Source organism: Vitis riparia, unplaced genomic scaffold (genome assembly GCF_004353265.1).
Source record: "Vitis riparia cultivar Riparia Gloire de Montpellier isolate 1030 unplaced genomic scaffold, EGFV_Vit.rip_1.0 scaffold586_pilon_pilon, whole genome shotgun sequence".
NCBI classification, from domain to species: domain Eukaryota; kingdom Viridiplantae; phylum Streptophyta; class Magnoliopsida; order Vitales; family Vitaceae; genus Vitis; species Vitis riparia.
In genome coordinates this window covers 1-144,179 of record NW_023269706.1, presented here as the reverse complement: position 1 = coordinate 144,179, position 144,179 = coordinate 1, and the positions used below count along the sequence as shown (strand labels likewise).

Genomic DNA, 144,179 nt, shown 5'->3' with positions numbered 1-144,179 from the left:
ACCCGGAAGGTGTATTTGAGCTTTGATATTTGGAATCTGCCTTCATGGACAAGGCACCATCTTTACCATTCAAAGCCTCTGTATCTGCATGAAGTATCTAATCTAAATTACTATGGCAAAGAAAGAGATTATATATAAGAAGCTAATAAAAACATAATTCCTAGTTATGATCAACTACATTCAATCAACTAGCTACAAGGTTAAAGCCAAAGCCAAAGAAAATGACATGAGAACCACAACAATGCATGCTTTTAAAATATATATTTGCTACCATGAAAGTAATTTATACTTTGGAAACCATGAGGTGATAACTTTATTATTAGACATAGATTGATATCTACATGGATCCCATCTGTAAACAGCATCATTGGGAAAATCTGTCCACATTTTCTGAATAAAAGATGTCCACCACCAACTTTCCATGAGTATATTTTGATTGTTGGTGTATGAATATCCTTCACATCTCATTCCTATGATTTAGGGAATAGTAAGAATTCACTATGCTAACCTTATATGTAACTTTTTTTAATAAACAAAGATTAGAAATTGAATTTTCCCACAGCATGGAAGTTTTTGCAGAGTTTCAAGAAACTACTCAGAAACTGAAAAAAGATTGAAACTCCATCATTTTGGAAGCAATTGCTTGACCAGAAAGTAAGATTCTGTGAGCAACTATTTCACATGAAGTGTTTAATAGTTTGAGTAGGCCTGGTTTCAGTTGGTGGATTGAGAAGGACAGATGAGTCCTGGTAGGGAAGAGGGGGATGGAGTCCTCCGGTGCTGTCCAATCCTTGCGATAACAGTTGATATCTTTTATGAGTGTAGTAATCATTCAGTTCAACCTGCCAACCTAGCTTTAGCAGCAGTTGTGATTCCTTGACTAGTCTCAAAAAATTCCCAGTATCTTAGAAAAAGAAATAGCTGAGCTTCTAATAGCATCTTAAGTGTCATAGAAAAACAACAAAATTCTAAATCAATGCATTTATGCAACTAATTGACAATAACAAATTATAAAGCAATTCATTGATTCTTGATGTGCGATTATAGATATAGAGGAAAAAGAAGATAATCTGATAGTACCTTGACCCTCTTGGGCAATTGTCTCTACAGCTGTCTGTGTTTTCTTTGATTTAGCAGGAGCAAAACCTGTGTCCATAAATTGTTGAGAAATAGCTGGAAAAGCTAGAAAGATCGCACAAATCAATGCATAACTAATATGCACCTTTTAACTGCAAAGGTTTCATAATAAAACCTAGTATAGCAAATGGAAGCATCAAAATTGCTTCCCCCCAGAATGCATAACGCCAACTGAAATGATCTCCAACCTATAAATGAAGACCAAAAATGAGTTTTATTTGGTCTCTGAAAATAAGATCAAAGGAATGGCAAATTAAAGGAAAGGAAAAAAGAAAAGAGTCAACAAACACGACATGAATAATAGGTTGATCACGGGCACACCATTACAATAAATCAATATGTGGTTTATCAGTACAAAAGAAGACAAAAGAATCATGACTACAACATCAGTTCAGTTAAACTTACCAATCCACCATAAACATAGCCGACTGCAACTCCAGATGGTATACACATGTAGAATATTGCCAGCCAGGCTGTTTTCTGATACAAAGACAGGGTATCACACAGGTTTAATACAGATGAAAAGGAATAAAAAGAGAATAGAATGATTAGTGATAAACACAGAAACAAGGATCCAGAAAGCGCAATATCCTCCTTAGAAAATAAAACGTAGATACTATTTGCAAATAAATGTTCATCACAAACTTTAAAGCTGCTTTATTACTGTATTTATTTTTATAGGAAACGATGTTTCATTAGTGCTATCTGTCTGCTACTACATTGAACATATTGGGTTTCTGGCTAATTGGCTTGGACCTAAATTTAGTTGCCCAAGGGTCTGATTCACCCACCAAACCAACCTGTCATATGGATGATCAGTGGTTTGTTCTTGTAGGGGTTGGAGTTGGGGATGGTTATCTTCCAGAAACCACTCACTACAGATTCCAAGTTCTTAAGAAGACTTTCCCCTACTACAAAAAAGAGTGTGAAAAAAAAAAAAGAAAAGAAGAAAGAAAAAAAAGGGTAGATTAGACTGTTCAGACTCTGTGTGGTGAACTGGTTTTAGCCATTCTGTGGTAAAAACCCATCATAAGATTTCAGAAGTACTTGAAGCATCTTTCTGATATTGGGCCATCAATCAGAGCTGCAGGCACCAAAGTAATAAGCATTTGTTTTATGTCATAATGAATGATTTGGCGTTCAAACCCTAACACTGGTATCAGAGCTGTATTACGATGCTTTCCTGCTTGATGATGTAAAATGTTGTATAAAATACTTGCATATTTTTTGCTTAATATCCTGAGATATTAAGAAGCAACTTTTTTATAAGCATCATGTGTTTCTGAGAGACATTTAAATGCTGAATGTTATGTACAATAATACAAGATAAAATTGATATGGTTCCGAAAGATATTTAGATGTTGACGCATAAAATTTGTGATATTTCTATGCAGCTTTTTTTCTTTAAGCATGACATGCTTTTCAAAAAGAAAAAAAGAAAAAAAATAGAAGGGGAGGAGGGCATAAGCCACATGCACAGGCTCAGCAGGTGCACTGCAGCAGAATGCGTGCAGCTGCAATTCACAAATTCAAATATGATTTAATTGGCTCTCTAGAATTTATGTGATTGCAATGCTAATATCAGACTATGAAAAAGTGGCATGACAAAATGTCTAAACTAATTTACTTTTCATGAATATTGATGTGGTCATTTTATTTGTTAGTTTTTTAGATTCCACAATAATGCATTTTTTTTTTGATAGATAAAGGGACTTATATTAAACGGAAGGAGGAAGCACCAAAATAGTACCCTCTAAGTATACAGGGAGTATATAAAAGTAGCCCAAAGGCTCAAAACCAAGGGAGGAGAAAAGAAACAACACATCACCTACCCTTACTTAGAGCCTAGCCACTCAAAAAAACTAACAAGAGAAGAAGGGCACAAAACTATAAACACCCTAACCCAAGACCAAAGATTACATACAAAAGAATATTTCAGTCTTTGAAGAGAAAGCTCCTCATTCCCAAAAGCTAACAAATTCTTTTCCTTCCAAACTGACCAAAATATACATAAGGGGGTCATTTGCCAAGCCTTTTTACGGGTTTTCCCCACAAACGCTCCATGCCACCCAAGGAGAGTTTCCTTCACTGAACCAAAGAGAACCCAAGCCACACCAAATAGGGAGAAAAGAAGATTCCACAAGGCCCGCGTCTTTACACAATGAAGTAAAAGGTGATCCACCGTTTCTACTTCAGAAAGGCATTATAATATATCCACAATAATGCATATTTTGAAAATAAGCTATATAATTCAATGTTTTTATAAAAGCATGTTCTTTTTGTTAGCATTAATCTTTTGATGTCTAAAAATGCCAAATTCAATATGTTGAATATGTGGTTGTATTTTTGCACATGGATTAACTTGAATAAAAACATTAATCACTTGTGCACAATAAATAATTAGAAGTTTAATAAAATTATGATCTTGTGACTTGTTAAATATCATTATTGTTCCATTTTTGGTTTATGCCACAAAATTTCATGCGGTATTTGTCATTAATATCCCAATTATTTTTGTTTATATATATATATATATGACCCATCAAAAGACAAAAAAAAAAAAAAAGAGTATGGAAGTGGACTAGGATTTTGACCTAAATTGTTCCATATTTCCATGATTGATTTAGTGCCTTCTAGAGGCATAGGAAAGATGTTGGTAAACTCTTTCTAGGGCTTTGACAGTCACCTAAAAGGGAAAGTTCTTTGGTGAGTGGTTGTCTTATCCTCAATATGGTTTCTATGGTTGAAGAGAAATGTTGGGATATTTGACAATGTGTAGAAATACGTGGATGCCATTTGGAATTTGATTTACTTTTTCTCCTCCCTTTAGGCCTTAGTCGTTGAGCCTTTTGCTAGGATTCCTTTAAATCTTCTATTATTAAATTGGAAGAATGTTTGCTACTTAAAAAGATTAAATGAAAAGGCCATGCTTGATTGGTTACCTCTGCCAGTAGATTCAATAAGGTTAGATTTTGATGAGTGTTCCTTGGGTAATCCTGGACAATTAGGTGTGGATATCATTTAGGTACAGTACCGAGAGCTTACACTAAACCTACAAGAATGGGTTCAGTTATTGCAACAGAGATACTAGCACTATTGGAGGTTTGCTGCAGGCCAAGGCTTTATGTCTACCCAACCTAACCATAGAGAGAGATTCAACTATTGTAATATCTTAGGTGTCTTATAGGGAGAGGATCATGGGAGTGACAATTGGATCTCAAAAAATTCTATATGTTGCTAGAGAGGTGGGTGCCCCTTATCTTGGGTTCCTCATTAGGTCAATCAAGCTGCAAACCAGTTGGTGCATAAGTTTTTTATACGTGCACATTGCTTTTTCTACTTATTATCCATGCAAATAGTTTTAGTTTTTGTGGAGTAGTATACATGTCTGATCGACAATTACACATTTTGAAAGGATTGCTCATCCTCCTTTTAATTTACCATTTATTGAATAAATATATTTGTTTATAATAATAATTAAATAAAAAAAAAAAAAAGAGGATATGGCAGCCAAGAACATAGTAGTAAATCTAAACGAGGGTAAGATTTAAAAATCTTACCCCCTCTCTCTCTCTCTCTCTCGTTTATGTTGAGGCTTACATCAAGTTATGTCTCAAGGCTTACACCTTCCCTTGTTTGAGCAAAACACCTCAAAGCTACCTTTAGCCTTTTAAAACATCAAGGTCATTTTCTCTCTTTTTGTTTAAGTTGAGGCTTATATCATGTTATGCCTCAAGGCTTACACCTTCCCTCGTTTGAGCAAAACACCTCAAAGCTACCTTTAGCCTTTTAAAACATCAAGGTTGTTTTAGCATCTTATGTTGTCACACATGCCTCAAACTCTTTGCAATCCATTGTGATAGCATGGTTGCACTTGCTTATGCCAAAGACCCTAAGGCCCATTGAGAATAGTTTTTTGTTTTTAATTTTAGTTAAAAGTTAAAGCCAAAGCCAAAGCCATAATTTTCAAAAGATAACATTGATATTTTAAAATTTTACTTAAATATAAAATAACTTCCTGCATAAGCCAAAATAGAGTTTTTACAAGAAATAACATTTTCTTGATTTTCATATTAAACTTTTTTTCAAACCATAAGCTTTTTTAACAAAGTTAGCCAAACTGGTTAGCTTTTGGCTTCTCAAAAGTTAATCCAAATAGAACCTTACGTAGTACAACAAAACTAAGTACATTGATGTGAAATATCACTTCATTAGAGATGTTGCGAAAAACAAAGTGGTCTTAGACTATACATTCCTACCAAATGCATAGTAGTGGATCCTTTAACTAAGCTTATTAGGAAATAAGCATATATGACACTTGTTAGGGCAATGGGATTACGTAGGATGTGATTGATGTATTCTCCTCATTTTGTCACTTATTTCCTTGTATTTGCAACTTTAGGATATTATTTAAATTGATGTTATTCAAAATATGTTTACGATTATTTAATTCATATATCATGTAAGTTAGAACACATATTAGAGGTCTATCAATAGGCAAAGGTTGGGTCACTCACTTAAATGATTGCCTTTAGCGCTTCTTGGGAAGTGAGCAAAGTTAAAACACATTTAACCAATTCCGCTAAGTTAATGAGTTAGATTAATTAACTAAAAGTGTCAGCTTAGTAAGATCCAAGATGAGGTTTAATGGATAACCCATTATATTTCATGCCTATAATGATAGTTAGATTGAGAACCTTATTTAGATGTCTAGGGTGGTGAGCGCATAAGGAACTCAGGTTCAGCACTTTTGTACAACTCAAATAAGATCTTTACAAAGTAAGAGTCAATGATATGCACTTTTCCATTCGAGGAAAATGTAGTCCACCATAGCTTATACGTCATACTGCATGTGCTAAGTGACCAAAAATGAAGGTGAGAAAATGAATTGCTACTTCCTCACCATGTGAATCCTAAAGATCATTTTGTTCAATAATAATAAATTTTATGCCCTTAATCACCTTTGATTATACCATGAGATAAAGAACTAACGCTCAACTCCCAATTAGTTATGAACTAAATGGAAGGGTGATGGGGAACATTAGTATCATGTCTCACTTATAACTGATTTTCACAACTTGTGTCGCATTAAGTGAGTTGCAGTACAAGTGTGAATGTATGTAGTTGGATCTTGAGCTTCAAGTATTACTCTTTGATGGATTAGAGATTCTTGAACCAATATGACCAATTGGATTTAAGGCATACCAAGATGATGATTACAATATGTGGAAATCCGGTATAATTTGAATGGTGATTTGTAGGATATTAAGGGAAAGATTGAGGCCCCAATTGTGGGTAATTTGTGTGATTTTAATTTTTCCATATTTGTATTTTTTCCTTTTTTGTTTGCTCTCTTGTGTATATGTTAAATAGGGATCCGTTTATATAAAAAATACAATTTTGAATGAATATTAGAAAGATTCTCAGTTTCTACATGGTATCAGAGCAGTGTTTGCTCTAAAACCCTAATCAGTACATGGCTGCCCAAAGAGGAAACAACCACGAGTCCAGTCAGTCGACAACCCATGAAAGAGTGTCGGAGATACACTCCTCAATGGGCCTCATTGGTGCATTCAACAACTCCCCACTCCATCTTACCATTGAAAAATTGAACAGTAAGAATTACAGAGAGTGGGCGCAAGCAATCAAGCTCGTTATTGACGAAAAGGGAAAGTTAGGGCTTCTTACCGGCGAAACTCGGCTACCACCTCTAACCGATGTAGCAGCATCTCAAACATGGCGGTCCGAAAACTCCTTTATCACCTCATGCTTGATTAACTCCATGAAGCCAGCCATTGGCAAGACTTACATGTTCCTCCCGATGGCAAAGGATGTGTGGGATGCTATACAGGAAACGTATTCCGATGCCGAGAATGCTTCCCAAATCTTTGAAATCAAGATGCGGCTCTAGCACATGAAGCAAGGAGATCGGGAAGTCACGAAATACTACACTGAGATGTTGGGTTTGTGGCAAGATCTCGATCTCAACTGCGAAGAGGAGTGGGAGTGCACGGGTGACAGTGTGCGCATCAAGAAGATGGAGAACGAGAGGGTCTTCGAGTTCCTAGCGGGGCTAAACTGCGAGCTTGACGACGTCAGGAGCAGGGTTCTCAGTCGCCGGCCATTGCCCTCCATCCGAGAAGTCTTCTCTGAGGTGCAACGAGAGGAAAGCAGAAGGAGAGTGATGTTGGATCTCTCATTTGGGCCTAAGGCTTCAGCCCTTTTAACCCGTGGGCCTCATGTTGCTGCTGGACGTGGGCCTCATGTTGGATTTAGTGGGCCTCATGCTGCTGGATCTAGTGGGCCAAGCCCAAGACAGTCCAAGAGGACTTATTGTGAGCATTGTAAGAAGTTGGGTCACACTAAAGACACTTGCTGGACTTTACATGGCAAGCCCGTAGATTGGAAGCCCAAACAGCCCAATAAAGCCCATAGTCATCAGGCCTCCACCAAAACCCAAGCAAACAAAACACCCACAAAAATTTGTCTATCAACTTTTAGTGTGGGGTTTAATTCCGACCAGCTTGCGAAATTATATGAGCTTTTTTCTAATTTCCAAGCCTCTGGTCAGTCTTCTAACACTTTGCCATCTGGTTCTTTAGCCCAAAAAGGTACCTTTCTGACAGCACTTAGCACCATGTCTCATATTACTCCCTGGATTATTGACTCTGGTGCATCTGATCATATGATTGATGCTCATCATTTATTTTCTACATACTCTCCCTATGCCAGTAATTTAAAAGTAAAAATTGCAGATGGTACTTTATCCCCAGATGCTGGCAAAGGGAGTATCCGTATTTCTGAGTCTATTACTCTCAACCCTGTCCTACATGTACCTAATTTATCTTGCAATTTGCTGTCTATTAGCCAGTTAACCAAAAAGTCTAATTGCTCAGCTAAATTCCTACTATCTCATTGTGTTTTTCAGGACCTATCATCGGGAAAGACGATTGGCAGTGCTAAGGAACGTGAGGATCTATATTACTTCGACGAAACCGATGTGCGTGACAGTGCACTCCTACTATTTGTAATTTTGCATCTCATCCTAAGGATAGTGAGCTTTTGTTATGGCACAAAAGGATGGGTCATCCTAGTTTTCAATACTTAAAACATTTATTTCCTTCACTATGTTCAAATAAAACTTCATTGGATTTTCAGTGTGAAGTGTGTGAACTTGCCAAACATCATCGGGCGTCTTTTCCTAAATCTAAGTATAAACCATCCATATCATTTACTCTAATTCATGGTGATCTATGGGGACCCTCAAGTACCCCTAATAGGACCCATAAAAAATGGTTTATTACTTTTATTGATGATCATACTCGCTTGTGTTGGGTATATTTGTTGACTAATAAAATTGAGGTTCAATCAGTCTTCATGAACTTTCACTCTATGATACAAACTCAGTTCACACCAAAATTCAAATTCGTCATACTGAAAATGGTATTGAGTACTTCAATCACTCCTTGAGCACTTATCTACAAGAAAATGGTATTATACATCAAAGTTCTTGCGTTGACACCCCTCAGCAAAACGGGGTTGCAGAACGGAAAAATAGACCTATTCTTGAAGTTGCTCGTGCTTTGATGTTTACATCTCACATGCCCTCACAATTTTGGGGTGACTCCATTTTGATAGCCACATACCTTATTAACCGAATGCCTAGTCGGGTCCTATCTTTTGTCACACCCCTCCAGAAATTTCAAGAGTTTTTTCCTCATTCTAGACTCGATGCACATCCTCCACTTCGTGTCTTTGGGTCCACTGTGTTTATCCACACTCACAGACCTAAGCGGAACAAATTTGATCCCAAAGCGCTTAAATGTGTCTTTCTTGGATACTCTTCCACACAAAAGGGCTACAAATGTTATGACCCAATTTCACAGAAGCTATATGTTAGTTTAGATATCACATTTTTTTAACATACTCCCTACCACTCGCTTCAGGGGGGAGTCCATGAGTGAAACTAGACCACCCTTAACCTTTGACTATCTCAATGTTGCTGTGTTTGAATCCACTCCGTGCCTTATATCTACCCCTTCGCCTAATACAGAAGGACACTTAAACACAGGGGGAGATACGGAATTACAGACAAATAGGGAAACACTTGTCTACTCAAGGAGGCCAAAATCGAAGTTCAATTAGACACTCATCTCCAAAGCACTAAAAGAGTCAGAACCGGTGATAGTTCCAACCCCTCAGGAGTCTGGCTCCAATTCTAATCAGGTAACAGATGACTTACCCATTGCTCTTAGGAAACAACCTCGTTCATGTACTCTCCATCCTATCTCGAAATTTGTGTCTTATAATGCTCTTTCTACAAAGTGTCGTGTTTTTACAACTAACCTTGATAGAATCCAAATTCCTAAAAACATTCAAGAAGCCTTGGATATTCCAGAATGGAAAGAGGCAGTGATGGAAGAAATAAGGGCATTGGAAAAAAATGGGACTTGGGAAGTGATGAATTTGCCAAGAAGGAAGAAACAAGTGGGCTGTAAATGGGTATTCACAGTGAAATATAAGGCGGATGGCACAGTAGAACGATACAAAGCCCGCCTGGTTGCAAAAGGGTTCACTCAGACCTATGGCATTGACTATACCGAAACATTTGCACCAGTAGCAAAGCTAAACACTATACGAGTTCTTTTATCCTTAGCAGCAACCCTCGATTGGCCACTCCATCTGTTTGATATCAAGAATGCCTCTCTGAATGGTGAGTTGGAAGAAGAAGTGTTTATGATGCTACCACCGGGGTTTTGTAAGAAAGAAGAAGAAACCAGGGTATGCAAATTGAAAAAATCTTTTTATGGTCTCAAGCAATCACCCAGAGCATGGTTTGATAGATTTGCAAAGGTGATTAAGAACCAAGGATACCAACAGGGATAGTCGAATCATACTATGTTCTTCAAACAGTCCAACGATGGAAGGATGACCATTCTAATCGTGTATGTCGATGACATCATTCTCACTGGAGATGACACAGGAGAAGTGGAAAGGTTGAAGAAGGTCTTAGCCACAGAATTTGAGGTAAAAGATCTGGGTCAAATGCGGTATTTCCTAGGAATGGAGGTCACCATATCAAGGAAGGGAATTAGTATTTCCCAAAGAAAGTATGTACTTGACTTGTTGACTGAGACTGGCATGCTGGGATGCAAGCTAAGCGATACCCCTATCAAGGCAAGAAAAAGGACGGAAAGCGACAGAAAACTCGTGGATAGAGAGAAATATCAACAACTAGTAAGTAGACTGATCTACCTTTCTCACACTAGACCTGACATTGCTTTCGTCATAAGCGTGGTTAGCCAGTACATGCATTCACCAAAGGAAAGTCATCTAGAAGCAGTGTATAAGATCCTCAAATACCTAAAGGGTTCTCCAAGAAGAGGACTATTCTTTAAGAAGAGTGATAGTAAGAAGGTAGAGATCTATACAGATGCAGATTGGGCGGGATCAACATTTGACAGAAGGTCTACTACAGGCTACTATACCTATGTCTGGAGGAATTTAGCAACATGGAGAAGTAAGAAGCAGAGTGTAGTAGCCAAAAGCAGTGTCGAAGCTAAATTCAAAGCAATTGCACAAGGTATGTGTGAAGGACTATGGTTGTAGAAACTGTTGGAAGAACTACACACTACAATAGAGCTCCCCATTAAACTCTATTGTGACAACAAAACTGCCATTAGTATTTCTCACAATCCTGTTCAACACGACAAGACCGAACATATAGAAGTGGACAGACACTTTATAAAGGAAAAAATTGAGAAATTGATTATTTGCATGACTTATATCCCTACAAGGGAACAATTGGCAGATATTTTCACCAAGGGGTTACAGAAATCAAGCTTTGAAGATTTTATTTGCAAGTTGGATATGATTAATATCTATGATTCAACTTGAAGGGGAATGTGGAAATCCGGTATAATTTGAATGGTGATTTGTAGGATATTGAGGGAAAGATTGAGGCCCCAATTGTGGGTAATTTGTGTGATTTTAATTTTTCCATATTTGTATTTTTTCCTTTTTTGTTTGCTCTCTTGTGTATATGTTAAATAGGGATCCGTTTATGTAAAAAATACAATTTTGAATGAATATTAGAAAGATTTTCAGTTTCTACCCAATCATATGATTATGATGATGAGGATGATTATAATAATTATTATTTTCATTATCGTTATCATAATCAATGGACCTTGCAACCATGGAGAACACTTGCATGTGGGATGCTGGAAGCTCTATATCAGAAACATACTCATTAGGATCATCCACACCTATGTGTGAGTGGGAGATATTAGGCTTTTGGGCTAATGCATTTTGACCCACCCATGGGTCTGATTGACCGACCTAAAAAAACCATTTAAAGTAATGTTAAGGGTACTAAATTTTAGGGGAGTGGAGATAGGAATGGTTGCTTCTGAAAACTGCCCCCTACAGATCCCATATTAAGGGCAAGGAAGAAAATGTCGCGATATTTCGGCGATATATCGCCAAAATATCGTGTATCTAAGGGTTTCAACACGATATTTCATGGAGAAATATCGGTCCGACGATATTTCGGGATTAATCTCGAGAAATCGGCGATTTTTCCCGATATATCGCATGGTCAACGCGGGTCAACGAAAGTCAAACTCGCTACAGTGCCCGTCAACGCGCTACAGTGCCCTCCCATTTGCTTGTTGCCGAGAGGATTTGAACCCCAAACCAAAAGGTTTGGGGTTCACCCGCTTACCACCTGGGCTAACTTGCCCTTTGATATATAATATGCAATAAATTTATATATACTTAAACTCATTATATAAAGAAAATATAAGAATATTTTAAAGAGCAAATTAATTATAATTATTTATAATTAAATGCAAAGTCTTTTAATTAATTACCAAAAATATAAAAATTATATAATTTTCTTCATAATGTTTTTAATATCATTAATAATTAATTAAATATTAAAAAATTATATATATATCATAATTTATTTTATATTGTTTAATACAATTGAATTAAATGGATCATATTTTAATACTAATATATATTTTAAAATTAGACATATTATAATCAAATATCATAATATTATGTGTAATTTAATAATAAATGTACACTTATAAAATTCATATTTTTATCGATGCATACGATATTATTATCAAATATGATAAATCATGTTATACATATATCAAAATTTTCAATAAAATAACTTTAAAATGTCTATTATACTTCTAATTATATTATTATGAAGTTTTCCTTACATTTTCATGAGTTTTTAACAATTTTAAGCTTACCGATATTTTTTTCCAAAATATCCGCCGATATATCTCCGATATATCCGCAAAATCGAAGTACCAATATATCGTGATTACCGATATTTTCATCCTTGGTTAAGGGAACATGGGTCAGTCTCTATTTGAGGTAGACTCTCTCCCACTACAAAAAAGAGTGAAAAGAAAAACACAAACTAAAATAAAGTGAGCAAACCCTATTCACAAAGCCTTTTGTGCCATGACACCGGCTTTTACCCATCCTATGGTGAAAACCCCATCTTGAGACTTTAAAGGTGCGTGAAATATCATTCTGATCTTGGGACATCAATCAAACTTGAATTCCACCGAAGAAATCGGCACTTTTATCATGTTTCAATGAATGACTTCGTGTTTAAACTCTAATAGAACGTGTACTTTTGCTAATTTGTGAGAATAAGTCCAGAACTACAATCTTGTAAGTGATCTTCAACTACGAGAATAAGATAATCATTGATTTGTAATAGACAGACTAGACCAATAATCATCAGATCATTTGACCCTGACAAATGAATTTTCTTGTCAAATGCTGAAAATCAAAATAACAAAGATTTTAACAGGGAAATCCATAAAATTGACAAGCTGAGTTGAGCTGAACTGGGATTTGAGTAGCTCATTAAATATACAAAGACAAACCTGAACATGGTTTTCTATGGTCAGCTCAAACTTGACCATCAACCAAATCTTCTGAGTTTGAACACCTTAACACTAGGCTCCTAGGATTCTCTTTGGTCTACTTAGAAATGAATCTAAAATCCAACAAATCAGAACAAGGAGGCACAACACATCTAATGAAGACATTATCACTATTCCTGAACCCAAACTGGTCAAACAGCCAACTAAACTAAGATGAAAAACCCCACAGAACACCAAATACAGAGTAGAAATTCCTTAAAATCTCTAAAATCCTCAGAAATTAAAAGATTTTGATCTGAAACACTGAAAGAAGTTCCTGGGAGTGTTATAGCCAAAACAGGAAAAAAGTTCTAAGAGACCTTGAAGCAATCTTTGGAATAACTTGACGATTAAAGACTTATTCTGAAAGCTTAGCACACCAGAGTATATTGGTTGAAAGCATTGAAGAATGAAAGACAGTTCATGAACACAAAGGACACAACATAACTGAGTTATAGCACAATCTAATTGTTTTCAAACTGCAGCATAAAACCGAACCATTGACATGTAAATTAAAGGGCAATCAGATGTGGACTCTTAAAAATAAGAAAAAGTGTCCAACAGTTTATATATAAACAAAAAAAAAACATATACAGAAAGAAAGTCCCAACATAAAACAAAAGGAAGAAACAAACCTGAGCAACTGGGGCATTGTCATCAATGAATGGAGCAGCAAGACTTATAAATGAAGCCTCACCAACACCAACAAACCTAAAAGGAATGATAAAAGCATTTTAACTACTGAAACAGACATACAAACTCTTATGTCATAAGTGGAGATTTTAAAGTACTGCAATTAGGCAACTTACATGCGACAGATTGTAATGGACCAGAAATTAAATGAAAAACCACAGCCAGCTGCAGCAACAGTCCAAACTGACAATCCAACTCCAATTAGCCTAAATGGGTTGACACTGCAAAATTTCAAACATACATAAGAATTCATAAAAGTAAACTGATAAGAACAACTCAGAACCACACATTCAACAATTACTTGAAAGGCCAAAAAAGAAATGAAAATTGTCTTCAGTTATGAGTGATTACCATGGTTTATTGATGCTTCATGTACCAAAATTGAATTTTCTTTTCATTAATATGCCACAGGATACAGGAAATTTATCCCTCAACAATAACCTTTTCTTTTCAAGGCCTGGAATAGAAAAATATATTTGGCCATGAAGATATAGATTTTATTTAAACTCAAATTTCAAGACCCCTTTAAATACAAAAGTACTTTTCCAGAAGCATTATAGAAAGAAAATCCTCCACACTATGAGATAAAGCGTTTTGGCAAAACCAAGTATCAGAAGCCTACCCCTTCCTACCAATAATTGGTGCAATCCCAATGCATGAGTACAAGAATCAACCAAATGATAGGTGACCAACTTTTGATGATCAAAATCCATCTTAAATTTATGGTATGATAATATTTCCAATGACCAAACAGAATAATATTGCAATTCCAGACAATTGGAATGCATTAGCAGTGATGGCCTTGGCCACAACAGCTGTGACATAATTTTTAATATTTTCAGGAATTCATGACTTCTTCACAAATTAAAATCTTTCTTCCAAAGCTATTTTAAAATAAAACTTTCAAAAGTGTTATTACTTTCATCATCATTGTCAGTATCACAACTGTCTCAACTCTATTTGTATTTCTGTTAATTTCCATCTTACATCTTATTTCCACACCTTTTACCATTTTATACAAACTGATATAGACACTTTTCATGACTATAGTTTTTTCTTTCATCATTATCCATCATGTTTAATGTATCAGGACTTAATCATGAAACTGTCCTGATCACCCTTTGAAACACAGATTTTGTGTATGGACAATGCAACATAAAAGATTGTTACCTCTTCGCCAAGGATGCAAAGATTGGAGAAGCTAGAAGAAGTCCAACCATAAAAGCAGATGATAAAATACCATCTTCAAAATTGTTCAGGTTAAAATCCCCCCTGTATACAAAAAGGAACCAAAAGTAAGTCAAAGTAAAGGACCCATTAAAAAAAGATGGCATGCAATTTGGTTCACAATCCAATGATGAGGAGTTCATGGGCCTAAAGTGTGTGTGAGCAATGTGGAGTTTATCTTGTGGAGTATTGGACAAGGATAGATAGAAAATAAACATAGACGACAATATGGATAGTACAGACTAGATCTCTTCTATTAATTAAAAAAAAAAAAATCAAGAAGGACCAAACATCCTTCCACAATATACAACTATAATCAAGACAAGAGAATGGACTCCCTAACAATGAACCTTACAAGTTGAACAACCAAAAACAAATTACAAAAAACCTGAAGCAACACTTGAACAAACATTAATTACAACTCAAGAAGGCAAATAATATCCAACAAAAGACACCAAATCAATGTCTTGTATGTGACTAATTATACTGTAGTAAAGCATTTCCTATGAGAATCTCCAATCAAATTTGATTACAAACACGTTTCTGTAGCATTTCAATGTTTTTTATATCTACTCTTTTGTTTGTGCAATGTTTTATATATTTTAATGTTCTTGAATTTGTGGTTATAGAAGAGAAATTTATGGGAAAGTTGAAAGGTGCCGCAATGCCATGAGTTAATGGGAAGGTTACAGAAGAGAATTAGAAGATTGAACAGCAAGAGTTAGTTGGGTGTCTCAAGTTTTTTGAAGATCTGTGGCTCACTAAATCGCATTCTTTCTATAATATTTTTTTAGGGGCATAACCTACCTAAAATTAATTTTCAATAGAACATATAATAATTTTATTTTTCATCTTTCTCTCTTGTAGATATTTTTTTTCCAAAGAAGGGTGTTGACTTTGTGGAGCTTTGAGTTTAACATTGTGCAAATTGGTATGAATAACATGCTGATTCAGTTGAGGTGTTGTATCATGGAGAGAACAACCCAATAGAAGTCTACTGCACTGATTCATAAACCTGTGCTGAGGGCTTGAAAATCCCCTTAAAAACAAAGATAAAGAGTTTCATGTCTAAGCTTGTATCTTGGAAGGGACAAACAAAAAGAAGTCGGCTGCACTCACTCCTAAAGCTGTCACAGTGCAGAGAGTTTGAAAATCTCCTTTAAGAGAACAAGATTTTTGTACCTTAACCTAATCATTTTTGTGTTTTGTTCTCAATTTATTTATTTATTTTTGAATCATTTGAAACTCCTAGCACCAAAACACATTAATCATGATAGTAACAGAAAATATGTCTATTAAACATAACCTGGAGAAGAAAGCCTACAGAAAAAACTTACTGAATTCCACTGCCAGATGAGCATGTCCCACTTTTTGTGCAAGTTCTGCGACTCCCATTCACACCATTGCTTGCTATTGCTCCTCGGTCCACATAATTTAACAAATTAATTACACAAAAGATTACAAGTAACCTGCAAACCAAAAATTAAGAAGTTTATCATACACCAAGAGTAATAATAACTAGACTCTTTCTGTTCTTTTTGTAATCACTCATGACCAGAAGGGGCTATAAATGTTGCACAACCGGCTTGTCCATAAAAAAATCCATGATTTTTATCCCTAAACATTGACTGTTAATTGTACCCTATCCTTCTGTTCATTGCCGTTCACTAGCTGATTGCCATTTCCAGTCTTTTCAAAAAATAAAAAAGATAAAGTCTTGTGTTGTCAAGGAGCTCATGCAGATTAATTAAGAAATTTTTTAGTTGATTGGTGACCTTGACAGTACTTGTTTGTCTCTTAGGATCATGGAAACAAGATAAGGAACCTCCATATGGGCGAAGTTGAGGAGAAAAGTCTTGATTGGTTAGTGGAATGTCTAGGATTTAGACCTTTTTTTTTTTGATAAATGAGAGAATGTATTAAAGGTGCAACTAGCACACACGCCAAGAGGCAAAACAATTAGACAAATTTAGAGGCCAGCAATAAGTAACCAAAATGAATGGTGCCAACATTCTCCTATCAGCTTTCATATGGGATGTCAAGAAATTCAACTTGCTTATCCATGGAAGATTTGGGGTTACTACAATGGTGATACTGGTCAGAAACCACTTCCTGGTGACTGCTTGTGGGTAGAGTTGGAGCCCTTGGAGAAGGTGGGTGGTGATGGCATGGAAGTCAAGGAGTTGTATCAAGGAAGTGAGGAGTTTCTCAGAGGTGACAGTGGTGGAAAATGGCCGGTGGTAAAGAATTAAGGTTGTCTCAAGGAAGAAGAGTTTGGGATTTAACTCATCATTTGATAAAAAATCTTGCTTGGGTAGGATGAAAGTTGTGGAGAGAGGTTTGGTTGGAATATATGAGGATTTAAATGAGCTTGTTCAAGATCGAGTAAAAACAACAAGAATGGTTAATAAAGTTCTGTTTTTGCCAACGGATGAGCTTGTTCATGAGTAAGGTAGTAGTCCTGAGTAGGAAAAATGCTCTCTTTTCTTTTTGAGTTTGCTGCCATGGAGATGGAAAACAAGATTCTTTGCAAAAGAGTGTGGATGCTATCTTGATGACAAAAGCCTTTCTGCCAATGGCGAATTCCTAGGTTGCTGGTAGTCTCAAAAGGGGACCAGAGAGCCTACTCTACATGGATCCAACTACATGGTCTTCCAATATACAATTGATGTAAGGAGTTCTTCAAGGCAATAGGTGATTTTTAACCAATCTAATGAAGGGAAACAAAGGAAACTTACAAAGATCATTATTGGTGTGTGGTGTAACTGAAAGGTGACTTAAAGTTGTTTTATTTTACAAGGTAGGATCTAGAACCCTTCTTACGTTGGTGGAGGAAACTAACCCACCCAAAGCAAAGGAGATGATTCCTTTTCCAATTTTTTAACCAGTCTCTCTCCTGCATTGGGAGATTCAGTAATGATCATGAGTTTTTATTACATCTGCCCACTTTTTTAGGGAATGGATTGGATAGGGAGCTGGAAGACAAGGTCTAGTGGTTAATGAGGCAGAACAGAAATTTTAGAGAACTTTTGGGAGTGTCCAACGATTTTCAAGAGGAATCTACGAGCTTATTTGTGTCTATCGAGGAACAATGGGGAAATGGATGTATTGGACACAAAGAAAGGGATCTATGGCTTAGTTCCGGCAAGGAGAGACAACTTTAAACACACAAGAGTTCAGTAAATTATGAGAGGAAGGAAAGGCCTAGGGACGAAGTGAAGGTATGTTATGACTTATGATGGAACCATAACGAAGTTCAACATCTTTTGGAATACAAGATGATTCAATAAACCTCAAAAGACAGGGATAAAATTACTGACAGAATGGAGGTTTCCAAGAGAATAGATCAAAGGAAGGAGGTGGTAAGAGGTTTGAGGGACAGTAAACATAAGCATTGGTTTCATTTTGGACTGAGGGCACTAGATAAGGAAGGATTGGTAGGGGAATACTTGATTTCTTCTTTGATTAAACAGAATGAGAATAGTTTTTCTTTCTGGTTGTCTACAGAGGTCTATGGAACAACTGAAAATGGTGCTAGAAATCATTTCTAAGAGGAGATAGAGAGATATCAGCTAGGTGGGGTTTCTTCGATACCTAGGAGGGAACTTCTATGTGATTCCTTTCCTCAGTGTTTTTCCATTGAACTTTTCAGTGTGTTTGCTTACTTAAAAAGACAATTTTGCAAGACTCATCAAGAAATATTAATGCACCCACTCCAAGCTCAAAGATCAACTGAAACAAATGAGATTAATAAACTTCATCTCAATGAAAAGGATAAATAGCAAAATAAATTATTTTTTATAATTTAACTCGTTTAAATTGAAGAACTCATAATTTTATTTTATTTTTTATGAGTAAACAAGAAATGCATTAATAAAGAGACAAAAAGCCACAAAGCATACAGGGGAGGGGGTATACAAGGCGGCTAAGGCCTTAAAAAAAACAACAAAACCAGAAAAGATTCACCTCCCCTTAAGTGGATGCTACCCACTCCAAAAAGCCTATAAGGGAGAGAGACTCCTCACCTAAGTACAATTTGGCCCAGCTCCATAAATTACAAACAAAAAAATTTTTTAATTTCTGGATATTCAACACACCCCCCCTAAAAGCTAATCTATTCCTCTCCTTCCAAACCATCCAAAAAATACACAACGGTATGGATTTCCAAACCTTTTTTCCTTTTCTTCCCCACAAAGGGGCCCCTCCAGCTAGTTAAGACCTCCTTTACAGTTTCTGGAAAGACCCATTTAACATCTACTAACTCAAGAACAATATCCCACAAAGCTCTAACCACTATACAATGTATAAGAATATGATTTACATTTTCTTCTTCACAACCACACAAAAAATAGCAATTACGAAGTTGCAACCCTCTTATTTGGAGCCTATCCAGAGTGTGCACCTTCCCCCCACGTCGCCTCCCAAGTGAAGAAAGCAACTTTAGTTGGCACCCTATCCACCCAAATACACCTTGAAGGAAAAACTGTATCATTAGGATTGGCCAACAAACTATAAGCTTCCTTGACCCTGAACTGACCATTTCTTCCTCGCCTCCAAAGAACTGAATCTTCCTCCAAAGAAGGCCTATGACCCCTCAAAACATAGAGCAAATCCCAACCATATCCAACTCCCAATCATTAAAGTCCCTTAAAAAATTTAGGTTCCAGCCTCCTTGATCAGAATTTTGATCCCACATTTCCTCAACCGTTGCATCCCTGAACAACCATGACAAAGAGGTGAGGGAAGCAATGGAACAGCGGTGTATCAGTACACCAAATATCTGTACAAAATCTGATTTTGGTGCCCTTCCCAGCTAGAAACACCATGTTATCCCAGCACCAATCAGATTCTTTCAAGATCTCCTTCCAAACCCCTACTCCAACCGCCCCATTTGCCTTATTTGACCTCCATCCCAGATCCTCTTGCCCATACTTCGTCGTGATCACTTGTTTCCAAAGATTATCTTTTTTGCAAGCATACCTCCATATCCACTTACCAAGCAAGGCTTTGTTCAACATGGCTATCTTCCTTAGGCCTAGCCCACCCTTGTTCTTGTCTGTACAAACCACCTCCCATTTAACTAGATGAATTTTCCCCTCCAAGTTCCCCTCCCCCCCCCCATAGGAAGTCCCTTTGCACTTTCTCTAGCCTTCTAGCAACAATCTTGGGCATTCGGAAAATAGACATTTGGTAGATTGGCATGCTAGCCAAAGTGCTTTTTATGAGAGTGATTCTCCCCCCTTTGGAAATATACTATCATTTCCAAAGCGCAAGTCTCCTCCTTACTCTCTCTTCCACCCCATCCCACATAGAAGGAGCCCTATTAGGAGCCCCTAATGGAAGTCCCAAATACTGAGAGGGCAAGGATCCCACCCTGCAACCTAACTCGACTACCAACTCTTCAATCTCCTCCACTTCTCCAACTGGGATAATTTCACTTTTGGCTAAGTTAATCCTTAGACCTGAAGCCGCTTCAAACCAGAGGAGAATCCAACTTAAGTGAGTTAGGTGCTCCTTGTTTGCCTCACAGAACACTCTTGTGTCATCAACAAAAAATAAATGGGAGATGTTCAAAGTGGATCTACTACCACCTCGAATGCTACACCCTGATAAGAATCCCCCCTCCACAGCTCCCTAATGAGAACATCCAGCACTTGCATTTCCATAACAAAGAGGTAGGGAGATAGGGGATCTCCTTGTCTAAGCCCCTTAGTACCAGGGAAAAAGCCAGCTGGCACCCCATTAATCAGAACTGAGAATTTGGCTGAAGACAAGCAACTCCACATCCACCCCAACCACTTAGACCCAAAGCCCATTTTTTGCAAGACCTTCATTAAAAACTTCCAATTGATGTTGTCATAAGCTTTTTCTATGTCCAATTTGCAGATAAGTCCCTTCTCTTTTCTTTTCTACCACGAGTCTATCACCTCATTTGCAATTAAGGATGCATCAAGAATTTGTCTTCCCGTCACAAAGGCATTCTGGGCAATGGAGACCACCTTGCCAACCACCTTCTTAAGCCTGTTAGCTAGCACTTTAGCCAACAATTTATAAAGCCCCCCCAAAAGGTTGATAGGTCTAAAATCTCCAAGATCCTCAACCCCACTTTTCTTAGGAATCAAGACCAGAAAAGTATTATTGAGGCTCTTAAGAAAAGAGCTATGCTCATGAAACTCTTTAAACATATCCAGGATCTCCTCTTTAGCAAAGTCCCAACAGCTTTGCCAAAAGGCCATAGTAAAGTCATCCGGACTAGGGGCTTTGTCCCTATTCATCTCCATCAAAGCCATATGTACCTCAGTCTCTATGAAGGGAATTTCCAGATTCTTCGCTTCTTGCTAATTGATTTGATCAAGCTGAAGCCTTCCAATATCCACCTTCCACCTCGTATTTTCTGAAAGCAGCAGCTGGAAAGTGTTAGCAATTCCTTCCCTCACCTCCTGCTCCTCTAAAAGCCATTCCCCATTAATCTTAACTCTGTCCAATGAATTGTTTCTACGATGAGCACTTGTCATACGATGGAAAAAACCCGTGTTTCTGTCCCCCTCCCTTAGCCAGATCTCCCTTGAAAGTTGTCTTCAATGAACTTCCTCCAGAAGCACCCACTTTTTATAACTTTCTTTTACTTCTTTTTTTAACTCTATTTCCTCCACAGTCAGGCTTCTCTCGCTTTCCACCTGGTCCCAGAAATCCACTTGCTGCAGGGTTGAAGATTTGTTACAATCTAGCCTCCCAAACACCTCTCTATTCCAAACTTTCAACTTCTTTTTTATTTCCTTCATCTTAGCAGTCAATCTAAAACTAGCACTGCCCCTGACTTCGATCCCCCACTACCTGCTTTGAATAAGGTCTTTGAATCCCTAAACCTTTTTTTTTTTTTAGATAAGTGCGCATATATATAGAATGAGGCAAAAAGCCACAAAGCATACAGGAAGTATACATAGTAGCCTTAACAAAAAACAACACTCACCACCCCTTAGGGAACGGCAAGCCATTCCAAAAAACTTAAAAGCGAAGAGGACTCCTTTCCCATATACACCCTAACCCAACTCCACAAGTTACAAACAAAAGAATTCTTTAGATTCTGAATAGCTAGAGAGCCCCCCCTGAAAGCTAATCTATTTCTCTCCTTCCAAACCGTCCAAAAAATACACAACGGGATAGAAGTCCAAATCCTTTTCCTCTTTCTCCCCACAAAAGGGCCCCTCCAACTGACTAACATCTCTTTGACTTTCTTTGGGAACACCCAATTAGCCCCAAACAAGGCCAAGACAATCTCCCAGAGAACCCTTACAACTGTACAATGTAAAAGAATATGATTTACATTTTCCTCTTCACAACCACACAAAAAACACCGATTTGGAAGATACCAGCCCCGTCTTTGAAGTTTGTCCAAAGTTAGGACCTTCTCCCAAGAAGCCTCCCACGCAAAAAAAGCAACTTTGGTTGAGACCTTGTCCACCCAAATGCTCTTTTTCGGGAAGGTAGTGACATTAGGCCCTGTCAACAACTTGTAGGCATCTCTAATCCGAAAGCGGCTGTGTCCCCCTCCTTTCCATATCACTGAGTCCTCTTCAAGAGAAATCCTCAAATCCCTCAACATATGCAACAGCTCTCCTAAGGCGTCCAGCTCCCAATCATTAGAGTTTCTAGAGAGTCTTATATTCCAACATCCTTGACCAAGACTGGAATCCCACATCTCATTTACCGAGGTATTCCTTTGGGCCGCCAAGGCAAACAACTGGGGAAAAGCTTGGGACAACACCTCATTTCCGCACCAATGGTCAGTCTAGAAACTAACCTTAGTCCCCTTTCCCGCTTTGAACTCTATATTATCCCAACACCAAGACGACTCCTTCAAGATATCCCTCCAAACCCCCACCCCAAACATTCCGCGGGCCTCTTTGTTCTCCAACCAAATCCCACTTGGCCATACTTCACCCCAATGACCTTCCTCCAAAGGAATTCTTCCTCAAAGGCGAACCGCCACATGTTTTCGAACCTAAACGGAGTAGGGCCTCTTCTTATCCCACCCCCCACTAGAATGATTGGGAAATGATCAGAAATTGGCCGAGACAGCTTGCTTTGGGTAACCCCACTAAATTGGTCTAACCAACTAGGGGACACAAGAAATCTATCCAATCTAGCCCATGCCTGGTTATTGTGGCCCCCATTCCAGGTGAACTCTCCCCCCTGTAAAGAAAGATCCACCAGCCCCAGATCATCAACAATCTCAACAAATCTCCTCATTGTTGAATTTATTCTCCTCTGACTGCTCCTTTCCCTTTGGAGGAGGGTGATGTTAAAATCCCCCCCTAGGCACCAGGGGTCTTCCCAAAGGCCTCTAATCGCCCCAAATCCTTCCCACAGACCATCCCTTTCCACTCTGGTGAACGGGCCATAAACTCCTGTGAACACCCAAACAGCCCCATTTTCTACATTCCTGAATCTGCAGGATAGTGTGAATTGGCCCTCCTCCCAATCCAGAATGTCCAGAGACCTCTTGTCCCAGCAAATCAGAATACCACCCGCAGCCCCCTCCGCATCCAGAGCTCTCCAATCTAAAAATCTCCCAAAACCTAAACTTCTCACAATACCCTCCGACATAGGTTGAATTTTTGTCTCCTGGATACAAAGTAAATCCACTCTCTGAGTCCTTATAAAAGACTTAATAATTTTCCTTTTGGAGCTATCGTTTACTCCCCTCACATTCCAACTCAGAACTTTTAGCTTCATTGGACAACTACGATTTGACTCCCTTTGCCCTGTGATGGGCCTTTCTGCTTATTCCCCCCCTCATAGTTTACAAAACACTCCAACCTCTTTAACTCCCTTTCGAACTTTGACTTCTCCATAAGCTCTTTGCTATGTATCTTCTCCTGTCTCTTTCTAATTTTAATCAGAAAGCTCAGGATTTCCTTTTCCAATCCCTCCGTTGGAAATCCCAAAAAGTGACTGAATTTTGCCAGACTACTTTCCTCCCATTTTTCCTCTTTCTCATTTCTCACAGCTTGGATCTCAGTCGTGCCAAAATCCCCCTCCGTACCCCTAACTTTATCACTGATTCTATTGGATTCTCCCAAGTCCCAGCAACCATTATCATTCTCATTAGACCCCTCATACACTGTTAACCACGTTGTTTTATCACCCTAGAATTCCTCCTCTATACCCCTAGAACGATCGTAAAACTCCCCCTCTGGAGCCCTATCAGAATAAAAAGAATTAAGATGAGAAGTCCCCAAAGCCCTTTTTCCCCTAGAATAGAAAATCAACCCATACCTCAAAGCTTCCTCTTCAAGCGCCCAGTCTGTCGCTGAGTAGCAAACATTCATTTGCTACTTCCTGAGTTCCTCTGATTCCCAGGCCACAAAAGGCTCCGTCTCTGAAAGGTTCCCACTTCTGGAAATGAAGCAATCCAGAAGGCAGGCCTTCCCCTGAAAGCGTTTGCTTGAGGCTTGGGATATTAGCGTGACTGGGTCGGCCCTTTCCATACCTTCAAATCCACTCATCTTTTGGCAGCCCATTTCTGTAGCCCACCTCCTTGACAATAGGCCTGCTTCTGATCCATCATCATCAGTTGCCACTTCTTTTGATTTTGAACCCAAGGATCCATTAACCACGACAAGCCCACCAGCCCTCCTCGCCTCTTTAGGGCCAACAATTGGGCCTAATGAAGGCGACCCAGACGCTAGCGCATCGGAGTAGGCCCAGTCCCGGATCACCGGGCCTTGGACCCGGTTTCCCAACTCCCGGCCCGACCCATTCTCCTGCGCACCCCTCACTTCAAACAAGTTCAGCGTCTAGAGCCTCGCGCTTACCAGCTCTTTCTCCACGCGTTGCTCCGCGCGTGAAACCACATCACCCTTAACCCCATCATTCTTTCGTCCAGACGCTTCACTGTGTTTCTTCCTCACCACCGGTCTGAACTCCCACCACAGAGACAGGACATAGACTTCCTCCTCCACTTCGATTTCCAGCACACTCGGCCTAAAGTCTCCTCTCGTTTTAACCAAAATCCTAGCCCATTGAATCTCCCCCAACGTCTTCGTCTGATCATCGACTGCAACAAAACCCCCGCATTCTTCCCCTACTCTTTTCAAAATCATCGAACTCCTCAACGAGATTGGAAGCCCAAAGATTTTGACCCAGACTTCATTTTCTACCTCCTCCTCTACCCAGCAGCCAATCCTAGGGTTCCATTGTTCCAGCCCTAACTGGAGCCCTGCCAACAATCGATTCCGTGAGGATACGACGCGTCTTGCTTCTTCCAGATCTTCAAATTCCAGCAAGACCTTATCCTTCTCCAATTTAGCCAGCCCTAATTTTCCTTTTAGGCCCCAAGAATTTGCCCATAATCTTCCCAATCTCTCCAGGTCCTCTTCTCCCTCTGTTCTGGATTTCCAGCTCGCAACAATGCAGTGCTCCAATTTCTGCAAATTTCCTAGAGTTTCCTCCCTTTGAAGAACTCATATTATGATTCACAGCATGAACCGGGTGTTTCTCTCCAATTGTCCTGACTTAACTTCAACTAACAAATTGCGTCTTCCATTGTACAATCCAAGTGTACACCCTCAACCCAACCAAACCAAACAATTGGATTAAAGCCACTTGATCTAAAGCTTCTATTTTCTCAATGACCCAATAACCAAAAAAAAAAACCCACATTCAAAAGTTATTTTCCGCCTAAACCAAATTCCGAATCCTACATTTTATACACAGTCATACCTGAGAAAAAGAGAGTCAACCCCAAACCAATCCCAAGGCCCCAACCAAAAAACCAAAAACAAAAATCAAAACCCCCACATGCAAAACTTAATTTTCTCAGCAACCAAACAAGAACCCATATAAGGAAGAGCCCAACAAAATGCAAAAGTACCTCTTTGGGGTGAACCATGAAGGGGCTGGCGTGGTGTCAGTTCCAGCCATGTCTGTCTCAGAAGAAAGCCTCACCGGTGGGCTAGGTTCCATATATGGGTTCGGCTGCTCTTCAGCCATGGTAGCCATGACAATGTGGACAATTAGTTGGATTTTGGAAGGGTGGCTGGGGATTGAGGTTGTTATGGTTGTTTGCTTTTGTATAAAGCAAAATGCTTTTGAAAATTGCTTTTCTTATGCTTTGGTAATGGTTGGCTTGGCAGTGACGGGTCCCAATGAGATTGGTTTTTTTGTCAAAGATTCTCCCAATAAATTTCTCTATGAATCCTACTGGACTTTCTTTATTTAAAAATAAATAAATAAATAAATAAATAAAAACATAAACATAAAAAACAGAAACAAAATTCCTTTCAAGTCAATTTTATTTGCTTCTTTCTTGATGATGATATGACCATTATTCCCTTGATTAAAATTTTAAAAAATTAAAATATTTTGGATAAAAATTAAAAATTTATAAATTCAAAAGAAGAAAGAAAATATAGATAAACTTTGAATTTTTATTCTTTTTAAATTTTTTGTTTTTTATTTTTTATTTTTTATTTTTTATTTTTCAATTGACCCCTTATGGCACAAATTTTAACATTATTTAAAAAAAACATTTATTGTAATTATATTCCAAAGAAAAGAGGTAAACAAAAAATATATTTAAAGCTTATTAGAATCTATAAAAAATAAAAATAAATAAATAAAAAATCGTTCATTAACATTTTAAATTGATATAATTTGATAATTCATTTTTATGAATTTTTATTTTTTTTACTAATTATAAAAAAAAATATCATAGTATATAACAATTTGTCTATATTTTTATTTAATTGTTTAAAAATTAAATATTAACTAAGGTTTTGGTTAGGCTTACTTTGATTTTTTTTTTTTTAACTACACGTATTTATTTAATTAGAAAAACCCTGAGAATCATACACTTTCAACAAAAAAACCAATCACTAGGAATAATTATTTTAAAAAAAAATAAATATATACTTTAATACACTCATACAAAAATAATTACAATATAGGAGTTCTTTAAAATTAATTCAACTTTCAAACACCCATCGATTAAAGGTACTTCTTAGGATGATCAAAGATATTGTCTTTAATAAAAAAAAATGAAATATTAATTATTTTTATATAACCATTTGAATTTTATAATAAAATTATCTCTTTGACTAAGATGATTATTGATTAGTGGTTGAAAGTAGTCAACCAACCATCTTCTTTCCTTGTTTTAATTTTTGAAATCAGTCTTATAAACCACAAGATTATTATAAAGTAGTCTTATAAACACCCCTTAAATATCTAATAATTATATTATAATCCCTTATGTTTTTTAAATTATATTTACACCTCATGAATCAATCTTATTATAAATTTATAATAAGATTATCTCTTTGATAAGATGACTATTAAGCGTTAGTTGAAAGTGGTTAACCAACAATTTTCTTCCCTTGTTTTAATTTTTGAAATCAATCTTATATTTTTTTTTATTTCAAAATTTTCCACAAATATTGTCATTATTGACTAAACGAGGAGTGTTTCAATCTCCAAATCATTCACTTAAGAAACTTCCAATCAAATTAAAGATAAAAGAATCTTTAATTTGAATTTTGAATCATTAGATTTATTAAAATTTTAATTTTAATTTTAATTCCTAAAATTATGTTTGGTTTTTAAAAGCTGAAGGAAAATGTAAAGGAAAGAAAATAAAAAATAAAAAAATTAAAGTTCATAAATTATTTTTGTATACAGCTTCAAACTTTTTTCAGTTATTTAATTCTTCTATATAAAAATTAAATAACTAAAAAATATACAAATTTCTTAACAATTTTAATTATATTTAACTTTCTCTTTCATTGCAAAACAAAATATGAATTTTTCCTTATATTTTTTGTCTTTTCCCTAATATTATTTTCTTGAACCAAACAAAACCAAAATCTTCTTATTGGTGTCCACAGAGAAAGTTAAAGTTTGGTTGTGACATTCAATTGGTGTATGTGAAGAAAGACAGATTTACATTTTGAAGAAGATAAGAGAATATGAATAGTTGTTGTCTTATTGATTTAGGAAAAATAAATAAAAGACAAAAAAAATGATTTAATGATATGGAAATATATAGTAATTAAAATGGTAGTTAAACAAAAATTAAAGATGAAAAAGGTAATTAAAATTAATTAGCAAAATTTTTTATTTGATTTTTTTATTTACTATTATTTTATAATTTTGGTTAATACTATAGAAATGGTAATTAAATCAAGATTAAGAATAAAAAAATAGGATAAAGATAAATCTATTTAAGGAAAATTTAATTAGAATTAATTAGGAAAATTTTATTTTCTATTCATTTATATTATTTCTATATTTTTGGTTAATAACAATTTGATGTTAATTATATTTATTTTATTTAATAAAATTTTTAATTAAAAGACCATTTTTTTCATATTTGAAATTTTCATTATTTAACATTATTTCATGATTTTAAGTTATCTTACCACTTATCCTGTGATCAATCAAATATAAAATAAGATAAGTGATAGATATATTATCTTTTTTTATATCGTTTTACATTAAATATGATAATCTTGGGGTCCACTCCATATTTCGAAATGAAATCGGACAATGGAGATTTGATTTTGAAAATCTTGTTTGAGTATACCATTGTATCCTATGTTAGAGGCATCTGTCTCTATAACAGGGAAAGCTTCTAGGTTAAGGATTCCTAAACAAGGAAGACTCTTAACCTGTTCTTTGATAAGTTTGACTATGTTTGTATGTTCCTGTCTTCAAGGCTTTGGATTTTGTGTAAGTCCAGCAAACAAAAGTTTGATAGTGGTTGTAAGGTTTGGATAGAAGTCTTGACACATAGTTTAGACTTCTTAAGAACCTTTGAAGCTGAGTTTTCTCCTAAGTTAATATATATGATATACATATTTCATGCATCATAATTATTATTTTTTATGATAAAAAATTAAATTTGTGGTTAAGAAAAAGGCTAAAAAATATTTATAAAATCTAATATATATATGTATTATTTTATTTGTATAGAATATTTTTATACATTGAATAACATAATATAAAAAAAATATTTATAAAGTTTAAATATTTTAATATTGAATATTATTAAACATAAAAGAAATTTCGTATTGTTTTTTTAAAAAAAAAAAATATTATAATGTAATATAATTTTTATTTTAAATATTGAAAAATAATGTATATTACAATTTTTATTTATTTTATAAATTAAATATAAGTATAAGTGTATAATATAACATATTCTATTGAATATGCTATCTTAGGATATCATATATAATTGAAAATCATATCTTAAAATATGCATTTTCTATACAATCATACCCTATCAACCAAACATAGCCTTAAGATAATACATGCAATGAGATATATTATGTATAAATAATTTTTTATATTATGTCATTCAATATATGGAAATAATTTATATATATATTAAATAATACATATATTAGTATTATTTTACAATGTATTTTATAAATATTATCTTAGTTCTTCTTTCTTAACCACAAATTTGATTTTTTAATCAAAATTTTTTTAATTTTCATAATAAGTAATATAAAAAATAAAATAAATTAATAAAGAAAATAAATTTATGATACATAAAGATATGTATATCTTATATTTTAATTTAAGATTAATATATTTTATATAAAATGATATTAAATAATAATAATAATATATTTTATCATTTATTATACCTCATATTTAATTGAACAGAAGTTTGTCCTATTGAGATAAAATATATTATATCTTTCTTCTCATATCTCATATTACATCCACACGGCTAGAGTTCAAAATTTGTAAGTTTAACTATTTTGAATTCCATTTCTTTTCTTGTCTTTTAGAATTTAAGCTTGATTTTGTTTTTTGTTTTTTTTTTTGATAGCTTACTCATGATATTAATTGTAAGAATGGACAATATCTTATGTTAAGTCACTTCACCAATGATGGTTTGAAAATGTCATGATGGTTTGAAAATTGAGGTTTGCTTTTCCATGTTTTTATTAAAAAGTAAAGTTTGATAGGTCCCTTTTGCTTATGCTTTTTACAAATCTTTGATGTATGACTTATTCTTGCATGATATGATGTTAGGATTTTATTGTTTGAAAATTCTAATGTATTCATTAATATAAAATAAATAATAATGTATCATTTTTATTAAGAAAATTGTCATAATAGTTTTTTATATTTTTTGTAATTAATTAAATTATTTTAAAAATAAAATAATTATAATTATTTTATTTATTAAAATATTTTATTAATATTTTATTTTTATGATGGATTTCAAGATATATATAATTTTGTGCATATATATCATTGAGGGGAAACTTGTCCTAGTGGTTATCATCGGTTCACTTCCCTTCTTCAAAAGCCAATTTTTAAGACTTCAACCAAATAAGTAAGAGATGAATGATTGTTTGACCAATTTTGAAGGTTTTGATCAAGCAAGTGATGTGTTATTTAACCTAATATTTTTAGAACTAAATCGGTTATTGATCCGAAAAAATTATCATTCACATTTTACTGGTGGAACTAGCGGTCGAATCAGTGATGTCATAAATATATAATTTATATATTATAAAAATTAAAAATAATTAAAATTTTAAAAATAATAATTTATATATTATTTAAAATTTAAAATTTTATTTGAAAATCATAAAATTATTTGAAAAGCATAAAATTATTTGAAAATCAAAAAAATAGTTTCAAATTAAAATTAAAATTAAAATTTAAATCAAAAACTTATTTTAAAACTAGAAATTTATTTAAAATTATAATGTTTTCATTAATTTAAATTAAAATCATAAAGTTAAAAATATAAAATATAATAAATAATAAATAAAACAATATAATAAAATTTTGGAAATGAAACCCGAAATTGGCCAGTTCATCAGTCTAATCGCCGATTTTAACGATTCAAAGGCTGTTTGACTTAAATGGTTGAACCAAATTGGATTGGTGACCGATCGACGGTCAGACCAGCTAGTCTAATTCGATTTTTAAAACACTAATATGACTTGAACTATTGAAAAAAAAAAAAAGGAAATTGCCAAAAATAAATACCAAAATACTGATGAAAATTATGAAAAATGATAAAATAAAAAAAAATCAAGTGATTGATGTTTCTCTCCCATTTATCACTTTAATGACAATTGAAACTTGAAATTTCAACGAAACATCTTCGAAATTTCGACGAAATGTCTTCGATATTTTGCAATTTTTTTTATCTTTGCTCAACACATAGATGCCCTATGATTAACATACAAATGCACTACCATTAACATATAAATGCACAACTCTTGACACCTAAATATATTATCCTTTTCTCATGGGTGTACTATACTCAATACATAGATGCTCTATGTTAAACACATAAATACATTACCCTAGATATATAGACACACTACGAATATCTTTGATATTTCACGATATTTTCATCTTTGCTCAATTCATAGATGCCCTGCCATTGACATATAGATGCACTACTTTTGACACCTAAATATATTATCCTCAGCTCATGGATGTTCTACACTCAATACATAGATGCTCTATGTTAAATGCATAAATATACTACTTGCCACTAATAGATTCACTATCCTCAACACAAATGGACTTCTTTCAACTCATAAATGTACCATTTAAACATATGAATTCACTATTATTGACACATAGACATACAACTCACAATACATGCAAGCATTGGCTTAAATGGATAGATATACTAAGTTGAAAAAGTAAATGGTATACCAATAACATTCATTATTTTTTTATTAACATGATAATTAATATTAATCTTTCAATAACGGATTTAGTGTCATTATTTTTCATTTAATTAACTTTGAGTGTCAAGATGGAAGGAAACAATGAGAAATGTTACTATTTAAAAAATGAGGGCAATTAACAAAGTTTCCTTATAGATTAGTAGCATACAAAGGTGGACAAAGATGTAGATTATGGGCAAAGTATAGAAGTTTATATGAGGATTCATGTCAATGGCATATAAGCAACTACATATTGATGTCAATGAAACAACATTTGGATACACTATAAAATTTGACCTGTAAGCCCTTGGTACCCTTAAGAAATGACAATGACCTTTATAGCATGTTTTGGTTTAATGATGGTGTGTTGGTTTGTTAAAAACTCTTCAAAAAACTATTCTCAAACAACAATGAAACAATATAGAAATAAAGAGATAAGGAATAGAGAGATTGCAAACATTGATTTTATAATGGTTTGGTGGAATCCTAAAGCTCCTTTTGAGTAAGGATTCCATTAATTTTAAGCTTCAACCAAGCTTCCAAGTTTTTACAATTGGATTTTTTGCTCAAAAGAGCACTACAATCAATTCTTCAAATTTATCCCCTACTTGAAGACTAAAAATTTAACCTTTCTTGAAAAAAGAAGCTTTAGAATACTCAACCTAGCACACATAATGAATAAGTACAAGAGAAGCTAAGATGAACATAAGGGTGCACTAGAAATGGATTGGGAATGAGATTTTAATGCACTATAGAGAGAACGAGAGCTTTGAATGTGAGAAATAGATAGTCGAAGAGTTAAATGTAGGTGTTCTCTTATTAATAAATGAATATGAGCTCTCTATTTATAAGTTCTCAACCTCAAACACCAAAAAGACTACCAATAGACATTTCTCGGTCGAGCTTCGGCTCAATCGATTGATTAGCCATTACGCATTTAATGCGTTGTAGGTGACCGTTGGGGTTTGTTCGAACCTCAATTAAGAAATAGTCATCTAAGATCAGGAAGAGGTTCCCCTTGTTTGGGAAGACCCCCCTACTAAATGAAAGAGAAGATCTTTATGCACCCTTAACTGGTCCTTAATTAGGAAAGGGTAACCAGTTCGATGGGTTCCTAACCGGTTGAGCCAATTAGGCTTACCCTTGACCGATTGGCTATTTCCAGACCAGAATCCTTTATTTTTTATTTCAAAAACTTTCTAATACCTAGGTAGGGTCTTTAAGAGCCTCAAAATATCAAGTTAAACCAATTTTGTCTAGGTTTTTAAAGAAATGATTGAGTTTTGATAAAATAGACATTTAATGCATGAACCAAGTATGCAATGATACATGATTTTAAATTAAGGATCCTAGGTACACCCAAATATCCTTCTTACATTGAGTTTCTTGATGGAAACAACCTTCATGCATACTTGATCTTTCACTCGTTTGATCATTCACTCGTTTGATCATTTAATGAATAACTTGATTTTCCAATTAAGATTCACAATTAACACCTAATACTCATCTTGATTTTAACTCATTAGCGAACTAACCATGATTTGTTATCATCAAAACTCACTTAGGAGAACTCTTGGGTTAACAGATGGCTTCTCATGTGTTTATGAACAAGTGTCCTCCTCCATAGAACCAAATAATAAATTTTCTAGAAACCAAATAAATTATAAACTTTATTATGTTATTTATTTACTAATAGCAATAAATGTAGGTAGTTGCATATATATTAGCATAAAGGGACACGACAAAAATAATTGGGTCTACCTAAGAAAGATGCCAAGTTGTTGAGTGCAAGAATGGTTGGGTCCAACTTAAAAGTGGTCTTGAAAGATAATCACTAAATGAAGGATGCTAGTTCCTTTCAACCATCGTTGCATGCATATTGAGGTTCATTAATTATTGATAATATAATAATGTTCAATTCCAAATACTTGAAAGGCAAAAATGCAAGGACATTAGGTAACATAAGTTAATATTGAGTTGGAGTCAAGCTTGAGATTACACCAAAATAAAAAAAAAAAAAATTAGGGCATGTTTAGTTGGTGTTTTTGAAAATTGTTCTAGAAAACAGTTTTTAAGAACGGTTTTTGGTGTTTTCAAAACAAAATTGTGTTCAATAACTAAATTTTGAAAAACAGTTTGTCCTAAAAAGCAATTTTTGTCCTAAAAAAAAAAACATGTTTGGTTGAGTTAATAAAAAAGATACAATTGAAACTTGAAATTGAATAAGAACAATTGAAAAAAAGATACAAATTTGAGATCATCACAACACAGACACCAAGACCCTCATCAAATAAGAAAGTGAGAACCAAAATTCACTCAAACAAACAAATAATCTATTTTCCATTCTATGTGTATACTTAAATTATTTAGCATATAAAACCTCCTTCTAAATACTTTCACAAACTAAATTGGGGTTTATCACATATAGATTAGAACATATTAAATTGATAGACTCCATGAATTCAATTCAAAACCAAACCGTTAATTAATTCCAACAAATTAAATTGAGACGCAAAAATAAAAATAAGAACCATAAAATGGAGATATTGTGGTGGGGTTGAACCTAATATGGTATCTCCTTTCGTTTTTCGTCTCCATAACACCATTTTTTTTTTTAATTTCACCCATTTATTTCTCATTCATTAAAACCCTTAATTCACCATTTTCAATTTATCATGCTTATTACTTCATCCATCAATCCTTACCCACCTGCATTCCCAAATTTGTTGTTTGGTCCATCCCAAAAAAATCTTAATCATTAGCTTTGAAGTTGCAGACATTAATGGGAAACAACAATAATTAGGAGGCGGGGTTTGCTAAACTCCAAGGAAAGGATTTTGAGTATTATATGCAAACATATTCCATCATCTTTGGTTGTAATACTAAGAAATCAACCATAGATGTTGACCTCTCCAACCTTGGTAGTGGTATGAACATCTCCCGCAACGACAACGTGCATATGTTCTCCAAACATGTTCTCAAGATTTGCTCTTGATTAGGGATACAAAATTCCATTTTCTATTGATGGTGAAGAGCATTCTTGAGGGTAGTGTTGGCAGCGTGCACCACCACAATGCAATGACCTCGCTTCATTTGTCACCTTCACCTCTTGCTTCAATTCTGCGTCAAATTTCGATGGTGGGTGGAATTGAGGGAAAGAAAATGAGAGGGGATAGGGTTTTGAGTGAATATTTTGATGATAACTATGACTGGAAGACAACAACGGTGGGAAGAATATGTGAATAGAGAATGTGAGAATAAGGAGAAGAACTTAAGGAAAAACAAGGAGAGCATATATGCTCTTTTTGTTCTTTAAACAGTATAAAAAACAAGTAAGCCAAGTTTTTTTTTGTTCTCTAAAAATAAGCATTTTGAGAACACGGGGAACACGAAAAACAAAAATCATTCCCCTTACCAAACGAGTTTTCGGTGTTTTTTGTTTTCAAGAAAAGAAAATAGTTCTTGAAAACATTAACCAAACATGCTCTTAGTGTTTCAAAACTCTTACAACTTGTTACCTTGGTTTTATGAGTGTCTTATGGAAACAAATTTGAATTCAAATTTGAAACTAACACAAATAGTAGATGGTCATTTCTTTAATTTTTTGCATTTGTTACAAGGTTTTACAACACAATGTAGGTTAATTATATCAATCCTTTACATTTAAGCAAAACATATAAATGTGCATTATTTGTAACAACTAACAACAATATATGATAGTGCTAATTCTAACATATTCCCTCTAGTCTATGATGTATTTTGACTAAGTAAATTATAATGATTGATTATAGTTTTTAAAAATTGTGAAGGTAGCCATGAAGGATATAGAAGTTGTAATCATTTCAAATAAATACCAAGCCATAAGCTATACATATTGTTCCTAAAATATTAAGGAGAACTTTGGTAGAGTTCTCTCAAAGAAGAACATGAAAAAATGAAAGGAAAGGAAAATGCTTTTAGCATGTTCAATGCTAGTGCATATGCTAGGTTGGTGCATATTAAAATGTTGATATTGAGAATTTGAGGGAATTTAATTCAAAATCATCAAACTATAAGTTAAAGAAAATGGTTTTAAACATTAGGTGATGTTAAAGTTCCTAAACAAACATGGGATATAATGAAAACAAATATGTCAAGGTTATTTAATGCTTGGATCAAATCTAAATGTTATGAACACATGGATAAACCAATTCCCTTTTTTAGGAACACAAAACTGAAAAGTGGATCCATGGGCCCTAAAACAAAAGAAAAACTTATGATCTACATTGTCAAGATTGAGACACTTCCAATTTAAATTCATATGGCTATTGTGTTAGGACATTATGTTTTTTTTTGTTATTGTTGGCAATATTGTTCTTTTTCATTTTGACATAGGATCTTTTTAGATGATGACTTACTCTTTATTGAAGATTCGAGATTGTTGTTTAATCAACCAAGCCATCATAGGTAAATTTGAAAAGGTTTGAGTAATGGTAAGTTGGTTTTTTTTTTATAAGGTAACGTTAGATCGGAATTTTTAAAATTGAACTAAAATGTCTTAATTAATTTTTGGAACTTTAAGATTTTATTTTTTAACAAAATTTCATTTCCAACTCTTTAGGTTCTTAAGTTTATATATACCTTACCTAAATGTGTTTTAAGGTTGGATGTTTTTATTGAGAAAAACCCTAGCTTGTCTTATCATTCCCAAAAGCTCTCAATAATTTGTATATTCGAATTTTGGGTTGTTGAAGGATCCACATCCCCTTAAAAGTTAAGGCGAATCCATTGAAACATTTGAGGTATTGTATTGCGGATGTGGATCATGCTATAGGTACTAGAGAGTAAGTCTTAGGGTAAGCAACCATGTAAATCTCTGTGTTATGATATCACATAATGGATGCTTGATTTAAGGTTTTAAACCTCATGGTTTTTTATCTCCATAGTTAGTGTGAAGGTTTTTCACGTAAAAATCTTTATTTATTTATCTCTTGTGTATCATTGAATTTTCATTGATTATCTTCAATCTACTAGGATTCAATTGAGTTAAAAAGATTTAAATCTCTCTCACAAGTTTAATTGAGCTAAAATTTTCAATGCATATATTATATTCTTTAAAAATCACCTATTCATCTCCCTCTAGGTGTTATCCTATTGGAATATTGGTTTTTCAATTGGTATCAAAGTAGGTTTTTTAATAAAAATATATATTTTTTCTTTATCCTATTAATTTAATATGGAACAACCAAATGTGGGGTGCTTCCACTAATAATCCACCATATTTTGGTGAGAGTAACTATTTTTATTGAAAGGCTTGAATGAATTTTTTTCAAAAAATAAAGTCATTCAACAAAGAAACCCTAACTATTATTTTCTCTTCTCTGCGGCTCCCACCATCTCTCCTCACCGTCTGTAGCTCCCACCATCTACGGCTCCCACCAACAGCTCCACTAGCAACATCTTGCAGTGGCTAGGTAAGTTTTTTTTCCCCTCATTTTCCTTAGCTTTCTTACTAACCAAACAGAGGAAAACAAAAAATTAAAAACAACCTTTGTAAATTTTAAAAATCTCAAGTTGTGTTTTGTGGTTTCTACTTGTGAACGGAAGAAAAAAAAACACCAAAAAATGATGGAGAAGAAAAAATGAAAGATTGATAGAGAGAGATAAGAGCACTAAAGGAAATTGGTTTTTGTACATTGGGGGTTTGGGTAGATTTCGAATTTGGGCGATGGTGGGTTAGGATTCGAAGAGGAAGAAGAAGTGCAGGTCATGCAAAAATAACAAATTTTTTACCCAAATGCAAATTCTTTAATTTTGCCCAGTTTAAAAAAAAAAAATCTTCTAGCTCCGTTCTTAACCCAACGAAACCCACCTCTCAAGATGGCCTTCATCTTTCCCTCAACGCTATAAGCCTTATACAACGCGATCCTCTTCCTTCTCTTGATCTCGGGATCACTGAATCCCCATGATGAAGAGGAGAAGTCCTCGTAATAATAGTTTTTGGAAATAGAGGTTCTGCCGGAGCGAGGAGGAGGGTATGGCACCCCACTCACCTGCATGTTGGTGGAATAGGCCCTCGGCTTGCCCGGCCTTTTATAGCTGTCATGGGAATATTATGAATCTCTCATCTCTCTCACATCTCTCATCTCTGCTGGTTGAAGCTTGGAATTTTTTAGTTTTGATGATAGAAAGAGGACAAGAATGAGGGTAGGGAGAGCTACTGGAAAGGATGGTCTGGAGAGCGCATAAAGAAATTATTTTAACTTTCTTTGAGGGATATTTGATAATTATTTTTTAATTAATTTTTATAATTTTAAAATTTTGAAAACTGATTGAATTTTTTAATATAAAAATTATTTGTTTAATCATTTTTTTATTTTCCTTTTTTAATAAAAAAATTAAAAATTAATCATAATCCACTTGTTTAAAAATCGAGTGGGAACAAAAAGAAATAAAAAATAGAAGAAAATTAAAATAAATCAAAAAAACCACAAAGGAAAATAGATATATATATATATATATATATATATATATATATATATATATATATTTCACTTATTATTATTATTATTATTATGAAAACTAAAAAATATCAAATTGTGTATAGTTATTAATTGTTTTCAAACACAAGTTTTTGATAGATAAAATATTATAAATAAAATATATTTTTAATAAATATTTGAAAAACAAGAAAACATGTCCAAAATCTTCCCATATGTATTTTTATTCTAACAAAAATATTACAAATAGGATCAAATTTAAAACTATTTTCAAATCACTTCCTAATAAATCCTTAGGGTTATGAGTTATAATTACTTGTTTATTATTAAAATATTTTATCTTCTTATTTATTATAATTACTAGATTTACCGAGAAACCAACATTACAAATGCTTAAGTTTTTCAAATTATTTTTAAAATTGTTTTCATAATTTATTAACTTTATAAAATTGGAAGTGATTATTAAATTTATTTTTCTTTCTTTTTCTCCTCTAAAAAAATATATACTTTTTATTATATATATATATATATATATATATATATATATATATATATATAAATTTATTAGGATCAAGGAGATCTGAGTATGTCATTTTTCAATCATCATTTTTCAAAAGATAATACTATTACGCATATAACAATCTCTTCCCCATTACAGGGCTCCTAAAACTCGAATCATTTAATGGCATGTGGAATATTTAATAGCACCTTTACAAATGCTAACAACTTATAAAACTGTAAAAAGACATGAAGAACCTAGGTTGGATCTCCAAACCATGAAAATTGCTTGTAATTATTGGTTAACTTTTGAATTGTATCATATATTAGAAAGTGTATCAAATTCTCAATTAGTATAAATTCCTTTTTGTAAAGAATATTGTATAAAGTATTTTCTAAGTTAATTTATTATTGTGATATCATATTTCCTCATAGAATAAGGAAAGTTATTTAGAATATTTTTATAAATATTTTAGGTCATAGAGGGAAAAATCTATAAGATCGAGATAGATTCCTAAAGATTATAAGATATTTGAAGAACTCAATAGTTATAAAAATAAAAATAAAAAACACTAAAAACAAATTTAATGTATAGAAAATATTAGTTTTTACTTTAAATTTAACTTATTAAATTATAAATTGTAGAAATTTAATTAAATTAAAAAAATTTTAAAAATTAACCAGACATAAGCAAAAGTGTATTATTTATTCCGCTTTCTCTTTTTTAATTATTTTTAATGGAAAAATATTAAAATATTTATAGTCGTAACTATTAATTATGTTGAATATGTACACATTACATCCATTTTTGAAACTTATATAAAATCAAATTTTGAACAAATTTAAAATTTTTTCCCACTTAATTTGGGTAGCTTAAACAAAGACATTTTAATTGTTAATGGAAAAATAACAACCTTTTATTCAATTTTAATGGTAATAAATAATAAGAAAATATTATTAATAAAAAACATTGAATTATTTGGATATTAAGGTGTTATTTGATATTTGATTATTGTTAATAACATACCCTATTATTGTTATTTGTTATTTCATTACAAATTGATGTTATTACTAATGTTTTCTATTGTGTAATTTTGTGGTTAAAAATGAAATTGATTTGATTTTTTTGGCTTCTTCTATAGGTAAACTATGTCTAATTTATCGGTGGCAATAGTTTGTTTTTGTAATGAGAAAATGGTGAGAACACAAACCGATGTTGATTATGTTAGGGATAGAGTTGTGGTTGAACCTATTGATGTGCCTCTTGGGACAACATATGAACAACTATTGGAAATGATATACTCGGTCACTGACATCAATAAAGAACATTTTTTATTAATTCTTAGTTGTAAGTATCTTATGAAAAAGGGGAATAAATTCCAACCTTGCCTAGTAAAGAATGATAGTGGTGTAGCTCGATGTTAAAAATGCATAACAGATTTGGGATGGATGAAGTTGAGTTATTTGTTGAACAAGTACCTATTGACTTACAAATGAATTCACCAATTGGTAATTGCATGCCTTTGTTACTTAGTGAAAATAATGGTACTAGTAATGTTCAAAATCCATTTACTTTTGAGCATAGATCAGAAGAGGATGAGGAAGACGAAGAAGGAAGACAATGTGATGATGACAGTGTAGGAGCCGAGGATGTTCATTTTGATGATAATCAAGATAAGGAAGGTAGTTCGCCTTTTTTAGCTGTTCGTGAGGCAATTGAAAGAGAACAAATGAGATATGTGGCTGTGGATAGGGAATGATGTAACTTGTCAAACAATCTAGATACAGAGGATTTAGACGACCCAATTGAATTATCTCCAATGCAATATCATTTGGCACCATCACCACAATTTGAAAATGTTGAAAACATTGGTCATGTTGTGTCAAGTGAATGGATCCCATGGGGAAACACTCTTATGGGACATCCAATTGGAGAGTTCATAGTTGGACAAATATTTAATTCCAAATGAGATTTGCAACATACTGTAAAGATGTACTCTATTAATTCGCACCAAGAGCATATCATTTTGTCATCCACAAAGAAATTGTTGGTCCTAAGATGCAAAAAAGCTGAACAGTCTCAATGTCCTTGGAGACTTCGTGCTACGGTTGTTAAAGGGACATCTTTATTTGAGATCAACAAATATAGTGGCCCACACACATGTGTCAATCCTTGCATGAACCAAGATCATCATCAGTTAGACTCAAACCTGATAGCCACCCATATAAAGGGAATGATTAAGACACAATTCACACTTTTAGTGGCTGCCATTCAAGCAAGTGTTGTAGAAAGATTCGGGTACCATATCTCATACACTAAGGCTTCGAAATGCAAGTGTAAAGCATTAACTAATTTGTTTGGTGATTTCTATAAATCATACGCTAAACTGCCACATTTTTTTGGTGCCTTAGAGCAAGCCAATCCAGGATGTATTGTAATTTCTAAAACATTCCCAGGAAATATGCAAAATGAAGAGGTATTCAGCGAGTCTTTTGGGCATTTCATCCTTCCATAGAGGGCTTCAAGCATTGTTGTCCTGTGCTAACTATTGATGGTACACACTTGTATGGGAAGTATAAGGGTAGTGTAATGATTGTCATGGGCTGTGATGGAAATAATCAATTGTTTCCTCTTGTTTTTGCATTAACTGATGGTGAAAATGTTAATAGTTGGGGATGGTTTTTGGCATGTATTAGAAATCAAGTAACTCAAAGGAGGGGTCTTTGTGTTATCTCTGATCGTCATTCGGGCATTATGGCTGCGTTTGCTGATGTTTATCTTGGTTGGTCTAAGCCAAATGCATATCATCGAATTTGTATGCGCCATTTTGCTAGCAACTTTATGACTCACTTTAAGGACAAATGCTTGAAACAACTTTTATGCAGAGTCACCTTAGAAACTAAGGTAGAAAAATTCAACATGCATATGGAGACAATTGGGAGAATCAATCAAGACACACTCAGCTGGTTGAAGGCTATTCCCTTTGAGAAATGGGCACTATCACATGATGGAGGTCGACAATATGGCATAATGACTACGAACATGTCATAAGTGTTCAATAGTGTGCTTAAAGGGGCACGAAGTTTCCCTATCACCGCATTTGTTCAATTGACATTCTATTGAGTTAATAGTTACTTGGTTGTAAGAAGAGAACATGGTGCTAGTCGACTTGCTTCAGGTGAACAATACAATCCTTATGTTGATGCTAAGATTAATGTAAATGTTAAGGCAAGTTCTCATGAGGTTGTTTTGTATGACCACTTCTAAAGACTGTTTCATGTGAAGGACAGTAGGGATAGTAAAAAGACATCATTTGGTGGAAGAACATATCGTGTTAACCTACGTGAGCATGGATACACATGTGGTAAAACACTCATATATGAATTCCCATGTAGTCATATTCTAGCGGCATGTCATTTTTGTTCAATTGATTTTAGATCATTTGTTCAACATTATTATACTATACAATTGTACTTTAGCACTTGGGCACCACTGTTTAATCTCATACACAATGAGTACGAGTGGTCACCATATGTTGGTCCAGTTATTGTGCCTGCAAATTCAATGAAACGTGTGTCAGGTGGACGACCTAAATCTACTCATTTGCACAATGAAATGGATGTTAGAGAAGGTAAAACCTCGGTTACATGTGGTTTGTGCAAACAAAGTGGTCACAATCGTCATTCTTGTCCAAATAAAAGAGACTTTGCTGTTAATTTCAAAATTGTAATATGAATATTTTGATGAATCAGGTTGTTTGTATTTTGGAGAAGACCCTATTTATAGGGGAGACTCTATCGAAATTTTTAATATTTGGATGCGAACATTATATTATTACATTTTTTTTCATTATTGTACTTGGATATTGATATTGGTTGCAGATGAATATTTTGATTAATCAGGTTGTTTGTATTTTAGAGAATACCCTATTTATAGGGGATACTCTACCGAAATTTTTAAAATTTGGATGTGAACATTAATGTTAGACAATTTTTTTTTTAATTAATGTACTTGGATATTGATATTGGTGGTAAATAAATATTTTTATTAATCAGGTTGTTTGTATTTTGGAGAATACCCTATTTATAGGGGATATTCTATCGAAATTTTTAAAATTTGGATGTGAACATTAATGTTTGACATTTTTTTTTTCAATTATTGTACTTGGATATTGATATTGGTTGCAAATAAATATTTTGATTAATCAGGATCTTTGTATTTTGAAGAATACTTTTTTTATGGGGGAGACTCTGTCGAAATTGTTTAAATTATAATATTAAAATTATTTTATTATGACAGTATAGTAATGGAGCATAGAGAAGGCAGATTCGATCTAGGTCCATTAGATCGCTTTATTTTAGTGATACAACTTAGACATAGGTCTTAATTAGTGGATTCTGGTAAGGTATATATGTATATATAAATATAGATGTATAGAAAAACATAATCATAAACCTTAATTAAGTTCTTATTTAATCGAAATGGTATCTTTTGTAGCTTAATCAGGTATTGACATGTCGACAACGTTTATGGACATTCATGCGAGAGTGGGAGATGGACCCTCGTATTCGGCGATATGTGATGCAGTCTGGATTTTATGGTGTATATCGTGTCGGACACATTTCACTAGATTGGCCATTGATCACGAGTCTTGTTGAGCGATGGCAGCCCGAGACACACACATTTCATTTACCTATTGGAAAGATGACTGTTACTTTATAGGATGTAGCCATGATTCTAGGATTACGTATTCATGGGCCTCCTATCACTGGCACATGTGACATTGATTGGTTACTACTATGTTCTGAACTTTTAGGTGTCGTCCTACCTCTATATCAGATTAGAGGGTCATCTATATCAGCACGATGGTTGCGTGAACAGTTCTCATATCCACTAGTAGGGGTCGATGATGTTATTTTACAGCGTTATGCGCGTGCTTTCATATTAGCACTATTGGGTGGAGCATTGTTCGCAGACAAGACTGGCACACATGTACAGTTATGTTACCTTCCACTGTTGAAAGACTTCACTGAGATTTCTCACTATAGTTGGGGCAATGCAGTGTTGGCATACCTATATAGAGAGCTATGTCATGCGAGTTTGGATAGTGCCACAGAGATTTCTGGACCTATCACACTATTACAAGTATTTCGACATAACTATCTATTCTAATTAATTGACTCACATTATTGTTGTAAGTTGTCTAATTTTGATAATGCTATCTGATTTTGTAGTTGTGGTCATGGGAGAGACTTCATGTGGGTCAACTTGATTTCGATCGTCCTCCAGTGTCTATAGTAGTCCCACATGTACATGATGATGTAGTTGATGGTTTACATGATCATCTATTGCCAGATAAGGCACTCCCAGTCGATCCATTGGGCCACAGGTGGAGAGTACCCCTGTCTTGGTCTCATAACCCATCACCACATGTGTTGACATTCTATCGAGATCAATTGGATGCCCAAACACAGGATCAAGTAAAGTGTAGATGCGTAAGATTACCTTTGCAATATTTTCCACCAATGTGACTAATTATTTTAAAAAAAAAAAAAATATAGGTATTATGGGAACCATATACAGCTGATTTGATTGCACATCTTCCGGCTATATGTTAGGCTAATGATGAAATTTGGCAAACTATGTCACCTCTAATTTTCTTTGATATTACTGAGTGGCATAGATCAGAGCGAGTTTTACGCCAGTTTCGTATGCAACAAGGGATACCTCCACCTTGTTTGATAGATATGGAGTTACATTTAGTGGATATGCAAGAACGACATCAATATGATTGGGTCACATTCCATGCTCAGTATATTTCTCTTTGGGCTACTCATTCTGAGAGTATTGCGATACCACCACTTGCGATTACTACCATGGCATTTTATGATCCATATATGCAGTGGTATCGCCGTATCATGCGACGCCTGATCGCAACTGTTTTGCATAGAGATCATATGAGGTTCCATAGTACAACTTCTGCCACTGAGTTATTGGTGAGAGCATTTAAGATAAAAAAAACCATTTTTTAATGAATGTTAAACTTAAATTATGTGCAAATGCCTCATGTTTCATTTTCTTATACAGATCACCGTCGTATCGCAAATGGCTATTTCAAATGATTTAGAGGAAACTCACCGAATTGCTATTGATGTTTTACGTGCTATAGGAGAAGACCATCGCGTACACTCGACACATGAGCCATCCACATCTTCAGGGCCATCCATGAGACCACCATCATTTATTACGCCTGTTAGGGTACCACCCATTAGAGGTCGGGGGAGAGGTGGTCGTCAAGCTGGTCACCGACATGTACCTTTGGCATCTACTTTGGTACAACCCTCACATCCACCAGTCACATCTACATTTCCTCTATTTCAGCCATCTACATCATTAGAGTCACCACTCTCCCTCCCTGATGTATCCATACCAGCCCATTCATCTTGACCCAAAACTACCATACCATCTACCCTTACCCCTGTTCAGCCATCTATATCATTGGATGCACCCCCACCTATTACAGAGTCTATTGCACCCCCACCTGTTACAGAGTCTTTTGCACCTCCACCTGTTATAGAGTCCATTGCACCTCTACCTTTTCTTCAGGGGACAGCTCATGCCGCACGACTACATGTACGAGAACCTAGAGGACATCGAGCTCCACGTGTACGTCGAGTTCTACCTCTATCAGTTCCATCTAACTCGACAACTCATGTAGATGACGTGTCACAGTCTATAGAGATGGAGACTTTTCAGATAGCACAGATGGATACAACAAATATAGCCATCTACCGTAGATGTTCACAACGAAAGAGAAAGATTCCATCATGTGGGACACATTGAGATCTTTTTTCATGTTTGTAGAACTATAATATTTTGGTTTATACATTTAAGGTTATATAAAGTGTTAATTCAAATTAGTGATGTTATGTTATTCACCTGTTTCCTTGATAATTTAAACAAATAAAACTCAAATGCATCCTAAAGTCTAAATGAAAGAAATTATAACTAAATAAATTATTACGGCCATTACCTATTTTTCTTTCATATAATTAAAAAATTATACATTTTAACCAAGACATAAGTTCAAGTCATACTTAATAAGAAATAACCTAAAATCATAATCATTGGCATTAATTTTCATATGAAAATATAAAATTTTAAAATAATCTAAACAATTTCTTTAGTTATTTTAAAATTTAAAAATAATATGAATAAATAATTTTCTTTAGTTCATATGTGAAAATATTTGTAAAACAAATAAATATTTTATTTACCATAAATATATAAATTTTTATGGGAATGCATGTAAACCAAATTATTTTCTCAAAATTTCAAGGAAAATATGAAAAAAATAAAGTATATATATATATAAACAATCGTAACGAAAAAATTTGTGAAAAGCAAAGTTCTAAAATCCTATACTTTTTTACACATGAGTTCCCCTTAAAAATATTTGTGAGTTTCAAAGAAAATTGTAAAACCACAGTCCGTGTCTGTGGTTTTTATAACATTTTTAAAACCACAGTTACTAACTGTGGTTTTATGGTTATTTTGATAAAAAAATATTTTAAAAATAATATTAAAATTACAACACCATTAAAATAGACGTGGATAAAAAATAATTGTAAAACCACAGTTACTAACTATGGTTTTATGGTTATTTTGATAAAAAATATTTTTAAAATATCATAAAATTAAAACACCATTAAAATAGACGTGGATTAAAAATAATTGTAAAACCATAGTTACTAACTATGGTTTTATGGTTATTTTGATAAAAAAATATTTTTAAAATAATATTAAAATTACAACACCATTAAAATAGATGCAGATTAAAAATAATTGTAAAACCATAGTTAGTAATTGTGGTTTTAAGGATACTTCTATAACTTTTAAAACCACAGTTTATAATTGTGGTTCTAAATGAAATTATAAAATCACAGTTTGTGACTCTAATTTTAAGAATATTTCTGAAAGTTTTAAAACCACAATCACCAACGATGGTTTTTTACACTTAAAAAATAAAAATCCACGTGGATGCTTACGTGGATAAAGAAGATTATTTTGAAAAATATTCTAAAATGGGTACTATTCTTACCATTTTTTTTTACAAATAAATTATTTTGGTCTTCAACTCCACATCCATCTGTTATGTTCATATTTGACAAGTCATTTAATGCCTAGGTGCTACAATTTAATTTAAATTATTGTTGATGCTACATGCTTTCCAGATAAGATTTTCTGGATCCCCTTCCGGAAAATGAAAGGTGACATTGATGACACCCAGGTGGATTTATGTGGGGGTCCAAGGGGCGAGTGAGGAGAGGGTGAGTCTGACATGATCCCAACACGTGCCCACCATCCACCTCCCCTCTCCCTCCTCCCACAGACCCCTCCCTAAAACAACGGCTCCTCAATGGCTCAATCCTTACACATTCCTATCATGCTTCATCATCACCTACTCTCAACTTCCAGGAACGTACACTGCACCGCCTAATAGTAGCCATCCAAACTGAAAAAGGTCAAAGCCAGGTTTGATCTCAACTAATAGGAGGATGAAGCCGCCATGAGGTTGACCACAGGCTCCTCACAACCCAAGTCTTAAAAAGGGAAAACAACCCATAGACAAGCGCCCACAGATTATTGATGTGTTTGCTTGTTTAAAAGAAACACCCTTTTACCTGTGATTTGGTTCTCTCTCTCTCTCTATCTCCATCTGTAGTCCTTCATCAATGGCACCTACTGCAGCAATGCTCATACTCTCTCAGCACCACCATGGCACCTCAACTTGCCAGCCACCTCTGCCTCCACCACCAGCTTCTTCTCCCACAAGGGCTTATCTTCTCAAATGGTTTTCATCTGAAAGCTCAGAGGCTAAACTGTCTCTGGAAATGGCAGATACTGCTATTTCTACTACTTCTTCTTCCTCCACATCTGCTTCCTGGGTGGCCAAGAGTCTTGAAGATGTCCTCCTCCAGCTCTGGTGAAGATGATGATGCCCCAAGATCTCATGCATGTTTCTTTGTATATGAATAAATATTAATTTCCCCTCTCTTCATCAATCTTGTACACATGACAGTTGTGTTAATATATCATCATCATCATTATATTTTCTCTTCCGTTTTCCCCCAGTTTTCCCAGCAACCAATCAGACCATGCCTAATCTCTTACTAAATGCCCTTAACGTGGGCTTTGATCATGATTTGGGTTTTCTCAGCAAATTCAGTTACAATGTCAATGCCGGGACAGGGGGAAAAAACCCATTCAATCCATCTATTTAAGCCTATTTTTCTTTTAAGTTTTTTTTTTTTTACATTTATTAGTCCATGAAAAATCGAAATTTTATGTTTGGCTTGTGAATTAAAAAGACGAATCCAACCATAAATATCACAGAAATTTATGTAAATTAGATATTAATGTCAATTCCATAACATCATTCTCCAATGATTGGGATAGTTGGTGTCCTGGTTTCATCCCAGGATCAGTCTGCGCTTAAGGGATGATGAAAAATATAAAATAATAAATTTAAATTTCATACCATTTTTACAATTTTTAAAAGATTTTCATTTTTGCTTTTATGGTTAAAACACTGGAATAGAGAATGATTTTTTTTTTCGTTTATTTATTAATATATTTACATTGTTTTTTAAAATGAAAATTGAAATAAAAAATTCATTAATATAAAAATAAATTTGAATTCAAAATTCAAATAAGGAAGGTTCATCTATAAAAGCCTTTGAAAGGTAGGAGACCAACGGTGAATAATCCGAAGAGAAAGCAAATAGTGTCATTCTTTGGGAGTTTTGAATTCTCCAAAAATTACTAAGTATGAACACTTGTAAAAACACAAGTTGGGAAGGTTCCCGTGATTCGCTTGGCTGCCTTTGCATCTTACGTTTGCTTTTGTTGTGCATTGGGAAGGTTGGCTAAGATGGGGGTCTTAGCACATGGCTGTTTTCGATGGTGTGACTGTTAAGATTTTATCTCCATGATATTATGATTTACTTCCATTCTCATCATTTCTACTCCCTCGTACCAAATGCACCCTTGTGTTTACTAGGATTACTAGGCATCCAACCTTCATCTTCTCACACCTCCGATTGGCTGTGAGATGTAACTAAGAAGCATTTCTACCTCTAGCTCCCTTCAGAGGGCATCCCTGAAGTTGGGCAAATCATTCTAGCTATTCATTTCTTGTCGTGAATATGCACTTCTAGCTAAGGCCTCATGGATGGGAATTTTCTACCACAATGGGGTTTTCCAAAATAAAACTACCTATTCAACACCTTGGACTAGCCATTGTAGAAGGTAAAGATAGAAGATCATCAATTCCCAATGAAAATAGCATAGTAATACATGCTGCAAACTTGGATGATGCAGATTCTCTTATATCTGGAGAGTTTCCCTTCACAACTCAAAGCTTTACACCCATCAAATACAAACTCCAAGCATGGAAGAAGTATACAATTTGAAATTGATCGTCCATAATAAGAATCTGAAAAGATGGATCTGATGTCCTTCATCCGACAAAGTTCCTAACACTATATATGTAGTGAGCTCCACTTAAGTGCGTAAACACGTTTTAAAGTCATTAGAGCTCATTGAATCCAAAGCTGACAATATCCACATTGAAGGGAGTGGGATTACAGTAGAAAGAATAAACCCTAAGAAGATGTTCTCTCATGAGAAGTCTAGCAAACACGGAGATCACAATTGGGTTTGCTAGATTTCTCTTCTGCAAATGCTCTCACTTGCCCATTTAATTAAGTTTTTCCTGATATTTACATTGGAACTAAAACAGAGATCAGAGTTTTAGCAAGCTCAAAGATTTTCAGTCTTCTAGTAAAACTGGAATAATCTCGTAAGATAAGCCTTTAGATCATGCTCTTAACTTCTCATACTCATATACAGTATAGTTACAGGTTATCCAAGATGACAAAACTCAACCCTCAACAACTTTAACTCATACCTGCAATAAAACCCGATACTATCACAGCTCTCCTAGATAATATCAACAGGAGGACAAACTTTTCCGCAAGAAAACGAGAGTAAAACATAAATCACATAAAAGGCTTCTAGTTCCCATTACCTGAATCTGTTTCTGTAACTCGAATTTCCAAAGTCGTCTTCAAGCACATTGAGAAGTTTCCGGTAAGTATGCCCATCAACAAGCTCTTTCTCTTGCAGCTCCTTTAATAACTGCATGGAATCCTCAGTCCTTCCTTGTCTGCACATCTCATCCAAGACTGTCTGGTATGTAATGAAATCAGCTGACCTGTGCTTTTCAAACATCTCCCGCAGAAAATTCACTGCCTCCTCAACCTGGCCACCAAGAGCCAAAGCATTCACAAGTGAATTATATACCTTGCTGCTTGGAATAAAACCTTTTCTCTTCATTTCATCATATAACTCCCTAGCATTGTTTGTTCGGCCTTGGGCACATAACCCATGGATCAAATAATCATATGTATACGAGTTCGGCAGGCAGTTATTAAAAACTACCCCCATCTGATGGAATATTCTAAGGGCATCATTGACATGAAGAGAATGCACATAGCCCTTAATCATGGAATTCAAAGAGAAAACATCAGGTTCAACTCCATCATCGATCATTTGCTTGAAAAGACGTCTAACAGGCTCCATATACAAATGGCTTATATAAGAATTGTTTCCCCTCCTCAAGAATGCTGCAAAGAGGATATTGTAAGTCCTGACCGAAGGCCTGCAATCCAAGGTTCTGCGACTCCTCATGTGGTTCAATATATTTACAGCTCTAATCAACTTCTGGGCTTCAACGAAGTAATATATCATCGAATTATAAAGGGCCTCAGAACCAATATAAGGAACAGCAAGCACTTGGTTAACAACACCATCCATCTCTTGGTACAATTTTGCAGCACCAAGCTTCTTTATCGTAACGTGATAAGTCGAAACATCATGCCTGAACCTAGGCTGTTGTGATGCCCAATTGAATATCTCCAAACACACAATGGGATTTTTTTGAAGACTTAAAGTTCTGGATAATTCCTCGGGACCGAATCTTGGGGGAAGCTGTGATATGGCATGGTGAAATTGGGCTTCATCAAGCCGAGGTTTGGTATTAGCTTTCAATCTTTTACTAGCTCTCCTTCTAAAGGATCTTGATGGTGCTACATTTGAATAAGAACAACAGAACAAAAGGCTGGGGTATTTGTACAAACTTGTGTCGATCCGGGTTTGAGTCATCGATTGTTTAGGATTCAATTTGTGAATAATGTGATGGAAATGACATGGAAGAATAGTGTGTTTGGATGGAGAATACAATGAGGGAGGTGTATGATTTGTGAAAGTTATCGGGTTTGCAAAATAATTGTGAGATAGGGTTTTAGAGAAAATTTGATTCATAGAATTTCTATAATGGTAAGGATACCTCAAACAACCTCCACGAAAAGAAATCATATTATCAAACACACAAAAAAAAAAAGACACTAATTCATTGATCCTCAAATTTGGTTGCTGAGAAAATGTAAGAAAAAGAAAAGGAAATATTATTCGTTAAGAGTTTCTGTAAAAGACGTCGATTGAACAGAACGGACAGACTATCATCAGAAGCAGAATACAATCGAATCAATGACACTCTGTTTGGGTACTGAGAAAACGCAGGAAAATAAAAGAATTCAACAAATTTTCATTACATGGAACTTAGAGTCGGAGTTTTTCTTTGTTCTGAAACCAACACCACGCAAAACATACCATTCAAAGCTCCATTTTCTCTCATTTTCTCTTCACTCTCTCGGGAATCAGAAAAAGCCAACTTGGGGGTTTCAGATTGTTGAGGTTGAAATTAACAGGAAATTTGAAGATGAAGAGTGGAAGATCTCTTTCTTGTTGAGTGTCGCAGAAACCAAAACGACGGGAGAGCTGTCGTTTCGTGGTTTGAGCCCTAGCATGTGTGGGCTATAAAAGAGGCCCATTCAATCTGTAACACTGCCCGTCTTGTATGGAAAACGGGGTTTGTAGCCCATTTCACAAGGTCGTGTTTATCCGTTCTTTCCTAATTTTGAAAGTGATTATTTGAATTTTGATAATTATTTTCAAAAATAGTTCTAAATAATAAGAGTCTATTTGATCGTGTGATTTTAAAATAGTTTTTTATTTTTAATTATTTTTAAAATTTTCTAATAATGTTTGGTTGTTATTTTCTGGAAACAATTTTTAAAAATAAAGTGAAATAGATAATATTTTTTATAGAACAAGTAGAAATTGTTTTCACCAGTTTTTTGAAAATTAAAATGAAAATATAGACTCGTTTGATCATATTTTCTTAAATTTATTTTTAAAAATTGGTTTTTATTTTTTTAACTTATAATCAATTTTAGAAAACATGGTCAAACAGATCCTAAATTTTTTAAAACTATTCTCTAATATTTTGTAAAATAAAAGTTCATTGTAAACTTGAAATATTTTTAAAATTTTAAATATACTTTAAAGATAATTTTTATATTTAATACTTTATTGTTAATCATTTTACATATTTATATAATTATTTTTTTAAATAATCTTTAAAAAATAAGTGAAAATAATTAAAAAAATTATTCTCTAAGAACATCTCATTCTTTATTTTTAAGAATAAAAACATAAAATAATTTTTTAGTTATCAAATATGTTTTTCTTTTTTTCTTTTTGAATTAAAAAAAGTTTTCTTCTATTTTTTGGAAAAAAAATTTATTCTCAAAAAATGGAATATAGTTTTCTTGCTCCAACAAAACGGGTCCAATCATCTTTAGGCATTAAAGAGCAATTTTTTTTTTTTATGTAAAATAATATTTTAAATGAAAACCTTTGAAAGTCATTTTTAAAAATAATTTTGGAATGTTACACCTATTTGAGATAACCATTTATTTCCGTATCAACTAGATGTAGAAGTTAAAGACATAATTCAAAAAAGAAAACAAAAGTATTTACCTTTACAAAACATTTATTAAATATAAAATAACTTGCAACCTTGTTCAGATTAAATTTAGATTGATTGAATTAGATTCGAATTAATCAAATCATATGATTTAAAATTGATCAACAATTTTTTTGAAAACTTATATATCTTTCTAAAAAATGAAATAGTATGAGGTATAATAACAATTTAATATTTTTCCTTAAAAATCTAAATAAATAAATAAAATAAATGTTATTATAAGACAATATAAATTATAAATATAATAATAAAAATATTAAATCTGGTCAAATTAGATTTCGATTGTCCGAACCTTGACCTAAAGCCAACCCACATGGAGTTCAAAATGAAAAATACAAATACTTGCCCTAGTCTGTCCAAAAGTTATGTTAAATCCGGCAACCCACCAAAGTATTAAATAAATTAGATACTGCAGCTAGCACCGCAGCACTAACCACATCCCAATTCCCTTTGTAAGATGAAGCAGTGAAACCATCAGGGCTAAGGGCCTTGTTATTCTTCATTCCAAACATGGCCTGATATATTTCCTTTTCCTCTACAGGGTTCTTCAGCATCTTAATTTGCTAAGGTCTAAGACATCTCAACACCCTGCAGTCTAAGTCTGGCATTGTCAAGATACGTAGAATATGAGCTCAGAAGCTTATTATAAAAACCTGTAATAGACGCTTTAACAGCTGCATACTCCTCTGGTCTATTCCCGTACTCATCATTAAGACACAAAATAGTATTCCTCACCCTATGCATTTGTAGCATCCCCAAGCTGAAGCCACCTCGCCCTTACCTTTGCCCCTAATTAAGATTAACACCACTATGATAGAGATAGTTGAGTTCCATCCATACATAACACCTACAAATTGATTAATGGACCAAATCCATCACTTGGTGTATGTACGATCTCCAATTCAAAAACTAAAAGGCCTGTAGTAAAGTTTCAGATCCCCTGAAGAACATTGCTTGGGCATCAGTATAATCAATTGGTAGATCAATCTTCTAATTTGAAAACCGAAAAAAGAAAAAGCTTTATTTCATAATGATGAGTGCAAGAATAAAGACAGACTGCAATTAGAGTATGTTCTAGCTCAAAATTGTGAAAAATAAAGTTCATGTCAACTAATAATAATACCAGGACTACACCAGAAGTAAAACCTCTTTATGTGTCACTGAGTACCCAGCAGTAACAGCCGCAGGTCGACTCTTCAAATCATATTTACACAAGTGATAGCTCTCCAGCAGGAATCGATCTCTTGACAAGTTTAGCCCAAGACTCATTAGTCTCATTAATTACCTTGAGGGCATAATCCTGCTTAAACAGAAAATTTATTCCCAAGTCAAAAATGAAAACATAATAGAATAGAAGATAATAAGCAGACAGGTGGATTTGTTTCCACTCCAGATTTTCTTTTTTCCAACTGAGAGGATGCCCATGAAAACTTTTCAATGCGTAGAAAAATTAAACACAAAAATAAAGCAATATGAATCTAAAAGTACCTTGTTTGCTGCCTTGTTGCCCAGACCAAACTTGTTAGCTGGTTTTCCATCAGGGATCTTATAGTCTCTAAACCAGTCTCTAATTGCAGTAAGAGTGCCCTGAACATAACAGACAGATCAGTCCCAGTATATTTTACATGGTTTTAAAAACCAGACCAGATCGGCCGGTCATGGTTCCAGTCTGGTCTGGTCAATTAGGCCAAAAAGAGGTTGAACCGGAATCAAACCGGCGAATCGGACAAACCGTCCGGTTCCCTCCGAACCGGACGGTTCAATTAATTTTATTTTTCCCCAACATCAAAACAATGCCGTTTTGACGAGTATAAAATCTCATTTTCATCCCCCCACCCCCAACCCTCGTGCGGCTGCCCTAGTTGGAGCCGCCCACTGTCACCAGCACCGAGCTGTCACTAGTTGAACATCGCTCCCCCGACGGCAAAACACCCCCACCCCATCCCGGCAGTGCTCCGCTTGCATTGCTGTAAGGGCAGTAGCTCCTTTCAATTTTATTTTTATGTTTTGTATTTAATATGCTTTTTTTTTGTTGATTATAATCTTAATATTATGTTTAATATTTAATTTTTATAATTTATTATTATTTTTAATCTTAATAATATATAAAATATATGTTTATAACGTCACTGATTCAACCGCCAGTCTGACCAATGAACCGGTAACTTTTCCGGTTTAATGATCGATCCAATTCTGAAAACATTAATATTTTACAAAAGGGACTGTAATGACAACAACTGATAACTTCAATATTGTTATGACAAAATTAAATTCTTGCCTTGTTTCGGTTTTCCCCTTCCATATTATACCTGCTTGTATGTGTGTACAAGTGCACAAGTTAATGCAAATGTGAGTGAGAAATTAAGGAAGAGAGCAGCCAATACACTAAATTGTTTACAATAAATAAACCCACTAAGAGGAGCTAAGAAGACTGTTTGGAAACATAAGATTGCTCACATTATTAGTATAAATCAGTTAAACCTGCTTTCACTTGCATGAAACATTTGAAAAATACTTCAAAGGATATTTAGATGAAATTCAAGATATGCTCATCCAAAGAGGCAAGCCTCGAATGCCCATAAATCTAGAAACAGTTTCATAAATTTTCTCTTAGGGGAAAGCAATAATATCAGGTTGAGCTATCATGTTTCACTCTATATGCTAAACAAGCATATTTGTTTAAGAACTGTGCTTTGAAGTTAGTGGAATGAAGAAGTGCCAGCATTCCTTATCTGTATGTTCAACAGAACTAAAACTGTGGGTGTATAACTTCGGTAAGCTCCAATCATCTGAAAAATACTTAAACCACTGGTCTCATGAATACCAAGAAACCAGGCTCAGGTAATACATGCAATGAGCCAGGCTGGCAATTACTAAATCCATAGATTATCACATATAAGCATAGGCTAAGCAACACAAAGTAGTAACCATTACTGTTGACCATTCTGTGTGCATTCTCTCAACGTGTATCTCATCGTTTGACCTTTAACTCATGCATTTCTATTTAAAGCTTGTCACCCCATCTAATCTAGATGGTAAAACCATTGGAACCCCCAAACAAAGAAAAGAATAAGAAAAATTCTGTGAATTTTTCATGCATACTAATCTGGAAATAAATTGACCGGGTGATTTCAAGTGAACTCTTGAGTTTATAGGAGTACATAAAGCAATTTATGCAGGCCACATGAAGACTATTAGCTACTAATTTATTGAGATTCTAAAATCAAAAGATACTATCCAACAGCTTTGCCATGACTCAAGTACCGTTGATTCAAAAAGTTCCCTCTTTCCGATTTAAATGACTGATTAAAAAGCCATTTAACAGTCACATGTCACAAATCCGGTATGGTTGGTAGTCACTCCATGATGGCTAATAGATGATATAAGCATAAAGTCAATGAATTGTTTCAATCGATAAGAATAATAACAAAATTATGTACAGAAGCTCAGATGTGATTCTAGAGAATTAGATAAAGAAATATCATATCATCTGAGGAAATAACAAATCAACAAATAGTTTGCTCTAAAAAATCCAATAAGTATATAATATTGCAGATGCCCACTAAATAAGGAATGAATTGTTGGTGAAAATACTAATCAATAGTGATCTTCTCTCAACCAGTCAACCTTTTGCTCAGATGATAAAAATCCTAATTAATGTGTGACAAATCAATCCAGATTCTCTGACAAATTTGGCATTGGTCTGTGGAGAGAGATGTGGACAGTGTATGGACAATAAGCAGACCTACCAGGAAGATTATCTAGGTTTATAGAAGCTCAACTACCATACTGTTCAATCAAACAACTAAAATTTAGTTGCATCATGCAAAAATGTGAAAGAGAACTCAACAAAGCCTCATTCCAACTATTTTGGGTCAACTACCTGAATCCTTATCCATAATTTGGTCTATTTAGGGCTGTATCTTCATGAGATATCTTATACACAATTTTTATAATCAAACAAACTGAGGCACCCAGATACTCCAAAGACAAAATGACCCATGTCCATTTTAAATCACTCCGCTTTTATCCAAAACAATATTTGCCCTAGTTTTATCAAAATTTGACTAAATACACAAATGCCATTAATTCACATCCTTCCTACTAAAGAAAATATAAATTCAATTCCTATCCAGCAAAAAGCACTCCATAACCAGTAGAATGATTATAAAATCATAGTTTCATTACAAATTACATAGTTGCTATCAATTGAAGGAACTGGAAAACACATTATACTTTATTACATTATACTCCAAACTGAACAATATTCTGACATAATTAAATAGTTTGTAGAAGAAAGAACAAAGCCATAGGAAGAAAAGACATACCGGGAAATGCTTCTCAACATCATCAACATCATTCACAAGGGAAGCCCTTGGATCATCCAATGAAATTGCAACTATTTTCCAGTCAATTCCCCCTCATCAATCATAGCTAAAGCACCCAGAGCTTGACCCTGAGATCTGGCCAATCTTTGCTCGACTTTCTCCAATCTCAACAACATCAACTACAAATTGAAGAAAATATCAATAGATATTCAATTTGTCAGCTAGTCAAGTAAAACAGCAGTCCATAAAACTATTGGGCAGTTCAAATGTTATAAACAAAGTATATAGCAGTATACCTGATCATTATCACCAAATGCCCCTTCAACTTCAGAGTTTGCTAAAGATGGTCTTCCCATGTTTGTGGAAGCAATCCATAATTCCAATTTATGTTGTAGCTGAGACAGATAGAAAATGAATTAGAAGTAATTTTAAGGAATGAAATTTTCAATAGATCTTGATCATTTGATCACAAACACATAAAAAATAAATATTGTATGAGGAATTGGAGCCAAAAACAAGTGAAATTCAATAGAGCAGGCCTACATCAAGGGTGGGTATTGAGACCCATCGTTATGCCATATATTTCTCATAAATGACATAATTTTAGTGAGTGAAAGAATAGTGGTCAATTCTTAGTCAAGACTATGGATCATGTTTAGATTAATGTAAATATTATGAATGTGTAGAATATTATACTATATTAATGAAATGGATGACCTTAGGGATGAGGAGTCCTATTTTTCTTTGACTTGATTATTGGTTATGATTCATGTACACCTGTGGTGTACCTGTGTTGTGCTCCCTATTTTAGGTGCTTATAGAATAAACTTTTGTTTAACCTATTAGAAAAAGTAAGAACAGATAAAGCCAGTTAAAGTGTTTCATGCTGTTACGTTGGGAAGTTTTTCCCCTAACTTCTCAAATTATCAGTTAACTGACAAACAAGCTGTCTACACAGCCTAACATTTTTCCTTAACCTCCACACCTCAGTTAATTAGGATTATAGAGGTGATCTAAAGCTGCAGCCTACAAATAACAGGTTAAATATTAGTTATTTCTCAAGCAGGATATTTATCATGCCTATTGTCTTCAGCCAGTTGCATAAATGAATAATCTAGGGCACAGTCATAGAGGGAGAAAAAGAACAAAAGTAATGCAGAGAAAACTCAACTATCCTGACTATTGAATCCAAAATGCTACTCTATTAAAGGCCTCAAAAAGAGGCCCTTTCTTTAGGGACAGAAGAACTGATGATGGAAGGGAATCTGGAATGAACATATCAAAAAGCAGGTCAGAGGTATCTTGCAATATGCTCATTCGAATGAACAGGATTTCACATATCTAGAGACTGGCCCATATGGGAGGTTCATCCTTGTGGAGCTCTACATCACCAAGAAAGAGACAGACATGTTGGCAAAGAGGAAGCTAGAACTCCTGTCTCTTTCTTAGGAGATTCTATTCCAAACAATCCTTGGGAGGGTATGCATTCTGCATATGCTCTTGGGCTTTGTTCTGTTTTCCTGTTTTATTTTTTGTGAAGGATCTCTCATGTTCTACATCCTTTTTGTCTCGCCTAATAATACCTTTCAGTTTCAGTTTCAGGAAAAAAAAAAAATAGAGAACACTATTGTAGACTGTGAATCAGCAGCATATGGTAGAAAAATCATGGTCAATTGATTAGATGATTGCTAGAAGATGTAGCTATGTCATTAACATGGATCAATTCCTTCCTAAAAGTTCCATATAGGAACTAGCTATTTCAAATCCCACCACATGCTATTTCCACATATACCACCATATTTGGTAGACCAATTGCACATTTTCACTAAACAGCTAACCTTAGATATCATTGCATTTGAATGATGGTAACTAAAACAAACACCTAAATATGAACAAATAAAAACTCTGCAAAAATATAAAGTGAAACAGCAAATCTTACGGATAGTATCGAAGCTTCCCTTTTTTGTATCCTGCTTTATTGGAGTGTATGGCTCATCAGTTGCAACCTCCATCTTTGCACTTGATTCTTTGGGTATTTCCGCAATAAAATTGAAAACGCCATCACCCAAGTGCAGTGGTAGATCATGCCAAGGGGAAACCTTTATTGTAAAAAAATCGTTAAGCATTGTGAGGGAAAAAATCTTTTTGTGATTAGACTACTGAACTTAGTGTTTAATGAAACAGATCAATCTTAGTTCAAATGCACAAGCTTCTAGTTTAACTTGCTAAATAAGGATTTTTGTGTCTACTTTAGTCCATTAACATCTTTGAATTTTGTTAAGAAAAATCTCTCGAAGCTGTAGAAGATTATTTGGAAGAATAATCCTCTTCTACAATTTGAGTTACGAAGATAGTGTTTTTTGTTAAAATGATCATCTATGTTCCATTGCAACTAATCCAACATTTTTTCAATAGGCAAATAAAGAGAATATATAAAAGCACCAACAGAGCTAGCTAATCAGAGTACACAGGACAATTCTAACATTTGATCTCTAGGATATGATTAGTCAATTTTTTTACTCATACATATATATTCCTAATGTAGGATTTCATAAGCACTTGTAATTATATCAATACTCTTTTTGGTGGAATGTAACAAATTGATTACGATACTAATTTTGAGTCAAACATAGAGATAGCCTTTTTAGAAGATGGAAAATAAACAGGTGAATGACAACAGTCTCTCAGTAGCTTACATGGCAATTTAGTGATCTTAATGTCAGCTTGACCCTAATCCTATATAAGGAGTAGGATAAGTTCACAAATTATATGAAGAGAGTAGTTGGACAAAAGCTAATGAAAGATGCTGAAAAACAAACAAACAACTCGTGAGATTGAACACTTAGGACCAAATTTACTGCTATTATAGTTGGAAACTTTCAAGAAACTACTCATCTAAAGAATAAGGAAGATCGATAGCTCCATGGAGAATAGCTTGTAAAATTTCTTCACATTCCATGAGATGATTTTTTTGTCAATAGCAAATATAGAAAACTTACTGCCAGGTTTAAGTCCCAATGGGGACAAAAACTTACCTATCAAAGAATAAATAAAAAAATTACTACCAAAGAGCTTAGCAAAATGGGGATGATACACATTCACTATCTATGAGATAATGCAAGGAATCACAATGTCGATATTTTATTCTATCATTCAACCAAGTCCATTAGCTGTTCACCAAGTGATGAGAGCACTCATGAAATTAGAAGATGGCACTTTAGCCAAACAGATGGATCAAAAGTCATTCCATAAATGAGAATAAAAGTGGATTTTGGCCTAGCTTCAAGAACAAAATTTGATTTTTGTCCAACACTAAAGATTGCATTTTGTGAACCACAGTTCAAATCATCCATAGATCTAGTTACATTTATGTTAGAATTGTATTGATGCAGGCCACACCTCTCTATGAAAGTTCAAACTATAGACATGACAAAGTACAAAGAACCATATTCTGATCATCAAACAACTAACAGACATAACCAAATAGGTAACAAATATCAGTCGGTTCTGTTGACGAGAGAACAACCAAACTGAGGAAAAGTTTTTTTCTTTGATGGTAAATGAAGTTTGTATCAATATAAAAAAGTACACATGACATATACAATACACCAAAGGGAAACAAGGCTTAATCAAAAACCAGCAACCGCATCCTACCAATAGCCTAAACGACTCAGTTGAGTGAGGGCCTAGAGGCATTTGTATTCTCATGACAATCCTAGATATCAAAATTTTCCTTTCCTCATTTCCCACAGACCTTAAACAGCGTTGGTTGCCAATAAAATGGAGGAAAAGAAAATTCAGAATCTCGTTATTTGTCACTTGCAGGCATGAACAGATAAAAGCAAATTAAATCATAAAAAAGTTCCGGATTCAAAATTTAAATTTCTTTCATTTTCATACATTTTTCAGAAAACAAAATTAAATAAATAAAAATTATTTAAAAAAAAAAAAAACTAAACTAAACTAAACTAAACATTAAAATGGAACATCAACGGAGAAACAGTACTGCATCTCCTTCACCAAACAAATCCAATACTTCATCTTTTGTTTATTTCTACCACACTTTCTAGCCAACCAAACTGGGCAAAAGAGAGAGCCTTTACAACATTATGTCAGAAATTAAAAACACACTAAAATGGAAAACGATCGAAGACAAAAGAAGCAATGCATCTATTCAACCAAACCAATCAAACATCGATTTTACTTTCCTATACTTTCTAGGCAACCAAACAAATGAAAACACAGGGATAAAGCAAGCGAATAACCGTTTTTCCAGACGAATCAAGGAAGAAGACTCTGTAGTCAAGAGTTTCAGGCTGTCCTTGCTCTTTGACTTGGAGCTGAGGGTTGTGGAGAGCCCTGCAAGTGAATAGCCTTTTTGAGACTGACAGTGAGACTCCATTGTTGCAGCGTAGACTGCGAACTTGAGATATCCGGTTCAAGGAGAGGAACGGATTGGCGATGACGGCGAGTCGCGCGGCGGCCATGGCTGGACCGGCTAAGAAATGGTGCGTTCTGAATCCTGATAGGCTCCGGCAGTGGTTACAGGGTGAAGTAAAGGACGGATTATGATAACAGGGCAGCCAAATGAATCTGGTCGCCTTTCTAGTCCGAGTCTGCTGTCATCTTATTTTATTATTTTATTCCTTTTTTTTTTTTTTTATGTAACAACTTTATGGCTGGTGGATGACAAAGCCTCCAGACCTACATTCTTAGGAAAATATCCATGGAAGGTCGAAAACAATTTTTGAAAAATGGTTTTTAAAAACAATTTAAAAAAATAGTTTTAGAAATAATTTTGAAAATAAATTTTTGATTTTATAAAATGAAAGTTGAAATAGTTTTTGAAAATAACTTTAAAAATTTCCTCTCAATTTTGCAAAGCAAAAGTATGTTTTGAAACCTAAAATATTTTTAACCTATTTTTAATATTTTTAAATATATTTTAAAAATAATTTTTATTCTTAATATTTTATTTTTAATTATTCTACATATTTATATAATCATTTCTTAAAATAACCATCCGAAAATAAGTAAAAATAACTAAAGATGTTATTTAAAAATATTATTTTCGATTTTTAAAATAGAAAATAGAAAACAGTTTTTAAAGGGTCTTTGTAATTTAATTTAATTTATTTTTATTTAAAGTTATATTTGGTTTATGAAAATTTAAAAGAAAAAAAAAAACAAAAAAAAAATCTTTTATTTGTTGATAATATAAAAATAAAAGTCAAGAAAAAAATCTCCTCCTCATTTTTATTCCTCAATAATTTATCTTTTTTTTCCATTATTTTTCATAGATTACTAAATAACATATATATATATATATATAATTTTTTACCTTCCCATTTCATTTATTTTTTTCTATTTTTTCTTCCAAACTTTCTATAAATCAAACATAGCATTAAAAGGAAAAAAAAAAAATCTTTAGTTGCTTTTTGTGGTTTTTGTCAAATTTTTGGGTGGGGGTGATATGCTATTTTATGGTATTTGTTTGGAGTAGAATTATGGATTTTTTAAAATAAAGCCAATATAAAAATATTTTAATTATAAATTTAGAGTACCTTTGGTATTGGTTTTATGAATTGTTTCTAGTCTTTCTAACACTTAAAATATTTTATTTTTTAAGTATTAAAAATGTTATAAATACTTCCTAAAATCATGTCGAATGTACTTTTAGAATGCATTTGACAATAATTTTAAGAAGTGTTTATAACATTTTTAAAAGTTAAAAACACTTTTTAGAATTCTTGTCAAATGCATTCTTATAATCAAAAGTATTATGAATTTAAGGGTGTGTTTGACAATAGTTTTTTGTTCTCCATAACAAAAAAACATGAAAATACATTTGGTAACCATAAACTATTTCCTATTTTCTGTTCTTAAGAACAAAAAATAAAGTGTTTACAGATAACACATTTTAGTTGTTTTTTATTTTTTTATGAGGGTTGTTTTAGAAAATAATTATACAAGCATGTAGAATGATTAAAAAAATAAAGTACTAGATATTAAAGTCATTTTTAAAACATATTTAAAAAATATTAAAAACAAGTTAAAATCATTTTAAGTTTTCAAAAAGACTTTTGTTTTACAAAACATTGAAAAACAATTTTTAAAAATTATTTTCTAGAACTGTTTTAAAAAATAATTACCAAATTGGGTTAGTTTTTATATTTATTATTATTCCTTTATTTTGGTTTTATTGTTATTCAAGTGTCTTTTCTTTTCTTGCACCCCCAAATGCCTATTCCTTATTATTATTTGATGGATATATAATTCTAAGGCTTTGTGCTTTTATAAATAGACTTTTTAAGTGTTTTATTTTTTTTCTAATTTTTTAAATTTTAAAATTATAAATTCACCCTTTAAATCTAAAAAATCTTAACTTTATTTTATGAAATTATGTTGATTAATTAGAAGGTGTTTGAGAGTACATAAATTTATTTAAATTAAATAATCTTCCAATAAGTGGATAATGTCAATAGTGATGAAATTTTTAAAAATTTTACATTTTTAATGGTAATCAATTTATCTTAATTTAATTTTTTTTCTTCTCTTGTGACTTTAATTATAAACATATGCCTATTATAAATATATCTCTCACTTGGAACTTAAATATAAAAAAATATATTTAGAGCTTATTAGACTTAGAGAAAGAAAGAGATTTGGTCGAAATGAGGATTCTTTATTAGATTTGTTATTATATACAACTGTAAGTTATTATATGTTGTTGTTACAAGAAGAATTCTATTAAAGATATTTAAAGAAAAGAATCAATTAGTTACATCACTAATACACCCCTCACAAGCTAAACGAGGGTACTAAGTGAAAGCTTGTTACACTAAAAAAGAAAACGAGAAACAGACAAAGGCTTAGTACAAATATCAGTTGTTTGCTATTCAGAGGGAATATAATGACCATCCACTTCCTTGCAAAGCACTTTCTCACGCACGAAACGAACATCAATCTCGATATGTTTATGGCATGAAAAAACAGGGTTTGAGGCTAATCCAACAGTACCAATGTTGTCACACCATAATATTAAGGATTTTTCAAGAGAAAGACCAAACTCATGAAACAAAGACCAAATCCAAATTAATTTTGTAGTAGCAGAAGCTAAAGCACGATACTCTGACTAAGTACTACTTCTTGCAACAACTCGTTGTTTCTTAAAACTCCAGTTGATTAAATTACCACCAAGAAAAACACAATAGCCACTAGTAAAACGTCTATCATCAAGACTACTGGCCAAATCTGCATCAACAAACCCTTTTAAGGAGCACTTTGGAAGCAAGATGAAACTAAAGTCCAACAGTACTCATCCCTTGAAGATATCGAAGAATCCGTTTGCAAGTAGACCAATGATTATTTGTGGGAACATGGACGAACTAATTGAGTTTATTAACTGCAAATGATATGTTAGGTTTGGTCATGGTAAGATATTGTAGAGCCATAATTGTACTTCGATAAAGAGAGGAAAGATCAAAAGACTTGCTATTATTTAATGTGGGTTTTTGATTTAGACAAATGGGATTAGAATAAGGCTTGGAAGAGTTCATGTTTGTTTTGATTAACAAATCATGAATGTACTTAGTTTGGGTAAGAACTAGGCCTGTAGAATTTGTGCATGCCTCAAAGCCAATAAAATAGTTCACCTCTCCTTGTGTCTTCAATGTAAACTGATTACCAAGATCAGTAATTACTTAGGAGATCATTGTAGAGTCATCATCTATGACCAAAATGTCATCCACATAAATAAGGACCATAAGTAATTTGCTCTGTTTCTTGCAAAAGAATAGCGAGGTATGTGAGTTAGAAACTTGAAAACCCCATTGAACTAAGAAACTCTTAAGTTTCTCATACCAAGCCTTGGGGGCTTGCTTAAGACCATACAAAGCCTTGACAAGATTGCACACATGAATAGGCTTTTCTTAATCAACAAAACCTTCTGGCTGTGCCATATAAATTATTTCTTGTAAATCTCCATTAAGAAACACGTTATTGACATCAATTTGTTGTATACTCCATTCATGAGTGACAACCAAGGTAAACACAATTCTAATGGTAGAAGGCTTGATGATGGGGTTGAAAGTTTCAAAGTAATCAACACTGAGAGTTTGTTGAAACCCTTTTGCGACAAGTCTAGCTTTAAAACAATCTACAATGCCATTTGCTTTAAATTTGGTTCTAGACACCCATTTGTTGCTCACAATATGCATATCCTAAGAAAAAGCAACTAGTGTACAGGTGTTGTTCTAAATTAAAGCATTGAACTCACTATTTATAACAAACTTCCAATGAGGATCAAATAAAGCTTGTGAGACAGTAGTAGGTTCTATAATAGAGTCACATGTTGGAATTATGGTAGCATACAATTTAGGTTTGGAAATTCCATTTTTGGATTTTGTAACCATGGGATGTGTGTTGGTTAAGAAATTAAGAGGATGAGTTGGGTAAGGAGGCTAAGCTAGTAAGTGAACAAAGACAGGAGGAGATGGTGAGAAGCAAGAACTAAGGATTCTAGATAGGAGGAGATGGTGAGAAGCAAGAACTAAGGATTCTGGAGGAGATGATGGAGAAAAAGACTAAGAGTCTGGTGCATGACTGTTGTCTTAAATGTGAGTGGAAGCTAGACTAGGATCATCCAATGGAAATACATGAAGAACCAGTTGTTGGACAGGACAAGTAAGAGAAGAAGACTGAAGGGAAAACAACTCAGAATATGGAAATTCTTGTTCATTAAAGTTGACCGTGTGAACAATGTATAAACAACCAGAGGGACTGAGACACCTATAACCCTTGTGGTAGGGACTATAACCAAGAAAAAGACATTTAGTTGATTTGTATTGAAACTTATGATTGTTATAAGGACATGAGTAAGGGAAGTATGCACATCCAAACACCTTGAGGAAGTTATAATCGGGAACATGACCAAACAGTTTTTGAAATTGAGAAATATGACCAAGTAATGGAGTTGGTAATCTATTGATGGTGAACGTTGAAGTAACAAAAGCATTCCACCAGAATTTGAATGGCAAAGAAGCATTAGCAAGTAAAGACAAACTCATTTCAACAATGTGCAAATGTTTTCTTTCAGCTTTACTATTTTGTTGGTGAGTGTGAAGACAAGGATGTCTAAATTGAATGCCTAAACAAAAGAGAATAGGTAGGAGAGATCTGTATTCACCTCCCCAATTTGTTTGAAAACAATTTATTTGCTGATTAAACTGTCTCTCTATGAAGGTATTAAACCGAACAAAGATAGTATGAGCTTCAAATTTTGCCTTTATAGGATATATCCAAGTATATTGAGTAAAGTCATCAACAAAGTGAATATAATATCGATAACCATCTATTGACAATATGTGTGAAGGTCCCCAAATATTTGAGTGAACAACTTGGAATGGATGTGTAGTCTTTGATTCAAAAGAAGAAAAACGCATTTGATGTAATTTTCCAAGTTTACAAGCAAAACAAAACTGATTTTATTAAGCTGAAATGGAATTTTTACATATTTTAGGACATGAGACAACACAAAATTACAAGAATGTCCTAACTTTTGATGCCAAACATTGACATCTGAATCACAAACTACTATATTACATGTTGTAGAATCAAATGGACATTTATTAACTTCAGAGACACAATGAGATAGCTAAACAAGAACAAAGACTTTTTGTATAGAAGACTTGAACTGTGAAGACTGTGACTATGGGAGATCAAGTTGATAGAGACCATTCCTAAGAGCGTCCTCCACCATAATTTTCTTTGAAGCCTTGTCCCTAATTAGACAATAGTCATGATAGAATTCAATCAAAACGTTATTATCTTTTGTAAATTAAGAAATACTAAGGAGATTTTTTGTAATGTGTGAAACATGTAGGATGGTATTAATGAGAAGAGGTTTGGAAGAATTTTTGCAAGGTAAAAAGGAATTTCTAACATGAGAAATAGTAAGTTTAGAACCATTACCAACCACAAGCTTTTCGTTGCCCATGTAATTTGCCTTGATATTCAGATTGTTCATATCAGTAGTGACATGGTTGGTTGCACCACTATCATCATACCACTCATGATCTGTACAGTTGGAGGTGAAAACAACATTGGTCTAGCTTGAGGAGCTAACAAAATTGATCGAATCAATACCTAAAAAGCTAATATCAAACCTTCCATAACATTTAGCAGCCACATGACCAATCTTTCCATAGATTTGACAAATTGGTTTATTGCCATGACCAAAACCACCATTGTTAGGACAAGTACAACCTCTACCACGACGACTACAAAACTGAAAGTTACCACCACGATTGACATTGTTATATTCATCAGGAAAGGATTTTGCGATAAGCGGTATTAATAGAAGGAGAAATTTGTAAATTAATAGGCAAAGAGGCCAACTAATGCTGAATTCTCATTTCATGGATCTGTAAGGCAAATTGAACCTCTTGAAGAGTAAGACCATCATTTCTTGAAGTAAGATTAACAACAATAGACTCATACTTTGGACCAAATCCAACAAGAATGTAAAGAAACGGATCTTCATTAGTAATGACTTGACCAATGGAGTTAAGGTTGTCGCCTAAACCTCGCATCTTGAGAATATACTCCTCCATAATAAGAGCTCCTATAAACTTCTATTTTGTCATCTAGGCACATTCCATCTAGGATTGCCCTTTTACATCCTTTGATGCTTTAGTGTGCAATTGTAGTAATTTACTAAGTTGTTTTTAAGCTCTTATTGATGGTCTACTGAGACTATGTCGATCACTAGTTTTTTGGATTTTCAATGAGATATTTTGGAAAGATTATGTAGATTCCAACTATGTCTGCGTGACCCTTAATTCTTAGTTTAAGACTTCATTTTTTTTTTATTGATTTATGGTATATTTGGGTTTGTTTAGAATTCTAAAACCTTAATTCTCACAAGTAAATTCATGATTTAAATTAAATAATAATTGGTCTCATTTTCTTTAAAAATATGAAATACAATAAGGGTTTGATAATGAATTGGAATGATTTTTTTTATTTTTTTTTTTAAGAATGATTTAATAAGATTCAAGTATTTTTGTTAACTTTATCATAGAAATGATAGAAATCGAGGTATTAATCAAGATTATTAAACGATTAAATTGAGAAATAATATGTTAAGGTTATTAAATATATATTCTAAGATTTCTTTTATGATAAAATAATTTTCCTTTTTTCACATCTTAGGAATCATTAATCAAAATAAAGATTTGAGTTTATTAATATATCAAAGCAATTCTCCTTTTAATACTTTATGAACTAAAAACAAAATTAAAATTTGAGTTTATTATGGCCATCTAATTCATGTCTTAAAATATAAAACTAAATGCATTATTTTTTTTTATAATAAACATGCCAAAATAATAATTATTTCTAGTATATCATGAATCATAAATAAAGTTTATATGCTATTAAAGTTCATACTTCAAAACATGAAATAAATTAATTTTCCAAATAAAAAACAATGTGCAACTTGTATGCTTTTATAAAACATTTATACTTAGCTTTCATATAATTTAAAACATGTCAAACACACCTTAAACTAACTCATGCATCAACCGTCCATCAATAGTCTCCATAGGTTGTTAGCCTAGTTTCCCCATTCCTCTCACTCATTAACCGTTTTCCCTTACTACAACTTATATCCCAATAATCCCAAAACATAATTTAACCCAACCATCACTAGTAGTCTCATCTTCCTGTTGTAACCCATTCATTTGGCTACCCAAGACCACCTCAACACACATAGTCAATCGTACTTCCCTATTATAACCATACCCACTTTTCTAGTTGCCCAAGGCATGTCAAATCAATCCCCATCAAGCTGTCTGTTCTCCTTTGCTTCAACCCACTTTTCAACTACCCAAGACCATATCAACTCAGCCCACATTAGCAGTTTGATCTCTCATACTGTAACTATCTTTTTGGCTGCCCGAGATATACTTCATTAGCCAAGTCAACTATCCCATCCCCTACTATAGCCTTATCCTTTTGGTAGTCCAATAACACACATTAACTCATCAATTTTAAACGTCAACATACAGTTCCACCTACACTTTTCTAAGCCTTTATTCTCATCAATCGTCCCATTTTCTATAACAACCCTTTCATTTGTTGCCTAAGGCACACCTTGACCTATTGTATTGAATATGGATTAGGGTGGTCGGTCTTCCACTGATTAAGTTATAGGTTTTAATGGTTGGAATTGGACTTCTTGGACATCGACATTGCATTGTAGAATCTGGTCATGGCGTTCAAGCTCGTCACTAACCCCCATGCACTGCTTCTTATTCATCTTCTACAGCTACACTACTCACGAATCCTTTTACAGTACTTTGGAAGCTTTTAAATGTCGAATTCTCGTCGTTGACGAACCTTTTTCTTTCTCATTCTTTGAATATAGTGATTTCCTTTACTAGTGAGCCTCCACAATTATCGTTTCCTATTGATCTCTATTGATGGATGCTTATCTTAAATACTATAGGCCATGCATGGCCATGCACGTTATCACCACCTTTGTTTTATTTATTTATGTGGAAATCTCATATGATTTGGGGGGTGATTTGGAGGATATTGTGGTAAAAAGATTGAGGCCCCAATTAGATCTTATATTTAGGCTAAATGTTTGATTTGATTTTTATATTTTCATATTTTGCTCTCTATGTATATGTGTGGACCCCGCATTTCGGCTCAATGCGTTTCCCACTCGATGGCGAGCTCGACTTTTATTTGAAAATTTGATTTTTATTGATTATTTGAAAATGACTTGGAGTCGCCACTTATTTTGTTTTATTTTTAAAGGGTAAACAAAATAAGAAAGAAAAACCCTAAGTGTGACTCCTTATTTTGGAAAAGGTGGTCTGCAAGAAATCGGATCGGGTTCGGGGGTCAGGTTACTTATCAGGAAGGTATGGTAAAGACCGTAGCACCCCTCTAAGCCTCTAAAGTCGGGTCTCTACTAATAAAATGAAGCTGACATGACAACCAATGAGAAAGTCAATGAATACTCAAATCGATCATGCACGTATGAGAATTAAAACAAGCATAAGGAGTGACCATGATGTGAGAAAATACGTACCTGGGTGGCAAACCAATATGCGCTATCAAGAGAGGGGGTTAATGCACAATATGATCACAACTATGTCACTTATGTCACCAAACAAGATAAAGAAAGCATCAATAGCACACATAGCCTTTCATTCAAATTCACTCTTATTTTGAAGAAAATTTATTTGATGTCGGGCCCCCACCATAGCCCGTTTATTTTGCATGAATTAATTTCGTAAATTCCATCAATTGGAATTACAAAATTAAATCCTTACTTATTTCAAAACGTTTTAAAATAAAAGAGATGTTGAAATTGTTTGCCAGAAGGAAAGACGGCAACAAAGTTTTATTAAAAATGGGATTCTTGGGTGATCCTAAAAAATCCTAAGGATGAAAGATGAGAAAATTGGAATTATTTGAAAATCAGAATTTTGAGAAAGATGTTTACAAAATGGGATTTGAGAAAACATTTTCAAAATCAAATAAAAATAAATCCCAGAATGTCACATGGTGAAAAGCATTCCACTTCCAGTCTGTTGTGCTTCTGAATTATGGAGTTCCGCAAATTCAGCTTGTAAATTCAGCTAGCTCAGTCTCCTCAAATTTTGGGTTGACTTGTGAAGCCTCTTCAACTTCTTCATGTGTTTCAGTGACTAGATTACCTTGCTCTTTCATTCGAACAGTTCCAACTTCTAGCTCCTTCATAGGCCACTGCAAATTTTGTTGACTTCCCTTCACCAGATATGCACTGCCCACAATGTCCACTTGTGAATCTGTGAAGTTACCAAATGCGAGAGACCCCATTCATTTGATTCTCAAAACCCATAAGACATACCGGGTTGCAATTTCACCTTGCTCATGCTTCTTTCCCATCTCTTGGCAACCTCATCTTTCTTGGAAATCTAGCATGTGTCTCCATCAGCACTGGGATTATTTAGATGAGATGAATCATTGAATTTCGTGGCCGCAAATCCATCCATGCCCAAGCCTGGGGAGGCGTCATACTCGCACAGACGATGTTTCCCTTCTGCCCATGTGATCTCCAGTTCAAAGCCTTCGCATTTCCTAGGAACTCCAAATCTGTTTGACCAACGGCATATGGGTAGCACTATAGGCAAAGAAGCCATAGTTTTTGGTGATGGTGGGCTCTTCCATTCAAGAGTGGTCGAATTACATTTGGGCAGTAGTTAGTGGATGGTGAGGTGGAGCAAGATGGAACATCATCAGTAATCCCAGATTGTCCTGCTCCTGTAGCACCAGTCAACAAACTGCTAGCAATGGAAAGCTAATTAGTTGCAGTCATTGGGGGAAGTCCCATATGCCCAGGCAATTCAGGCAACATGCCAGGCTGCTGCTGTTGAAGCTTTGGCTGCTAAGGTGAATGAGAGAATCGAATACTTGTCTAGCTGTTACAAAGCGCACCTTCAAGCTTTAAAACTTATATGGATCTTGCCAATGGCTTACTGAGAGTTTGATGTGCATCAATTACCCGGGCAGACGGACAGCATACTATTTTCCTTCCTCAGATTTCGAATGAACTAGATCAGGGCGCAATTTCTTCTACCACGGATGAGACTTGATCTGGACTGTTTCTAATGCTCGTGCCCAATACCAAGATCACTACCTTGGGGTTATCAACTGACTGCTATAATGCTTGCAAGGCTTGTATCAAATAGATTGGCAGTGATAGCAGCAACAAGAAGTCTATCTGGTTTCATTCTTGGAGTGGGTGTAGCCACCTGGCTATGAGGACAGATCCAAAACCACGTGGGCATCACTTCCAATTGCTTCTGGAACAGCTTAAAGTAATTCAGACTTAGAATTCTGGATATCCAAAAGCTGATTTGTACAAACTCCTGCTTTCTAGAGGGAATATACGCCTTAATGCAGTAGAGGTTTTGCCACGATTGGAAGCTGGGGAGGTGCACTGATCATCTATGTCCAAGTAGGTATCAACATTATGACGTGTGCCATCACAAGAAAGTCCACCATTTACGCTTAAGGCATTATCACCAGGAGCTTTGCAACCAAATGCATATGAAGACTCCACTTCAAGGAAGCATGATTGAAGGGCAGCAATAGCATTGTCGCATTTCAGAAGGGCATTATCACGCTCAGACATTGCAGCATTTTGTTGCATTAGTGCCTCATATCTTGGGATTGTCAATTTGCAGCTATTGTCATGAGGGTTCCACATAACTTTGTAAAGCCTCAATGTGGAGACAAGGATTTATCATTTGAGCAGTAGAAGCCGTGACAGCTGATAAAACAGGGAGGTCCTCTCGCTTGCCACTTTGTTTAAAGCGAATCAGTACAATTGGCAAAGCAAGAGTTGCATTCCAACTATAGCTGCCATCACCGTCAAAGGAAGCCCCGAAAGGGTCAAAAGGATCTTTGCCAACCACATAGCAGCCCCAATAAGACAAGAAGCAAGAGCTCTTGTCATATAATTCAGGATCCTGATGGCGTTTCAGCACCCTCCAGAGCACATCCAGCAATGGTGCCATCAATCAACAGCTGCTTCAGAGCATAATCATCCAGCAGCTGATAACTCCTGTATTCACAAGAAATGCCCCAGGCTTTATGTGCTGTAAACATTCTGCATTGGTGATTTGAATCGTTTCATTTGTTAGAGTACAATGAAGGGAAACAAGGTCACTTGCAGCTAGCTTATTTGAGAAAGCTGTAGACATTTGGTCGGGTGAAAAACTAAACATAGAAAGGCCACGATTCTAGATTCAGTTGGTGATGAACATCCCAGTGTGATTCTCCTTCAATACTTCAAACTAGGTGCTCTCAAGACTCAAATAATCATTGCGGAATCAGATATTTCATAGTCACCGCGGCACAATAGAAACTGGACAAGCCTCAGAAATCACATGTTAAGTTTCAGCTTCAAACCCATAGAAAACGGTATGAGAGAAGTTGGTAAGGAGATGGAAAGTGGTGAGAGAGAATGGATTTGATAGGTGGGGGTACAAAGTGGGTATGAAGATGGGTATGAATGGTACAGTAGGTACGAGACAAATGGGTTAGATGGAGGGTAGAATGGGTGATGTAATGATGGAAGTGAAAAGTATTGTGACCCAGGCGTTTATTCATCCTTGGAGGCACGATACCCGGGTCATGAACAGATGGATCACACTTCTTGGCCAGTTGACCAATAACTTAAAGCTATCAACAGATCAATCAAGCCTGTGTTCGCCCATATTCGTGAAGGTCCTAAAATACCTTTCACTTGCATGTTCATGTATAGGTCATCAACAAGAAAAGATGGTCAAAACATGGCAGCCACTGCTATGCTACGCAGTCCTAGGGCTGCTGCCACTACTGTTGTCATAGCAAGACCACGAGCAACTTCAAGAGGCGAACCCTTGCCTTTGACTTTAGTACCAAGACGCATGAACAGGGTAGCGTCCCTTCAGCATAACCAAAATGTCTATGAACCTTTGCATCAGATTATACCTTCCCCATTGAATTCTCTACTCTTGAACTCCACTGTAACCCTGTACCCGCAGCCTTATGAAATAGGTGTATCAGAAATCTCAAGCTTATGCTCATCCCTTTGAGAGCGCTCCGTCCATTGTGCACCATTCTGCAAGATGTCCTGTTTCCCATTCCAAAAGAGAAGCCTGATTTAACAGAGTTCACATCCAACCTGACGAAGTTTTGTGGTAAAAACATTAGTGAAGATACCAAGGTGGGCAGTTGTGAGTATGCTGGTGAAGAGTTCACTGTTAAACTTGAGTGAGGATAACTGAAGCAAGATGAACTTGAAGAAACAGAGTTACCAATTGTGGCATTTCTATAGGATTGAGGTACATAACTATGCGTTGCTGATGAGGGGTCAGGATCTAACTGTCCAGCAGCACTCACAGAACTGGCTAGCAGTGGGGTTGTTGAAAACATCATAACCTGCTTATCATGAGGAGCTTTCTGTAGACGACGGTATTAGCTATAGGATCTACTACATTCTGAACCTTCGAAGACAGCAGCAAGGAAACCACAGCTACCAGTCCAATGGCTATCTCTCTTGAGCTTCCCATTAAAGCATAAATCAGAGGCGGAACCACGCTTGTGTATAGACCATATTGAGATGCGAGGTTCACCAGAGTTGCATATCCGATGCTCTGAGGAATGCCTAAACTTGCTAGAGTTAAGCTTGCCATTAAATCGTTTCTGAACTTTGTAGTCTAGTAATTTCTTCCCCAGGTGAGAATTGGGAATAGACCATGCTAGAATGAAACAACACCTGCGGCTGTAGATCGAGTTTGCTCTGTGGAGGATGAGGAGTGCTTGCTTCCATTAGGAAATACAGTCAATTTTATTGCATTGATAATCTCATGGCATAGACCTGGCGGTTCAGGGGAAAAAATTGCCCACTCGGCCTCCTCTTTTAAGTCAGCTTTCAAGTAGCCATTCGCTGCAACAATATATGCATTCCCATCTGAAGTGACTGCAAGATCAGTTTCCAATTTCATCATAAGCTTCTTCATACCATCCATGGCAAAAGTTGCACCATATTCATTCAACTGTATGCAATGCGTAAGAATTTACAGCTGATCTCAGGTCATTGATCAACCGCTGATATTCATCAAGCCAGTGAGCATAACCCATATCAAATGCTAAAGCCTCATTTCTGCCCATGGAAAGACTCTGATCCCCAGAAAATCCAATCGCAATAAAAACACCCTGCTCGCATGCTCGTTGAAGCTCTTGCTCTTACTGTGTAAGCTTGAGTTAGCTACACTCCAACTGCTGGACATATGCCCACCCAGAACCAAAACTTTCTTCCTCAGCCGACTCTTCCTTGCAACCTCTCGATTCTGAGCTAGCCTACGAAGTATCTTCTGGTCTCAAGCTTTAGAAACTATGCCCATATGAAACCAAAGGCTCATGCTGGACCAAGACCCTTTTCCTTGAGGGTACGAATAGCCATCGGAAACAGAGTATAAACAGCAAGGGAGCAATCACAAAAAAAACAGAGTATCACCAAAGAAAACACCGACCCGAGCTCCCTTTCATATTGGAGTCAATAGGCTCATATATAGGTGGGAAAATCGGGGGCAATAGGACCCAAAGATATGAATCAAGCACCCAATGAAGAGATAAAAAGGAATCGGATCATTCTAAAACAAATTTTCTATGAAGAACAAAGCATGGATACATCATCACATAGTCACAGCAAACCCCAAAAGATATCAATGGCAAGCAAAATGTGGTTCAGTAAACGTACCTGAGGATGCTCCTTTTCTTCCCTCTGCTTTCTTTTAATTTCTCTCTGTTTTTCCTCTGTGCTCTGCCGTCTTCCTTCTCCAGCTGAAAAACACCACACCTCCTCTAGCCTGCTGCTCCTCAATAACAGCTCTCCACCCCTCTCTGCCAGAAAATAGCAGCCAAAAGCACCAACCACCCCCCACAGTTTGCTGCTCCCAGCTCCTGAAAAAGCACCCTCTGCCCGCCTGCAGCTGCCAGCCATCCCCCTGCAGATACGCTCCTCCTCCAACAGAAAAAGGCACCCCTCTCTTTTGCAGCTCTCCCACTCCCTTGCCTGTCCATCTTTCATTGGCTATCCTAAGCACCACTATGATTCCTTGGCAGCCAATCAGGAGGCAACACATGGCTCTTGAAAAAGCCCTCCACCTAGCAAAGAAAATAACCTGCATGACAAAAGTGAATAAGCCCCAAATGGGGGTCTACAATATGTTAAATAGGGACCCAATTATATAAAATATATACGATTGAATATACAATTGTATTATTCTCATTTCCTTCATGGTATTAGAGCTCGGATTGCTCTAAAACCCTAGTCAATCCATGGCTGCCCAAAAAGGAGACAACCATGAGTTCAATCAATCGGCAACCCAAGAAAGAGAGTCAGAGATAATCTCTTCCATGGGTTCAGCCAGTGCATTCAACAACTCCCCACTCCATCAGACCGTTGAAAAATTGAACAGTAAGAATTATAGAGAGTGGACACTTGCAATCAATCTTGTTATTGGCATAAATGGAAAGCTTGAGTTTCTTACTGGCGAGACTTGACGACCACCTCTGACCAATGCAATGGCATCCTGGAAATAGCGGTCCAAAAAATCCTTCATCACCTCATGCATAATCAACTCCATGAAGCCAACCATTGACAAAACGTACATGTTCCTCCCGACGGCAAAGGATGTGTGGAATGTGATACGAGAACATATTACTTCAGGGCCCAAGGCTTCAGCACTTATAACTTGTAGGCGTCACGTTTGATCTGGCCCAAGACAGTCTAAGAGGACTTATTGTGAGCATTGTAAGAAAACGGGCCACACTAAAGACACTTACTGAACTTTACATGGCAAGCCTACCGATTAGAAGCCCAAACAGCCTAATAAAACCAATGGTAATCAGGCCTCCACCGAAACCCAGACAGACAAAACACCCACAAAAAATCATCAATCAGCTTATAGTGTGGGGTTTAGTTCCGACCAGTTTGCGAAGTTTATGAGTTTCTTTCTAATTTCAAAGCCTCTGGTCAGTCTTCTATTACTCTGTCCTCTGGTCCTTTAGCCTATAAAGGTACCTTTCTGACAGCACTTAGATCCACGTCTCATATTATTCCCTGGATTATTGACTCTGGTGCATCTGATCATATGACTTATGCTCATCATTTATTTCAACATACTCTCCTTGTGTGAGTAATTTAAAAGTAAAAATTGCAAATAGTATTTTATCCCCAGTTGTTGGCAAATGGAGTATTCGTATTTCTGAGTCTATTGCTTTCAACCATGTCCAACATGATCCTAATTTATCTTGCAATTTGTTGTCTATTAGCCAGTTAACCAAACAATCTAATTGCTCAGCTAAATTTCTACCCTCTCATTGTGTCTTTCAAGACCTATCATCAGGGAAGACGATTGTCAGTGCTAAGGAACGTGAGGGGCTTTATTACTTCGACGAAGCTAATGTGAGTGGATAGTGTTCTCCTACTGCTTGTAATTCTGCATCTGGTCCTAGGGAAAACAAACTTTTGTTATGGCACAAAAAGATGGGTCATTTTAATTTTCAATACTTGCAACATTTATTTCTTTAACTATGTTCAAATAAAGTTTCATCGAATTTTCAATGTGAAGTGTGTGAACTTGCCAAACACCATCGTGCATCTTTTCCTAAATCTAAGTATAAATCATCCATACCATTTACTCTTATTCATAGTGATCTATGGGGACCCTCACCTACCCCTAATAGGACCCATAAAAAATGGTTTATTACTTTTATTGATGATCACACTCGCCTGTGTTGGGTATATTTGTTTACCGATAAAACTAAGGTTCGATTGGTCTTCATGAACTTTCACTCTATGATAAAAACTTGGTTTCACACCAAAATTCAAATTCTTCATACTGATAATGATATTGAGTATTTCAATCACTCATTGAGGACTTATCTACAAGAAAATGATATTATCCATCAAAGTTCTTGCGTTGACACCCCTCAGTAAATGGGGTTGCAGAACGGAAAAATAAACATGTTCTTGAAGTTGCTCATGCCTTGTTGTTTACCTCTCACATGCCCTCACAATTTTGGGGTGACTCCATTTTGACAACCACATACCTCATTAACCGAATGCCTAGTCGGGTCCTATCTTTTGTCACACCTCTCCAGAAATTCCAAGAGTTTTTTTCCCTATTCTAGACTCGGTGCACATCTTCCACTTCGTGTTTTTGGGTCTACTATGTTTGTCTACGCTCATGCACCCAAATGGAACAAATTAGATCCCAGAGTGTTTAAATGCTATGACCCAATTTCACAGAAGCTATATGTTAGCCTAGATGTCACCTTCTTTGAGCATACTCCCTACTACTTGTTAAGGAGAAGTCCATGAGTGAAGCTAGACCACCCTTACCCTTAGACTACCTCGATGTTGTTGTGTTTGAATCCACTTTGTGCCTTATATCTACCCCTTTGCCTAATACAGAAGGACACTTGAACTTAGGGGGAGATACGGAAATACAAACAAATAGGGAAACACTCGTCTACTCAAGAAGGCCAAAATCGAAGTCCAATGAGACACTTACCTCCGAAGCACTAAAAGAGTCAGAACCTGTGATAGTTCCAACCCCTTAGGAGTCTGGCTCCAATCCTGATCAGGTAACAGATGACTTATCCATTGCTCTTAGAAAGCAACCTCGTTCATGTACTCTCCATCTTATCTCGAAATTTGTGTCTTATAATGTTTTTTCTATAAAGTGTTGTGCTTTTATGACTAACCTTGATAGAATCCAGATTCCTAAAAACATTCAAAAAGCCTTGGAGATTCCAAAATGGAGAGAGGTAGTGATGGAAGAAATAAGGGCATTGGAAAAAAAATGGGACTTGGGAAGTGATGACTTTGCCAAGAGGAAAGAAACCAATGGGCTGTAAATGGATATTCACAGTGAAATACAATGTGGATGGCAGAGTAGAACGATACAAAGCCCATCTGGTTGTAAAAGGGTTCACTCAAACCTATGACATCAACTACACTGAGACATTTGCACCAGTGGCAAAGCTGAACACTATACGAGTTCTCTTATTCTTGGCAGCAAACCTAGACTGGCCACTCCATCAATTTGATATCAAGAATGTCTTTCTGAATGGTGAGCTAGAAGAAGAAGTGTTTATGATGCTACCATCAGTTTGATAAAATGATGAATGAAATTATTATTTGATTAGATTAACCAAAATAAGAGTTTCTTATTTATCTCATTTCCAAATTGGCCAATCAATTCAGCATTTAGATTTAATTTAGCAAATATGTCATGGACTGCTTCAATTAAATCTGGATCACCACCAACTCCAAGCCTATATTGAAACCTTGGATTCAAGAAGTATGCTACTATAAAATTATGTAGATTTAGTATTGTGTAAGAAAAAAATGAAATAAAATCGAAGTAACAATTGATGAAAATTAAGTACTTGTTGCATGAAGTAGATGTTTTAATATTTTCTCCCAATAATCTTTAATTATTTTGAAGATCCAATCACCAACTTGTTGATGAATGCGATTTTCTCTCATCACTTGCATAAGCTCATACACAAACGACACTGTGGGAACAAATTCTGAATCCATGATTCGAAGCACCAAGTATAGTGGCTCAAAGTATAAAACAACATGTGTCACCCTATCTTAATACTGATGGTCAAACATTAGTTTCTCCATATCTCGTCCAATGTTTGTCCGACTGAGCTTGTGTAGTGTCCATTCATCACTTATAAACAATTTATTCAAATCAACCATTTTTATAAGAAGACTTTCAAGAGCAATATAATTTGTAGCAAACCTTGTAGCTCCTAGTCGAACAATGTCTCCACCACTGTACTTTCTCGTTTCTGCAAGTAGCCAACCATGATTGTAAATGAAGTTGGTTATCTTATTGCCACTATGTATCACATTTTCAACACTAGGTCTTTTCTCAATGTCTTCAAACATTAAGTCGATGCAGTGTGCTGCACATGGAGTCCAATATAAGTTAAATTTCTTCATCAACACCTTTCCTGCTTTCACGAATGCTGACTCGTTATCTATGACAATTTATACCACATTATCTACCACGACTTCTTTGATAACATTCTTCAATAGCTTGTATATGTATTTGTGGTCTTTGATATTGTTCAATGCATCGACTGACGCAAGGAACACCATACTCCATTTTGAATAAACCATGAAATTAATTATACTTAATCTCGTGGGCCCTATCCACCCATTTAACATTATGGTACAGTCATATGTCTTCCATTTCTCTCTTTGCTAATTCACATAAGCTCCCATATCTTTGTACTCCATTTCCAAGTACTTATTATTTATTTCATATGGAGATGGGGGTTCAATTCTCATTCTTATAAATCATATATAAGAAATATTTGAAACATGGCACAAAATACTACACCTACTCAAGGTATGAAACAATATAAAATTTGAGAACTTAGAAATTACCTGTTTGTTGTGCACCAATAATCATATTCTTGAAGTGGTGAGAGTTTGCTTTATTGGGCACGACGTTATCATAAATGAAGAATTTGCTTATTTAAGCATCCCATTGTTTCTTTAATTAAACCACCCTTTAATATATCTTGAATATTTTTTTTGTCTTGTTGTAGAAAACTTGTAAAGAAAGAGTGTAATCGGTGGTGATGGGTCTGAATGTCGCGTACTTTGAGATTTTTGCATTGTCAGTGCACCACTAGGGCGTGATGACTCCTCTATTTTACGCTTTCTTCCCACAACAATTTCATATTATTGTCGCTCCCATTATGTTGCCTTTGATGCACGAACCGTTTCTCAATAACCATCTTGCTCATTCGGGTGCATATCTATTGGATACATGTACACTTCTTCATTTTCATCATCATCCTCGTCTATGACATGTGTATGCCTAGCCCCCATAGTGCCACATAATTGGGCCCAGATCTATTCAATATGTGCAGTTTTCTTTGCTTTTACTTTACTTTTTTCATGTAACAATTCTCGTATATTTTCTTTCACTTCAGGTGGGACTGTAGGACACTTTTTGGTGTTATTATTCAGGTCTCTATACGCTAAATGATACTTGAATAAACTAATGCCTCAACTTTTCATCAACAGTCCACAAAAATTACAAATTGTCCCATTTAGGTTCCCCTCTATTGGTGAACAATACTTCCAAGCTACATCTCGGTCGAACATGCCACTCCCACCACTTCCACCTCTACTTCTACCTCCACCTCCACTTCCACTTGCACTAGCCATTACAAATCTATTGAACATATACTATTTAATTACAATTGAATAAAAATTTAAATTAAACAAGTAATTAAAAATAAACTTATTGCAAATCTAGTAATCATGTCAATCAAACTTATTGCAAATGTACTAATTAATTATGATTGAAAAGAAAATTGAAGAAATTGGGAAGCTACTGATATTGTTAATTAACTAAGCTAAATTAATTCTATGAAAATCTACTAATTCATTCAAGAGTTAAAAAATGTACTAATTAATTCAAATGAATTAATTAATTATGATTGAAAAGAAAAAATAAATTGAAGAACTGGGAAACTACTAATATTGTTAATTAACTTAATAAATTAACTAAGCTAAATTAATTATATGAAAATCTACTAATTCATTTAAGAGTTAAAAAATGTAATAATTAATTACGATTGAAAAGAAAAAGAAAATTGAAGAAATTGGGAAGCTACTAATATTGTTAATTAACTAAGCTAAATTAATTCTATGAAAATCTACTAATTCATTCAAGAATTAATTCAAATGTACTAATTGATCACAAATGAAAAGAAAAAAAAAATTGAAGAATCAAAGAATATACTAATTAATTACACTTCAATTAAAAAACAATTAAAATTTAAAACAAACATACCTTAAAAAAAAAAAAAAAAAAGTAACCTTGGGAGCAATTAGAGATCAAAGATGAAATGTGGATGAAATTGGTGACAAATGAGCTATTTATAGAAAAAAGTTGGGCCAAAATAGCTGTTGGAATCTCATTTTACCATTGCATAACAAAATTGGCTGTTGGATCGAAATCTAGGCGAAATTTGACCATTGGATCATCATATAGCTGTTGGGGTTCAATTCTGGTTGTTGGATGACATCCAAATTCAATATGGATCGTCAGATGCACATGAAATAGACCGTTGGAGCTTGGACCAGATCTGGACTGTCATATCAACGCAGAAAAGTTGGGAGTCGTTGGATCAAAGGACCAGGGAAGCAGATAAAGGCGCCGATTTTTTCAAAAAATTGGCAATGCAAACTGAAATTTCACCGATTAATTGCAGTGGTCGACGATTTTTTTTTAAGATTTTGTCGATTTTTCGCTTAAAGCCTTTTTTTCACCGATTTTGATTGAAATTTATCGAAATTTGTCTCATCGACATTTCGCTCCCTTCTTTTGTATCGGCGATTGTTGAAACCTGAAATTTCGACCAAAAAAAAAAAGAAATTTTCATCCATGGATACATGCTATAATTGATAATGATTAAATATTGCTTATAAATTGGATCTATAATTATAAAAGTAGGATGAACAAAAGAAAAAGGTCATTAGTTTTGCCATTATTCATCATATCATGCGAGTATATTCAACTAATTCATGAAAATAAAATGATATTAATGAAATATGTTGGAAAATCACAAATCATATAGAATGATTATAGAATTTGATCAACTAAATAATATGTATGTCATAATCTCATGTTAAATCAGGATAATAATATTGGAAGACATACCTGAATCCATTGAAATAATATACTAGGGTTTTGTCTTCCATGTCTAAAACAAGTATTGCAGTCTTGAAATCACTTACTGATATGATCTGAATAATTAGCAATTTTTCTATCTCCTCTCATTGGACCATAACTCTATTTATACACCTTATTATTTTATTTTATTTATTGGCCCATCATTAATAAAGAAAATAAAATTGGTCTCTACACATTGCAAAGCCCATACAGTCCATATATAGAGATACTTTGAAGGCCCATTATTAATTTAATTGATCACATTTAATTAAGCGCAAAAATAAGATAGTTTAATGTATAATATGTTATTATGTAGGCCCATAATTACCAAAATATCCAACAAAATATGCATAACATATTTCATTTTCTTCAACAATTTTTGTATTGTAGAAACATCTACATTGTTTTATATGAATTGATGAGTATGATTTACAACAACCTCAATAACCAATTGTTGACTTACGATATCCAATGCTTATAACAAATCTTCGAAGTCTTCTTCTTATTGGTTGTTGTGGATGTACTATCATCATGTGTTATTTATTATTTATCATATCTCTACTTTTTATTTTAATTATCTAAAAAAGTATCATGTATAAAATATAGAACTTTAATATATTATATTAAAATATGATGTTGATGTCATAATACTTATACTATTTATTTGTATTAATATTGATTGCATTAGTATACATGTAATATTTAAATGATATTTTTTTTAATGAAAACATGTATTAGTATGATGCATTTATCATTAAAAAAGTTTTTAAAATTATTAAAGAGTTTATTCTATATAAGAATAAAAATATTATTGACATCAAATATGGTTAAACATGTTTACAAAGTAATCATTTGTTTAAAAAAAATTAAAACTAATGCAAATAATTTTCAAAATGGAACAATTTAATTTTTAATTTTAATCAAGTGTGAATCTAAAAATTATTTATATATATATACAATGTCAAGTTAATTGAATACAAGACTTAATATAAAAAAACAAACAAAAACTTCGTGATAAATTTTTTTAATTTTTTTGTTTTACTTGTCTTTAAAACTATGTTTATTAACTCAATCAAATATTTTTTTTAAAAAAAACAAAAATTGTTTTTTGAAATTTAGTTCCTAAAAGCAATTTTGTTTTTGAAAACACCAAAAATTGTTTTAAAAACACTTTCCAAACTTGTCTTAATATTTTAGGACAATTAGATTTTTTCAAGTTGTTATTTGAAAATATGTATAAAATAAGAACCATCTTTTTAATTTTTGTGTTTATACATTTTTAGATCAAATATAGTATCTACGTAGTAGCCTTTAATGATAAAAGTATTATTAAGGGTCACAAAGTTTGATACAATTCGCCATCACGACACGAACCCAACATACTTTTTGTAGATTTGGATCGAGTATAAATGAGTTTGGGTCAAATTTGTGTCAACTAGTATAACATTTTGGATAAATATATAATTTTTTTGTTAACCTATACAACACAAATTTGACTCAAATTAATCTATTTAATAATCTGCTACAGTGTCTCTCCATTTCCTTGCTACTGAGAGGATTTGAACCACAAACCTTTTGGTTCATCCGCTTACCACCTGGGCTAAGTTGCCTTTTGATACATAATATGCAACAATTATATATCTACTTAAATTCATTATATAAAGAAAATATAAGAATATTTTAAAGAGCAAATTAATTATAATTATTTTATAATTAAATGCAAAGTCTTTTAATTAATTACCAAAAATATAAAAATTATATAATTTTCTTCATAATGTTTTTAATATCATTAATAATTAATTAAATATTAAAAAATTATATATATATATATATATATATATATATATATATATATATATCATTATTTATTTTATATTGTTTAATACAATTGAATTAAATGGATTATATTTTAATACTAATATATATTTTAAAATTAGACATATTATAATCAAATATCATAATATTAAGTGTAATTTAATAATAAATGTACACTTATAAAATTCATATTTTTATCGATGCATACGATATTATTATCAAATATGATAAATCATGTTATATATATATATCAAAATTTTCAATAAAATAACTTTAAAATGTCTATTATACTTCTAATTATATTATTATGAGGTTTTCCTTACATTTTCATGAGTTTTTAATAATTTTAAGCTTACCGATATTTTTTTCCAAAATATCCACCGATATATCTCCGATATATCCAATATATCTCCGATATATCTTATATATCTGTAAAATCGAAATACCGATATATCCGTGATTACCGATATTTTCATCCTTGAATATGAACACGACCCACCAACATGTATTCACACCTCTTAAGTACTATATTTGATTTCAATGGGTACTACTTTCACTTAAATAGGGCATAAAATTTGGATTTTTTTTTTTAGGGTTAGAGATGTTTCATAAAAGAACTAACATCTTAAAAGTGGAAAAAAATTGTGGGTTCTGATAATAATACAAATTTTTAAACCACTTAAAATTAAAAATCAGTTATTTGATTTAGCAATAGAATCGCAAGTAATCATTTATTATTTTTATTTCATTTTTATCTTTTATAAAATAATTATTTTTATTGTTGAACTCTTTTATTATAAACTTTCACTTTCTTAATAAAAATTGAAACACTTTTTTTAAATAAAAAAATTAAACATTTTATTATTAATTCTTTCATGCAATAAAAGAATGTGGTGGAGAACAAAATAATGAAGATGATAATTTAAGTATGTTAAAAACTTTTGGATGAATGTATTAATAGAATTAATATTTTAAATTGAATATACAAATAAGATGGATGTATAAAACGATGCAGATATAAATTCTCTTTATTCAAAGCATTTAAAACATATCTTGAATTTAGAAGAATTGATATTATTATAACACTTTAACCTTTTTTTTTTCAATTCCTAACTTCAACATATAAAAGTTTAGGTGGTATTTTGTTTTTTGAGTGGATAAAAAAAGTCAAAATATTTTAATTTTTTCTATTAAATTAAAAATAACTTGTTAATATTAACCAATACAACTAGATTGAACTTATTGATAACAAGTTCACTTTAATCATATTGGTTGATATTAACATATTACTTTTAGTTATATAGAAAAAAAATTAAATATTTTGATTTTTTCAATTCAGCCAAAAAATAGATGTCACCTTAAACTTTGTTTGGGAAAGGTTTTTTTTTTTTTTAATGATAACTGATAAATAGTTTTTGAATTTTTTTTGAAAATTGTTATTTGATATTTTATAAATAAAAAAAATCTATTAAGAAACTTGAAATATTTTTTATATATTTTTATGTTTTTAATATTTTTGTAAAAAATAAATTTAATTTCTAACACTTTTATTTTAAATTATTTTTTATATTTATATAATTATTTTTTGAAACAATCCTATGGACCCTGCATTTTCCCACGATGCGTTCTCACTCGATGACGAAACTCGTTTTTTTTATTTGTTTGGTGAAATTTTGATTTTTTAAAAAAGACTTGGAGTCGCCACTTATTTTTAAAGGGAAAAACAAAATAAAAAAGAAAAACCCTAAGTGTAACTCCTAAAGGAAAAAAACAGGTTTGTGAAAAATCGAGTTTGGGTCTGGGGTCAAGTTACTTCTTGGGAAGGTACGGTAAAAGACCATAGCACCCCTCTAAGCCCTATAATAAGGTCTCTACTAAATAAGGTGAAATAAGTGTGACAATTGATAAGGAAAGTAATAGATACCAATGAAATGATTAATTAATAAAACGAATAATGCATACGAATAAACAAAGTGTGAGTGAGATCGTACCTTAGCGGTAAATAATAGTGCGCTATCATGGAAATAGTGTTAGCTCAAGTATAAAATTATCGCATGCATGTCGAAAATCAAGACAAAAATGAAACAATATTCATTAGGCATAGCAGTTAACAATCAGACGAGAAATCTCATATGTAGGCCCCCCAAAATTCAATTGCTCTTGTATGAATTAGTCTCGCAAATGTCATTGTTTCTGGAGTTACGAAGATTGCCTTCATGCTTATTAAAAAAAAACAAGGACAACAAAAGATTATTTTAAAATCTAAGAAAATTTGTAAATTAAAAATATTTGAAAAAAAAAAGTGGGATTAAAACAATTTGAAAGAAAATTAGAGTTTTGAAATTTATTTGAAAATTGAAGTCTCGAAAATTATTTGAAAATTGGAGTTTTAAAAATTAAATTTAAGAATTGGAATTTTGGAAATTAAATTTGAAAGTAATTGGAATTTTGAAAATCATTTGAGAATTAAAATTTTGAAAATTAAATTTAAGAATTAGAGTTTCGGAAATTAAATTATAAAGAAATTGGAATTTTGAAAATCATTTGAGACTTGGAGCTTTGAAAATTAAATTTAAGAATTGGAGTTTCGGAAATTAAATTTGAAAGAAATTCGAATTTTGAAAATTATTTGAGAATTGAAATTTTAAAAATTAAATTTAAGAATTGAAGTTTTGGAAATTAAATTTGAAAGAAGTAGGAATTTTGAAAATTAAATTTAAAAATTGGAGTTTCGGAAATTAAATTTGAAAGAAATTAGAATTTTGAAAATTATTTGAGAATTGGAGTTTTGAAAATTAAATTTAAGAATTGGAGTTACGGAAATTAAATTTGAAAGAAATTGAAAATTTGAAAATCATTTGAGGATTGGAGTTTTGAAATATAAATTTAAGAATTGGAGTTTCGGAAATTAAATTTGAAAGTAATTGGAATTTTTAAAATTATTTGACAACTGGAAATTTGAAAATTAAATTTAAGAATTGGAGTTTCGGAAATTAAATTTGAAAAAAATTGGAAATTTTAAAATTATTTGAGAATTAGAATTTTGAAAATCATTTGAGAATTGGAATTTTAAAAATTAAATTTAGTAATTAGAGTTTTTTTTTTTTTTTTTTAAATAAACTTTGATATTGAAGAATTAAAAAAGATGAGATGTGGTAGTGGGTAGGTTTTGTTGGTGGTGTACGGGGGTAGCCATTCATAGCCATGTAAAAGCGGGGCCGGGGGTGCAAGGTGTTCCAGGTATTTCTCCCTCAATGAAGAATGCTATAAAATGTGGTAGTAATGATGGCTATAAAATGTGGTAATAATGATAGCTATAAAATGTGGTAGTAATGATGAAGTCACAAGGCTTGTTTCAAGAGACGTGTAAAACAAGAAAATAAGGAAATATTTGTAGTTCAAAGCCCCAACACAATTCACAACCCAAACACAATGATGGTCCATCTTCAGTATACATCTCCCACAAATAGAACAATGGTGGCAACGAGGCAATTTCATCTGGCTGCATTTTCAACAACACCGAACCCTTTGTTTTGAAGCATCAACTAGCGAAACACCAAAATCTAACCCAGTCAAAGGATCAAGAGGATCATGATTAGGCCAAGGCTCCTCAAGGTTGTGCAGAACGTTCCAACCCTAAAAATTAAATTGCAAAAAAATAAAAAATAAAAAAAATACATAAACATTTCGAAAAAATTCAAATTTTTTTCATGTTTTCACTTTTCGTTGATTTGCCGAAGACCTTCGAGGATATATGGATTCTAGGGTTTAGGGTGCACATTCTTAGGAAAACGGAGAAGCAAGATAGTAGAAGCAAGAATAAAGCGTAAAACACTTAACCAATATGTTGAGCCCATTTTGTAATTTTATCCATAGGTTAAACAATTAGTGGATTGAGCTGTGGAAAAGGTTTTCAGAATAAAGCATAAAATGTAGCGAGCTCCTTAAAAATGAAACAACAAACTAAAGCACATTCAAGTATCTCTTGATTGAAATAAAAAAGAAAATGAAATATTAAACCAATAATAACCAAACCATACGAACCCAATAAGCAATGTGGAAATCACAAAGAATGAAGCAGGAGAAACATGAAAAATAAAAAGGGAAATCCATAATGGCCATACCTGAAGATCTCTACTCTAACAAGGAATTTTAGGCTTCAGCTCACTGCTCATTCTTCCTGTTTCTGCGCGCCATCTCTCCTGCTCCATTGCAACTCTTTTTTCGTATCCTTTAGATTAAACTCAGCTCTCTCATGGTTCCTCAACCTTTTTTTTTTTTACCCCGTTCCCTCTCACTATGTTCTCAGCTGGTTCTCATTCTCAAGCCAAAATGGTTTCCACTTGTTTTTCCCCTTAAGCTCCCCTTTTCGTTCTTTTTTTTTTTTCTCCCCAAAAACTACTGTCTCGAACCAACTCTCCCTCATTTTATGTCTAGTTGCTCCGCAACCTCTCTACCCATGAACAACCCTTCTCTCTTTCTTGCTCTCGACCTCTTTTCCTCAAGTTGTCTCCAATTTTTCTCCCGAACCCCTCTTCAACCTCTTTTGCTCCCTTTTAAGCTTTTCGCCCCTCTCCTATTTCTTCCTTCTCCCGTAAGCCGCTACCTGCTCCACTGCTCCAGTCGTCATCCTCTGAAGCTTCAACCACCACCATGGCGAGGTGGTCACATTCAAGGCTAAGCGTTTCATGCATGAAGCTTCATGGAAGTCGGTCCCCCACTCGTCCAAGGGGCTACCAGCTCCTCCGGGTGGTAAGAAAATATCCTTTTAATGCTATTAATAAAAATAATAAAAAAACTAATAGCACTTGATTTGCAAAAGGGGTCTACAAACCCATAAAAAATAAAAACAACTTAAAATAATTATAATATATTCTCGTAAAATTCCAAACTTTAAGTTTTAAAGAGGAAAAAACTGTTTTTATTTTTATTTTTTGATTATTAACATTGTTTCCCATTTTCTTATTGTTTAAAAAAAAAAAAAAAATTGTTTTTAAAATCAGTTTCAAACATACCCTTACATATCTTTGGACGATAGAGGTAATGCATGAAATTGCTTTTAGTCAACGAAAAAATTATTCTATCAAATAAAATTTAACCCTATTTTAATCATTTGAGATAAACAAAAAATTCATGTTTAAAACAATTACAAAAAAAAAGTTTTATGGTGTAGAGGATTCGCGTTAAGATAAAATATTCAATAAAAATAGATATATTTTTTCAAAATTATGACGTACCACGTGGTTAACTGCCACGTTGTATTGGGCATTTGGGGACAAATATTTTATAATTCAACGAGACAAATCATTTTCCTAAAAACAACAAAATATTTTTATTGAGCCATAATTTACTGACGTGTCGCCGCCGAGTAACCGAAATGCCACGCTGGCATAAGGGGAACTTCCCGAAACTTGCCCTTTCGCGCTGTCCACCTTATCTTCTCCGTTGTGCCTCTTTGCTGGCTAAAAAAACCCTAAGATTCCGTGTACCTCTCGCATGTATTAGTTGAATGGCTTCTCCCGAGATCGAAGTCGACTCAGATTCCAAAACTCCGAAAAACGAAGCCCACATCTTCGATGTTTTCTCCGCTTGTGCCTACGGAGATTTCCCAAAACTGCGGAAATTTGTAGAAGAAAACTGCGCTTCTCTCTCAAAGCCTGATGGAAATGGGTACTATGCTCTTCATTGGGCTTCTCTCAATAATTTCCCAGATATCGTGCAGTACGTCATCGAGGTATTGTGAATTGTTTGAATGTGGTTTTGTTTTGGTGGATTTTGTGAAGGAATTGCTGAGTTTTTATTGTTTTTTGGTGTTGTTGAAGCATGGCGGTGATGTGAATGCGGTCGATAATTCGCAGCAGACGGCTTTGCATTGGTCTGCGGTTCGGGGTGCGGTTTCGGTGGCGGACATCCTTTTACAGAATGGAGCTCGGGTGGAGGCGGCTGATATTAATGGGTATCGGGTAATTGGCTTCTTGGTTACTTCAATTCTTTCTTTTTATTCAATTGGTTATATGCTGTGTGAATAGATGACATGATGCTTGTTTGAGAGTTTGTTCCTGTATACTCCATTTCTGTTTTTCAATTCCTCCACTCCACTCCTATTTCTAATTAAATTGAAACAATGCTTCAACAAGTGGAAATATGGCTATGATTAACAAGATATCCTTGTTAACTTCTCAATGTTCTAATGGTTCCAATTCTTAGTACAATGTGCGATTGGTATGTGGGAATAGGAATGAAAGTAGGATGGGAATTGAGGTGAATCACACTAGTGAGAGTGGGATTTAGTTTCCATACTAATGAATTTTTGATTCCTCGTTCCATCCTAAAAAACAATCCAAACTTCCCCTTCCCATTTTCTATTCCAGCATTCCAAATGTGATAAAAAATGGGAAGAAACTGCCTACTATATTCCCAAATTCTAAAGCTGTTTGAGTTTAACATGCTGAGGGGACTCCTTGAGCTGTTGATAACAGTGAACTTATCTTTTGAGATCAAGCCTTCTGCAAATTTGATATCGTAAAATTTGCATGCATGATATGATTATTTTTCCCAGGTACCAACGTCTTTTAATTTTTTTAATTTATTTAAAAGTGTTTATAACTTTTTGTTTGATGAGTAAAAAGTATAATTCACATGCAAAAATGGAGTGGAATCTAGTGCACATTATGTATATAGAGTGCCATTCAATCAGGGAGGCAAATGAAAAAAAGGGGAAAAGAATGCTGAAAATCTGTTTATACTGCTAGCTCACCCGAAAAGGTCAATCACAGATACTCCCATTTTCGTAGGATCCAGAGACCACATAAACCAAAATTAAATATTTTTAAATACATATTTCAGTTTTAAACCAAAATCTCTACCCCTTCAAAATCTTTTGAAGATTCCTCTGGTTTCACAAACACCCAAAAGTACACATGGAGCTGAATTTGATACTTCTTTTTTCACACAAAATTCTATTTGCAAGATATTAGGAAGTTCTTAATGGACTGAGGCAGAACCTGAGAGATTTCGAACACAGAATAAACTAAAGCCCAGAGATGGCGTATCATCTCTTGATGAGGGACAATATGATTTGTAGATGACTCATTTTACACAAACAACAAACAATTAGCTAGGATGCAATTTCTATGTCTCTAAGGGTCTAAAGTCAAGTATTTTCCAATGGGCAGCCCATGAAGCCAACTTTTAATGGTGAACAGGAACTCCACACTACAGACACAGGAATTCCCTACTGGGAAGGAGGTGAGATTTCTAGAAAAAAATAGAAGGAAATCAAGAAGCATTTTTTCTATGGATTCCAAACTTTCTGATTTTCTTCAAATGAATAGAAGCTAAAGAAACATATCACCTTTTCTAATTTTCAGTCATTTGAAGCTTCTCATAGAACCTGGGTTTTGGTGAACTACATTACTCTTGCACCATAATCCATGACCCATAGATTCCTACTGAGGTGTAAAGAAATGGAATTGAGTCTCCAAATCCACTTGCCCCTTACATACCACACCAAACCCCTGCTGGATTTCCGGTGATCCCTTTGGATTGGGTTGAAAATCTGAAAATGGCAATATTCATAAGCTTTTGTTGATGCTTGGGAAATTAGGCACTTATAGTCATGATTTTTTCTTTTTCTTATTTATTTATTTATTTTTATTTTAGAAATTATATTTTTATGGTTAAGGATATTTTTAGTCATTGATGGTTAAGTTTTTTTGTACATGTTTTTGGATTAGGTTAGGGTGCATGTAGGGTGTAAATCGTGGTTTATATATGATTTCATTGATTGGTTGGGATATGAGTAAAGGGGTGATTTTGCGATTTTTTGCTCTCCCTTTTCTTTTTGGCCTTGTTGCTTTGTAGTCATTATGTATACTTTCAGGTGTACTTCTTTAGGCTTTCTTAATACAATTGCTTTTACTTATGAAAAAAAACTTTTTTTTTTTTTTTTTCTGATGGTTTTGGTCTTGATCTAAATTTTCTGATCTATTTCTTGTTTTTATGCATACTAAGCTTGTTATATTTTCAGGCTTGCAGTTGTTAAACCCAACATTTTTTTGCAGGCAGTTCATGTTGCTGCTCAATATGGACAAACAGCTTTCATAAATCACCTTGTTGCAAAGTACCATGCAGATTTTGATGCACCGGATAGAGATGGGAGAAGTCCTCTTCATTGGTATGTTAAAATGCTATGGCTTATGGACATGGACATGATTCTTGTCTTTGGATGCAGACCTGGAAAATCCTCATATATAATTCTTGAATTTTTTTCTTATAGAAGAGAATTCTTTTGTATATGTGTGCATAATGGTGAACTTACTAAATATTTGTTTATTTTTTGATTTTGTGTATGAAGAGTGAGATAATGATGAATGGCCTTTATGAATAAATAAATTGAATTCCTAGAAAATGTAGGATTTGTTGGAACATGCTATATACACTTGAAAAAGAAAACAAAACTACAACATAAGCAAAGGAAAAAAAAAAAAAAAAACAAGTACATACCCATGGCAGAAAGGACTATTCCATAACTAGTTTTGCATAAATCAACGTCATCCCCTTGCAGCTCTCTCTTCATTCCCAATGGTTCTCTTATTTTTTTCCTTCCAAATGATGCAAAAATTTAAATGATCAATGGTAACACTCTTTTAAAAATTCGTTGTTGTCAATTCTTGTCCACCAATCTCCAGTATCCTTTTTCCTAATCCATGTCCTCACCTATGTGATCCAAAAGAGAGAATGCAAAGATTCATAACCATAGAATAGTTGTTGGTGCATCTTCTGAGCAAAATTTTCTGTCCTAGATAACGGGACCTTGTCTGGTTTCTTTTAAAGCTCTAGGAGGCCAAGACAGGGGGACCCCCTTTCTCCTTATTCATGTTTGTCATGGAGGCACTTAGTTGGATTCTGTGAAGGGCTAGTGAAGGGGGCTTCAAGGTGGGTGGTAAATATGGTGAATGGTTAGAAATGACCTATCTACCATATTCTGGCAATACATTGATCTTCTGCAACATGAGGGAAGAATAATTGGTGTATCTGAGTTGGTCTTTTATGTGGTTTGAGGCAACATACAGATTTAAAATTAATTTGGAGGAAAGTAAACTAATTTCGGTCAGGGGACTTGACAAAGTGAAGGAGCTTCTTTCAAAGCAATGGTAGTTTAAGATGTGGTGGAAGAAAGATTTCAAAAAAGGCTCAATATATGAAAGAGTGAATATCTTTCCAAAGTTGGGAGACTTATCTTGAGCCTACCAATTTACTTCATGTTTTTGTTTGTCATCCTAAAAACAGCGTGTTTAAGATTAGAACAAATTTGAAAAAACTTCCTTTGGTGTGGGGCTGCATCAGCGGAAAAAACCCCATTTGGTTAATTGGTTCATAGTTTGCTTGGACAAAAAGTAGGATGACCTTAGTATTAGAAATCTCTCTACTCTAAACAAGACATTCCTTGGCAAGTGGAGCTGGAGATTCACAATTGGGAGGGATTTCTTATGGAAAAGTATTATAGCACAAAATTTTTGGGAAGAAGTAGGGGGTTGGTGTTCAAAGGGTGTGAAGGATGGTTATGGGTTGGGTGTGTGGAATGCTACTAGAAGTGGGTGAGAGTCCTTCATGAGTAGATCTCATTTCAAAGTTGGCAATGGAAGAAGGGTCAAATTTTAGAAAGATAAATGGTGTGATGATGTGGAGACTTATCTTTGGAAGGTGAGATTCTTTGCATGAGAAGCAACATGGGAATAGATTTTAATGATTGATCAACTTAAAAGAAGGGAATGGATAATGCCAAATAGATGTCATATGTGCAAAGTTGAGGAAGAATCAACTGATCATTTGCTACTTCATTGCCCTAAAGCAGGTATCCTATGACAACTAGTTTTCTCTCTGTTTGGTGTGGTTTAGGTGATGCACTTTATTGTACGAGGAAGTTTGTTGAGTTGGCATGGGTCTTTTATGGGAAAGAAACAGAAAAAAAGAAAAAGAAAAAGAAAAAGAAAAAAAAGGCTCGAAGAGCCACCCCTTTAAATGCTATGGAAGGATAAAAACAAGAGATCTTTTGAAGACTTAGAACAATTAGAATAAACACTTAAAGATTGTCTTATGAGTACTTTGTTTGGAATGGGTTAGAGTGTACATAGATGATCATTTTTGATATACACTATCTGCTTATTAAGAAAAAAAACCATGGAATTGTCTGATAGTGCAGAATGAGGTGATTAATTGATTCACCTTCTTTTACATATAATGCAATGATTTGGACTAAGTAATTCTTATTAATAAAATGATCAACCATTGAACATTTATTTATAGTCCCATCCAAGATGGAATCTTTGTCTTTGGAGGAACAACCAACATCTAATTGCTTTCAACCAAAAAGTACTCTTTGTTTCAAAAATTAATTTTGATGTAGAGATTTCATTGAGGAGGAACCATTTCTTCATTTCTTTAGTGAATAAAGTTTTTTGAAGAGGCACTGATGCTATTAAGTTTTTAATCATGATTCTGCCTTATAAATTCACATTCCATCTGAGCACTACAACAACCACACACGAAGGCCACATTCCTAAAGTTGCTTGTGCACCGGCATCCACCTTAGGGGAGTGCTTCCACACCCAATTTCAATCCAACTCTAACCCTTCTCTCATCCTCAGCTTTATATGTAATCCCTATACACTTATGAAGTTCGCCACCATAGCCTTCCAAACACCTACTTTATAGTTATTGATGCATCTTTTTTTTTTTGATAAATAAAGAGATAATGCATCTTTTGTTTGATATTGACTTATCTATGCCACACTTGTAAGTGATGACCTCCCTGCACAAGCATTCACTTTCCACTAGAAACCTCAATAACCATTTTCCTATGAGCTGTCTATTTAGCTTCTACACCTACCTCAAAACTCAAATTCACCGCCCTTCACATGAAGTTTGCTTGAAGCTTCCCCAACTGAATGCTACTTGAATTGGTATTATAAGTAGATACGATACTAGAAGCAAATATGAAAAATACGTAAGCAAACTAGTGAGACTGCTCTGAATGAAAGTGAATTTCCCTTTCATAAAGAACTCTCTTTGAGTATTGAAGCCTTAACTAATCCTAGGTTGTCATTAAGGAGGGGCTCATAATGGAAGCTTGGAGTAGGAAGTTGGTGTAAGAAGCTAGGACCCTACCATTTCATTCAAGAAATATATTAGAAAAAGAAAAAGTACAAGAGAAGGATGAGAGGTCCTCCTCTCTTAATACAAAAACAACACAAAAGACTAAACACCTCCGCTATACGAGGAGACATAGACAACCACAAAACTCCTTAAGACTCAAAAACTCTCATAGTTATCCACCTCTTTTGAATTGCAAATCAAATACCAACTGAGTTGAATAAGATTGATTGGAACCTCTTAAAGGCGACTGAGCAAGAGGCCTACAAGGATGAATAAAAGTGAATTAGATCCCATAACATCTCTTTTGTTCTCCTCTTTTCCCCAAAGATCATAACATTTTTCTCTTGCCACATAATCCAAAGTATTGTGAGACAAGTGATTTGCCATAGGGTCTTGGCTCTAATGGAGTTCCTCAAACCTCTAAATAAAATACTCATCATATTACAAATACTCCTAGGTGGAATCCATCCCAAATGGTTACCATTTCATCCTTACATGTTTAATTCCACACATTTCCCAACTTGGTGGATTAACTCATCTATCTAAACTAATCTTTATTGTGTATACTTCTTTTCTTTTCTCTCTTTCTTTCTCTATCCTTTTTTTTTTTAATTAGAAACAACAATTCATTGATAGGGAATTAAAGGCACATGCTAAACCTATATCTTAATATATTGCCAAAAGAAATATATACGGGAAGGCTACTCTACTCTCTATAGACTGAAGCTTTGCTCTAAGCTTAATTATTTTGATCTTTATGATTCACACACAGAATTCCAATTAAGTTGAATTATGTTGAGAGGGGTCTCCTTGAAAGTTGTAATTGTAGAGGCCCAAAAAGAAGAACAAAATAAAATTAGTCCCATATGGATTCTATAGTTCTCAACCTCTCCTATAAAATCCTTGCATTTTTTTTTTCCTTCCATACCATCTAAATTAGAGAAGGCAAGCATATTGCCACAAAATTTTGCCTTGAGTTGAACTTCCCAAACCCTTATAGGATATAATGCTCCTAGGAGGAACCTAATTGAGTTTAGCTAGTTTGAAGAACCTTTATGATAGCCTCAAAGTTATAGGGAATGTAAGAAAAGATGGCCAATCAATTCCCCACTCTTTGTACTCATGGATAGTGCAACAATTAGGATTGAGGGTTTTGTATGGTCTTCTCACATCTAGCAAGTCATTGGTATTGACCTTCTTCTTGGTTACGAACCACATAAAGACCTTGATCTTAGATGAGGCTTTAGATTTTCCAATGAATTTTGTTGGGGTGAAATGAGCAAGACCTAAAAGGTTATATAGGGTTAAAAAGAAAATTTTATTGAAAATAGGTTTAAAGAAGATAATGATGAAGCTCTCATGTTAGGGATGAATGGTGATAGGTGTATGTGAGATCTAGAGTACATGAGCCCTTAAAGTTCCTCTATTTTCAAATCATGGAGGTTACAATGAAAGATAATATTCTAAGAGAAAGAAAGAGAGATATCAAGGATGGATGAAATGGAAGAATTTCTAGCTATCACAACTTTGAAAAGATTGGGAAATTAAAGGCATAGAGGTTGATTTGACCACCACAATTCTTTTCAGAAATGAATCCTTGCCCCATCATCCACCGCAAAATGAGTGTATTTAGAGAAATCTTGGAAATCCTATGCAATGGTCTTCCAAGGGGATTGATGTGATCACTTGACTAGAATGTTGGCATTCTAACCATTGGGATGAGACCTATAAATACTCAAAATTACTTTATGCCAAAGAGCATCACCTTTTTGGATAGCCACTTGCCTAAGAGAACTCTATTTCCCTATGAAATCTTTACGAATCCCAAACACCCTCCCACCTTAGGCTTACATGTAAGGTTCCAACTGATGAGATGTCTTGATCTCTCTTTCCCTCCCCTACCCTTGACTAAGGAAAATCCACTTGCATTTTCTGAATCTTTAACAACATCGTAGATGGAATCTTACATAACGAGATGAAGTAAATAGTAATGTGAAGCAAGCAAGATTGGATTAGAGGTATTCTACCTCTTAAAGACGCAAGTTTTTTTTTTTTTTTTTTTTCCATTCATATAATCTTCATGAAATTTTGTCAATCATTGGATCCTTAATTTCACAAGGCGCGTAGGCCCAAGGCACAACCACTCTATAGCCCCTTGCTTGTTGGAGAGACGTCTCATGTCTACTTTACTTTTCCTTTTTAAACACTTTTATTCTTGAAATTTCTAACTGTATATTTAAATTTATATAATTTCATATTTCTTTTGTTGAATGCTTCTTTAAAATGTTTACAATCTTAAACTTTTTATTTGATTGGATTAGATTTTGGATCATATTTTATAAAGCTGATATGCATCCTATGTCACGTTTCACTTTGCTCAAATGCACGCCTTGTGGTGAGCCTTGTGCCTAAGTTGTAGGAGACTTTTGCACCTTACGTGCACCTTGCGCCCTTTAAAACTATGTTCAAATCCTAAAAAACATTAGTCTTTGGGTTCCTCCCTAGAGGAAGACCCAAATAGGTTAATTTGTATACTTCTTCAAAACAATGCAAAACACTTATTAGCTACCTATCAGGGTGGGAAATGGGAGGAGGATGAAATTTGGGAAGGATAAGTGGTGCGATCATTTTACCCCTTGGAGAGGTTTTTTTAAATTGCATTCCATAGCCATTGCCAAAATGCTTGGGTAGCTTAGGTATGGGAGCAGGAGAGGGTTGGCAGTGTATGAAATCCTTGTTTTTCAAGATTGCTCCAAAATTAGGAGTTGGATGGGGTGGAAGCTCTCTTTAGAATGTTGCAAGGACAAATAATTAGTGGAGATGCAGATGATAAAATGGTCTGGCTGAACTCGGAGTGTGGTACTTTTTCAGTTAAATCTCTTTGCTCTTCTTTTTTCAATGGAAGAACGGGGATTTGCTCCTCCTATCTTGTATGGAACCCTTGGATCCCCTTGAAAGTTGTTTTTTTTTTTGCTTGACAAGCTGCATGGGGAAGAAATTTGACGTTGGATCAGCTCAAAAGAAGGGGTTGGGGGATGCCGAATAGATGCTACTTGTGCAAAGGAGAAGAAGAAACAGTTGACCACATTTTCCATCGTGGCTCAAAAGCGGTCATCTTCTATAGAAAGAATAGAAATCCTTCCAACATAAAGTGAAAAAGCAGAACAAGAAGAGGATTGATGACTTGATCTTCAACAAAGTGAATGAATGCTATATAAGGATTCCTTAAGGACTCAAGAGAACCACAAAGATACAACTGTAGGGCTATTCACAATCCAAGAAGGAGATAATTATCACATCGTGATTCCTCTTGGAATAATACATATAATATCAGTGTGAAAGAATAACTTTGCTGTAACTTTAATGCAAGTGGGAAATGGAGGAAGAGGTGGTTGGCTGATTCAATTACTCATACAAAAGAATGCAATAATCTAAGCTAATGGCTTGTAAGGCTGTCTGCATTGGAGAAAAACATAAACATTGATCTTTCTCAGCTCTATCAACCACACAGAGACCCTAACTTTCACAGGAGTTTATGGCCTGTGGATAAATTCAGCTTGTGAGAACTGGATGGCCTATTCTATATCTGGGTCTCCCTTTGGGCGGGAACCCTAAGGCGTGTGGCTTTTGGGATCCAGTGATTGAGAGAATCTCAAGTAGATTAGATGGGTGGCAAAAGACCTACTTATCCTTCGGGGGGAGGATAACTCTTATCCAATCTTGTCTTACCCATTTGCCAAGCTACTTCCTTTCCTTATTCAAAATTCCCGCTTCAATGGCTGCAAAAATCGAGAGGTTGCAAAGGGATTTTTTATGGTCAGCGGTTGGGGAAGGCAAAAGGGATCATTTAGTGAGGTGGGATGTGGTGTGCAAACCGAAGACAATAGGGGGTTTGGGTTTGGGGAATATTTCTTGGAGGAATCTCGCTCTTCTAGGAAAATGGTTATGGAGGTATAGAGAGGGTTCAGCTCTTTGGCATCAGGTCATTTTAAGCATTTATGGTTCACACTCTAATGGTTGGGATGCTAACACTCTAGTTAGATGGTCACATCGCTGTCCTTGGAAGGCTATTGCTCAAGTCTTTCAGGGGTTTTCTTTGATTACTCGGTATGTGGTAGGAAACGGGGATAGAATTCGGTTCTGGGAAGATTTGTGGCGGGGGGACCAACCTTTGGGAACCCAATATCCAAGACTATTTAGAGTAGTCGTGGATAAAAACATTTCTATTTCTTCAGTTCTCGGTCCATCTCGGCCTTTCTTGTGGAATTTGAATTTCCGCCGTAACCTGTCAGATTCTGAGATTGAGGACTTAGAAGGCCTCATGCGCTCTCTTGATGATTTGTATCTCTCTCCTTCGGTCCCAGATGCTAGATTATGGCCATTATCCTCTTCAGGGCTTTTTTCAGTCAAATCCTTTTTTCTAGCATTATCTCAATCTTCTGGATCCCCTCAGAACTTTCCTTCAAAGTTCGTGTGGAAGTCTCAAGTTCCTTTCAAAGTGAAGTCCTTTGTCTGGTTAGTGGCACACAAGAAGGTGAATACTAATGACATGTTGCAAGTGAGAAGACCCTACAAAGCCCTTAGTCCTGATATTTGTATCTTGTGCATGAGGCACGGGGAATCAGCAAATCACCTTTTTCTTCATTGTTCCTTGACGATTGGGTTGTGGCACAGGCTATTTCAGTTAGCTAAGATGGATTGGGTTTCCCCAAGGAGCATATATGACATGATGTCCATCAAATTTCAAGGCTTCGGTAATTCTAAGAGGGGTAGTTTTGTGGCAAGCTGCGAGCATAGCTCTAATTCGGGTTGTGTGGTGGGAGAGAAACGCAAGGATTTTTGAGGATAAAGCAAGGAATTCAGAGGTCCTTTGGGACTCTATTGTTTTCCTTGCTTCCCTTTGGGCTTTCTGTTCCAAGGCATTTAAGGGGACTCCCCTTAATGTGATTCAGTTGGATTGGATAGCGGTGTGTTCTCCATAGGGATTGGTCCTTAGTGGGAGTTCGTTTGTTTTTGTGTATTTTCCTGTTTTTTAGTTGTCTTTGGTGGGAGGATTTCTCATCCTTCTTCTTGTACTTCTTTTTATATTAATATATCTTTGTGGCGTTTCCAATAAAAAAAAAAAGAACTGAATCAATAGGTCAGATTCTATTTTTTATCTTATATTTTTTTTGTCTTCCTTTTTATAGGCAAAGAAATGAGATAAAAAGTGGCTAACAAAAAAGGGGCAGACCCTATGTGCACAAGGGGCATACAAGAGGCACCAGAAAGCTGAAAATCAACTACATAAAAAACAGCCTGAACATAAAAAATCACCTAACCCCAATTTAAGCTATTGATAAAATTCATTGGGTCAGATTTAGAAAGAATAGAGAAGAAAGACTTCGGTAGAGGCCACAAACACCTATCAAAATATATATATATATATATATATATATATATATATATATATATATATATATATATATATATAGGTAGAGGCCACAGATATCTTGGGTCAAACACCTCTTGTCTGGGTTGAAAAGGAAGACATTTTACCATGACAAAAGAGGAAGAGAGGTTATTAATTTCTGAGTTGCTTGACTTTCTATGAGAACCAATATTTCAGGTTGGGGAACAGTGTGATAAAGAAGCAAGATCAGGGGTAACCTTAAAAAAATTGTAGCATTCTAGACTTTCATTGGAGTTCATTTGGTGTTTTAAAATTACCTCAATTAGTGTTTTAGCCTTTTGAAACACCAAAGGAGACAATGATGGCTATCTCAATTATAGTTTGTGAAGCCTTAAAGAATAACCAGCTTCATATTGTCCATTCATTTGATACTAGTTTTCTTGCGATTTCAACTTTTATAAATTACATCAATCAGTATTCATTCTAGACTTACATAAGTGCACTAATATTAAATTTTTAACTATTTTAAAACAACAAATATTAAAAAATTTACCTCAATTAGTGTGTTGCCTGCAGTTACATTAATATACTAATTTTAATACGTCAATTTTTTTAAACACCCATTGTTGAAACAATCACAAATTGTGTAACATTCTAGGCTAAAATAATTTGGATCTAATATTAATTTTTAACTATTCCAAATGTTAAAAACTACCTCAATTGATGTCTCCTCCTAGACTTACGTTAATTCACTAGTCTTAATTTTTTAGAACTATTTTAAAACATCAAATATTAACAAATTATCTCAGTTAATTGCTAAGCTGCACCTACCAATAATGTCCTACTCTTTGTATTATATTTATTTAAAACACTAAGTGTCATAAACCTGTTGAAATAATGTGTCATTCTAGAAACTTTTCCACTGTTTGAAATGGAAAAAATTTCCTTTTTAGTGCATTATTTTCAATTTTAGATTTATGCCAGTTTACTGATTTTATATATATGAACTAAAGGAAGAAAACCTCTAAAAAGAGAACTAAACATGCTGCACAGCTGAAAAAGATTGCTGAAGCAATCCAGAAAAATGCTGAGTACAACTCGGTGTGGCACAATATGCCCTAAAAAATGATACCAAAAACTTTACTTCTTGTTTGGCCGAAAGGCTTGCCACTTGATTAGTTAAGGAGCTAAAAGAAAGGAGCACCCCAACTCAATAGAGATGTACAACTTTGGCAACACGCTAGCTTCCAGGGAATTGGCAACCACTTGGACAGGTGGATTTTCTATTTTATGAAAGATGTGGAGGTCCATCAAGTCTTTTGGGTCCTCTTTCCTTCTTGGTCACTCATGAAATGACAACAATGAAATCTCCCTCCACTGCACTAGGCTATCTAGAGGAGCTGGAATCTTAGCCTCAGTTGCAAAACCTTCACTTGCAGGTTTAAACAAGGCTTTTAGCACTATATCACAATGATCCTCAAGCACTCCACCAATCCCTAGCTGCCCAATGTTGCCCAAAGGACACCTAGAAAAGTTTTAGTAAAGCAGTGAAAATACAAGACATGTTTCCTAAATCGGTCTGCAGACTGGGTTTCAATCTAGAAAAATAAGGCTTATAGGAGTTCATGCAAAGGCTTCACGAACTAAAGTCCACAAGAAAGAGGAAAAATAAAATAAGTCCACACTGCTTGTTCTGTACCTATTCTAAAAATCCTCATATTGTTTTCTATCAGATGGTGCAACACAAAGTGAGGCTGGCAATACCCATAAAACCTTGCTTCTAAGGAGTCTCCCACTACTCCTAAACGAAATAAATAACATGTCCTCCATACTTCTAGGTGGAATGCAAATAATCTCAACTATGATCTCATTACTATTGGGCAATGAAGAAAGAGATGGTTAACTAATTCTCGATTCTCCTTACATCTATCACACTACTCCAAGCTGATGACATTTTACGGTCTTTGCGCCTGAAGCGTATGATATTTTTTTTTTTGATCAGAAACGAAGAGAAATATATTAATAGAAGGAAAGATACATGAGAAAGAAAGAAAAAAGAAACAAAAGAAACCACAAGAAGGATGAGAGGTCCTTCCTACACAATCTGAACAACATAAAAACCCCCAACATTAGCTAAAAACAAAGAGAAACCCCCAAACTCAAACTTTTGAAGCGCAAACCTCACTCCAGTTGAGTTGTAACACATTTAGAGGAACTCCTCTAAAAGCTATAGAACAAGAAGCCCAAAGAGAGGAATAGAACAAAATCAAATCCCATAACGTCTCTTCCGATCTCCCCTTATCCTAAAAAATCCTATTGTTTCGCTCTTGCCACACTATCCAAACCAAAGTGAGGCAAGCAACTTGCCAAAGAGTCTTGCCTCTTAAGGAGTTCCCCAAGCCTTTAAAAGCAATAACCAACATGTCCACAAACCTCCTTGGAGGGACCCAAACCAGCCCAACTAGCTTGAACAGCTTGTTCCAGAGTCCAATGGTAACAGGACAATGAAGAAAAAGGTGATCAATCGTCTCCCCATTTCCTTTGCAAAGAATGCACCATTGAGGACAGAGGGACTTGTAAGGTCTTCTCAACTGCAACTTGTCATTGGTGTTCACCTTCCCATGAGCTACTAACCAAGCGAGGGCCTTAACCTTTGAAGGGACTTTTGAACTCCACAAAAACTTGGCCGGAAGGAACAAAATAGGATTAGAGACTTTTGACAAGGCCAAGAAAAAAGATTTCACTGAAAACAGGCCTGATGAAGACAAAGACCACGCTCTATAATCAGCCAAAGAAGGAGAGAAACGCACTGAACTGAGGGAGGACATTAATCTCTGAAGGAGATCAATTTCTGAGTCGCTAAGATTGCGGCGAAAATTTAAATTCCAAGCCAATGGAAAGGAATTGCCAAGGACATTTGAAACAGTGAGGTTTTTCACAGAAATAACTCTATAAAGATCAGCAAATTGCGAGCACAAAGATTGGTTACCCCACCAAAGATCTTCCCAAAAGCGAATTCTCTCCCCATTGCCCATCACTAGACGAACAAAAGGGGAAAATTCCTGGAAAACTTGAACAATAGCCTTCCAAGGACATCTGTGTGACCATCTAACCACCATGTTGGCGTCCCATCCATTAGGATGTGTCCCATATATACTCACTATAACCTTATGCCAAAGACCATTCCTTTCTCTAGGGAACCTCCAAAGCCATTTCCCTAAGAGAGCAATATTTCTCAAAGAAATCTTCCCAAAACCCAAACCTCCCAACTCCTTTGGTCTGCTAACAACCTCCCATCTGACAAGATGATCTTTCTTCCCTTCCCCTGCCCCAGACCACAGAAAATTCCTTTGCATCTTCTCAATCTTTGAAGCAATTGAAGCTGAGATTTTAAATAGGGAGAGGAAGTAACTAGGGATGTGAGACAAACACGACTGAATTAAAGTAATCCTCCCTCCCAAAGACAAATAGGCCTTTTTCCAACCATCCAACCTTCTCGAAATTCTCTCAACCACTGGGTCCCAAAAGCCTATTGTCTTTGGGTTCCCTCCCAAAGGAAGACCTAAATAAGATAAAGGCCACTCAGACACTTTGCAATCAAAAACCGAAGCCAGACAAGACAATAGCTCCTGCCTAGTGTTAATACCAACCATGGTGCTTTTCTCTAAATTGATTTTTAAACCAGAAACTTGCCCGAAAACCAAAAGGATAATCTTGAGGTTTTGAAGATGTTCCAAAGAGGCTTTAGAGAAAAAGATAGTGTCATCTGCAAACTGTAACAAAGACACTCTTGTCCTATCCCTCCCCACAGAAAAACCCTCAGTAATCCCAGTTTCCTTTGCTCTAAACAACAATCTACTTAGGACATCTGCCACTAAAGTAAAAAGGAAAGGAGAGAGAGGGTCTCCTTGTCTCAAACCTCTAGAAGCCTTAACCCAACCCTTTGCATTCCCATTAACTAGGATTGCAAAACTAGAAGAAGACAAACAGCCCCTTATCCATGATCTCCATTTCTGGCTGAACCCCTTCCTTTGAAGCACATGATTTAAGAAGCCCCAATCCACATGATCATAGGCCTTCTCAAAATCGATTTTGAAAACAATTCCTTCCTCCCCTGACCTTCTTTTCTCATCCACCACTTCATTGGCTATCAACACATCATCTAGAATGTGTCTCCCTTCAACAAAGGCTCCTTGAGAACCAGATATTGTCTCATGAAGAACTTTGCGTAAACGCCCTGATAAGACCTTAGCAATTATCTTATACAAACTTGTAACCAAGCTAATCGGTCTATAATCTGAGATTTTAAAAGTTTGACTTCTCTTAGGCACCAAAGCAATGAAGGTCGCATTTGTACTTTGGTTTATTACCCCATTGGTGTGGAACTCAATAAACACCCTCATAAGATCCTCTTTTATCACATCCCAACACTCTTGATAAACTGCAATAGTAAAACCATCAGGACCAGGGGCCTTTTCCTTATTTAATTGGAAAACTGCCATGCGAACCTCCTCTTCAGTAAAAGGCTTATCCAGCCAAACTCCACTCTCTCTAGAAATAGGGACCCAGTCTATTCCTTCAATCCTCCAAGACTCACCTACCGGTTTGGAATAAAGATTCCCAAAGAAATTAACAATCTCCTCAGAAATAACCTCAATGTTGTTCAAAGTCTCCCCCCTCTCAGAAATCAGAGACTTAATGAACTTCCTACTTCTCCTTCCTGTGGCCACTCTATGAAAGAATTTAGAGTTACAATCCCCTTCTTTAATCCACTTAACCCTAGATTTTTGTCTCCATTGAACCTCTTCCTTTAATAACACATCCTCTAACTCCCTTCTTCTTAAGGTCCTTTCTAACACCAGATCAAGATTCAAATTCCCTTCTTGTTCAATTAGATCAATTCTACCTAAGTCCGTCAGAATGAGCTTTTTTCTCTCTTTTAAATCACCAAAGGCCATTATATTCCACTCTTTCAACTTTGACTTAACGAACTTTAATTTCCTCATAAACTTGTGACCTTCCCACCCTTCACCCGTACATTCTTGCCACCAAACTCTAAACTTCTCCTTAAACTCTGGATGGAGCAACCACATATTCTCAAACCTAAAAGGAGTCGGACCCCACTTTAAAGGATTTGTTTCCAAACAAATAGGGCTATGGTCAGAGGTCCATCTAGGAAGCGCCTCTTGAAAACTTTGAGAGAAAAAGGTATCCCACTCAGAAGAAAACAAGAACCTATCCAATCTCTTACAAATAGGATCAACTTGCATATTTGACCATGTAAAAGCCGCATTCCTTAGAGGGGGGTCAAGCAAGCCACTCTCCCTTATAAACTCATCAAAACACCTCATGTTGAAAGTTAATCTAGTCCCACCCAATTTCTCAGATATCCTCCTAATAACATTAAAATCCCCTCCTACACACCACCTTGGGATGTTAGACCATATAGGTCTTGAAGCTCCAACCAAAAGTCCTTCCTCCACAACGGATTAATCGGGCCATACACTGAAGTTAACCAAAAAGGTCCTTCCTCACCAGAGTTAAACTTCACAGTTACAGAAAAGGATCCTAACACCTTCTCTGTACACTCAAACTTACTAGAATCCCACAAAATCACAATTCCCCCTGAGGCCCCACAGGCTGGAAGAGCAGCCCACTCCAAACTCTTGCCTTTCCAAACACTGCTCATAAACCTCCTGTCCCAAGTTTCCCTCTTTGTTTCCTGAAGCATCACAATATCTGGATTGTGAGTACTTAAAAACCTTCTGACAGTCCTCCTTTTCTTCTTAGATCCTAATCCTCTCGTATTCCAGCTTAAAATCTTCATATAAACCAAAAATAACCCAGTACAACCAGCATCCAAACCTAATCCTCTCCTCGGTTTCCAGAAGCATTTCTCCTTTTCCTTCTGGAATAAACCTTGTCCGCAAGAGAAATACTCTGGTTTTCTTCTTCCGCATCTTTTCCATTTTCTCTGACTATTCTGATCCTCAAACTCTCCAAAACCGACTGAACCTTGACCATATTTCCAGGCGTGAGTCCCTCAACCTGAAAACCTTCCAAAGGGAGGATGGGAGGATATGGGTTTGGGGACGGAGCCTTCCCTGAGACACAAAGCTTCTCTGGGCTACTTAGAGCATCCTTAGATAAAGGACAGTCTTCAGAATTTCGGTTAGAGGTTTCTAGAGGAAACTCCACTCCTTCAGAACGGGACACGCCAACATGACGACTGGGTTCAACAACAGCAAATTTCGGAAAGGGACTACGCTGAGAGACAGGGCTTGATTCCAAAGGAATCAGAGAAAAAGCCTGACATCGAGAAGGAAGAACCGAAGAAACAAAGGATTCGGAAAGAAAATTTGGATTAAAAGCCCCAGCCAAAGGAAGACCCTTCTCAGAGAAAGCTAAGGAAGGAGGACGAACCTTTTTTACCCAGTTGCAAGGCGAGATCCCTTCGTCTCCCTCTGTCCCCTCGGTGAAGTGTCGGGATTTTTCTGAAACAGGAGAAAGGGCGCCCTTCTTGAATACTGATCTACCCCAAATAAAGCCTCGATTTGCTTCCGGTGCGTCATCCCCATCTAGGTTGCTCTTTGGGTCAAAAGACGACACCTTTAGGCTCGGCGGCCAACTCCTCGCCTTGCGTCTTGCGGTAACTGATTTGCCTTCTAGCTTTGCTGACTCTTGAGAATGTGTTTTCGGCAACACCTCCTTTGCAGAGGTTCCTGATCGCTGAAGCTTTGAAGACGAAGGCGTTGCTGGGCCATCGTTAGAAGACCCTGCTTCAGTTTCGTGGACTGGACCCGCACCCGCAACAGGCCCAATGTTCTTCTCCTCAAAATGGGCCCTAGCCAAACGACCTTTAAAAATGGCTTCTGGATTTGTTGGCCCGTCAACACTTCCCGCCGTTGGGCCCAAACAGTTCTTCCCCCTTCCTTTCTCCACTTTAGTAGCTGCATTTGAAGCTGAAGACTGAGCACGAAAGCGCTGACGAGGCCTCCATCTGTGGTACTCATTATCCCTAGCAGTAGCTCGTAGCCCTTCAACGTTCTTTGGCCTCTGGTAGACGCAACCTTCCGCTGACGTAACTTCGTCCTTGCTGCGATTTGACTCTGGCCTGAGAAGAGCGTCTTCTTCAGCTTCTCCGATGACGGAAACTGCAACCGTAAATGACCAGGCTCCATCTTCCGCCTCTAGCAACGCTGGTAGCATGACATTTGGATTCATCTCCACCCACATCTTTGCCTTCGACAAGTCTACGAGCTTCAAAGTTTCCTTTGCCACCTTCGTTACCCTCCCCCATTTCTGCAGAATGTACCTCAACTGAATCTCATCCCATAAATGGAACGGAAGGCCTCTCAGTTCTAACCAACCCCTTCTAAACTTTCCACCCACAACCGAGTTTTCTTTGGCGACCATCTCCTCAACGCAACAACCCTCATCTCGCTGTTAAACTCCCTTGGTCTTGAAACCACATAGCTCTCCTTGCAGAATCCACAAAAAAGCATCCCTTGTATTCGGAAATGGGAGTTACCGACACCATCCCTTTCGTGCCCATCATCCTCGCAATACCTTTCCCTACATCAAACCAATCAAGTATTTTTCCTTTACTCTCACAGATTACAGCTCTTGCCCATTTTCCAACTGGCACCAAAGCTCGGTTTCTATGTCCTTCCTCTGCAACCACATCTGCATAGGACCGCCCTTCTCTGTACATTCCTTTGCTCACCTGAGACTCATTATCTTTCTCCTTCGAGGCTCTTATAGCCTGATCAGACACATCTTGGACTCTAGAAATCGCCTTCCTAAGGGTTTCCCACCCATTGCCTTTAACACCCTCAGGAACAATTAGCATTAGAGGTTTTCTTTTTGCAACAATTTCTGTGATTTTCATAAATCTCCCTCTACCATTGATGCAAATCTCCATCAAATGCGTCCTCGTTTTGCCCCTCATCTTCTGAGTAAAACCCTTGGAAGCTTCCAACTCCACAACTTTCTTCAAATGTTCCACCAACCAATCCATCTCCTCCTCACCAAAGCCTAATGAAACAGCATAACCTCGGCTTCTCTCTGTTAATGAAATCCACATTCCCCCATTGATGCCTTCAAACTTAACCTGAAAAGCCTTTCTTTCCACGTCAAATCTTTCCATTATAATGTGGGATTGCCTTTAGATGAAAAGCAACCTTCCATTCAATGATTAAAACTCAATTTCAAGCATAAACCCAAGTCCATTATGATATTAACCTTCTTATTTATCAAAAGTGTCATTTGAAGGCCGTAACTTTAGCAAGGGCTTTAGATGGAGCCACTCTAGATAGAAGACTCATTGGGTGAGGTGGGTGTTAATATTAGAACTATGGAAACAAATTTTTTTGATCAGAAAAAACCTAAAATACATCAAAACAAGGAGAGAAGCTTTATGGTAGGTGTTTATATGCTTTAAAAAGCCTTTTTTTTTTGATGGGCAAATGAGCAATAAATAAATAAGCGCCAAAAAGGCCGCCTAAAGTACATAGGAAGTATACAAGTGCTCTTTGAAGCAAAAAACAAGAAGAGAGAAAACAAAAATATATGCTTTGGGAAAACTTGAGCATTAAAGTCTTGCTATTCTTAAGAAATATTGTTAGGGAAGTGGCTTTGGATAATTGCTGGTAAAGTATAGTTTCCAGACAAAAATAATCTTCGAGAAGAATGGGAAGGTGAAGGAGGGTTGGAGCACTAGAGTGGGGAGGGATTCCGTTGAGTTTTTAAATAGCCATTAAGAGGGGCTTGCCTGATTCCTCTCCAGATATGCATTTCTACAGACATGATCAGTGGTAAAAAAATTCTAGATTGATAGTTGGTGTGGAAGGCTTCTCTCAGAAATTGCTTCTTGAACCTTTTGGTTTTGCTATTGAATACAAGCTTGGGTGGTGGATTGCTGGGATACTAGGTTAGCGAGGGAAGCTTGTTGAAACCCTAGGTTCAAAAAGAGTTTTTCTTTTCTGGTTGGGAATTGGGATATGTTAGAGGGTCTTTCTTGCAGGTTTTGAATTCTTTGTCTATTGCCAATGATTTGGAGGATAAGTTGGTTTGGAAGGCTTTGAAAAGAGTTTCTCCCCCCTCCTTATTATATCCATTTATAAATCTTTAAACATAAATGGCCACTTTACTTTCCTTGCAAAGAGATTTGCAGCTGTTAGTGCCATCCAAAGTGGGTTTCTTCATGTGGGAAGCTGTGTGGGTAAAATTTTTATAGTTAATCATAAGATCATGTGGAGAGAATCTGAAGAGTTTTCAAAGGAGTAGAATGGGCAGACCGGATCATGAATGGGTGGTTCCTAAATGCTTTATTTGGTGGTTTAAAGGGGTTGTGGATAGCAACAATCTCTCGTTTTTGGATTTTGTTGATTGTTTAGAGATGCAAGCTAGGGGAGTGTTGTTTTCCTTGTTTTCTTTTTTAGCTTTATGTTTTGCTTGTCTTGTATATTTCCCTTGTACTAGGGTCATGCCCCTTTTTTGTTAGGCACTTTTCTCATATATTTACTGTTATTTGTCTACTTAAAAAAAAGGATTACCTGACTGGTATGTTCTTTCGGAGTTGGAAAAGATTGGTAAAATCACATTGTAATTTGTTTATTGCAAAAGGTTAGTAGAGCTGCTGAGGCTCAGGAGGTAAAGTTGAAATTTTTTGTCTTGTGAAAAATTGTTAAAACAATATAAAAACACTATAATAAGGATATATGTCTAACATGCAAAGCTCAATTATCTTAATTTTTTCCCCTTTTTGTATACTCCCATGTGATGCTATACTGATATATAGGTCTACTTAGTATATTGGAGGTTTCAATCATACTTTTTTGACCAGTTCATTGTATTTTGAGGAGGATTTCTCATCCTTCTTATGTCTTCCTTTTCCATTTTTAATACATTTTTGTTACTGATGTTGTGTTTTGATATGTATATATATATATATGTATATAAAATTAAGAGTAACTAAGATGAGGTGGGTCGGATGGCTACTTATAGGAGATGAAGTAGCCGCTTAATACACTCTCTTACTTATCAAAGAAAAAAGGAGTCACTAGCGAGTTTTCCTATGGCTAATTAGGTGGGACTATGAGAAATAACAATGGGCAAATTTCAAGATAATTTTTTATTTTTTTATTTATACTTTAATAGAGGATTCCGAATATGCATTGTGACAGAAAAGAAATGTATAAAGGATTGGAGAAATATTGAAAAAATCATGCTATTTCATGATAAGAAAAATACCTTCCCTGTTGCATTATATTCATGTGTCTGTGTTTATCCATATTCATTGTTGATCTTATTGGAATATTGCTGATATATTTAGGTGATATTTTGGGGATATCACTGATAACCCCTCAAAATAAGATGTTTGCAGATTTTTAGCTTCCTTCTTTAAACCTGTTTATTTCTTTCCTTGCTCTCTTCCTGTACCTGAAAAAGTTGTTTATTCTCCATGTGAAATTTTTAGTTTGATTTGCTTTGTGCAGCACTTTCAAGTTCAAGGTTAATAATACAAGTTGCCAATGTATTCTGTTGAAGTGATTTGGATATTTTTGGCCACTTAAGTTTAAGATGATGGATGTGTTACATGTTGGAACAGGATCTGTTGAATTAATTTTGATTGCTTAAATTACAGTGCCATGTGCATTGGAGGTATTCCATTTGAAAATGTTTGAGTTGTGTAACTAGCTTTCTAAGTATACAATTTAATTTTTACCCAGGGCTGCCTATAAAGGATTTGCAGATACGATTCGATTACTTCTTTTTAGAGATGCATGCCAAGGGAGAACGGATAAAGAAGGTATATTAGACATATAGTATAATCCTATATATGTTGTATCTCCTTTCAATTGTTTATCCTTTATTTCTATTTAAACTCATAAAACTGTCATGTTAATCATCTATATATGTCAGTGCGTGAATACAAATGTCTTCTTGGACAGATACAACTCATTCATTTAATTCTTTCTGTATATTTAATCACTTTAAAATTTTATTTTGTATCATCACACGCATTTGATCTCTCCTTATACCTGTGCTTAATCCTCAGATCTTCAATTGCATTCATTGTAGTTACATTGTCAATTGCTAAATTTTTGGAATTAGCACCTGGACCACTTTAGACACAAAGTGTATACTTAAAGAACAAGAAGTGGAACTCTGTTGAGACAATGAAGAGAGGGAACACCTACACAAGAGATTGATTTAAAAGCTCATAATCTCTATGCCTGAAAGGAAAGTTAACTGTAATCACACTGTTAAGACTGCGAGCTCCTCATATGGAGCATCACTAAATCTAGGAATTATCTTTCTCATAATAAATGTTTCTTTCTTTCTTTTATTAACATGTTTACTTATTTTTGCTTTGAGAACAAGAGAAAAACCAGAAGCTGAAGAGTGAGATATACCAACCTCTTCTTTCCTTCTATTAATATATTTCTCTTCGTTTCTGATAAAAAAAAAAAGATATACCAACCTCTTAATAGAGCACAAATTGGATGGCCCTACAGGAAATTATATATTTATTTTTTCTGGAGAGGTTTTCCAATTAGTCTACTTGTTGCAGGTGCACAATCTTGTGGTCATACATTTTCTGTGAAACCATGTTCCCTGAAACAAAGTTTTGATGATAGCCCCTTGATTCTATCTTTAGTTACTCTGATTTTGAAGATGAATCCCATCTTGAAAATCTTGTTAGGATGATGTAATCTCTTTGAAAATGTGTTCCATTGCTTATCTATAAAAAAAAATAAAAAATGTGTTACATTGCTATACATGAAGGAAACAGGTAGAAAGGACGGGGCATTCATTATTGTCAAAAACTTACTATAGATTATATGATATATATTTTTTTTATAAAATCAATGCATATTGCCAAATTGTCCTAAGTGTATCTTACGATACACAATACAATATATTATACAACAATACAAGCACCTTCCACTATTTTTCATAGTTTCTAAAAAAATCAAACTCAATTTTTTTTCTTAAAAGAATTATTATATTAACATATTTTAAAATCAGAAATTAATGAAAAAGGGAGAAAAAGAGGTAAAATAATCCACATGAAAAATCCATATACTTGTTGCCAAAGTCACTCATGGAATTTAAAAAATGAAGTAAATCTATTGTTAGAATAAATATTGGGGAATTGCCATTTGATTAATTTGAACATTGACATTTAAAAGTGAAAACAATAGTGATAGGTAATAAACTTCTTTATTTGATATGTTAGTTTTTCTTTTCTCATTTTTAGGTCTCTTTTTTTTTTTTTTTTTTGGGAGGAGGGGGGTTTGGGGTGGTGTGGGTGGGGGTGAGGAGAGAATGATTATGGAATGTTCACATGGTTCAGGGTTCGAATCCTGTCACTGATGATACCTTACATTTACTCGGTGCTGGTTGTTGCAAGACGGTCAACATCCCGAGATTTGGGTCCCCATGGAGAGTCCTAAGGGCTTGACCATGGAAGGTTCCTCGGTTATCAATATATATATATATATATGGAACGTTGGAACTTGGAGATGAAGCATAAAAACATACATATCAATAACACATAAAAGTTTATTTAACATGCGTGGTTAGAATTTGGAACTAAAAAGCATGACTAAAAATTCAAGAAGTTTATTTTTGTGGATTTTTTTTATAGGTAAAATAAAAGTGTATATATATGAAGGGAAATGTTGAGCATCCTAAAGTACACTAAAAGCATACATTGGTCGCCAAAGGCACAACTAAGAGCAAAGAGGGCTACAAAAAACAACACTAAGCCTCAATGAGAACCCAACCAATCAATAAAGCTAATTAAAGACAAAAGATTGTCATCTATAAACAACTAAGTCCACGACCATAGATTTCAAATAGAAGAATGTTTTAGCCTTTGGTTGGAAAGCTCCTCATTTCAAAAGCAATTTTGTTTCTTTGCTTCCAAACTATTCAAAAAATGTATAAAGGGGTTGCTCTCCAAGCCTTTTACATTTTTTGCTCATGAAAGAACCATGCCAACCTAAAAGAGTCTCATTAATCGTAGAGGAGAGAACCTAAGACATGCCAAAAAGGGTAAAAAGTAATTGCCAGAGAACCCTTGTTTTTACTCAGTGAACAAGGATGTGGTCAATGAATTCTTCTTCGTTATGACAATGGAAATATATGTTTTCTAAAGACCAACCCTTCCTCTACACATGATCTCAAGTTAAATTGAACTTGCCAAAGTTTGAGTGCTTAGTCAACTTCCACGGAGCAGGAGGGAATTGTGGAGATAGTGTTTTAGGATCCAAATAAATTTACGAATTCTTTCTTGGAATGTTCGAGGGGCAAACAACAAGGAAAAAAGGAAGATTATTAAAGCCTTGATCAAGTCACAAAGGGTGGACTTAGTGTGTTTACTAGAAACAAAGATCTAAGAGATGGTTGTTGGGGTAGTGCACAATCTCGGTGTGGATAGATGTCTAGAATGGGTAGTAGTGAACGCGAAGGATGCCGTAGGTGGAGTTCTAGTGTTTTGGGATAATATGGTGCTTCGGTTGGTAGGGATGGAAGTAGGTAATTTCTCGATCTCGTGTTGGTTCAAAAACTGAGAGGATGACTTCTATTGGATTTTTACAGGAGTGTATGGTCCTACGTTGAGGGGGGAAAGGGAAGGCTTTTGGGAAGAGTTGGGGGAAATTAAGGGTCTATGGAGTGACCCTTGGTGTGTGGCTGACAACTTAAATATGATTAGATTTCCTAGTGAGCACAATAGAGATGAGGAGGTTCTTTAAGGTAATTGGGATTTAGAGTTGAAAGATTTATCCTTGGGGGGTAGGGGTGCTTTTACTTGGAGTGGTGGACTGAATAATTAAGCCTAGTCAAGGCTAGATCGTTTCATTGTGTTCGAGGATTGGGAGTGTCATTTTAGTGTGCTCTCCCTAGACTAGTGTTTGATCATGCTCCTATTCCTTTAGATGGGGAAGGGGTGAGGAGAGGTTCGACTCCTTTTAGATTCGGGATTATGTGGTTGAAGGGGGAGGGCTTAAAGGACTTGTTGAAAAGTTGGTGGGAGGGGTATGGTTTTAGCGGGTCCTCTACTTCATTTTGACTGCAAAGTTGAAAGCTTTGAAGTTGAACTTGAAAGACTGGAATAGAGAAGTGTTTGGAAAGATTCAATTCAAAAGTGAATGGCTCTAGAACAAGTGGCTTTCTGGGATTCTAAGGATAGGTTCAACACCTTGTCTTTGGAGGAGTTGAAAATCAGAAATGAAGCTAAGGAGGAGTTTAAAAAGTGGGTCTTGATTGAAGAAATTTCCTAGAGGCAGAAATAAAGGGAAGTGTGGTTGAAGAAAGGGGCTAGAAATACTAGGTTTTTTCATAGGATGGATAATGCTCATAGGAAAAGGAATTCTCTTGCCAAAATTGAGATAAATGGGTCTTGGCTCACTAAGGACGTTGATATCAAGGAAGGGGTGGTCTAAGCCTTTCAAACATTGCTATTTGATTTTGGGGATTGGAGAACTAGTATAGATGGGCTGTTGTTTGAGAGGTTAGGGGTGCAGGAGGTTGTAAAGTTGGAGGAGCCTTTCTCAGGGAGAAGGTGTTAGGGGCTTTAATGGGCCTTAACGGTGATAAGGCACCAAGTCTGAATGGTTTCCCAATGGCTTTTTGATAGTTTTTGTAGGATTTTGTGAAGAGTGAGATAATGAACATTTTTAGGGAGCTCCATGAGTACGACAGTTTTCTAAAGAGCTTGAATGCAACCTTCTTGGTTTTAATTCCAAAAAAAGGAAAAGGGGGGGGGGGGGGGGGTGTGGAGGATTTAAGGGATCTTAGACTACTTAGCTTGGTGGCAGTTTGTATAAGTGGTTGGAAAAGGTGTTAGCCCATAGGCTCAAAAAGTGGTAAGAAAAGTGATCTCAAAGGCCTAGAATGCTTTTATGGAGGGAAGACAAATTTTGATGCTTCACTTATTGCTAACGAGGCCATCGACTTGATTATGAAAAACAAAGATTGTGGAATTCTATGCAAACTTGATATAGAGAAAACTTATGATCATGTAGATTGGGCTTGTTTGCTTTCAGTCTTGCACAAGATGAGTTTTGGTGAAAAGTGGATTGGGTGGATGAAAAGGTGCATCCTCATAGCAAGCTTCTCTATTTTGGTCAATAGTACCCCAATTGGTTTTTTTTCCAGAGCTCTAGGGGCTTAAGACAAGGTATCCCTGTTTATTTGTTGTGGCTATGGAGGCGCTCAGTTGTTTGATAAAAAAGGGCAGCCAGTGAGGGCTTTTTGAGGGGCTGCCAAGTGAGGGGTAAGGGCAAAGAAGTAGTTAAAATTTTCCATTTGTTGTTTGCGGATGACACCTTAGTCTTTTGTGAAGCTTGTAAGGTGCAGATGGCTTATTTAAGTTGGCTGCTCATACGGTTTAAGGTCATATTGGATTTGAAAATAAATTTGGATAAAAGTAAGTTAATTCCAGTGGGAGAGGGGAATGATATTGATGATTTGGCTTTTGAACTTAGTTGTAAGGTGGGTGGTCTTCCTTCCTCTTATTTGGGCCTCCCATTGGGTGCCTCATTTGAATCAAATCTATGGTGGTTTGGGATGGAGTGGAAGAGTGGTTTCGAAAAAAATTGGCCATGTGGAAGAGACAATATATCTCCAAAGGGGGAGAATTACCCTTATTTGAAGCATCTTGTCTAGTTTGCCCATTTACTTTATGTTCTTGTTGTGCATCCCAGGCCGGTTAGATCGAGATTAGAGTAGATTGAGAGGGATTTTCTTTGGGGTGGTGGGGCTCTTAAGCGGAAACCACATCTAATGCGATGGGATATTGTTTGCCTAGACAAAAGGAAAGGGGGTTTGGGTGTGAATTGTCTCTCCACACTTAATAAGGCTCTTTTGAGAAAATGGAATTGGTGCTTGCCATTGAAAAGGGAGCTCTCTAGAATCATGTTATTAGTGGGAAATATGGGGAAGAAGAATGGGGGTGGTGTTCCTAGGAGATGAGGGAGGGGTTTGGTGTTGGTTTTTGGAAAGCCATAAGGAAGGAGCGGGGTATCTCTTCTTGGTTTCTTGGTTTCTTCTTCTCTTGGTTTTTGTTTTGTGGGAAGGACCTCTCATCCTTCTCTTTTTCTTGTATCTCTTCTTTCTCTGTATCTTTTCTTCTATTAATATATTTTTCTTCGTTTCTGATAAAAAAAAAAGAAGGAAGGAGCGGGGTCTTGTGAGTAGTAGAATCTCTTTCTTGGTGGGCAATGTGCGGAGGGTCAAGTTCTAGAAGGATAAATGGTGTGGAATTGTTTCTTTGGGTAGTTCTTTCCAGTCCTTTGCCTTAGTAGTTTCTAAGGAAGTGTGGATGAGGGATGTTTGGGATTCTTTTGTTCAAGGGGAGGGGAGTTAGAGCCCTTGTTTCTTTAGACCCCTTAATGATTGGGGGGTGGGAAGTGTGGAGAGGTTTCTGTCACGCTTGCATGGGGTGAGGGTGTACAGGGATGAGGAAGATAGGGTGCTTTGGATAGAGACAAAGAACGACAAGTTTATAGTGAAAAAGAACGACAAGTTTATAGTGAAGTTGCTCTATACTGCTTTGTAGCCAAGGACATCGATTTCTTTTCCATGGAGCATCATATGGAAGGCGTGGGGTGCAACTTAAAGTTGTTTCTTTACTTGGGAGGCGACATGGGGAAAAGTATTAACTTTAGATCAAGTTCAAAAAAGAGGAAGGTTTTTGGCGAATAGATGCTTTCTATGTTATATTGAGGAAGGATCCATATACCATCTCCTTGTCCATTGTGTAAAGACAAGGTCTTGTGGGAGTTGTTTTTCGCCCTTTCGGGGTGTCTTGGGTACTACTCTTGTCGGTTATAGAGACACTCTTAGGTTGACATGGTTTGTTTGTGGGTAAGAAACATAGGAAGGTTTGGACAATAGATCCCTTATGCTTATTTTGGTCAGTTTGGAACGCAAGAAATAGAATTGCCAATGGGGATGAGCTTTCAATCTAAAGTCTAAAAAGTTCTTTTGTTTGTCTTCTTTGGTCAGAGGCGAAGTTGTTTATAAATGATGTTCCTTTAACTCTTTTCAGTTTTTTCGATTGGTTGGGCTCTTGTGAGGGTGGTATGGCTTAAGTCATTCTTATTTTCTAGTTTTGGCCTTTGGTGGTGCCTGTTGGTGGTTGGCATAAACTTTCCGTATACTGTGGGTCGCTCTTCTGGTGGCCCTTATCAATATATCTATTTTCTTATCTATATATATATAGATAAAAGGTTGAACCAAACATAAAGAACTAACGCATAATCAGAAGGGTTAAAAATCTCCAAAGAGAACACTAAAAAGATCTAATCCCCCATTTAGCTAGCTCATCAGCCACATGATTGGAAATCTAGGCCTCCAAGAAATAGAGAGGGCAATGCCCCTCGCCAAAGATTGAATCTTCCTGAACTGGTGAGAAAGCCCTAGTGATGACCCCTCCTTAAAAAACCTTTGAAACAATCCTGCAGAATCCCCTTCCATGAGAAGTTTCTTGATGCCCATCCCAGAAGCTAAAATTTGGCCCCCTCAATGTGCTGAAAGCTTGGCAAATAAGCTGCCTTTCAATCCAAAGAAAAGAGGACCTCGGAATTCTTTGATCTTTGGAGTCCAGAGGGAGGGCAAGAAGTAAAATCTGCCCAGTTCATCAATATTTTTGTGTGGTGTTTCATTTTGAAGATATTTCTGTCTCCTATAAAAGAACTGAGGCAAATGGATATAATATTAGACCAAAAAGGATTGCACTGATGAATATATTCTAATTAACCTATTAGATTTTCAGTAGAAAACATTTTAATATATTGCCAAGGCCCATGGCTATCATAATAACCACATGGTGGTTTATTTGGCAAACTTCCTAATTTTTGATACTAGATGTGAAGATGATGTATATCTTAATGCTGTCAGGTTGTACTCCTCTACACTGGGCGGCATTAAGAGGAAATGTGGAGGCATGTGTGGTGCTTGTACATGCGGGCACAAAGCAGGAACTAATGGTGAAAGACAATGCTGGATTTACTCCTGTTGAGCTTGCATCTGATAAAGGTCATCGGCATGTTGCCTCTTCCTTGTATGTAACTTTGTACCGATGTTTCCCTTTATGGTCAATTTTTTTAATCTAAGAATCAGGACTTAAAACCCATGATCTTCATTCCTGTTTATGGAATGACTATATTTCATTAGAGGTTTTCATGCTCCCATGATATGTCATCTTATGGTTTCTGGTTACTCTGCTGTTACCTGTGCTATGACATTCCTTTTGTTTTCTGCATTCAAATTTGATAAAATCGCAATGATATATATCCTTTTTGTTTGGCTTTTCTTTTATTCCTACTGTTTTTTGAATATCACTAGTATATCACAAGTACTATTGCTTCCTCTTCTTTAATTCCATTAATGAGATGAATATGCACCTATGGACCCATAAGATGATCATGCAGAATAATATTATTAGGTTTCACTGTTGATTGCTCAGAGCTAAATAGTGCAGGAGGTTATAAACTTGAAGAGTGTAAGGCAGTGCAGAAAAATTCAATAGTTCACTGGTGGTTTGACTAACAGTGGCTGCTTATGAAAACTGGATTGTTCATATGCATGGAAATAAGGGATTGCTTTGGAACCATGGTGTAGTAGGACTACTTTTTTTTTTTGATAGGAAACGACAAAGGAATATATTGATAAAAAGGATGTACAAGAGAAGGATGAGGAATCCTCCCACCAAAGAAAAACAAAACTACAAGGAATCAAATACAAGAAAATACAAAGTATACACAAGCAAACCCTCTAGGTTAGACTAACCCATTGGGATTACACACCGCTAACCAATCAAGTTGTAACACGTTAAGGGGAATCCCCTTAAAAACCTTAGAACAAAAAGCCCAAAGAGAAGCAAGGAAATAAATAGAATCCCAAAGGTTCTCTGAATTCCTTGCTTTATCCTAAAAAATCCTTGCATTTCTTTCCGGCTACACCACCCCAAATTAAAGCGATGCATGCAGCTTGCCATAAAACAATTCATCTCTTAGAAGATCCAAAACCGTTAAAATTGGTAGATAGCATGTCAAAGAAGCTCTTTGGGGGAACCCAATCCATCTTTGCTAACTGAAATAATCTGTGCCACAACCTTGTCGTCAGAGAGCAATGGAGAAAAAGATGATCTACTGTTTCTGCATTCTTGATGCACAACTTACAAATGTTGGGACTAAGTGCTTTGTAAGGTCTTCTCAACTATGGCAAGTCATTAGCATTTACCTTTTTGTGTACCACTAACTAGAGAAAGGACTTGACTTTGAAAGGGACTTGAGAATTCCAGACGAACTTAGTAGGGAAAACTGGAGGCAAACCAGAAGATTTGGATAAGGTAAGAAAGAAAGATTTGACTGTAAAAAGTCCTGAAGGAAATAAAGGCCAGGATCTCATATCTGAAACCGAAGGTGATAAATGTAGACGATCAAGAGATCGCATGAGACCTTCTAAATCTTTTATCTCAGAATCAGAAAGGTTACGACGAAAGTTAAAGTTCCAAAGGAAGGGGCGAGTAGAGTTGAGAATTGAAGAAATAGGAGTATTTTTATCCGTGACTACTCTAAGTATTCTTGGATATTGGACCCCCAAAGGTTGGTCCCCCCACCACAAGTCTTCCCAGAACTGAATTCTTTCCCCATCCCCTACCACAAACCGAGTAAACTTGGAAAACTCTTGGGAGACTTGTGCAATAGCCTTCCAAGGACAACGATGTGACCATCTGACTATAGTGTTGGCATCCCAACCATTGGAGTGTGATCCATAAATGCTTAAAATGACCTGATGCCACAAAGTTGAACCTTTCCTAGGATATCTCCACAACCATTTCCCTATAAGAGCAAAATTCCTTATAGAAATCTTTCCAAATCCCAATCCCCCTTTCGCCTTCGGATTACACACTACATCCTAGCTAACCAGATGATCTCTTTTGTCTTCCCCAACCCCTGACCATAAAAAATCTCTTTGTAATCTCTCAATTTTTGCTACCACTGAGGCGGGAATCTTAAACAAGGAGAGGAAGTAACAGGGCATATGGGTGAGACAAGATTGAATGAGAGTTATCCTGCCTCCAAAAGATAAATACGCCTTTTGCCACCCATCTAATCTTCTCGAGATCCTCTCAATCACAGGATCCCAAAAGCCACAAGCCTTGGGATTCCCTCTCAGAGGAAGACCCAGGTAGAGTATAGGCCACCCCGAAGCCTTGCAATTGAGCAACTCGGCCAACCTAGAGAGATGATTTTGTTCAAGATTAATGCCATAAATATTACTTTTGTCAAGGTTAACCTTCAGCCCAGAAATATGCCCTAACACTAGCAAAACACTCTTGAGGGTCAGCATATCCTCTTTTTGAGTGTTTGAAAAGAAAATGGTATCATCTGCAAATTGTAAATGGGACACCCTTGTTCTGTTCTTACCTACCCTGAAACCCTCAAAGACATTTATTTCCTCTGCTCTCAATAACATCCTGCTCAATACATTTACAACTAAAGTGAACAAAAAAGGGGATAAAGGGTCTCCTTGTCTTAAACCTCTAGATGCCTTAACCCACTCTTTAGCGTTTCCATTCACTAGGACTGCAAAAGATACCGAGGACAAACAACCTCTCATCCATTTCCTCCATCTAGGACTAAACCCCTTCTTCTCCAACACATGATCCAAAAAGTCCCAACTCACATGGTCATAAGCTTTTTCAAAGTCAATTTTGAAGACAACTTCTTTCTCCCCTGATTGTCTTTTCTCATCCACTATCTCATTGGCTATGAGAATTGCATCCAAAATTTGTCTCCTTTGAACAAAAGCTCCTTGAGAAGAATGGATAGTTTATGAAGTACCCCTCTTAGACGCCTTGCTAACACTTTGGCTATTATCTTGTAAAGACTAGTGATCAAGCTAATAGGTCAATAGTCTGAGATTTTCTTTGACATGCTTTTTTTGGGTATCAACACTATGAAGGAAGCATTAGTGCTTTAACTGATAATCCCGCTCCTGTGAAACTCTGCAAACACTCTCACTAGATCCTCCTTGATCACATCCCAACAATCTTGAAACACTGCAATGGTAAAGCCATCAGGCCCCAGTGCCTTATCCCTATCCAACTTAAAAATTGCCTTAGAAATCTCTTCTTCAATAAAAAGGGATTCCAACCTAGACGCACTCTCTCCAAATATAGGGGACCAATCTAAGCCTTCAACTCTCCAAGACTCTTCAAAAGGGCTCGCGTAGAGCTTTTCAAAATACCTTAAGATTTCCTATTTGATGCTCTTTGAATTATTCAACACTACACCTCTTTCATTCCCTAACACCTTGATATATTTCCTATTTCGCCTGCCATTAGCCACTTTATGAAAAAATTTTGAGTTACAATCCCCTTCCTTAACCCATTTCACCCTAGCTTTTTGTCTTCAATGTATTTCTTCCCTTAAAATCAACTCCTCTAACTCCCCTTTTCTTAAAGCTCTCTGCACTAAAAGTTCAAGGGAGAGACCCCCTTCTTGCTCCATGGTATCAAAGTTAGCTAAATCAAACATGATACTTTTTTTCCTTTCATTTAGCTCTCCAAAAGAAGCCTTATTCCACTCTTTCAATTTGGCCTTAACAAATTGTAATTTCCTTATGAATTTGTTACCTTCCCACCCATTTCCTTGAAACTCTCTCCACCAACTTCCAAAGCGCTCCTTAAAACTAGGATGTTGCAACCACAGATTCTCAAACCTAAATGGTGTTGGGCCCCACTTGAACGGATTGGTTTCTAAGACTATCGACCAATGATCCGATGTCCATCTAGGAAGAACTTCTTGAAGACTTTGAGGAAATAATTGTTCCCACTCATTTAAGTAAAGAAAACGATCTAATCTCTTGCATACGGGATACTCTTGCATGTTTGACCAAGTGAATGGTGCGCTCCTTAAAGGTGAATCTATTAATTCACATTCTCTTATAAAATCATCAAAGTCCTTCATGCTTGGGGTTAAACTAGAACCTCCCAATTTTTTTGAACTTCTCCTTATGACATTAAAATCGCTGCCCACACCAACACAGGGAAGAAAGTCCAAAAATGTTTGAAAGCTCCACCCAAAAATCCTTCCTAAGTACTGTGCTGTTTGGGCCATAAACTGCGGATAATCATAACGGTTCGCATCTATCCAATGTGAACTTGATTGAGACAAAAAATGAACCTATTACCACCTCCTCACTACGTAGTTTTTTAGAGTCCCAAATAATCAAAATCCCGCCCGAAGCCCCGCACGCCGGAAGGTTTGCCAATTTCTTATTTCTAACTGTCCAAACACTACCCACAAACCTTTTGTCACACTTTGCCTTTTTTGTTTCCTGAATCATCACTACATTTGGCTTTTTTGATCTCAGAAAATCTTTAACCACCCTTCACTTTCTCCTTGAACCCAAACCCCTGGTATTCCAACTAATTATCTTCATGGATTAAACTCACAGACTCTAATCCTCCAATCCAATTTCAACAGGTCTCACAAACTTATGGAGCATTTGCTCTTCCTCCTGGAATATACCTTAATATCCAGAGACTTTAAAACCTCACGCACTTTTGCCATTTTCCTGGGGGACAGTCCTACAATTTGGAACTCACCTAATGGGGAGCCTGCAGTAACACCTTGGCTAACTGTAACTAGGTTGGAGGCCTTATTAGGCGAAATTGGTTTAGGCAAAAATGGGTTAACACTCTCGGTCATCTGGTAAGGATAAGCAGGCTGGATCACCTCCATTACAAGATTAGGGATGCTAATAGAAGATTGACCTACAGAACCATCGTCGTCTTTTTTGGAAAAAAATTCAAAGATTGCTCGATTTTCCATAGGAAACTGAGACTGAAAGGTCGAACTGGGAAGATTGGGAACAAAAGGACTCGGAAAGGAAGAAGTCAAACCATAATAAGGGGGTATAGAAGACGAGGGTGACTGAATAGGTGAAGACGGGATTACCTCCAAATTTTTCGCGACCAACAATCCACAATTCCCCATAAAGTTAAGCCCTTTACCATTGATTTCAGGCGTAGAGGGCAAAATCATGACTGTTGAGCCACGAAGATTGGACCCCACTCGGCCCAAAAATCCTCCCTTGTCTTCGTTGGAGGAAAATTTGTTCAGAGCCACTTCGTTTCTTGACGACGAAGCCCCTTTCCCCAAACAATTCTTCCGAAACCTTGGAAATTGACGAGAAAAGAGAGGACTCGCACTAGATCCTCGATTCGCCTGAAAATCGGCCCCAGAAGCCTCTTCCTTTGGGTCCTCTTCGCTGTTTGCCTGATTCTTCCCGTGCAATAGAGGCTTGCTGCGACATTGAAGACCTTGTCGGCTCTTAGAGCTTGGAGGAAAAAGGGTAGACCACAACTTCTTTGAACCGAACATCACCTTCTTCTTCGCGGAACTACTCGACTGAACCTCAAGAAATACATAAGTTGTTTGTAATATGTGGGGGTGGGCAAAATTGTATAATGGTGCGGAGCCTCGTTCCCTTATAGGTTTCCTGGAGTGGATAGCCTCCAGTTAAGGGCTGGTGGGTTTTTGTTGTTTTTTGGTCTTTTTGTTGTGAGGCCTTCGTCGCCTTGTATACTCCCTGTATGCTATGCGGCGCTTTGCCTTTTGCTAATATATGTGTGTTTACTTATCAAAAAAGAAAAAGAAATACATAAGTTGTTTTCTCCTTTCCCGCTGCAGAAGGATCTTCTTTCTTTTGTAATGACACCATCGTCTCATCTGGGTTTTTTCCTCCTAGGCTTAGGCCCAACCCCGTCCGGCCTTTGGAATTGCAGCCCACTTTTGCATATTTTGGACCAGTCTTAGACAATGAATGGGCTTCCTCTTGTAGGCCCGATAGCCCTCAATAGCGGAGGCCTCGTCCCCTCCGACCCTAACTCCTCCCGCTTCCTTAGTCCCAACAAGCCCATCGTCCGTTTTATTTGAATTCATATTGGGCAGCGATGGAATCTAACCACCCTTACCACGTGTCCCCTCTGAAAGAAACGTAGCCATACCCCTTTCTCCCCCCTTCCTCATTCTGCTATCTTCCCTGACACGACATCTTTACCCAGCTGTTGATCTGACTCTCTCCCCCCGCCTTCCTCCACCTGTCCTCGAGTGAGATGCAAAAGCCTCCCGAGTCGACTCATTCTTTACGCTACCTCTTTGACCGTCTTCATTTCCGACCACTACGACGGAAACTGTAAACACCCAATCCCTGTCTGTCATCTCGATCAAAGCTGAGAGGACTAACCTATCCTTCATTGCGATTCTTACCCTCGCCTTGCTAAGATCGAACAATTTCAACGTTCGCCAATCAATTTTAGTCACCGCCCCCCACTGCTCCACAATTTTCTTCAGGTGTACCTCAGACCATAGATGAAATGGCAACCCCCGTAATTTGATCCAGCCTCCTCTGAACTTCCCCTTTATTTCCGAATTTTCCTTTGGCGACCATCTTCGCAACTGGACTGCATTCCTTTCTTCAACCCTTAAATTCCTCTGGAGAAAGAGAGCTTCCTCTGTTGTTTCAACGAAAAATACTCCTTTTCCACCTGAGATGGGTATAATCGTTACTACACCTTTCTTCCCTAAGCTTCACCGCTCGGCCCACCTTAACCCATTTAATGTTATCATCATTGCGTTCACACACTATGACTCGCGCCCACCTCCCGACAGGAACAAGGCCTTCTCCTCTCGGTCCTTCACTACTGGCTACTTTCGCGAAGGACCAATGCAGAGGACCCATGTGATTGTGGGAAAATCTTTCCCCTCTATATTGCCTTCCTTTTTCGATTGCATTCGAAGGGTGGACCACCAACATTGAAGACAACGCACTTTTAATATTCTCCCATCCTCTGCCCTTCTCGCCCTCAGGAATAATCAGAAAAGAAGATTTTCTGTTGGTAGCAAACTCCGAGATCCTTATGAACCTTCTGTGGTTGTTGAAGCCAACTTCCATCAAGTGGACACAACATTTTCCCCTGAACTTTCTGTTGAATCCCAGGTGACTCTTCATTTCGATGGCTTTCGTCAAATGTTCGATCATCCACCCGATTGCATCCTTTTCAAAACCTAAGACAAAAATAGAGCCTCTATTGTGCTCTGTAATCGAGCACATATTTCCTCCGTGCTCGCCTTCCAACCTAACCAAGAAGGTTTTCCTCTCCACAAAGACCTTCAACGTCCTTACCATGTCGTCGATGATATCATCAGAAATCAAGATCCCACCAAGAGTGTCGAACCTCCAACACAATTGTTGTGGCTATCGCTACCCCACCTAGATGTCATTATTATGAGCATGCTGAAATTTGGAACTCGGATTACTGAATCGTATTTAGATAAGAATTCAGAACATGCTAAATGATCAGTTTGAAGTAGAGATGCTTGCTAGTAACAAATCTCCAGGAAAAATTGTGTAATAGGACTACTGATTTAGACAAATTGCCATCCTATTTTTGATTGTGATTATAATCATGTTTTGATCAGAAACAAACATTTTCACTCATCAATAAATCGATAAATTGATTGGAAAGCCATAAGCAAAGAGTGGGATCTTTTGAGTTGTAGAATCTCCTTTTCAGTGGCTAATGGTCAGATAGTGAAATTTTGGAAGGATAAGTGGTGTAGAGACGAGCCACTTTGTATTTCCTTCCCCTCCTTATTTTCCATTGCTGTACTAAGGGCGTGTGGGTGGTGGATGTGTGGAACTCAATAGTTGATGGGGGTGGTTGGGTTCCTCATTTCTCTAGGTCGTTTAATGATTGGGAGGTGGAAAGTGTGGTGCGCTTTTTACTATTTATTCAAGCAAAAAGGGTGTTGAGGGGTGAGGAAGATAGGATGATTTGAATGGTTACAAAGAGTGGAAAGTTTTCAGTCAAATCCCTGTATTCCGCTTTGGAGCCCAGTGTCACAGGATGCTTCAAATGACCCTCCCCATGGGCTTATATAGGAGAAGGGAAGCTTCTGGAGACTCCTAGAGCCATCTACACTAAGCCATTGGTGGGAAGAGTGTGGAAGGTTCTAGAAATGCCTAGAGATGTCCACACATCTCTACACTATGGTGGAAGGCATGAGAGGAGTCCAAGGCTTTCTAGAGACTTCTAGGAATCTCTTGTATATTCTTGTACATAGGGTTGTACATAGAATAGGGTAGGATGTTCTAGAATATTCTTGATTTGTAAGGAACCCTCCAAGGTTCTAGAGAGTTCCCTTGGTGCCTATAAATAGGTGAGGGCCTCATTTGGCCAAGGCACCACCCAAATCACTTCCTAACCAAGCAAGTGAGCATCCAAGCACTTGTAAAGGCTTCTTTGAGTAATAAAGAGCTTCCATTCTTTGAAGGGTTGCCTACCAAGCTTCTTGAGCTTTCGAGTCGCAAGTGTCTTAGCCGAGCAAGCTAAGCATTGGGAGCAAGGCTGACTTAGCAAGATCAAGCGTCTTGGCTTGTCTAAGTGCCGCACGAGCTTAGTGAATGACTAAGTCCGTGACACCAGTGATCCTTTTTTTGTTCCCTTGGAGCATCATTTGGAGTTCTTGTGTGCCACTTAAGATGGTTTTTTTTTGCTTGGGAGGCGACTTGTGGGAAAACCTTAACTTTGGACCTTGTCCAGATGAGGGGGTTTTCTTTGGCAAATAGATGCTTTCTCTGCCACTTTAAAGAAGAAACTATTGATCACATCTTTCTCCATTGTGCAAAGACAAGGAGTCTTTGGGAGCTATTATTTACTCTCTTTGGGGTATCTTGGGCCCTCCCCTCCTCGGTTAAAGAGACGCTCCTCGGGTGGCAAAGGTTTTTTTTGGGTAAAGGTTGTAAAAGGCCTTGGAAGGCTGCCCCCTTATGTATTTTTTGGATTGTTTGGAAAGAAAGGAGCATGCGTGCTTTTGATAATGTTGAGTTATCGGTTCAAAGAAAGGAATCGTTGATCACATCCTTCTCCATTGTGCAAAGACAAGGAGTCTTTGGCAGCTATTATTTACCCTCTTTGGGGTATCTTGGACCCTCCCCTCCTCGGTTAAAGAGAAGCTCCTCGGGTGGCAATGGTCTTTTTTGGGTAAAGGTTGTAAAAAGCCTTGGAAGGTTGCCCCCTTATGTATTTTTTGGACTCTTTGGAAAGAAAGGAACATGCGTGCTTTTGATAATGCTGAGTTATCGGTTCAAAGAAAGGAACCATTGATCACATCTGTTGAATATAATGTATATATAGTGTACAGTCTTTCCTTTTTTAATATAGGTTACATGTATGGTAGTTAGTTCTCCTAGGCTTGTATATATATATATATATATATACTTCTCAATTGTAAGTTGTTAATCATATGAATGAGAATTAAGGTTTTCTTCTCTCTCTCTTAACATGGTATCAGAGCCAAGGGAGAAAACCTAATTCTTTCCAGTTTCCCCGTGTCATCCATTTCGGGAAATCTTCCGGTGACCGTGTTTCATTCCGGTCACCTTCCCCATCTCCCAAAACTTTCCGGTTATTCAAATAGTCGTCAGAAAACACTCACTGCCGGCAACTTTTCCGGCGAACTTTTCCGACGACGTCTTTTTCCGACACCGACCACACCAAGAGGAGCGCCTGGAGGAGATCTCCAACTTTTCCCAAAGCACCGGAGCTAGAAAATAGTCCACGCGTTGGCCATGCGCACTTTTACGGACGGCGACTGAATCTCACGCGCCGGCGCGTGAGGCCTTTTCCGGCGACGCACCTCCTCCTCCAACTTCGCATGACGCCGACCAGCCTCCCTATATCCCTGGTTTTCCCATCCGAGCCCTGCACGTACCTCTTTTGGGGATTTTTGTCTCCGTCGGCCCTCCAAACAGTCTTTCCGGCTCCGACTACTTTTTCTCCACCCCAATCCCTGCATGTGCCTTGGGAAGTGTTCTTCTACCTCTCTGGTGGTACCACGCCGTGATCTGAGGCCGTTTCCCTTTTTCGGTGGTGCTACGCCGCAATCTGAAGCCATATTAGGGCTCTCTTCGATCCAAACATACTTCATTCTCCAGATAAGTGGATATGGCTACTAAAACTTCCATTTTTTCCTCTATCATATCTGGATCTCCTATGATTACTTCGGAGGAATTGGTTGGCAGTAAAAATTATCTTTCCTGGTCTGCCTCTGTTGAACTTTGGTTTATGGGTCAAGGATATGAGGATCACTTGGTTACCCAGGAGGCAGATATCCCTGAGGTTGACCGCGTACAGTGGAGGAAGATAGATGCACAGTTATGTAGTGTATTATGGCAATCGGTTGATCCCAGGATTCTTCTTCATCTTCGGGCCTACAAAACTTGTTTTAAATTTTGGACTCAGGCCAAAGGATTATACACGAATGATATCTAGCGTCTTTATAAGGTGGCTTCTGCTATTGTCCATATCAGCCAATAGGACTTGGATCTATCTACTTATATTGGTCAGATTGCCTCTCTTAATGAGGAGTTCTTGACTGTGATGCCTCTTACTCTTGATGTTGGGGCTCAACAAACACAGCTTGACAAGTTCTTCATGGTCCTTACTCTTATTGGCCTCCGTCCGGATCTTGAGCCTATCTGTGATCAGATTCTTGGTAGTTCATCAGTTCCGTCCTTGGATGATGTGTTTGCTCGCCTCCTCCGTATCTCGTCCACTCAGACTTTACCATCTGATAGCACTTCAGATTCTTCTGTGTTAGTTTCTCAAACTACCTCTCGAGGAGGATGCAGTGGTACCCGAGGTAGAGGCTAACGTCCTCATTGCACCTATTGCAATAAACTTGGCCACACTCGCGATCGTTGCTATCAGTTACATGGACGGCCTCCTCGCATTGCCCATATGGCCCAGTCCTCTGATTCTCTGCTGCCTCAGCCTCTGAGCTCCCCCGCATCTCAGACATCTCAGGCTTCTATTGCATCTGTTGCCCAGCCTGATAATGCCTCTGCCTGCCTTACCCACACATCTTCTCTTGGACCCTGGATTCTAGATTCTGGAGCTTCTGATCACCTATCTGGTAATAAGGATCTTTTCTCCTCTATTCTACTACCTCTGCTTTACCTACTGTTACCTTAGCTAATGGTTCTCAAACTGTGGCTAAAGGTATTGGTTTGGCCCTTCCTCTGCCTTCTTTACCTCTCACTTCTGTCCTTTATACTCCTGAATGTCCTTATAATCTTATTTCTATCAGCAAAATCACTCGTACTCTTAATTGCTCTATTACCTTTTCTGATAAATTTGTGACCTTGCAGGACCGGAGTACGGGGAAGACGATTGGCATAGGACGTGAGTCTCAAGGCCTCTATCACCTCACCTTAGATTCATTTCCTGCAGTTTGCATTTCCACTGATGCTCCTCTCCTCATTCACAATCTTCTGGGTCATCCTAGTCTCTCCAAGTTCCAGAAGATTGTCCCTCGTTTTTCCACTTTGTCGTCGCTTCCGTGTGAGTCATGTCAGCTTGGGAAACATACTCGTGTCTCGTTCCCAAAGCGTTTGAATAATCCGACAAAGTCTCCTTTTGAGCTTGTCCACACTGATGTTTGGGGTCCTTGTCGGACTGTGTCTACTTTAGGATTTCAGTATTTTGTCACTTTCATTGATGACTATTCTCGATGTACTTGGTTATTTTTAATGGAAAATCGAGTTGAGTTATTCTCTATTTTCCAGAAATTTTATGCTGAAATCCAAACCCAGTTCAATATTTCTATTCGTGTGTTACGCAGTGATAATGCCAAGGAATATTTTTCAGCCCCATTTACTTCGTTTATGTCTCATCATGGGATTCTTCATCAGTCTTCTTGTGCTCATACTCCTCAACAAAATGGGGTAGCTGAACACAAGAATCGACATCTTGTTGAGACAGCTTGTACTATCCTCCTCCATAGTAATGTTCCTTTTCGTTTTTGGGGGGACGCTGTTCTTACCGCTTGTTATTTGATTAATCGTATGCCCTCCTCTGTCTTACACGATCAAATTCCTCACTCCCTTCTCTTCCCTGACCAACCACTGTATTTCCTTCCTCCTCGTGTCTTTGGTTGTACTTGCTTTGTTCATATTCTCACTCCTGGACAGGACAAGCTTTCTGCCAAAGCCATGAAGTGCCTCTTCTTGGGATATTCCAGACTTCAGAAAGGTTATCGTTGTTATTCCCTTGAGACTCATCGATACTTTATCTCCGCTGATGTCACCTTCTTTGAGGACTTGCCATTCTTTTCCCCCACTTCCGAGTCTCTTCCTGTTTCTGAAGTCTTGCCCCTTCCCATTGTCTCCCCAGCTGATGTCGTGCCTCTTCGACCACTTCAGGTTTATCATCGTCGCCCTCGTGTCGCCGCTCCTCTCCTTTTTTGCTGAGGCACCTGCTGATTCACTTCCTACCCCTTCGGCTTCTCCTACCTCGGCTCTGCCTTCTCCTGATGATTTACCCATTGCTATTCGGAAAGGTACTCTCTCTACTCGTAATCCTTATCCTATTTACAATTTTTTGAGTTATCATCGATTATATTCACCCTATTCTGCTTTTGTTTCTGCTATATCCTCTGTTTCTCTTCCAAAGAGTACCCATGAAGCTCTTTCCCATCCAGGCTGGCGATAGGCAATGGTGGATGAAATGGTTGCTCTGCATTCTAATGACACTTGGGATCTTGTTGTTTTACCCTCTGGTAAATCTACAGTTGGCTGTCGTTGGGTCTACGTAGTTAAGGTTGGTCCTGATGGTTAGGTTGATCGCCTTAAGGCCCGCTTTGTTGCTAAAGGCTATACTCAGGTTTATGGTTCTGATTATGGTGACACATTCTCCCCTGTTGCCAAGATTGCTTCTGTCCGTCTGCTTCTCTCCATGGCTGCTATGTGTTCTTGGCCTCTTTATTAGTTGGATATTAAAAATGCCTTCCTTCATGGTGATCTTGCCGAGGAAGTTTATATGGAGCAACCTCCTGGTTTTGTTGCTCAGGGGGAGTCTGATTTAGTGTGCAGGTTACGCCGTTCTCTATATGGCTTGAAACAATCTCCTCGAGCATGGTTTGGCCGTTTTAGCTCTGTTGTTCAAGAGTTTGGCATGCTTTGCAGTACAACAGACCATTCAGTTTTCTATCATCATAACTCCTTGGGGCAGTGTATTTATCTGGTTGTTTATGTGGACGACATCGTCATTACAGGAGTGATCAGGATGGTATTCAGAAACTAAAGCAACATCTTTTTACCCACTTTCAGACTAAAGACTTGGGGAAACTCAAGTATTTCTTGGGAATTGAGATAGCTCAATCCAGTTCCGGTGTGGTGCTTTCCCAAAGGAAGTATGCTTTAGACATCCTGGAAGAAACCGGTATGTTAGACTGTAAACCGGTAGACACACCTATGGATCCGAATGTCAAACTTGTACCAAGACAGGGGGAGCCTTTAGGAGACCCTGGGAGATATCGACGACTCGTAGGTAAATTGAACTACCTCACCATTACTCGTCCAGACATTTTTTTTCCTGTGAGTGTTGTTAGTCAATTCATACAGTCACCATGTGATAGTCATTGGGATGCCGTAATCCGCATTCTTCGATATATCAAAAGCACACTAGGCCAAGGTGTGTTGTACGAGAACAGAGGTCATACTCAGGTTGTTGGTTACACAGATGCAGATTTGGCTGGCTCACCGACAGATAGACGTTCCACTTCAGGGTACTGTGTTTTTATTGGAGGTAATCTAATATCTTGGAAGAGTAAGAAACAAGATGTAGTGGCTAGATCTAGCGCTGAAGCCAAGTATCGAGCTATGGTTCTGGCAACATGTGAACTCATATGGTTGAGACATCTTCTTCAAGAGTGGAGATTTGGAAAGGATGAACAGATGAAACTCATCTGTGAATGTGATAACCAGGCCGCATTACATATTGCATCCAATCCAGTTTTTCATGAAAGGATTAAGCATATTGAAGTTGACTGTCACTTCATTAGAGAGAAGATCGCATCAGGATGTGTTGCTACAAGTTTTGTTAATTCAAATGATCAACTAGCAGACATCTTCACTAAATCTCTCAGAGGTCCTAGGATTAAATACATTTGTAACAAGCTTGGTGCATATGACATATATGCTCCAGCTTGAGGGGGAGTGTTGAATATAATGTATATATAGTGTACAGTCTTTCCTTTTTTAATATAGGTTACATGTATGGTAGTTAGTTCTCCTAGGCTTGTATATATATATATATACTTCTCAATTGTAAGTTGTTAATCATATGAATGAGAATTAAGGTTTTCTTCTCTCTCTCTTAACAACATCCTTCTCTATTGTGCAAAGACAAGGAGTCTTTGGCAGCTATTATTTACTCTCGTTGGGGCATCTTGGGCCCTCCCCTCCTCGGTTAAAGAGATACTCCTCGGGTGGCAAAGGTATTTTTTGGGTAAAGTTTGTAAAAAGCCTTGGAAGGCTGCCCCTTATGTATTTTTTTGGACTGTTTGGAAAGAAAGGAACATGCGTGCTTTTGATAATGCTGAGTTATCGGTTCAAATGATGAAAAAGTCTGTTTTTTTTTTTTTTTTTTTTGTAATTTATGGTCGTGGACTAGGGTGTTTGTAGATGTGGACTCTAGTTCACTTATTAGTTTCATTGATTGACTAGGTTCTTAATGAGGGTAAGTGATGTTTTTTTGTTCTTTCCCCTCCGATCTTGGCTAAGCTTTTTGGTGGCCATTGTATACTCCCTGCATACTTCGGGACGCTATTTGGGTGTTTCCTTTTAATACATACTCATATGTTTTACCTATCAAAAAAAATAAATCAATAAATACATGAAGGATAAGCAATCCTTCAAAGATGTACAAAAGATGGTAGAAAGTAACCAAGAACTAGAACCAAAAAAATGAGCCCCTCCTTATAAAAACCCGCATATAAATAGGAGAAAAAACATTGGACACTCAAGGGGGAAGGAAATGTCCAACAAAAGAAGCCATATGATTTGCTTTTTGTTTGGGTAATGAATTTGCAACTTGGTTTGTTGAATAAGGAATCCAAGAGAAAGAACAACCTAACTCATTTGTAGTATTTGTCAAACTTCCATAAACCCCTTTCCTTTTCATTCACCCAAGATATTACAATTAACAGAATCACTCTTTACAATTAGATTGAATAGAGATAAAGCTTTTGCCTGGATCAAACCTTTCAATGATGCCAATGTCTCTGCCTCAATGGCTAGACCCATTTTAGTATGCTTAGAGAAAGCTCTCGATATTGTACCAAAATGATCTCTAACCACACCTCTAAACCTATCTATCCAGGGTTACTCGTCGAATATCCATTGAAGTTTAACTTTATCGAATCTACTGGAGGGGATAACTAGTCAATCATTTCTTTTTTCTTCAAACTTTTTTCCTTTTTCTTGATAGGTATTTCTTTCTTCTTCAAACTTATTGAGTGGTAAGCACTAAAAGATACAATGGAATATCAACAAAAGTCTTGGTGTTTGAAGCCCATATGGCAGAGAAAAAGAAAATCAAGTCCCAAATGACATTCACCGATCTCCATCTACCCTTGAAAATCCTTGCATTCCTCTCCAACCAAATAAACCAAATCAATGATAAAGCAGCCACTTGCCAAAGGATCTTCCCTTTCGAAAGGCATCCAAAGCCCTTAAAGGAAAATTTCTATATTTGTGATTAAAAATTCTATGCTGCTTTCTTTATTATGATAATCCCTCATAGAATGCACTCTATTTCAACTCAGAAGCTTGAATGGCTATACGCCATGACATAGAATTATCCATATTTTCACAATTATTGGTGCTTTATAGCTAATAATGCTGTCTGTTTTGATTTGTTTCAGTCTAATATTCAGCGAGCACACAGCAAACGTTGGAGAGACAAAGTTTGCAGTGGGAAAACAGGGAATAGTAATTATGCTCCTGTTCTATTTTGCATTGCAATAATTGTTACTATCCTCTTCATCAACACAGTTCTTGTAGGTGGGTAAGCTTCTGTCTACCTTCAATAGAAGAGGGAGGTATATTCAATTTATTAATTATGACTGACTCCTCTCTACTCATGCTAGCTCCTAATCTTACGAAGGTTACTGCTGTTGTTGGACTCTGGGGATGGATTTGTGTTTCTCTCTCTGTATGTTCATTGATAATGCTCTATAGATGTAGTAGGTAATTTCTTGCTTTTCCATTCATGTTAGCTTTAACACCATTTGCTTTGGCAAAGTAGCTGTTGCTATATGAGTTCTTATTGGCATAATGTTGTTCTTGTTAGGATTGTTTTTTCTGTTGAGCTGGTGAAGAAAATGAATGTGTGCATTTGTCTGAGACATTGTTTTGTGAATGTTGAAACAGAATTAAACACCTAAGCACAAGATCTGAATTATTTGATACTGTTGCTCGGCTAACATTTCTTTTGCATTTTTGGCGGTTCTTTAAACTCTTTCCCTGAAGGTGATTTGAGATTAAGGCAATGAACATCTGTTTAAGTATTTGTTTGAAAATTTGTTTTACTAATCTGGTAACTCCTATGGTCTTTTTAGCAATCTGTGAATTGTTTTGGCTACTCATTTATCATTATCCATGTATGATGACACTTATTTTAATATATACTTGATTAATCTGGAAAGAATGATTTGTATAACAATAATCATTCACATTAATTTACTCCTTTGTTTCCTCCTTTAATAAACTTGCTTATGAGACAAAGAACTGCTTGTTCTGAACAAGTGAAAGAAAATTACTTTTCAACTAGGAACTACATCCTTTAGGCCTTGAGTGTAAGCAAACCTACTCATTATAATTTTTTTGATCAGAAACAAAGATAAGTTTTTATTGATAAAAGAGAGAGAGAAGGATGAGGGGTCCTTCTCGTAGAATACAAAACCTGATCAAAGTGAGAGTGTACTCTTCCACTATGAATTACAAACCGAAAGCCAATTTTGTTGAATAACATTAAGTGGAACTCTCCGCTGTTTATGGTCCAAACAGTCCCTCACTCAGGAAGGATTTTTGGGTGGAACTTTTTGACATATATGGACTAACTTATCCGTTATGGTGTGTGGGCGGTGATTTTAATGTCATAAGGAGAAGCTCAGAAAAATTGGGGGGTTCTAGTCTAACATCAAGCATGAGGGACTTTGATAGTTTTATTAGAGAATGTTAATTGCTTGACCCACCTCTTCGGAATGCTTCATTCACTTGGTCAAATTTGCAAGAGTCTCCCGTGTGTAAGAGACTGGACCGTTTTCTCTACTCAAATGAGTGGGGGCTGCTCTTTCCCCAAGGCCTTCAAGAAGCCCTAATTAGAAGGACCTTGGATCACTGGCCAATTGTTATGGATACCAACCCGTTCATGTGGGGTCCAACACCTTTTAAGTTTGAGAATATGTGGTTACAACATCCTAATTTCAAGGAGAACTTTAGAAATTGGTGGAGCGGTTTTCAAGGAAACGGATGGGAAGGCCACAAGTTCATGAGGAGACTACAATATGTTAAAGCCAAATTGAAGGAGTGGAATAAGTTTTCTTTTGGAGAGCTTAAAGAAAAGAAAAAAAGTATCCTCAATGATTTAGCTAACTTTGGTGCCATTGAGCAAGTAGGGGGTCTCACTTCTGATTTGTTAAGTCAAAGAGCCTCAAGAAAAGGGGAGCTAGGGGAATTAATTTTGAGGGAGGAAACCATTGGAGACAAAAAGCTAGAGTGAAATGGGTTAAGGAAGGGGATTGCAACTCTAAGTTTTATCATAAAGTGGCTAATGGCAAGTGAAATAGGAAATATATCAAGGAGTTGGAGAATGAGAGGGGCTTAGTGCTGAAGAATGCCGAGAGTATCACAGAGGAGATCTTACTTTACTTTGAAAAGCTTTACACGAGCCCTACAGGAGAGTCTTGGGGTGTTGAAGGATTAGATTGGTCCCCTATTTTGGAAGAGAGCGCATTAAGGTTGGACTCCCCTTTCACTGAAGAAGAGATTTCTAAGGCCATTTTTCAAATGGATAGGGACAAGGCTCCAGGGTCTGATGGCTTTACTATTGCAGTATTCCAAGATTGTTGGGATGTGATTAAGGAGGATTTGGTGAGAGTGTTCGCAGAATTTCATAGGAGTGGAATTATCAATCAAAGCATTAATGCCTCTTTCATTGTTCTATTACCCAAAAAGAGTTTGACAAAGAAAATATCAGACTTTAGACCCATTAGTTTGATCACTGGTCTCTACAAGATAATAGCCAAAGTGCTCTCAGGGCGTCTAAGAAGGGTTCTACATGAGACCATCCACTATACTCAAGGCGCTTTTGTTCAAGGGAGACAAATATTGGATGCGGTTCTTATAGTGAATGAGATAGTGGACGAGAGAAGACGATCAGGGGAGGAGGGCGTCGTATTCAAAATAGACTTTGAAAAGGCCTACGATCACGTGAAGTGGGATTTTTTGGATCATGTGTTAGAAAAGAAGGGGTTCAGTCCTAGATGGAGGAAATGGATGAGTGGATGTTTATCCTCGGTATCTTATGCAATCTTGGTGAATGGTAGCGCTAAAGGGTGGGTTAAGGCATCGAGAGGATTAAGACAAGGCGACCCTCTATCCCCTTTTTTGTTTACTTTAGTCGCAGATGTACTGAGTAGGATGCTTATGAGAGCAGAGGAAAGAGATATGTTGGAGGGTTTCAGGGTGGGTAGAAACAGAACTAGGGTGTCCCATTTGCAATTTGCTGATGATACCATCTTCTTTTCTAACACAAGGGAGGAAGAGCTGCAGACTCTCAAAAGTCTTTTGTTAGTGTTTGGGCACATTTCTGGGCTCAAGGTCAACCTTGACAAAAGTAGTATTTATGGCATCAATCTTGATCAGGCTCATCTTTCAAGATTGGCTGAGATGCTTGATTGCAAGGCATCCGGCTGGCCTATACTCTATCTGGGTCTCCCTTTGGGTGGGAACCCTAAGGCGTGTGGCTTTTGGGATCCAGTGATTGAGAGAATCTCAAGTAGATTAGATGGGTGACAAAAGACCTACTTATCCTTCGGGGGGAGGATAACTCTTATCCAATCTTACCTTACCCATATGCTATGTTACTTTCTTTCCTTATTTAAGATACCCGCTTCAGTGGCTGCAAAAATCGAGAGGTTGCAAAGGGATTTTTTATGGTCAGGGATTGGGGAAGGCAAAAGAGATCATTTAGTGAGGTGGGATGTTGTGTGCAAACCGAAGGCAATAGGGGGTTTGGGTTTTGGGAATATTTCTTGGAGGAATCTCGCTCTTCTAGGGAAATGGCTGTGGAGGTATCCTAGAGAGGGTTCAACTCTTTGGCATCAGGTCATTTTAAGCATTTATGATTCACACTCCAATGGTTGGGATGCTAACACTTTAGTCAGATGGTCACATCCCTGTCCTTGGAAGGCTATTGCACAAGTCTTTCAGGAGTTTTCCTTGTTTACTCGGTATGTGGTAGGAAACGGGGAAAGAATTCGGTTCTGGGAAGATTTGTGGTGGGGGGACCAACCTTTGGGAACCCAATATCCAAGACTATTTAGAGTAGTCGTGGATAAAAACATTCCTATTTCTTCAGTTCTTGGTCCTACTCGTCCTTTCTCTTGGAATTTAAATTTCCGCCGTAACTTGTCAGATTTTGAGATAGAGGACTTAGAAGGCCTCATGCGGTCACTTGATGAATTGCATCTATCTTCTTCGGTCCTAGATGCCAGATTCTGGCCATTATCCTCTTCAGGGCTTTTTTCAGTAAAATCCTTCTTTTTAGCATTATCTCAATCTTTTGGATCTCCTCAGGACTTTCCTTCAAAGTTCGTTTGGAATTCTCAAGTTCCTTTCAAAGTGAAGTCCTTTGTCTGGTTAGTGGCACACAAGAAGGTAAATACTAATGACATACTACAAGTGAGAAGACCCTACAAAGCCCTTAGTCCTGATATTTGTATTCTGTGCATGAAGCACGGGGAATCAGCAGATCATCTTTTTCTTCATTGTTCCTTGACGATTGGGTTGTGGCACAGGTTATTTCAGTTAGCTAAGATGGATTGGGTTCCCCCGAGGAGCATATCTGACATGATGTCCATCAAATTTAAAGGCTTTGGTACTTCTAAGAGGGGGATAGTTTTGTGGCAAGCTGCGAGCATTGCTCTAATTCAGGTTGTGTGGTGGGAAAGAAACGCGAGGATTTTCGAGGATAAAGCAAGAAATTCAGAGTTCCTTTGGGACTCTATTGTTTTCCTTGCTTCTCTTTGGGCTTTCTGTTCCAAGGCATTTAAGGGGACTCCCCTTAATGTGATTCAATTTGATTGGTTAGCGGTGTGTACTCCATAAGGATTGGTCCTTATAGGGAGTTCGTTTGTTTTCTATGTATTTTCCTGTAATTTAGTTGTCTTTGGTGGGAGGATTTCTCATCCTTCTTCTTGTACTTCTTTTTCTATCAATATATCTATGTAGTTTCCAATAATAATAATAAAAACATTAAATAGAACTCCCCTAAAAGCTATGAAAAAAAGGCCCAAAGGGATGAGTAGAAATGAAGTAGATCCTACAACATCTCTTCCAGTTTCCATCTTTCTTAAATTATCCTAGCATTTCACTCTTGCCACACAATCAAAAGAATATTGAGGCACGTGATTGCCAAAGAGTCTTGCCTCTCAATGAATTACCCAATCCTCTTAAAAAGACTGATACTCCTAGGTAGCACCCAAGCCATATTGGCTAAACTAAAGAGTTTATGTCAAAGCCCCAAAGTTAATGGACAATGTAGAAAAAGATGGTCAATTGATTCTCCACTTCCTTTGCATAAAATGCACCAATGTGGACTAAGGGATTTGTAGGGTTTTCTCACCTGTAGCAAGTCATTGGTATTTACCTTCTCATGCACCACTAACCCAACAAAGGCCTTGACCTTTGAAGGGGTTTTTGATTTTCAAACAAAATTGGTTGGAAAGAATGGGATTAGATTTAAGGACTTAGTCAAGACCATAAAGAAAGATTTTATTGAGAAAGAGCTAGAGGAGGACAAAGACCATGCCCTTGAATATGTGGTGGTGGGAGACAAGCACATTGAGGTAAGTGATGACATGAGTCTTTCAAGAGAACCGATTTTAGTATCAGTGAGATTGCGGTGGAAGCTAAAATTCCAAGAAAGCGATTAGGAATTAGCAAGGACGACTGAAATGGTGTGATTTTTCATTGAGATAACTTTATAGAGTTTTGAAAATTGGGAACACAAAGGTTGACTTCCCCACCATAAAATCTTCCTAGATCCAGATTCTCTTCCCATTCCCCACCACAAAGCGGGTATGTGGGGCAAAAGCTTGAAAGACTTGTGCAATAGCCTTCCAAGGACATTTGTGTGACCATCTAACCATAATGTTGGTGTCCCATCCATAAGGATGTGTCTCATAAATGCTTGCAATAACCTGATGTGAAAGACCATAACTTTCTTGAAGGAAACTTCAAAGCCACTTCTCTAAGAGATCACTATTTCTCAAAGAAGTCCTCCCTATCCCCAAACCTCCTAATTCCTTTGGCCTATACACCACTTCCCAACTAATATGATGATTTATCTTGATTTTCCCAATCCTAGACCAAAGGAAATCCCTTTGCATTTTCTCAATCTTTGATGCTATTGATGTTAGGATTTTGAAAAGAGAAAATAGGTAGGAATGTGAGTAAAAAAATGATTGAATTAAGGTTATCCTCCCCTCAAAGACAAAATGGTCCTTTTCCATCCATTTAACCTCCTTGAGATTTTATGAACCATTGGATTGCAAAGTCCTATGGTTTTTGGATCCCCTCCTAATGGTAAACCTAGATAGAAGAGAGGCCACTTTGAAACTGTACACTTAAGCAATGTGGCCTAGATATCAACTCCTAGCTAACATTAATACCAGATAGAGTGCTCTTCTCTAAATTCATTTTCAAACCTAATAACTAGTCAAAAACCAAAAAGATTAGCTTCAAGTTTTGCAGAATTTTTGGAGAGGCTTTTGAGAAGAAAATGGTGTCATCTGCAAATTCTAATAAAGACACCATAGTTCTATCTTTACCGACAATTAAACCCTCAATTAAACCACTTTCCTCCGCTCTAGTCAACATCCCTCTTATGACATCCACTACAATGGTAAAAAGAAAAGGGGAAACAGGGTTTCCTTGTCTCAAGCCTCTAGTGGCCTTAACCCATCCTTGGGCATTTGCGTTAACTAGGACTGCAGAATTTGTTGCAGAACGACAATCCCTTATCCATGATCCCTATCTTGTGCTAAATCCTTTTTTCTCTAGAACATGATCCAAAAAAGCTCCAATCCACATGGTCATATGCCCTTTTGAAATCAATTTTGAAGACCACTCTTTCCTCCCCATACCTCCTTTTCTCATCCACCACTTCATTGACTATCAACGTTGCATCCAAAATTTGTCTTCCTTTAACAAAGACTCCTTCAAATATAAAGATTGTTTCATAGAGCATTTTGTGTAATTGTCCTGATAAGACCTTAGCTATAATCTTTTATATAAATTTGTAACTAAGCTAATAGGTCTGAGATTTGAGATTTTGATTATTTGACTATTTGACTATTTGACCACTGGTACTTTGATGTATTATCCCATTACTGTGGAACTTTGTTCCAAACTTTCAATATAGATTTAACAAGCTTTAGTTTCATCATAAATCTATGATCTTCCCAACCATCTGCCTGACACTCCTACCACCAAAGACTAAAGTTTTCCTTAAAATTAGGATGGAGTAGCCATATATTCTCAAACCTGAATAGAGTTGGGCCCCACTTGAAAGGGTTAGTATCCAAACATATGGGCTGTGATCTAACATCCAACTAGGAAGCACTTCTTAGATACTTTGAGGGAAATTTTGATCTCACTGTTTCAAATGTCCTTGGCAATTCCTTTCCATTGGCTTGGAATTTAAATTTTCGCCGCAATCTTACCGACTCAGAAATTGATCTCCTTCAGAGATTAATGTCCTCACTCAGTTCAGTGCGTTTCTCTCCTTCTTTGGCTGATTATAGAGCGTGGTCTTTGTCTTCATCAGGCCTGTTTTCAGTGAAATCTTTTTTCTTGGCCTTGTCAAAAGTCTCTAATCCTATTTTGTTCCTTCCGGCCAAGTTTTTGTGGAGTTCAAAAGCCCCTTCAAAGGTTAAGGCCCTCGCTTGGTTAGTAGCTCATGGGAAGGTGAACACCAATGACAAGTTGCAGTTGAGAAGACCTTACAAGTCCCTCTGTCCTCAATGGTGCATTCTTTGCAAAGGAAATGGGGAGTCGATTGATCACCTTTTTCTTCATTGTCCTGTTACCATTGGACTCTGGAACAAGCTGTTCAAGCTAGTTGGGCTGGTTTGGGTCCCTCCAAGGAGGTTTGTGGACATGTTGGTTATTGCTTTTAAAGGCTTGGGGAACTCCTTAAGAGGCAAGACTCTTTGGCAAGTTGCTTGCCTCACTTTGGTTTGGATAGTGTGGCAAGAGCGAAACAATAGGATTTTTGAGGATAAGGGGAGATCGGAAGAGACGTTATGGAATTTGATTTTGTTCTATTCCTCTCTTTGGGCTTCTTGTTCTATAGCTTTTAGAGGAGTTCCTTTAAATGTGTTACAACTCAACTGGAGTGAGGTTTGCGCTTCAAAAGTTTGAGTTTGGGGGTTTCTCTTTGTTTTTAGCTAATGTTGGGGGTTTTTATGTTGTTCAGATTGTGTAGGAAGGACCTCTCATCCTTCTTGTGGTTTCTTTTGTTTCTTTTTTCTTTCTTTCTCATGTATCTTTCCGTCTATTAATATATTTCTCTTCGTTTCTGATAAAAAAAAAAATAAATAAATAAATTTTGATCTCCCTCCTTTGAGAACAACAAATCTATCCAACCTGTTGCAAACAAGAGACACTTGCATATTTGAACATGTAAAAGTCGCATTCTTGAGAGGGGGATCTATTAGCTCACTTTCTCTTATAAGCTCATTGAAACACCTCATACTTGGGGTTAACCTAGAAAAACCTTTTTTTTTTTTTTAAATTCTTCTTATTACATTGAAGTTCCTACTTACACATCACTTTGGATAAGTTAGACTAAAGAGGTCTTGAAGCTCCACTCATGAATCCATCCTTAGGTTGGGCATAATGGGACCATAAATTGAAGTTAGCTAAAAAGAACCTTCTTTAATGGAAGTCAACTTAATAGTCATCGAAAAAGAGCCTAAAGTAGTCTTTGAACATTTGAACTTGTTTGAGTCCCAAATAATCAAAATGCCTCCTGAGGCCCCACAAGCTGGAAGAACAACTCACTCCTTATTTCTACCTTTCCACACACTACCCACAAACCTCTTGTCACAACTCTCCCCCTTTGTTTCTTAGAGTATAACAATGTCTGAATTTACAGAACTTAAAAAACCTTTCGCAATCCTTCTTTTCTCTCTGGAGCCTAACCCTCTAATATTCCAACTGAAGATCTTCACATTGAACAGAAGAGTCCCTCCAATTTACCAAAAAACTAACCTAAGAATCACCAAGAGCTCTAGAAAAAGACTTTTTCTTCTTTCTGCCATAAACCTTAACTGAAAGTTGATCGCAACTAGCTTCCATTAAGAACCCCTTCTCACTGCCTTTGACCAGTTTGACTTTCATACTCTCCAAAAGCAAGTATACTTTGTCCATTTTTCTGGGTGTGAGACCTTCTACAAGGAAACCTTCCATTGACGAAGATTTTGGAGCTAAGACAGGAGCACTCACTGAGAGAAGGTGCTCACGAGGGTTGCTAAAAGGTAACCCGAGAAAAGGGTAGTCTTTTAGCTCCTGTTTATTGGCAACTCTAGGGTCCTCCACACCTTCAAAGGAGGGGACGGCAACATTATGGAAAGACATTACACCATTTTCCTTTAATTGGGTTATAGTTTGGAAGACTAGGCTAGACTCCAAAGGATTTGGCTGCAACTGATTAGACTGACCAGAATGGTAATAGAAGCAGAAGAGGGAGGAAGAAGAAGTGAATCAAAAGCCCCTTCTAATGACTGGCCTTTGACAAAAGTTCCGGGGTTAGAAGGCAATACCTGACTCAGTAGAACATAATGCAGGAACCCTTCACCTCCCTCAGCCTGTTTGGATGTTCGTGATTTTCCTTGTATGCTGGAAAATGGAAGGCAGATAAGATGGTATCAGCAGTTGATAGAAAACAAAGAGAAGCCTTTACATCATCAAATGTGGATTTCATCAATTTAATCTGATTGTGCTGGAAGGACCTGAGATTAAAATTTGTTTCTAATGACTCCTTTAAAATTGACATTTCCCATTTCCCGTCAACTATGAAATTATCATGTTATAAAGTTGAGTCGGTATTAATTTTTATTTTTATTTTTTGATGAGGCCTGTATATGATTTGTTCTTATGGTGAGCAAAATGTCAATTTATGCAGATTTTTCCTATCCTGTTATAGTTCCTTTTGTGATTATCTCTATCTGTTACTTGCAGTAAAGATCCGGGTTATATAAAAAAATCTGGTGGTTTGGGTAATCACACAGATGCGGAGGTATGCTATATC

The 144,179-nt window shown here is 36.1% G+C and overlaps 3 protein-coding genes and 1 pseudogene across 5 annotated transcripts in view; 1 reads left to right on the top strand and 3 right to left on the bottom strand.

Annotated features, from left to right (window-relative positions):
- Positions 1 to 26,099, bottom strand: part of LOC117910091 (probable sphingolipid transporter spinster homolog 2) — a 48,841-nt gene extending 22,742 nt beyond the window's left edge. The window contains exons 1-9 of the mRNA XM_034824146.1: positions 25,894 to 26,099; positions 16,355 to 16,486; positions 14,961 to 15,062; positions 13,907 to 14,011; positions 13,733 to 13,808; positions 1,543 to 1,617; positions 1,223 to 1,325; positions 1,081 to 1,146; positions 3 to 84 (exon numbers count right to left, since the gene is read on the bottom strand). Coding sequence (XP_034680037.1) covers positions 3 to 84; positions 1,081 to 1,146; positions 1,223 to 1,325; positions 1,543 to 1,617; positions 13,733 to 13,808; positions 13,907 to 14,011; positions 14,961 to 15,062; positions 16,355 to 16,486; positions 25,894 to 26,021 — 869 coding nt within the window. The 5' untranslated portion in view covers positions 26,022 to 26,099. The remainder of the gene's footprint in view (positions 1 to 2; positions 85 to 1,080; positions 1,147 to 1,222; positions 1,326 to 1,542; positions 1,618 to 13,732; positions 13,809 to 13,906; positions 14,012 to 14,960; positions 15,063 to 16,354; positions 16,487 to 25,893) is intronic.
- Positions 26,100 to 49,601: 23,502 nt separating this feature from the next.
- LOC117910090 (pentatricopeptide repeat-containing protein At2g27800, mitochondrial-like) lies at positions 49,602 to 51,609 on the bottom strand. Of its 2 annotated transcripts, XM_034824144.1 has the most exons (3): positions 51,452 to 51,609; positions 49,809 to 50,041; positions 49,602 to 49,688 (listed from the first exon to the last, which is right to left on the bottom strand). In XM_034824144.1, exons 1-3 carry the CDS (start codon positions 51,452 to 51,454, stop codon positions 49,643 to 49,645), a joined length of 282 nt encoding a protein of 93 aa, XP_034680035.1. In that variant the 5' UTR covers positions 51,455 to 51,609; the 3' UTR covers positions 49,602 to 49,642. The 2 variants fall into 2 exon arrangements, with proteins under 2 accessions (XP_034680035.1, XP_034680034.1); XM_034824143.1 differs by lacking the exon at positions 51,452 to 51,609 and having other exon boundaries at positions 49,809 to 51,444.
- Positions 51,610 to 53,661: 2,052 nt separating this feature from the next.
- On the bottom strand, positions 53,662 to 61,604 carry LOC117910092 (annotated as a pseudogene).
- A 27,934-nt stretch (positions 61,605 to 89,538) lies between these two features.
- Positions 89,539 to 144,179, top strand: LOC117910089 (probable protein S-acyltransferase 23). 2 transcript variants are annotated; one of them, XM_034824141.1, is made up of 8 exons: positions 89,542 to 89,881; positions 89,970 to 90,110; positions 92,211 to 92,323; positions 111,430 to 111,509; positions 118,616 to 118,778; positions 134,503 to 134,641; positions 134,728 to 134,827; positions 144,110 to 144,179. In XM_034824141.1, the coding sequence occupies exons 1-6, from the start codon at positions 89,657 to 89,659 to the stop codon at positions 134,603 to 134,605; spliced, it is 825 nt and encodes a 274-aa protein (XP_034680032.1). In that variant the 5' UTR covers positions 89,542 to 89,656; the 3' UTR covers positions 134,606 to 134,641; positions 134,728 to 134,827; positions 144,110 to 144,179. The 2 variants fall into 2 exon arrangements, with proteins under 2 accessions (XP_034680033.1, XP_034680032.1); XM_034824142.1 differs by lacking the exons at positions 134,728 to 134,827; positions 144,110 to 144,179 and having other exon boundaries at positions 89,539 to 89,881; positions 118,616 to 118,753; positions 134,503 to 134,586.

Bases quoted from the DNA above. Each gene is read 5' to 3' on its own strand.
- LOC117910089 (XM_034824141.1), top strand. From the start codon at position 89,657: ATGGCTTCTCCCGAGATCGAAGTCGACTCAGATTCCAAAACTCCGAAA. The intron at 89,882-89,969 runs GTATTGTGAATT...GTGTTGTTGAAG, and splicing joins TCGTGCAGTACGTCATCGAG to CATGGCGGTGATGTGAATGC. The intron at 92,324-111,429 runs GTATGTTAAAAT...ATTTTTACCCAG, and splicing joins GGGAGAAGTCCTCTTCATTG to GGCTGCCTATAAAGGATTTG.
- LOC117910090 (XM_034824143.1), bottom strand. From the start codon at position 51,157: ATGATTTCTTTTCGTGGAGGTTGTTTGAGGTATCCTTACCATTATAGA. The intron at 49,689-49,808 runs GTAATGGGAACT...GTTTTATTGCAG, and splicing joins AGTTACAGAAACAGATTCAG to GTATGAGTTAAAGTTGTTGA.